Consider the following 125,088-nt stretch of genomic DNA (forward strand, 5'->3'; position numbering starts at 1 on the left):
TCATTCTTCCACAGCTTTTTAGTCCACAGTTTTAACCTTACTTGGGTGACTATTATGGATTAGTTTAAAATAGCCATTAAAACTATTATTGGCACAACCTTCAACTGAATTACTGAGATTTTCAGCAAACAAGACACAATGCACTTTATAGTTTGATAGAGGCAATTCATCCCTCTTATGCAGAAAATCAACAAAGGGCAGAATTTAATCGCTGGAGTTTGCCAATTTCAATACATTATCCAGCTTTCCTAAACAATGAAAACAATTTTAGATTTAGAATTAAGAGTTTATGAAGGTAAACTGAAAAGGATTATTTTGCCAACTCCAGTTTCTCTATCATGAAAATAGAATGCAACACAAAACTGCACGTAGAATGGAAATGGTACAATCGCAATGCCAATGCCAGGTGTAACATGTAAAAAACAGTTCCATAACAGTTAGAATTATGCAATGTCACTGCTTAAGATACTTATTTTTATCTCCTATACAGTAGTAACAGGGTTCTTCAGCAGGTGTATATTTTCAGAAATATCATGAGAATTTGATCATTCTATGAACTGAATTGATTTCGTGGAGGCACACTTTAAATAATGTTAGTCTTTTCTTGAGTTCAGCTACTGCAAAGAAGAAAACGGCCTTCCTTCCATACCGGAGCTTGAGATTTTAATGTGTGAAACTCAGCTGGGTATGTGAAATAGATTGCTTCATATATTTGCGGAGAGACAAGAACACACCCTTCCCTTTGGCATGAAGATGACAAGATGGGCTGTTTGCAAATTTGAAAGCTGTCGAAAAAAGATGTAATCCTCCAAGGCAAGATGCACTGTATGCTTATGATAACAACATTCTCACCTTTAGAAAAAATGTAAAGTGCTTTGCAATCAAACAGCTATGTTCTCTAGCCCCATCCACGGTAATATTCGCCATTGCTGTCTCGACTACGTATGCATATTTATGTGTAATTGCATTCTGCTTCATCTTGTTTCCTGAATTTCAGTTACAGGTATGTTGTCAATGTTTGTTTGTCATCCAAACGGTTCCCCCCAGGCAGACATTCTGTGAACAGCACAAGAGAAGGGAAAAGGAATGCCATGTATGAACTGTTAAATGGCAAGGTAAGCCCCAAAATGACTAAGGACATCAAAAGAATACACTGAGTGGTAAGTAATTATCACACTCAAATGTATCCCATCAAATGCATGTGCATGAGTACCACACAAGCACATGGTCACACACAATATATTAACATTGTATCATGTATTGAAACTCGTCCTAACCATATGATGAAAAAAAAAAATCCTATTCTTAGTCCCACTAATGAACTAAATACACATGTTTCTTTAGATTTTTATGGTGTCACATGAATTGCGCAGAAACCTGGTATTACAAACATAATGCTAGGACTCATAATAATAATAATAATAATAATAATAATAATAATATATAAAACTTTTGTATTTATTAGGACATTCTCAGGATACATACCTCTTTCTGTGTTAAATGAATGCTGACTACATCCCTGTTACTTAAATCATCTCAACATTTTGAAAGTGATTAATTTTATTCTGCAATACTGTAGACCATCTGGAATGTATTTGTGGATGCTATTATTCACACTGTGAAAAATAAATGGTAGTACCAAATGAAATATGTTAATGCAGTATAATATTTCATATTAAATGAATATAAATGTTTGGTAATAATATACATGCTATATAACTGCCACACAATATAATTAATGATCCTTATTATTGTAGTAATGTTAATTGTTTTCATTTGGACTGTTGTGAATAATTTTATTTTTCAAGTTTAGGATCAAATGCATTTTATAAATCATACAGCATATACAGTGAGCTCCATAGTGTTTGGGACAAATACTTTATGTGGCTCTGTACTGCACGATTTTAGACTCGTAGTCAAACAATAGAAATGTGAGGTGCAGATTCTCTGCTTTTATTGCAGCTCATTTTATCTAAAGCCCACCAACCCTTTCAGGGCACCATAATGTTTGGGACAACAGGTGTTTCTGATTAGTCAGGTGCGTTCAATTGCTTCCTTAGTATCTAGACTTGATTCTAGGCCTGTGATTGCCTTTGGAGTCTGTTATTGGCATCTGTCAAGCCAGCCATTATCAGGCTGAAGAATACGCCAAAAAAAACTGTGAGAGATAGGCAAATGCCGAGGCTTACCAAAATTAACAAAGAGAGCACTGCTGAGATCAGTAATCGCAAAGGGTCTGGTGGGCCTAGGAAGAACCTCTACAATTCATCACTGAAGAATTCTCACCATAATGATGAAAAATCTCCAAACACCTGTCCAACAGATCAGAAACATTCTTCAGGAGGCAGGCGTCGTTGTTTCGGGGAATATGTATCCTGTCTGCAAAAGACTACATAAACAGAACTACAAGGTTACACTGCAAGATGCAATTCACTAGTTTGCCAAAAAAGCTGGATGGCGAGGCTACAGTTCGCAAGAAGTGCTTAAAGGACCTGCAGAGTTCTGTTAAAAGGTCTTGTGGACTGATGAGATTGATGAGACTGAAATTCACTTATATCCAAGTGATGGCAATAGCAACGTGTAGAGGCCAAAGGAAACTGCCCATAATGTGGCAAAGCAGGATCCCGGACCAGGACATACACACAGCCTCTCTCCTGTGGGCCTACTGAACCTGAGTCTGTTTCGATTCCCCAGTGGAGTGGTTTTTGGAACCGGGGCAGTAAAACAGGACAAATTTAAACCATTTGAAAAAGAGGACCCACTGAGGGAATTGAGCCACTGGGTTTCTTGTATGTATGTGAGGTTCTTACGGTCCAGATGAGAAACGGGTGTTAGGCCCCTGGCTGCCAGTGCCGCCACTCCTCCAACCCTAGCTTGACCGACAGTAGCTCTCTGTTGCCTATGTTGTAATTTTGCTTTGCTGGGGTGAGATGATGGAGAAGAAGGCATGTGGGTGGCGCTTGTTATCCTGTTATGGGACATCTCCCACTCCTATGTTGGAAGCAGCTACATCAACAATGAATGAGAGTATGGGATCTGGAGTGACCAGGACAGGGGCTGTGGTGAACTGATCTTTCAGGTTGGTGAAGGCCCTGACTGTCTCAGTGGTCCAAGCAAAGTAGGCCGAGATGGTTTTGGTGAGGGCAGTGAGAGGGGTGGCCATGGTGCTGAAACCCCAAATAAACTGTCGATAAAAGTTGGTAAATCCCAAGAAGCACTGCACCTGTTTGACCGAGGCGGGCTGTGGCGAATTGTGGATGGGTTTAGTCTTTTAAGGATCTATCTGGATGTGACCTTCTGAGATGACTAAACCCAAAAATAGAGAGGAACACAGAGTTCACTCTTCTCCAGTTTGACAAACAGTTCATTGGTGAGTATGTGGCAAAGAACCTGCCTCACATGTTGGACGTGTTCGTGGAGAGTGCTGGAAAAGATGAGGATTTAAGAGTTCTTGAGATTTCATTCACAAGGGCTTGGAAGATGGAGGGGGCCTTAACCAATCTGGAGGGAATCACCTGGTATTCGTTTGGCCCGTTGGTGTGTTGAAGGTGGTCTTCCACTCATTCCACTCCCCTTGTAGATCCAGATGAGATTGTAAGCATTGGATCCAAAGCGACACACAATAGGTGCATACTGAAAGTCATGAGAACAACATGGATAAGGAACAATTCACAAAGAATCACTTGTCTACAGCCACCAACATCAAGTGTTGTGGACATCGTAAACAGGCCATGTCAGTAAATAATTAGCTAAGCAACTCCAGTACTAAATGCAACAGCTAGATTAAAATACATAGTACAACAAGAGGGCTAAGGTATTGAGACAGGTGATAGATGAGTGATAATACTTTGGGTCACTCCTGCAGAGTAAAGTTATAGCTTGTCAATGTACAAAGGGACACACATACAGACAATCACCTAAATTCGCTAAACACATGCAGACTGATGAGAATCTAATAATGACAAATAATTAACTCTAATGAGACAGGGGAACATGAGCGTGAAGGGCTGGTGACCTCTACTGGTTGATGTGGGAAGGGGTGGACCGTGACAAATCCCAAACACCGCTAAAGCAGCACATTCGAAGCCAAAGACGACAAAATTCTTCACCAGACAAGTCATTCACCAAATTGAACATGCATTTCACATGCTGAAGAGAAAACTTAAGGCACTAGCCTCCAAAACAAGCAGGAGCTGAAGATGGCTGAAGTTCAGGCCTGGCAGAGCTTCACACCAGAGAAGATACTCAGTCAATGTCAATGGGTCACAGATTTCTAGCAGTCATTGCATACAAAATATATTGTGATCTACTATAATGATTATTTGTTCTGTATAACACATTCCCTTTATTTCAGATAGATGCATTTATGCACCAGCTAGAGTCCAGATTAAATATACAAAATGCACACCTTTAACCTATCAAAGTCCTATTTGGAACATTAGATCCCTCTAATAATTGAGACAGTTGGATATTTTATCTTGTCGCAATGCCCAGATCTTTTTATTTTTTAAACCACTGACATAAACCTGAAGGTTGGTTGCTACAGTAAATGAAACCTCATCTCTTGTTTTGTCAGTGTATCATATGTGCTACATATTTTCTGGACTGGCTTTGGCAAAGAAATTGATGGCTGTGCAATGGAAGACACCACACGCTCAGTATCTTTTCCAATGGACTCCTTCCTTTTTGGATGTGGTGCATATGAAGAGGTAAACAAATGCAATGCCTGAACACATCACAAATCTGGTGCAAGAAGAGCCATGATTATACTATTACTCTGTTCCTTAATCTGTATTTCAATATTTCTGTTTTCTTGAATTCTTCAGGAAGATTACTGACTTACATGTGTAAATCCAACATGTGTAAATGTTTCTCACTCGGTAATTTGTGAGTCAAATTCATGTGACCTGGATATTTTTCTTTCCTTAATTTCCCGTGCTTATATGAATATCAGTTATATTTAAATGATGGATAGATGCAATTTCCTATTAATTACTGTAGGAAAATGCAAAGAAAGATGGCTGTGTTTCGGGTGAATATTTTCCCAGTTAATTTTAGTGTAAACAGGACTGAATGAGGTCTTTGAATGATTGGGAATCTGTGTCCTTGGCAATCTGCCTAGAATTACAAAGAGGAGAAGATGATGATGAAGTCATCTATTCATCAAAAGTAATTGCAGGACACAGTGAAGAAAATTGGCCAGCTTTTAGACATCTTTGTGTTGGGCCCAATGGAGTTTAATTACAGATTTTAGAAGAGACCAAACTGGATTTTTTGGCAGCAGGCAATCTCATTTATGATCCCTCAGGATTTGAATCTCATTTCCCCTATAAGATCCTTCTCCATTTAAAAGCCTAAATTCACAGCCTACAGTGAAGAAGAAAAAAATATAATGGCATTACAGAATTAAGACAGAATTATTTTAAAATCTACTTTTTGTCTAAGTTTATTTAATCTGATATGGCAAAAGTGTATTATTTTACTTGCACATGTGAAACCTAATAAAACAGGCCTCTTTCTGGGGCTCCAGTATGGCCTAGTCAGTAAAGGCAGTTGTGACAGTGTTAAGCATGATTCAGCACTACACAACAATATTATCAGTGTTATGCCAACTATAACACAATTTATTCATATTTTTCTGTATACAGCATAACCTTTTCTACTTTGAGTCCCAATATTGGGATTGACTTCAGAAAAGACAGCTTTTCTTGTTTCTTGAATATTATTCACCATTATTGGTATATAACCACAACAAAGGTACAGGCTGTGTTAAAGAATAGTTACTTGATTAAAAAAAGTAACAATTTGATGTTCAGTCAAGAGCACAAGTGCAGGCAGTAGTATGTTTGTTGCACATAAGAGAGGGTGGTCATGAAAACATTATGGACAAGATTGATGTGTTGATAGTCCAAAATAAACAGTGGTATGCAAAAATGTGGGCACCCTGGGTTTAAATGTCTAATTTTACTGTTTATAAATGATACAAAGGAAAAGGGCCTTGTGCAAAACCCTTTTGGATTATTCTTTGTTGATAAAAAGATGATTACTAAAGCCCAGAACCAGGTGATTGAGTCAGGTAAATATAATTCCAGGGCTGAACTTTTTTATTCTGAAGTAACTCCATGACTTATAAATTATCCAACTGCAGTGGCTGTTCTGTCATGGCTTGCTCCAGTTGTCAGAATGAAGATGGTTCATTTCCACCAAGAAGGAGAAGGCTCCAAAAATGTTTATTTCCACCAAGAAGGGGAAGGCTCTCAACATTTCAAACTGCCAAGTTGCCAGAAAGAATATTTTCCTCCAACCTCAACACAAAATTAAACATCTGAAGTATGCAAAAAACATTGAGAAGCCTAACACCTTTTGGAACAATGTGCTGTGGACTGACAAAACCAAAATTGAACTTTTTAGCCTCCACCAAAGAAGGCATCTTTTGGAGAAAAATGGCTGAAGCCTTTGTAGAGAAGAACACCGTGCCAACTGTGAAGCATGGAGGTGCATCCATTATGCTTTGGGGTTTGGTGCCAGCAGGGGGCACAGGAAATATTGTGCGAGTGGAAGAAAGAATGGATTCCACCATATATCAGAAATTCTATTCATTTTCTAGAGGCTAATATTCAAAGTTCAGTCCAGATATTTGAAGTTGAAGAGAGTTTGGATAATCCAGCAAGACAACGATCCAAAGCATAGCTTGAAATCAACCATAAGGTACCTCCAGGAAAGACAGATGAAGATTTTGGAATGGCCACCAGTCCCCAGACTTCAATATCTGAAACATATCTCAAATTCAACCATGAAGTACCTCCAGGAAAGATGGATAAAGGTTTTGGAATGGCCGCAACAGTCCCCAGACTTGAATATTATTGAAAATCTGTGGAGAGTTCTCAAACATACCATACATGCAAGGAGGCAGAAGAATATTTCTGAGCTAGAGGTGTCCTGCCAGGAAGAATGTGGAAAAATTCCAAAAGGGAGAATTGAAGCTCTTTGCTGGCTACAGGAACCATTTGTGAGCGGGTATAATTGCCAGAGGAGACATTACAAAGTACTAGCTGACAGGATTCCCAAACTTTTGCAAGTGTGGGAACTTTTGGAACTGCAAAAAATGTAGATAAAAAGTAATCTTGCTTTAAAATTTGAAGAAATATATAATGTCTAACTTTGTACCATTTAGAGGTCAATAAATCATTATTTTTGGCAATACTTAAAAATTCCTCAATAATAATGTAAGTATTGCCCTCATTTTTTACCACTGTTGACAAGGAATGATCTTATGTGAATTATAGTTCAAGAGTAATTTTATTTTACTCTTGACAGAAAATGCTACTTTGATTATACACATGAACAGAAACACTGCACCCACTCTTGCTTCTGTGATGCAGTCTAAAATGATGCAGTGTCCATAACTTTAAGTATCAAATGTACTGTATACAATGTGCATGTTCAGTGGTCATGGAAATGAACAGGAAAGATCATTAAAATATAAAAAGAAAAACAATTTCAGTACTTGCTTGAATTCCTTGCCCAGTGCTACACAACATACCATCAGAGTTTCATGACATATCCCTCCAAGGAATACAGTATGTCTGATTTAATTTATTGGTGGAGTCCTTTCTATAGACCCTATTTGTTTAGACATGCTATAAGCCCACATTAAATTGTGCTTGGTAGCCAGGATCATTAAAACCGTGTTATGGCAGTGACAAGGCTCAATAGGATTTGACAGTTATTTGAAATGGAAATGATTCCAGGATAAGATAATCTAATGTCTGAATAAATGATCACACACCGTTCTGATTCCTTGTGTGAGTAAAGACCCCAAGTTAATATAATGTTTTAACGATTAAGTGTTAAGCTTACAGTGTTGTTCATCTGCATTCGAGCAAACATTAAATGTTATGAAAACCCATTTTCAGAGAAAAAGTTGAAAATGTTCTTATCTTCTACAATAGCCTGTGTTAAGCCGTAAAAAATGAAGGAAAATGTTTTATTTATGAACAGCAATAAACAAAGTTCTGCCAACTTTGTCATTGACATTATCCAATAACATCAATAACAAACTTTTGGCATTGCTGAGGCTGAACACTTCAAAATTGGTTATAAATAAGCTCCTTGAAGATTCAGACATTTCCCATTTTCAAAGTCGCATAAAACAGAATATGTGTATAGCAGCACCCTTTCTCTGTTGAATGTTAACCAGGAGCTCATAAAATATGAGAAAAAAGAGCACTTGTTAAAATTATTCTCCTTTTAAAAGCATGTTTTTGTCATTTCATATTAGTCCTGTTCTGTATCACTGGCAAGTCCTGACAAATATCTATTTCAGCAACAGTGGCTGCCTGCCCTCATTTCTTTCCAGTCAGAGAGAAATATTTGAGCAAACTGTCAATTACTACTCCTGCAAACTGTCAACAAAGGACTGATCTATGTGCATCAACAAAAAGTCTGACATCTTAGTGAAACTCTCAACTCAGAGAAAGGAATGAGCTTGGGATGGGAGTCTAGATCATACTCCAATAACAAAGGTAGGCTTACATACCTGAAAATGTCTACAGGCCATTATGAAAGTATAGTTCAGAACCCTCCACAAATGGTTATACAAATAAATATCCACTACACATATCCACTACCATTGTCCACCAATAAGGAACCCTATTAAAATATTAAAGATCCATTTGATTAGCATTGCGATGTTCAACCAGAAGTTATTCCGTCAGCATATGCAGAGCCCTTTCAGAAGCTTTCAGAAGACACATGAGGTTGAATTTATATGGTGCTTTGTACAGTACATGGTACAGTAGAGTACCTTAGTGCAAGGCCTGGGCAGTGCATTTTATTTTAATTATACTACAGCATTCACATTGTCCACCTTCTTTTTGAGCTGCCTCTGTTAAAATGGCCACCTCATTTAATAAAAATGTTGTACTGTAAAATGTATTCTATATACAGGCTGAGCAGTTACAGATGGGCCCTATCGTGGAATAATGCTGCATATATGGTTTGGAACAAAGCTTCCTGTTGAACATTTTAACAAGCAGCAGTCATTACCATATGAGCTCCCTATTTTAATCCATTTTTTAATCAGGTGAAGAATCACTTATCTCACATCTGAAAGAATCCCTCTTAAGTAACTGTGTGCCAAACACAACATCTGAATTGAAATAGGGTATTAAAACTAAGAATTAGATGAGCAAAAACTGCTGACAAAATTAATATCCTATTTAAAAGAGCAATTTCATTACCCAGAACATAAAGGCATTATTTGGTGCTTTCATTTTTTTGGTTATAACAAGGATTTCATCTGAATAAAATACAGACTGTATTAAAAACATTCAATTTAATATTGTCTGTAAAAGAGGAAACCGATGGAGAAGAACATACTCAATAATTTATCAATGCAAATTATTTTTCAGTATTCCTTTATTTCACAGAAAAGAGGGAATTTTTCATCACATTGACAGTACCACATTAATAAAACAACATTTCTTTGCATGTAGTCACCATTATTTCTAGTATTCTGACTAGCAGCTCCAGCTCATTGCCACACTATAATTGATGGCACCCGAAGAACTCGAACAAAGGTTAGTATGTCACCAGTGATTTCTTTTGAGAAGCAACAGGAAATATGGTTTATTCACATGCAGTGTGCAGCTGCTGATGCAGGCCTTTGTTGATGTTATGTGTGTGTGTGTGTGTGTGTGTGTGTGTGTGCGTGTGTGTGTGTGTGTGTGTGTGTGTGTGTGTGTGCTTGTGCGGGCATTATCTATCTGAGTGTGAAACTACTGTTAAAATAAACCAATTATTGATTTATTTATTTTCCTCACTGGTCTTTTATTGAAGTGCTATTGAAAAATGTGCTCATTATCAATGAAGCCTATCTATAATCCATAGCTGGTCTATAGCACACAATATTACAGTAGCATGTGTTGCTAACAGCATACAAAATCACACAAACTCACACACACACACACACACACAGACAAACTCACACACACACACACACACACACACACACACACACACACATAGACTGTCAGGGAAGAATTTATCACTACAAGCTATTAACATTGGACTTGATTTCTCTGTTCTGATATAAAATCATAATAAAGGCAAGTATTAGAAATCATTTTCATGACATATTACACTGAGTAACAAGTAAATATTCAGGGATTATCGTCTTATCAAAGCTCAGCAGCATTGCTGTAAGTGGGACATGCAAAATGCCCTTGTGCCTATTTGTATGGATTGACCATAAGGTGGCTAGCATCTTGTAGCAATGCAGGAGCTATACCTCTGAGCGATATACAAAATCTTGATTCTTGACCGTAGCTATGGATGTTGTGGAGGATGCTTTAGCCCCAAGAAGCCTCTTGTGATGCCATCCAACCTTTATTTTGTTCTCTCCTCAAATTTTATCAAGAAGACATGTCTGCCATTAAATGTTGTGTGATTTATAATATGAAGAAATTTTTTATATATTCCGAACCTCAGTTTACAGTTTATGGTGCGCATATATAACACACATGTGAACATTGATAATGGAAAAGTTGTGAGGCTTACTTTATGCAGTATGTGCAGACACAGCAAGTAACTATTGCTAATGACCAGCTCTTTCCTCTTTGACTTTGAAAATACAATTCCAATAGTCACCACAAGCCAAATTGCAAGATTATGTTTTAAACAGGAACAGACTAAAATAGTCATCTGTACATGCTTAACTATAATCAGTATTATCCTGCTAAGTCAGCAATAATGCATAAAAAAGAATAATTGCATGACAGTAGCAAGTATGATGATTGTTACTGAAAGACTTGTTTTCAGGTTTATGGGGTATGACTTCACTGTGCTTTTAAAAGTGCAGGATAGTAATAGAGATGGACTTTTATCTGTTTTCCATTTTCCACGAATCATTTCTGAATAAGTAGGGAAGCCACTGGAACATGAAAATAGTGAGGAAAGGCAGATTTATCAGATGGTGCAAAAATCTGAAATGCCATAGCTTGGAAAAAAATAACTTGACTTATCATGTGGCCATGGTTTCAGATAGAGAATCCCATAGCTAGCTTACTGATGAAATTCTCCTGGTAACTGACATCTAAACAAACTTTTCATTTCAAATACTCAATCTGCTATATCTACAGCAATGTTACAGTAATGTTTTAATGGTTGGTAAACATAAAAAATATAAAAAACAGATTATGTTAACACTTTGAGCGTGTTATTATCTCATTGTTTGAATTGAAATACGTTACATAGGAATTTCATTGGAAGGCTAGGTGCCTCACCGTCCCAGTTAAAGCATATCATAAAATGGAGAAAGTCAGACAGGCTAATGTGGTTTGCTTCTCAGGCGTGGATTTGTACCATGGAGCCTTCTGATACAAACCAAAGTTGTGTAGTTATCAAAGAACTGGTTCAATAGATAGAGGTGGTGCTCAATTTTAAAAGATTTTATTTAATACATTTTTTCCCACAGTTGGGTTTATCCTTTTCTGTTTGAACACCAGTACTTGAATTTGCATTTTCAGAAGATATATGGTATAATGAAAAATAGAAGTCTAACCTTTAAAGATACTTTGTACCAGTCAGTGTTTACAAAAATGCTAGGTACTGAAAGTCATTTCATGGTTATGCACACCATAACATTAGAAAAATAGGATGCATTAAACATTCCCAGAAAAAAAAATCTTGAGAAAAAATGAACTAACCATTTGTAAATATCTCAAACCCAGGTCTGTGGTTGGAATAAAAGCTAGGAGACTCAGATGGTCTTGAGTATAAAGAATGATTTATTTTTTAACCAGTTTGTTCATGAGTTATTGATTGCTTGAATAATCTTTTTTTTTTTTTGGTTATAAAAGACTTATATTCACATTATGTTAATACTGTGCAGTTCTTGTTACTTTTAAAGTAATTTGCTCCCCTTTCATTTTTCAAAGGAAAAGTGTCCTTAATTCTGATTCATTGCAACAAAAGTGAGAGTAGGCATTTTATCTTTAGATAAAAATGTACTCTAAGAAAACAAAGCATGGAAATTAAGGGAAAACCTTGAAAAATATCTTTCCACTGCTTCAGTGTTATTCCATTCTCACTGATGTGATGAACTGTGACATGTCAAAATAAACACAATAGCAGGGAAATAAACAACTTTCTAATTAGAGTTAGAGAGTTTGCAAAAGTTAGATTGTTTTATATACATTTTCTTTTCCCTGTTTTTAAAAAATATATTATGCCATACATTTTTTTTATTTCTTTTATTACTATTAAAAAAAAACATATAAAGAAATATACAGCCAATGGAAATATGTGAGAAATATGACATCTTAGCAAACTAGGTAGCAAGCTACTACCTGGTAGAGATGAATGCAGAATTGTGTATCAAGCTTTCATACCAAAGTCTGAAAGATGAATTCATGTGCAATCGACAGTAACTAGTCCAATGCCAAATCTTGAATTTGCATGTCTAATACTTGAATGTGTAAAAGGATTATTGCACACAAATATATACGTTTATTCCTGTTTAGATGGAATCCATGAAACAAATCAAGAAAATGAATAAAAATGAGGATTACAGGGTGGCAGACAAATGAACAGGGTTTCAGTAGCACATGACAATGGAACATGTCCTAAATCTCAGATTTTATTTAGAGCATGTCATAAATCAGTTTTATGACACGTACATTTGCATCACTCACACTGAAATTAAGCATATTATTTATTATTTATTTATTATTTATTATTTATTATTTATTATTTGCTATGGCTCCACTGATTCTTTTTCTGTGCTTTGGGTGCTTAGTTTTATCATTTTCTGGGCAAATAAAAGTTACTTTGAAAAATGCAAACTTAACTTTTCAACCATTGTACATGATTATATGCATATCTAGGACTGGAGTATAATCTGTGGCAACGGGTTAGCTACAACTGTGATGTAACACTGTGGATGTGCATTAAATTACAGTACCATGAGCTGTAAAAAACAAAAGTAGAGGGAAACGTCCCACAGGGCTCTAAGTGTAGCTTTGGGAGACCAGCCTCATGCCTCTGCACCAAGAGGGGGAGGGGGACTCAGGGTGGACCATGCAATACTAGCTCACTAGCTAGTAGCCCAGCAAAAGCTGAAATCTTGAAATAGTGTGTTTGAGCTTCTGTAACTTTGTTTTTATAACATTTAGAGTGATTCTGACTCTTGGAAAACAAACCGGCTCCAGAAGAGACCAGAATTATGCCTGTAGTCAAAAGGGTTCAAGAATAGTGACTATTTTATTTGGTTATGTCATTTTTTTTTTGGGTATGCCATTTGCCTCCTTGTGGTTGAGTCGTCGATATCTCTTATTATTGTTGTGTTTATATAAATATAATATAAACCGAGATATAATAAAACCGCAAACCGTAAAAACCGCAAACCGCAAACCGTAAGTGCATAATTTTAACCAGGTGTGCCGGTATCGCTGCGGGCAGTCCACTAGACGCAGTAAAGTAGATTTGTAATTGCTATTTTGAACAGCAGAGGTTAGGGCTGGAGCTAGTTTGTTTTTATCGCTGTGTTAATCACTGAAACTGGTTGCATACCTGTCAAGTGATTGAACGTTTGTTTTTAATAGCAGTGGAATTTGTCAGTAGATTAGCTTTGATTTAATATTGCTTGTAAACGATTGTAGGCGATTGAAATAGGTGTGCTCAGAGCAATGCTAGCGTCGCTCCGTCCCAGTTTGCTCTGCTCTCTCCCTCGAAGACACCCCCTGCGACGTGGGCCTCCACGGCGTCGGAACCCCTCGAACCTCAGCTACCTCCCGCTGACCCCCTTTGCGGTCACAGGGGGACTATGGAACTGCCAGTCTGCCACTCGGAAGGCTGACTTCATCCCCGCATATGCCTCCCTCCAGTCCCTACAATTCCTTGCCCTAACTGAGACCTGGATCACACCTGATAACACCACCACTCCCGCTACCCTCTCATCCTCCTTCTCCTTCTCTCACACTCCCCGGCCTTCCGGCCGTGGCGGTGGTACTGGTCTTTTAATTTCCCCCTCATGGAAATTCTCTGTTCTCCCCCTCTCTGACCTGTCCATATCCACTTTTGAATTCCATTCTGTTGCAGTATCCTACCCTACTAACCTTTTTATTGCAGTTATCTATTGTCCTCCAGGGCCCCTGGGAAGCTTCCTTGATGAGCTAGACATACTTCTCAGCTCCTTCCCTGAGGATGGCACCCCACTGATTCTCCTTGGAGACTTCAACATCCACCTTGAAGCCTCCCAGGCTGCTGCCTTCCTACAGCTACTCCACTCCTTCAGCCTCTCCCTGCAACGCTCTCCCCCGACCCACAAGGCAGGCAATGTCCTAGACCTTGTCTTTGTGAGGAACTGCTCATGCTCTGATTTCACGGTTACCCCTCTGCATACATCTGATCACCACTTCATCTCATTCTCCCTCCCTCTTCCTCCCCATCCTCCTCCCCCTGCTCCCACCCAGACTTCCGAAGCCTGCCGTAACCTCCACTCCCTCTCACCCTCTTCCTTTGCCACCACTGTCACCGCCTCACTCCCCCCTCTCGAACCCTTCTCCAAACTCCCCACTGACTCTGCATCTGCCATCCTCCTTTCATCTCTCTCCTCCACCTTTGACTCTCTCTGTCCCCCTGTCTCAAAGCCACCTCGCACATCCCCTCCCAGTCCTTGGATATCTGACACCCTCCGTACCTCCAGGGCCAGCCTCCGCGCAGCGGAGAGGAAGTGGGGAAAATCCAAAGACCCTTCAGACCTCACAACTTACCAGTCTCTCCTGGCGGCATTCTCTTCCGCTGTCTCTGCTGCCAAAGTAAAATACTATCAAACACAACTCCATTTCTAACGCCCGGAAACTGTTCTCTATTTTCTCCTCTCTCCTCAGCGCACCGCCTCCTCCACCTCAGTCCTCCTTCGCTGCTGATGACTTTGCTGATGAGAAGGTCACAGACATCCGCAGATCCTTTACAGCCACCACCCCCCTCTCTGTGCCCTTCCCCCCCTCTTGGCCCATCCCTTCCTTTTCCACTTTCTCCCCCCTTACAGACTCTGATGATGACTATCACACCTGACATTCTCCCATTTGTCACCTCCCTTGTCAACTCCTCCCTGTCTTTTGGCTGTTTTCCAGCATCCTCCAAGAGGGCCCACATCACTCCGCTGCTAAAAAAGCCTACTCTGGATCCCTCCATCATCCAGAACTACCGCCGGTATCTCTTCTTCCTTTTCTTTCTAAAACCATAGAACGAGCCGCTTCTAGTCAACTTTCTTCTTTCTTTTCTAACAACAACCTGCTAGACCTCCATCAGTCTGGCTTCAGATTGGGCCACTGGACAGAGACCGCGCTCCTCTCCGTTAGTGAATCACTCCATGCCGCACGAGCAGCCTCCCTCTCCTCTGTCCTCATTCTTCTAGATCTCTCTGCTGCCTTCGACACTGTGGATCACTCCATCCTCCTGTCCGCCGTGTCAGCAACGGGCATCTGTGGCACAGCCCTGGACTGGATTGAGTCCTACCTCTCTGGTCGCTCCTTCCAGGTTGCCTGGGCTGGTTCGGTATCGACACCTCGGCCCCTTGCCACAGGAGTTCCCCAGGGCTAGGCCCGCTTCTTTTTTCTCTTTATACTCGTTCCCTTGGCCATGTTATCACTGCACATGGGCTACCCTACCACTGCTATGCGGACGATACCCAACTCTTCATCTCCTTCCCACCATCTGATACACAGGTTTCAGCCTGTATCTCTGCTTGCCTGAGTGACATCCAGAGCTGGATGGACAACCACCATCTAAAGCTCAACCCAGGTAAGACTGAAACTATATTCATCCCTGTTAATACCTCTCCCCATCTGGATCTCTCCATTTCCCTCGGGGATACTACACTTACGCCATCACCCAGTGCAAGGAACCTCGGTGTGGTAATGGACAGCAGACTGTCCCTCTCTGAGAACATTGCAGTGGTGACCCGGTCATGCAGGTTCTTCCTATACAACATACGGAGAATCCGCCCCTTTCTCACCCCCTACTCAACCCAGCTCCTGGTCCAAGCGATGGTTCTGTCCCGCCAGGACTACTGCAATTCCCTCTTGGCTGGCCTCCCAGCATCCGCCATCAGACCTCTCCAACCTATCCAGAATGCAGCAGCTCGTCTGGTCTTCAACCTTCCCAAATACTCACATGTCACCCCCCTGCTTACTTCCCTCCACTGGCTGCCTGTCATAGCTCGCATCAAATTCAAAACATTGGTGCTAGCCTTCCAAGCAGTTAAGGGGTCTTCCCCAGCTTACCTACAAAAAATCATCAGACCCTACACCCCTGCCAGACCTCTTCGTTCAGCCTCCACAGGCCGCTTGGCACCTCCCCCTCTCCGAACTTCCACCTCAAGCTCACGACTACTGTCTGTTCTGGCTCCACGGTGGTGGAATGAACTCCCCGTTGAGGTCAGAACTGTAGAATCTCTTCCCACCTTCAAGCGCAAACTGAAGACGCACCTCTTCAAGCAGCACCTCTCCCCATTCCTCCCTACCTCCCTGTGAACCTTAATTGTTGTCTTTCTGTGATTTACTTTTTTGTGTATCGGTATTTTTAGTTTGGCTAGGTAAGCAGTGTTTGGCTAGTTAAGTTTGGTCACTTTTGCTTTGTTGTTTGTTTGTTTATTTGTTTGTTTAAAAAATTAATAAAAAATAATAATTCAAATAGGCCCTGGTCCTTATCTTTGTTGTACAGGTAGCAGTTGAAATTGTACTTCTCTCTAGGGTCTTTCAGCGCACTTATCCCTGGTTATGGGTATGCACTTTGTTGTACGTCGCTCTGGATAATGCCAAATGCCATTAATGTAATGTAATGCAAAACAGTGATGCTAGATTATAAAAATGACTCCGCTAGCGAGCCTCTTATTTGCAAAGCAGGGGCTTGTTAAGATCTGCAAGATGCAACAGATTTCACCTGTACTTTTTGGAGGGCTTCACAATGAAATCGTAATTGCAAGCCTCAAACACGTCGCAAGCTGGTCCATGTAGGCAAGCAATGAATCGGCTATCATTCTCATTCGCCTGTTTCCTTTTCTAAGTTTTTCTTTTGTGCACAGCATTAGCGCACCTCAGCAAAGTGGGCTGGCCACGGGTGCAAATAAAGGGTATCCAAAGGGTGAAAAATGTATCTTGCATCAGAAAACGAACGAAGTCCCAGAGAGTAGAAGCTATTTAAAATATACTTTCTTTGTATTTTCCAGAAGTAAATGCTTAAAATAATTCAAGTGTAGCCTACCACTTTAGGATGCAGATCTTAGAATGAATTGTATTATTTCTGGAGCTTGTCTATGCAGCCTATTTGCATTATCAGAAGAAATCGCATACTTGCGAGGGAGAAAATTAGTTTTCCGAGAGGTATGTAGTCATCACAGGTTTATTTGCAATTTGCAAGTAATGAATTTTAGTGAAACGCCTTTTGATAAGATATTGCGATCTGTTAGTGAAAATCCTCACAAATTGCTTTCGTGAAACAAGCCCCAGGGCGATAAAACTCCCTGTCTCGCCCTGTCAATGCTCACAGTTTACAACCCTCACCCTACCACAGACTCAGACAATAAAAAGTCATATTCTAAAAATACAATTCAATATACAATTCAGAAATTGCATGAATAAGCAGTTTTTTTCTTTCACTTTTATTGCATGTCTAGCCAACATATTTCTGGTTTGATAGAAATATAAGTTTGTTTTGCAAATTATTCGATACAGACATATTTCTGAAACCAAATGTCCCAGCTGGTTATGAAGCTACGACTGTTTTCTGAGTAATGTTGGAGTTAATTTTTTAATTCATTCAGCATTTTTGACACAATTATATTTTTGTTGGAACTATACCTAAGCAAATGTCATCTTGAAATGCTTCTTGGTGTTGTGCGTCGGTCTAGATAAGAGCGTTTGCTAAATGCCTTGTAATGTAATGTAATTGTGTAAATGCATTGCTAGGTCATTTCGGTACCAAAAATTATATGAACCATGGTATGAAACATGGTAAGCATCTTGTACAGGGTTTCCTACCCTTTGGGACAAGGTATAATGTGTCATATTCAGATGACTGATAGTTTAGGAATATTGCTGCTTTTGCATAGAAGAATGAAAAAGCAGATGTGTGTATATTGCTATAGATAATCCTGTAATGTTAATCGCACTGGCTAACGAGGCTAATGGGGCTCTGATTCACCTAATTTTTTAATAAAGTTCAATGTATGTGATGCAGGTTGGGTGAGTTAGCCTTTTTGGAGAGCTTTTTGGACACTTTGGGCATGCTTTATAAAACATACTCTCATCTATGTGAATAAAACACATGTGAAGGTTATTTTTCTTTACATTTTATATCAAAACATCTGTTTTAATAGAAAAAAGTGTTTCTGATCATTCACATGCCTGGACAAAATGATATGCAGATTTTTTGTATTTGGAGAGATTTGGGAACACTTGAAGACATCTGGTGAGAGTTTTGGGAAAATTAATGTAGAATTTGAATGCCACACAATATCATGACCAAATTTTGTACACAAGTTGACATCAACTTTGTGCACACGTAGTTCTGAGTTGGTCCTTTCACTTAAAAAGCCAGATATTAAGTCCTAAATATAAGCCGTTTTGTAATTATTTAGTATTTTTTGTATACACTGTATATATATGCTCTGCTGAATGGTACAAGCTTCTTCCTTAATTTAAGTCTTCAACTAATTTAAGTCTTCAACTAATTAAGTCTTGTGTGCAGTCAATATATATATTTTTAGATATTTACACTTTTATAGGACTACTACAAAATAGGGGGAAATTGCCTCTAGGGGTCAAAGTGGAAAGGGTTAAGAAATGGGGCAATACTTAAGGGGTAAAAGCCAAAGTAAACCCAAGATTAAATTAATTATAACCAACCCAATTGGACTCAATTCAGCTTTTATTGTGAATTGGTGCCTTTGAAGATAAACCAAGAACATGGTTATGCATAAAAGCATAAATCTGTTGTTGTATAAAATCATTTTATGGTATTAGAATAGGGAATATGACACATGAAATTATGAATCCATCATATTATAGTGGACAGCCTTCCCGTTTTCCCTCATTAAATCTATTTTTACTTGTCTCGACATTCTTTCTGGAAGGAAAAAACAAACAAACAAAAAAACAAAACACACTTTCACACTTTCATAAGGAATATATATGTATTCAAGTAACTGGTCTTACCACAATATCCCTTTGAATGCCTGAAGTTAGAATGATTTCATTAAAAAATATCTAGATCATTATAAAAAAGTGCCAATATTTGATCTGACTTTTACATAATGCAGAAAAAAAATGCATACAGCTCGTTTCTCCCTTACCAAGCAATTGACAGAGAGGATATTTTACATTTGTAGCAGCTCACACAAACCCATTATGCACACTGAGGAATCTTTGCCTGAAGCCTTTCCATTGTCAGATAGATAGTGAAAACCTACAAAGCAGGACTAAATGGATGTGACATTTTCCCAACACAACTATTACCTGTCTGATGGGGGTGGGGGAATCACAATGTTTACAAAAGCTTAATTGATGTGAAAGGATAAGGTTGCCAATCACAAATAGCAGTGAGGATCTGCTTTAGGAGAGTGGAAAGAGACAGGATAAGAAATTGTTTCCAGAACTTATTGCTTTGCATTGTAGCTTGACTTTGAAATGAATCCATCCTTATCCCAATAAAACCATATGCCCCCCCTCCCTTGGCTGTGATAGTTATATTTTGTTCTGTGTAACATGTTAAGTATGGTGGTATTTTATATGAATGTGCAGAGGAAATTGATTGATGTAAACTGGGCCAAATTTTTAAATTGCATTGGCTAGAACAAACCAGGCCTCATAATAGTCTTATGTAACTGCAATCAATTCATCATGTTGGGTCTTCTGTTTGAAGAGATTCAGTATTATTCACCTTGGCAAGAAAGGGAGTATTCATAGAAATAGGATTGTCAGTCTGACCAAAAGCAATGTAGAAAAATAATGATTATATTTATTTGGTACTGAAATTCAATTCCTTTTCAAATTACACCATTGCAAACAAGAGGTTTCACTTCAGCTTGTTACATATGAATATCTACTATCATATCACAACTTCAGAGTCTTAAACTTTACAAATGTAAAAAAGGACCATGTTATTATTATACGATTATATGGATATACACATATGAGAAAATATTTTCCATATAGAAAGAAGATGCATGTCTACGGTATAAATCTTGACAATCAGTTCAGTTCTAGGACATTCCTGGAATTACAGTTCAGTTGAAAGCAGCGGGGGTGAAATTGTTTCACATGCCCCATAGTACTACGTGGCAAGTTGAAATAGCTCTGGGGCACATTGAAACAGTGTCCGAAATGTTGGAAGATGGACTGGAAAATTATTGTTTTATTACAAATCAAAGGTTGGTGAATCCACATCTGTAAAAAGATCAAGGCTGCCACCTTAAGCCTGGCCAGTATAGTCTTATCCATAGTACACAATAATAGCTTTCTATTTGCCGTACCAGGTTTTAATTTAATAAAGTTAACTTCTATACTTATAGATGATCATGTAGAACCGTTGCCTGCATGATAATGTATAACCATTTACAACACGTACACTTGCACATGTAAATATTTACTTGCCTGCAAATATACCTGCAGGCTAGCTATCCTGAGAAATTGCTGTCAGTTTGCTAGCTAGCTAGCCATTCCATAGGAGAACATCTTTAGACATAGCTAGTGATAGGTAGTAACTCACCTATCTAGCTACCTAGCTAGTTTCTTAAACATTATGTACACTTTTCTCACAGTTTAGTATGATTTAATGGCATTTTTACCTAGCAAACTTTCGTAATGTTGTTTAGGTATTTCACGTATGTGGATAACTCTGTAAAACTGATTAGTCTGTTGACTTCTTTTTTTAGACGCAACTTAGGCACACTTGTTACCCAAGGCAAGTGCAACAGTGTCTTAAGCACAACTGCAAACCCCCAGGTTTAAGCTGCAGTTACCAACTTTTTTTTCATACATGAAATAAAGGCAACACACAGTGCAGCAGGTATAATTTATATGATTTGTGATAGTTAGTGGTCATAATCACTAGCAAATACATATTTTCATTGCGTTCCCAAATGTCATGTGGCTTTTATTTACTTGCATTTTCAATGCCACCACACTATAACATTAAATTATATTATTTTTCATGACTTATATGTGCTTGAATGTCTTGAAATAATACAATTTAATGTTTTAGTGGCATTATCAGAAAGTATTTTTCTGAATTAAATGTGCCTGCAAATATGCCACCTGCCGGGCTTCCTCTCTTATTTTGGCTGCTGTGGGTATGTGTGATTTGAGAGTAAAAAAACAAGATAGGTTATGACATCAGAGTTTGAAATACATTGCTTCATACTGGAGAAAAAGTAAGTTTTTTACTTTTTGTCTCCATTGCAATTTCAGCATGCTACTTGATTCTGCAATGAGCAGATTGCACCTTTTTCTATATAAGGAGTATTATCATGTTTCTATCTCAGCTAAACTATGTGTGTATGCATGTGTGTGCCTATGTTGATATGAATATTCCAAACACATTAGTAAATGTGAAATTGTATATGCCTACGCTGGGAAAAGACAAAGGCCATACAATATTAGTCCACACATAGATAGATGCTTGACGTTTATTAAATACTTTCATAATGCATCATGTTTGCTCAAACATAGCTCCTTAGGACCTATAATGGCCCCTGTTGTCTATTATAGCCAACATGTTGCTAGTTTTGTGTGTATTGAAGTAATTATGGACATTGATATCATATATATTTTACCAACAAAAGCTAAAACATTGAAGCAGTGTCTTAGCCTTGAGATGTATTTTCCCTTTGTAAACATTCTTGTGTAAAAAGACATAAATGCTCATTACAGAGAAATTAGCAGTTCATTTTAAGCATGCCATTATTGCTACATGTTTGCCCTGAAGCTCACTTGTGTATTGTACTAATGATGGCTTTCAGAGTAGTGTCTTATTTCTTTCAGGAAAAAAGACAGAAAGATATCTCCATGGTAACTGCTTCTTGTTGACAGAAAGATGATAGCTTTTGAGCAATTCCAATATAAGCAACATTTGTTAGATCTCCTCTGAATTATGCATATTATGACAAGGTGATTGGAATTCACTATAACAGCATGGCTGCTCTGCCTCTATTTGAAAGGGTATATTTAGAGTAATGTTAAACAGAGGCTTTGTGCTAGGAGATTGATTCACAACCTTTGCTGATTAGCTGATCAGTGTAAGAGTTATCACTCACAGAGGACCACTGTCATACACTATGTATGCAATATCTACCAATAATGTCTCAAAACCACTCTTAGGCACACAACATAGTGTGTATCTGAAGAGGATATGGTGGATCTCATTTTCACCATTTCATTTTTGAAAAATTGTACTCCCTGAGTAGAATATTGAACACCACTCAAAGTAAATGAAAAAGAGCAGCTGGTCTCTGAATAATCCAATTTCTTTGGCTGACAACTTTGTGGCCCTCATATAATCTACCTGTGAAAAATAGATGGAATAGAAAAATCCTCAAATGGAAACAATAACTTCCTCCACAAAAATAAAAGTCAGACATTTATCAGGGGCCAATGTTTCATCGTGCACATGGAGACACTCTACTTTTGCTATTTATTTTCAAAATACAGGTCAATATGCTGGCTTTATCTCCAAAATACACATTTGTCAATCACTTACATTCTAAAATATATAGGAGGTACACTTATTTTAATAGATATTATTTCCCCCCTCAACATAAGGCTGTCCCTGCTATGTGTATCTGTGTTACTGTACTCACGCCTGACTCATTTCTCTGTGTCTGTCTTGGTACAGCAGGGCTGCCCACCCTCTTCCTGGAGATCTACTGTAATTAGAAGAATTGTGCAACATTGAAATGTAAATCTACAGGATGGTAGATGTCCAGGAACAGGATTGTTGTACATTGCTGGATTGTGTCTGTTTCCTGAATTCATATGAGACCAGAGACATGAGATAGGGACTTGGTTGTCTTGTCCTTGGCTTAACCAGAGCTCAGTGGCAGCTGGTGGCCATTTACCTGGGTGGAGCCCCATGCACACATGTGCATGCACACACATAGACACACTAGTACTCACCTCCAACCTCTATAATGACAAAGGAAAGACAAAGCAATACCAATATTAAAATAAAAGTTTTTGGATAAAGTTAACAACAATCATAACCTTAACAAACTACATGGGTTTAATATAAATGTTTTTAAAAACAAAAATAGTAAACATGTCTGAAGTCGCCTACTTGACACCTGATGTTGGTAGTACAAAATACAAATGTTTCCATGAAAAAAAAAAACTTAAACTTCATATGACATCATCGTCTCCCCATTTCATAAGTTTCAATCTTGGGAGCATGGATTCATTTCTTTGACAAAGTGAAAAGATCAATGAATAAAAATTACCCTAGATAGCAAGAGGCTTTCGAGGGCAGATATGGAGGATATTGGGATATACACAAAGGGATAAGTACATTTCAACTCAGCTTATCTTTATTGGGAACAACACAAAAGATAAGAGAAACAGAAAACCTGCAATTCAAACAGCGGACCCTCTCTTTAAAGCAAAGGGATTGCCTTCACCGAGTGAAAAATTACCTTAAATAAAAGCATATCTACAACTCTGACCAAAAGATCTAATATATTAAACAAACAGTGTTACTGCATAGAACATAGTACAATGGATACATAATTCACACACTGTCACACTGTTCATGTTTAGTATCTTTTAGAGTGCATGTACCTTTAACCAACGAGGTCAGAAGTTAAGGTTTTTTTTTTATTTCCTGTGTGAAGGTTAATTCTAATTTTGGACGGCTAACTAAAACCTTACATGGTGCTTCCCACGTCAGAACCCATAACTTGGTGTTGCCGCTTATGTTAAGAACAATTTCCTTGTAACGTTAGTTATTTTGCATTACCTCCCGTTTTACAGTTAGTGGAACCTTATGTTAACGCCAGATAACACATTAGAAAGGAATTAGCAACTTGTGAACATTCAATATATTTAATCCCTTGTCAAGCACAATGTTGCGCACACACATTGCCCGGGAATGTAGGGTAAACTGGTGTCCCACTGTAGCTGCACGCCACCGGATCATGGCATCTGTAGTCGGCGTAGCTTTGGCCAGGCGTCCACAACGGCTATTCCAGTCAGTCTGCAAACAAGTAACCCTTCTAGGGTTTAACTTCGCTAATTACTGGTAGAATTAACAAGCTAGCTGGCTTATGAACATAAAAACTGTGGCAACCACTGAACAAACAACAACCAGCATGCTAACTTCTTTCTGTCTCTCTTATTCTGTCCGTCATGCTTATTGTTCCAATCCCCCCTGCCCTCTGTGCTTCGGTAAGGCCAGTTCCATCTAACAGGTTATATATTTAAACATTAAATAAATAAATGACTTGCCGTAATGCTACTAGCATTAGAATCGCGGTCGAACACCCACTGTCAAGGCTCCCTGAGCTTCCGGGAATAGCATATCTATGGTCCTTGTGCCTCGCTTGGTTTCAGCCTGGCAAAATTACGTCACCCGAAAGAGAAAATAAGCCCCTCCAACTGAACCCGCATGTGGGCGCAGTCCAAGTGCGCCCCACAGGCAGAGGCCTGCCCAGCCAAGCCAATATTTACTTACTTATTTATGTACACAATTTTACGTATCTTTGATGTATTTGATGTATGATCACTGGTTTACTGGACAGAACAGTTAATGTTAGATGTTACAAATATTTTTCTAGAAAATAAATATATATTCCTTTTTTTCTGCTTTGACAAATCGAGGGTGGGAAGTGCCCTATGCGCCCCTATTGATCAGCCACCACTGCCAGAGCTCTTGATAAGGGTAACTATGGGTCCACCTCACAGTACATCAAAATCTTCTGCGCCTAGTCTACTAAATCATCAATAATCCTCCGTGATTAATACTCAAATTAATTATTTTATTGCTACCGGTGATGTTGAAGGAACAAACTCAAAATAAATAGGCAGAAATAAATAGTACGCTAAACTAAATATATTACATATTCTTGGAGTATACATTATTCAGTGGCAGCCTACTGGTGTCATATGGGGTTCATGGTGATGCCTTGTTAAAAACAGATCTGGGACATAGTATGTACACACAGTAGAAGAACAGTAGGCCAGAAGAATTATTAAGCAATGAACAACAAATCTAAACATGCTGCTATAAACAAAATGCATTGGTTGAATACACACTTGTTTTGATCCACGACTTTCCAATCCTCTCTTACAGCAATGGTGCAATATAAGTGTGTATTTCTCTGAATACATGGCGATTTCAGCATCATGTCTATTCTATCATTTATCGTCTGCATGGAAGCATAGATTTTCAGCAGCCTACTGGACAAACTCATTAATTATGTTGGTACAGTTACATATATCAAGTTTTGATATTTTTTAACAGAGCCTTCTGGTTTTCACCATATTTGTTGGAGGGGAGGCAGGCTTTGTGTATAGGTCTATATACTGTAGCTCTAATGGAGGCCTTTTGAATGGAGATCAGACTATATTTGTGCTTGCCTGTATATATTGCATTTTGAAGAATACATAAAGCACGATGGGGAAAAACATATTTTGAAATAGCATCAGCATCTCATCAGAATGTGAGCTCAAGTGAACTGGTCTTGATTCAGTGAAGACTGAGATTCTTGCAAGGAACGGTTAGTATTTCTACTCAAAAATTATATTTCAACCATTTCCCCAAAAATAAACACTATATTGGTGCACAACAGGGCTGTACATGTACGTGTTCAGTGGTTCCTACTAGCCAGTCTGGAGAGGAAAGACATCCGTGGTTGTCTTCCAAAACATGTGGTGTCACCAGCCTGTTGTTTTCACACCACAGACCACACCTAAGCTTGCATAGAATGGAGTCGGAGGAAATATGTGCCTTTGGAATGTCCACGGGCACCTGAGCACCCAGTGGGGGTCGCTAGAGAGTGATGAAATGCAGACCCCTAACCAGCTGAACCCTACCGTATCCTGAGTGACAAATTGTGGCTCACCCTCTGGAGCTGCTAGCTACAGTTGGCACTGGTATGGTCCCTATGTCTTACATACATACACAGCTTAATTAATATATACTTCTAATTTCCCTGTAAAAAAAACCAAACAAACTTGACTTCTATTTTAAATTTTAAAAACTTTGAATTTGCATTTTCAGTAGCAACCCATTTAAAATGGAATATTATTCAACGTCACAAAAAAAGACATTATATGACTGTTAGTGTGTCTATACAGTATGTATGCACATATATTTAAGTGAAAAGTGTACAGGACTGTAGGTGTAAGAGCTGGTGGTGGCATATGAATTGTAAAAAATCCTGTAAAAGTCACAGAAGGGCAGTGTCATGAGAGTATAAAAAATCTCAAAATCAAAATATACAAAACATATACAAAACCCGCTTTCTTCAGTGCGTAATGACAGAAGTAGCAACTGCTTCACGGAGGAAACAGCTGCACTTGTCCTGTGGATCAGGTAGCTGCCAAGCCTTTAAGGCGGATGGGGTATACTCAGGCACAACAGATGCACACACACTTTTCCCTGACAAATGTAAGGAAATGTGGAAATGTCAAGCCAATGTGGATGTTGGCCAGTTTCCTAACAAATTTTTATTTGAATATAGAACCTGATGTTGGAACTGGGCCAGTGTTTTCCATGTAGCAAACCTGGATCTTTTCTGCGGAAAGATAAAAATGAGCTCCAGCATGTGCCACATTGCAGCAGAAAAGACAGATCAAATGCTGTTGTCTTTAGCATGCCAAATCACACTTGTTTTAAGAATAATGGCATTCAGTCCTGGCAGTGTGCTCATCTGAAGAAAGTAAAATGCAAAATCCTAATCGTCTTTCAATGCACCGTTTTTGTGTCTTCTTCTGAACCAATATTATTTTTGACTAATAAAAATACAGCTTAAATGACAGGCATTCGTATATAATGTGTATGCACACACTGATGGTTCAATCTCAACATTTCCATCGATCATCACAGTATGAGTGCGTATTTTGCACAGAATACTTAAGGCAATTTTCTACAAGCATCCTGCAATCCCTATTTTGTAGACAAACAATAACATTTTAGATTGAAGAGGTGAAATGATTAAGAATATTTTACTTTGTTACCATGACAGCATGCATTTTTCATGTGCAGAGTGCAATTACTATAGTTTCAATGATGTAAAATCAAGAAGGATGATAACAAACAGCAGGGCCAAGGAAATATTGCCATTGCAACCAGGTTACCATGGCAACTGTGATAATAATCCCAGTGATGGATGTTTTCTCTTGCAGTTTCCATTTTGTATGGCTATAACATTCAGAGACAGTTTTTAGCATAGATTTTTATAGTTTATTAGTCTGTCAGAATAGTTTATGAGACATGTTGTTGCAAAGGAAATGACTTGAGTTCTAGGGATTGATAAAAATGCCAGATTTCTGTTTACACATCCTTTGAACACATTATGAAAAAACTGATTGGAAAAATTTACATGGAAATTAATTCAAAATATATTACAAAAATAATGGTAATTTGTTTTCATTTTCAAAATTAGCTTTGTTAGCATTTTGAGAGAGACATAAGACCTATTTTTTTTGGTAATAGGATACAGTATATATGAATGCATTGAAATATTCATGCCCATTGGAAGCACCAATTTACGAATCTTGGGAAATAATAGTGCTTAAGCCAAATTAAGGATACAATATTTTGTTATATGCCACATCCTTAGAGTACAATTGAATTCATAATTCAGAAAACATAGGCAGAAATATCATGAGGCATTTATTCAAAATTAAATGTCAAAAGTTTTATGTTTATTCAGACTCAGATGTAATGCATTTATGTAATCAGAGGGCTCATCATTATCATATTTTGATTGAGGATTTGTGTTTCCTAAAGTGTGCTCCACAGAAATATACATAAATGTACTTGCCTTGTGCTTTTGATTTAATGCTATGATTTATAAACTATTTGATGTAGAGTGTACCTATAGCTGTTATGAGTTGCCTCACAGTGAAATTTTTATGCAGTCTGGTTTTATTAGCCTAAGCATCAAACCAACAACAACAACAACAACAACAACCCCTTACAGTTTTGATTGAACAATTTTGTATACCCTTTTCCACATTTGCAAATAAGCACAAACATTTTATGAGAAATATGTACTTCACAGTCAAGTTACATTTCCATTTTCACACAAAGCTTGAGCCTTCAATCATCTTTTTCTTGTTTAGAAATTAAGCATTTTAATGGAAATAAGTAACTATAATTATCACATGCCTGTTTTATAATGATAAGCTTTTGTTGGATTTAATTAAGGACATTTTGATACAAAAACAGTTCATATAATTCTTGTTTTGCTAATGTTTGTTATGTGAAATGTTAATTTTGTATTCCTTTGAAAGTGCTTGCTTCTAAATGAGTTCACATCTAAATGTACTTTGTACCTTTATTACACAGTTTAGGGCTAGTTTTTTATTTGTTTGGAGGCATAACAGTACAAACAATACCATTCTGCATAATCACGTTAAATGACACTTATTCACTTCTGAGCACAATACACAACACATCTGCTGGATGTGATAAAACAAATTGTCAAACATACACATATAATAACACAATATGGGAATTTTAGTCCTTGTCTGTGCATTGTTTCCCAATTAAAAATAACAGTGTTTAATTTATTCAGTAGTATTACAATTTGCATGTAATGAATAGAAAACTTTTAATTAATGTTCAACATTTGATAGACCATATTCAGTGTAATTACAGGAACACATCTGAAGGAAAAATATGCCAGATGAACATGAATGTAGTTCTCAGAAGAAAGGAAAAAAGTAAAACAAAAGTAAAACAAGGAAAGTGTCGTCATGTCCTTATTTTACAAGAAGAATAATAGGATTATTAAAAATGGGCAAATATTTGAGTAGCAGAAAGTCAGGGCCAACATACTGTAAAGCATAACTATACCATAAGTGTCAGATTGAATCTGTAGGCCTTATTATTCTCTGTTGTGTCTTTTATTCTCATACAATGTGCAAAATGCCCTGCTCCACTTCTTGCAAATTGCATTTGCAAATCAACGTATTGTCACTATTTATTTATGTTTACTTTGTTGTAAACAATTTGAGTTTGGTTTCTTAATGGTGCTAATGTGTGCCATGAAAGGCAGAAAAGGCCTTGCAAAGCCTCAGTAATGAGTTGAAGGTATAGCAAATGTGTATCTGTGCACTGGCTAATCAAGGTGCTTAGCACACCACTTTGCACATGAGAATGTATTTCTCTGCCATTACTTCCCCATGTTAATTGGGGCAGTGTGAATTACACGAGTGGTGATTATGTGCTCAATATGTTATAAAAACACCGTTTGTGGGTTTCTGCCAATTAATTCCTAATTACAGAAAATTGTTAATTGATATTTTAATAAGGATGTTTGCTAAATGTATGCTGATACTCTTATACAGTGAGTCCTGTTCATTTACTGTACTGTGCAGAAAAATGGTGTTATTGGTAAACCTTTATGAATGCCATTACTTACTAATGTCCTTCAATTTACTTCACACTAGAACATGCATTTCTGTTTACACTCACTGAACACTTGTTCATGCAAATATGTCACAATGACTTTGACCGTGCAATGATTGTTTGTGGTAGCCAGAGTGGTGTGAATATCTCAGAATACCTTCTCCTTGAGCCATTGCATTGGTGTGCATGCGACTCTTTCATTACATTTCCATGAACTGGAGCCGTCTATTCAGTGAGTTTTCTCATATCACTGCAGTCAATGCCATCTCTTGTGTACCAGGATAGTGAGACTTTTTTCTTGAATTGCTGGGACAATATTACCATCTAATATTATTCAATAAGCTAAACTTGTGTAATAGCCAAATCAGAAACAAATCCGTATAGTGACATTGAGAAAGCAACGAGTTTGGCACTCTGAGTGAACTGGATGAACATCACTGGAAAGCGAAAGTTGCTGCTTGCATTGGCCAAAGCCATCAGAGTGACGCAATATTTGCTGGACATACGTTTATTTTCTGCTTCTTGCTCCCATCCAACTGCACATTTTGTCCTGGCCTTTTTTATGTGAAGTGCAGTAGCCTACTTTCCTTTTAGGCTACCCTTTAGTGACATTCCCTTGCCTAATTTTGATAGGTATTTTCTCAATGAATAGTGTGACTTGTTTCCATTTTGCAGTCATCATTTCGTATATACACTACTTCAGATTGCATACCCTCTTCAGTTGACCAGACTTTTGGGTTTTCTGCGTTTTTGATCTCTGAGGTTCTACTGTAGTTGGTTGCTGATCACCATTCATGGAACATGGTTTGCAGACTACATTATATCACAAAGAAAATTTTTATCCCTTTTGAACTTATCTTAGAGGTAATTTAACATTGAGATCAGCATTGTCTCAGAATTCCTTGTCTTCATGTGAAGTGCTCACAACTGTAGAAATGAAGAAAAAAAAAAAAAATTCCCATTTGGTTGCAAAACAGGTTTGCTATACTGATCGCTCATTTGACACACTTCTCTGTATTTAATACATTTTTCATTGACAACCTATAGCCATTCACTTCATCACACATTTACTGTACAAAGATAGAAATTAAATGTTGCTTACAATTAATACAGTCTTTATTTATCAGTCACTGGCTTCTTTCCTGAAACAAAATGAAAGGGGCTTGGAAATTTCATATAATTACACACAGGATGTTTGCAGAGAGGCAGAATTTGCCTTTAGAAATACATAGCAATCCTCTCTTTCCCCAACGCTTGCCACTTGAAACATTTTCACAGCTGCAGTGTTATTGATGCAGCACTTACAGCATTAAGTGGCATGAACTCAGCACAAATGGTGAAAGATTGTTATTAAGTCTATATGTCTGAGGTCAACATGGACTGAACAAGCAACAATGACAGCAGGCAATACAAACTGAACAAGCATTTTAACTTTAGTTTTGACACACTTTAATAATAACAATTAACATATATATTTTTAAAGAATGAAGTGCATCAAAGGTATTATTAAAACTCAAATTCTCAGCTTGTTCACAAATATTCAGGTGACGATGGCCTGGACTGTGTCAGCTTGGGGCCATTCAAAGTTTTGGTCTGAATTTCCATTACATTACATTACATTACATTACATTACATTACTGCATTACATTACATGACTGCATTATATTACATTAGATTACTGCATTACATTACATGACTGCATTACATTACATTACATGACTGCATTATATTACATTAGATTACTGCATTATATTACATTACATTACATGACTGCATTATATTTCCACTAGAACATGTGACCTTGGATCCCTCAGCAGTGTTCAAGGTCAGCTGCCCCTCACTCCTACATGCCAGCTGTTAATTCAAAGCAGGTCCTGAGAAGTCTTTTGCATGTGAGATGTGTGCAACTACACTTTGGCTTGAATTCAGTCAACATGTCCATGGATTTGAATTAATAAAAATAAAAATTTGCCAAGCATAAATAGAAAATATTGTCAAATATGTATATTTATTATAGAACCATAATCACAAAGTGGTAAAAAGAAATGTATATGAGAAGTGCTAGACAAGATGAGAGTAAATGATTCAGCAACAGCTTTCTTCACAGCTCAGACCTACTTAGATTTCACATGCTATTGAATAAAAAATGTTAACAAACTCAGTTTCATGAATTCATTGACCACCCAAATTAACTTTGTGAAGAAAACAGTTATTTAAAAGTGCAAAAGTTGAATCCAGCCTTTAGTGTGAAGGATGAACCTTTAGTGTGAAGCTAGAATGGAAATGAAGGAAACACAAGGAAATGGAGCTGGTGATTCCAAGGGTCAATATGATTTTTGTCCTTAACTAACGATTACTTGCAAGTTTTAAATGATATTTTTGCCTAGGTTTGGCGAGGAAGGTTCAGCTATGTCCACATTCCAAAAATATGATTTTGCAGGGAAAAACATTTGACTTCAGCAGAAATAGAGGAGATGAATGTTCATTGAATCCAGAGAGACTGATTATGTTATTGTTGGTCTACATTATGCAAACACCTCTTATAGCCTCTTCTGTCTTAATTTACCACTGCTGCACCAGTCAAATTCAGTGTCATTGCTTTGAAATTCTTTATAAGCAGCCCCCGAGCATATGTAGCTTGACAGAACATTTTAGTAAAATCTGCTTACGTGAGGGATTCGAGTTTTAATAAGTAATTTAGCTATATCGATATAGCTATATTGATATTTTAATGCACAATATATCCTGATCACAGGAGAGCACATAGCATGTGACAGCACAGCACCATCACCTCTTGCTCAATTGTCTGGCTGCCGACCTCAAAGCCCTCCAGTGGAGTTTCTGTGGTGGTGTACCTGGCAGCTTGCAGAGAGAAAAATAATTTGTCATCCGACTTCATGTTTATCAAAGGACACACATGCTCCTCTATGCCCTCACAAAATGACAGAGGATGCTGGGTTGAATGGGCCTACAACAGCCACTGGGTATTCCAGATTGAAAAGATGAGAAATAAATTAGTAGAGACTACGGGAAAACACTGTTGGATTTTTTTTAGTTTCCAATGAGAAATTGAAGGGACATCCTGATTTCAGTTAGTTGGTGTAAGGACTAGTTGCCAACTGCAAGCTCATATGGATTGTATAGTACAAAGAGAATCTTCAGATACCATCAGTAGCTGCAGCCAGCTAATGTTACTGTAATTTTATGTTAATGACTGTTAACTAGAAAACTAACTAGTTAACTAACAAAGAGTTATGGCAGAGGCACTAAGCAGCACAGTAATAACATGTAAAGGAGCAATGACAGCCAGGCAGCAATGGAAGGCGGTGTGAGCAATGGCTTGAACAGGTAAGGTTGCTCGTTTAATATGACCGTCTTAATACGAGGAGCTTGTCTTGGTATGGTAAATACAGTAGTTACAGCCTTGGCTGATCTACCTTGTGTAGTGGACATATGTTCATCACCTTACAACCAATCATATAACAGTTGTACCTTATCTGACGTGTTTGTTTGTTTGTTGTATGACCCTGATATGCACTGTTTTATATGTCACTTTGGATAAAAGTGCCCGCTAGAAGTAGGCATCATATGAGTGGACAGTGCTTCTGGAGTCGTCTGCCCGATCTACGCGCTCAATGCATGTTGCCATTTATAGAGTCATTCAATGTAAAATGGCTGAACTTTCATGTTTCCCCAGCAGCAAGTATTTCACACACCGTACTTCAAGTAAACTTAAGGCAATGGCATACATCCATCCATCCATCCATTATCTTAACCCGCTTATCCTGAACAGGGTCGCAGGGGGGCTGGAGCCTATCCCAGCATACATTGGGCGAAAGGCAGGAATACACCCTGGACAGGTCGCCAGTCCATCACAGGGCACACACACCATTCACTCGCACACTCACAACTATGGGCAATTTAGACTCTCCAATCAGCCTAAACTGCATGTCTTTGGACTGTGGGAGGAAACCGGAGTTCCCGGAGGAAACCCACGCAGACACGGGGAGAACATGCAAACTCCGCACAGAGAGGCCACAGCCGACGGGGATTCTAACCCAGGACCTCCTTGCGGTGAGGCCAACGGCATACAACCAAAATAAATTATTAATAACCACAGACTAAATAACCTCCCATGTTATTATTATTATTAGCCTAATGGAGTTTCTGCAAAAGAAGTACAGCTGGTTATGGTTTTATTAAACTTAGGCTATTAAGATTAGCTAAATCTGGATTCCATCAACATTTTCCCTTAGCATTATCAAAAACATTTCTTCATTACTGTGAAAATGAATATGATTCTGTGAGTTCAGTAATCACTGCCAAATTGTGTTTATTCATTCCTTTTTGTTTATGTAGCCAAAAACCTTTTCATTTGCAGCTGCATTGAAGTTTAAAGGTATGGGATATATATATATAAGTACAATTTTCAGTTAAAAATGTTCAGGCCATGACATACTCCACTTCAATACCAAAAGAGAAATGGCATACTGTACACAAATAACATTATATTCCGTTTTCTTGTTTTCTGTTTTTGGAATATTGTGTCATTTGTCTTGAAGCACAGTATTAGGAATGAACACATATAAGAGGTTATGTATAAGAATACAGGGGTCTCAGGAAATGTGCCTATGTATCAGTTCTAACAACAAAGCAAGCATGTCAGACATCATCACAGCAGAATCTATACTGTGATCGAGGGAGAAGAATGTGTAAGCTGAATGTTTGTGTGTATAGCTTGCAGATCTATTCCACAGTCATAGTATTCTGTTCAATTTAATATGCTCAAAATGTAAACCTAGCTTGAGTTTAATGGACACTACTTTTTCTGAATGTCATCTACAAAAACTAATGCCTGCAAAAACTGATCCCTTGCCTGTACACTCAGTGAGCACTTTATTAGGTAGACCTGTACACCAGCTTGTTAATGGAAATATTTCATCAGTCAGTCATGTGGCAGCAGCTAAATGCATACAAGCATGCAGACAAGTGGTTCAGCTGTTTTTCAGACATGTGATCTTTGACTTTTACTGTCGGATGATTGTTGGTGCCAGATGGAGTAGTTTGAGTATCTCAGAAAGTGCTAATCTCCTGAGATTTTCAGTATGCACAGAATGCTGCGAAAAAACATTATACAAAAAATAAATCCAGTGAGCATCAGTTCTGTGGGCAGAAAAATGCCTTGTTTATGAGAGAGGTCAGAGGTGAATGGCCAGACTGGTCAAAGCTGACAGGAAGGTGACAGTAACAACCACACATTACAACAGTGGTATGCAGAAGAGCATCTCTGCCTATGACTATATAAGACTGTTGCCTGCACAGTCTGAACTGACAGACTGCCCAATGGAAATATATATTTTTAATTAGGTAATGACAATTTTAACTGTTTTTTATTATTTTTTTCATGATTAATTCTATTTATTCATTGTTGTTTCAGGGAAATGACTTTCTGTTAGCTGTGAAAAGCAAGTTCTACAACACTCAATTAAGCACCCTTTCAAATGCAACCACTCAAATTATTCATTATAGTATTAAAATATTATCAGTTATCATATTATGATTTATACATTAACAAATTTTAAAAAATACATAATAATGCCCAATGACTGGGATAGGCTCCAGCCCCCCTGCAACACTGACAAGGAATAAGCAGGGTAGATAATGAATGAATGAATGAATGAATGAATATACAGTATACATAATGTCAGGGGTTTACATGCTGTTAAATGCAAGTTTAAGTAATCTCAGGGGATAAACAACCTCGAGCACAGATATGGATCTTCATTGCTTTTGAATTAGCATGTGCAGACTACAGAAACATGCTTGTTACTCACTGTAACATTGTAACTGTATGTCGTACAACAATATCTTCATGGTGGAATCTGCTTACAGCCGTATTATTAAACGCATACTACTACATTTACGCAACATTTACACAACTGAATTCAGTCTCATGGTCTTGTGCAATTTCATCTGTAGACCTAATGGTTTCTTCATTCCATGTCATATACATCAGATGTACTGTACAGTTTTAATGGATTAATAAACAATCAAACTATTGGAGTCATGTTGTGACATAGCATTCAGGCCAAATGCTGCAATATCAAGTGTAATTTGAAATACACTATATCTTCTGTCCACACCATACACAAACAATCTCTTCTTTAATTTGCACTTACAAATTCTTCTTTGAAAGTGCGATTGTAAATGTTGTTGTAAATACAGACTAGCATGCCAGTGGACTGGAGAGTGTTTGATTGCTTGGCCCCCATAATAACAGAATGAAGGGCAGTAGTAGTATTTAACTTGTTCTGCCAATGTGAAATAGATTTCCTGTCACACTCTTTGGTCTCCATGCTGTGTCTCCTGTGTATGCCTTGTGACAGCTTGTGGACGGCACATTGAAAATCAAAAGCAAACTTAACTCAGGCTGAAAGATGAAAAATAATCATTTTCACGCAAGTCCCGGTTGCCAAGGTGACAGTTGCAAAAGTAAGATCAGGTCGATTCAAAGTGAGTTGATTCGAGAATGTGACACACTTTCATACATGACTGATTCAGTCTTCTAAATCCAATGAGGTGGGTGATGCTCTTGTAGATATGTTTTTTAAATCCTTAGAGTCAACATTTTATAGATACATACAAACCAAAGTATTGTATGCTTTTTGGAAAGCGGTCTTGCTGTATGCATGTGTGTGTGTGTGTGTGTGTGTGTGTGTGTGTGTGTATATATATGCTTGTTTGTGCTGTAAGTGTGTAAAAAAATGAACAATTGACTTGACTTAATTATGTTTTTATGAGCTGATATCATGTTGCCACATGTAATCATTTCAGGGATACAGTATGGTAAACCTTGGTTCTGAGTTTATGGTCCTAAAAACACTGCTCAGTTCCTACAATGAAACAGTATGGGAGCAGATGTTTACACTGAAAATGTTTGCTCTGATGAAATTGTTCTTTTTACCATTTAATTTTACCACAAAGTATGAATGAATTCATTTAGAAAAATATAAGAAATTCCATTACAAGATAACTTTATTTGCTTAAAACTTGTTCAAACAGACCATTTTCATATTGTGGCAAGAGACTAATTTCAACATGTAATAAATGTGTCATGATGAGTGAAATATTATGTTGTTTTTTTATTTTTTATAAATATTTATGTAGTTTCATTCCAGCCTAATGTTTTTCATGACTACACTTTCAATTATTCAAGCTGACCCAACACTAACATTTAAAAAATGCTGCCATGTATTTTATGCCTTATTTTTTAGTCTTTGGCTAAAAAAGGTTTTGCTCAGATAAGAGCTAGTTCACTACCATCAAGCAGAGTTTCATATCTGGGCTACTTTCTGTAGTCTGAGTTGATACACAATGTGTAAAGACCAATGCAGGACAACTGAATAACCCTTGGAAAACATAATACATGATAATGAAATAAAATATAATGTGTTAGTGGCTGTAAGAAGGGACAAACACGTGCAATAGACACACACCCTTGAGTTCTTGAGGGATTTCAGCTGATCAATGAAATGTAAATGTATTCCCCACTTCAATGAAATGCATATTGTGATACATATGTGCTACATTAATAAATAGCCATGTATTAAATAATAATGAGCTCTCAGAAGAAAAACATCTTGCATGATGCATAGATTCTTGCAAGGAAGCAAATACATTCAAATTCATTCAATACCATTGATATTATTCAGTATCGCTGTAAGGTTGTAAGGAATTTGATTGATAACCGGGGTCAATTCAGCAGTTTCTGAATGTAGCCGAGGTCTGTAGTGTTAATATAAAATGGTGCATACAAAGCAGGGCTAAAACTGAATTTAAATGACCACTGTAAAACTAAATCCACTGCGCATTTTCGAGAGATACTATGTAAGATAGTAGAATACACATTAGAACATGTATAAAATAAAAATACATTTAATTCCACTGGTTCACACTCAAAGAAACCTATGCAGGCTATAAGTGAATGCATACATCTTTGTTTTTTGTTTTTTCATTTTGTCTACATCTCACCATCTGTTGTTGTTTTATTCAGAATGTGTACCCTATTGCTCAAGGATCCACTGTTGTGCCAGTCAGTCTACATTTGTTTCTGCTACCAATGCATATATGGTTATTCTGAATTGGTTTACATGAAGAAGCGCAATCTTCAGATCCTTTTATTTGACTGTGCATTGTGGATACCCTTGGGTTAATGTAATGTGCTCCCTATCTTGTGAGGCTTATCAAAGGTGACATCACTTGGGCAACACCTGACTGCATTCTCTAAACTTCCAATCCTCCCGTTTTATACAAAGCACCCACTCCATTACAACTTCGTGACAGAATCATTAAAGTAGAAAATAGAGGAGAATAACACAGCATCTCCCAACATCTTTGGCCTTTCAGATGTATATTTCTATTCTCATGTCAGAGATGGGACCAGAGCCGGTGGCTCATAAGACATATAAAACAGAGCTTAGAAATGCATTCAGCCATGTGAAGTATAATTACAGCATTTTTTAACATCTACAGCTAAGAATATAATTTACTCTCTCACTCTTTCTGTAATGGCAACTCAGTGCCATCGCTCGTCATCAAGTAATTACTGCCAAATCGAAAAGGCAAGCCATATGGCTCTAGTTTTGCATAAGAAATTAAAAATACGCTTTTAAAAACATTGCATATGTGAGAATCATTAACAAGTAGACAGTAACAATAATAATGCAGTATATATCCCTGTAAGACAAAAATAAATTTAGAAAAATCACAGTGTGCTGCCAAACCATATGTTAATTAGGATGTCATAAATTCATAAATTGGCATCGTTGCATTATTACTGATGAAATTTAACCAATTTTTTTTTGATGTCAGATGGTGAAACTTATGGTTGGCAGTGGTCAGAAGGAGAACATTCTGTCGCACAGAGACACAGCACTACAGATTTCTGTGGAAGTTGTTATGCCGTTATGCTGTCTCTCCATGTGACTTTGCAAGTTGCTTTGAGCGACTGATATGCAAGATGTTTCGTTACAAACAGTACAGGAAAATATTCCATGTTTTCTAAGGGAATGTACAGAAATTTTAAACCTGGGCCTGTGACATTTGACATGATGGTGTAAAATATATACGTTGCCAAGTTTTAACGATACACAGGGATTGCTTAATTAAAATGCAAAAATGATAAATGCATACATCCATGCCCACGCTCACTAGGTTGTGTTTATGTTCATCTGTGCATCTGTGGTGTGTTTAGAACAAATACAGCCATACAGTTCAACCCAATGCATATATAAATAAAGTAAGCTCGTACATGTAAATATGCAATTATAGCTACAGCCAAGCTCATACTTCTGTAAAGTACCAAAGTTAAATGTTTTTCTTAAACTGTGCCTGGGTTGTTCAATGGTCGGGCCATGTGATTATGAAGTCCACGCATATCTTTGTGAAGTGGCATAGTGTACAATAGCCCTTGGTTATGAGAAGTATTGATATTTGAATTGTTGCCTGGTCATAGATAAAAAGTCAGTTCAGTGGATGCAGAACATGCAATGACAGTGTGTGGAAGGGAACAATGGAAGCGTGGTGAAAACTCAAGACTGTGAACTCTGACCAGCAGTTCCACAGTTTGTGAATAAATCTGGAAGACAGCATCTTGATGCATACTAGTGACCCCTACTGGTTGACTGGGCGCCTGCGGTCTGCCTGTTGAGCCACACATGAAGCGTCTTCCTCCAGCAGCTGTCCACTGCAGTACTGGCTCCCATCACATTCTTTGGAGGAGAACACATGATTGTCTGTGCTCCCCTATGTGATAGCAGTCAGTGCTGGTAAATACGAGTGGACAATCCATACTAAGAAGATAATAAAAGGGAAGCTCACTGAATGCAATTATGTACAACAATCTTGAAAAATAATGTCAGCCTATTTTTGATATATTTTTATGTGATTTATGGTTTCTTATTAAAACAATTGGCAATGGCTATGAAAGCAGTAACTATAATTAAAATATTCAGAAACGCAGTTAGCTTTGATTTGCTTCCCTTATAATAGAGTACTGAGGTACCCCTACAGTTCTGGAAGAGATTTTCTCATTCATTTTTGCCATAGACATTTCAGAAAGTTCCTGGCTAAAGCGTTTTAAGCCATGAACCGAACCATCCAGCTACCAGATGAATAATTTTTTAAAACAAATTGAACTTGAGTAATGGAAAAAAGGCAAAGGTGTCTAGACTGTATCTACTTAACGGTACTTAATGGGATTGAACTACACATCCCATAGAGCAGTGAAAATGATGTAATCAAATCGCTTTCCACTCACTTTCACATTTTAAACTGATAGTAATTGCATACATTTCAGGTTAGTTACATTTTAAATTTAGTGCTTTCTTGTATATATCGCAGTGTTGGTCCATGGTGGGCTGGTATCAGCAGGATTGTAGTTGTTGTTGTTTTTCAACAGTACTTAACTAGGATTAAAACATGGTTTCTTAAAAAAGTTTAAATAAGAGTGATTTATGGATTCTAAAAGAGCATAAACCATTGTTTCACTGGTAGCTCATGGTAAATCTACCTTTTACTTTTAATACATACTCATATATAAATCTAATTCTCTAAGGCAAATATGAATGGGATTTTCACTTCTGGAACCAGTATGTCACCTTGGTACTCTATAGCAGAAACATAACCTCATTACAGACATTACACAGAGGCTGATCTCCTCTATGTTCTCGTACAGTATGTGGAGTTCCCATCTGTGGTGGTTGGACAAACATTTTCAGGAGGGCTGTAAAGTACAGCACAGATCACTCGAGAAGGGAATTCAGACAGGTCCAGGAAGACCTGATTCCCAGTGTTGTCACTTGCCTTCTTAATGGGTAGGAGTGTGAAGTAGTGCTGAAGAACTTTGACCTTGACTGAACTTTGAATGTCAGACTCCCAGGTGTAATACCGTTGCCTTGCCTTCCTGATCAAAGGCCTTACACCAAATCACGTCAGAAAAAATCCAGCTATCATGAAATGATAAAATACTCTAACTGCAATCCATGCAGGCTGACGCCTCTCTTTCAGTAAGTTTCATAACAATTTTTCTTTTTCTTTTATTTGTTTCTTATTGTCTGCATCCACTGCGCTCAAAACTCATCTAAAGTTGCAAAAGGATTCTGCAGTTGAGTATTGAACTTTTCAAATATCTAAACTTGCAAACAATTGGTTATTTTCCACACGAGAAGCCGCAAAGGGTTTCATCACAGGTGGATCCCTCACTGAAGATGTCTGGTCACCTGTTATGGTGCCTGGATAGATTTTGGCTGACTTTAACTCATATGCTGACAAAAGGCAATAATGTTGTGCTGCTGTTGACTCTTTAACTAGAACAATAGACTTGGCCCATACTTAAACCTATGATGTCTTGGCTAGAGGGACAGTCTGGTTTGATCAAATCTTGAAGGCAAGCTATGAAGATAATTTGCACATTCAAATATTTATTAATTAAAATAACTATTTGGAGACAGTGTCCTTGGGCCTTGTCTTTTTTTTTTTTTTTTTTACCAGTTAGAAGAAATACATTTCCATGCAGAATAAAGCTCCAAAGACCCTGATGCTATTTCTCTTAAGTTTAGGTTTTTTTGTACTGCAATTATGGTTAGGTCATTTACAATTCTCTACAAGACACATTTATTATCCTTTTAATGGGTGTGATTCACCAGTTGAATGCTTCATATTCTGACTGATACTGAAAGGTTAATGAAAGCAAAACACTTTTTTCCCAGTGAAATAGCAGCTAACCCATTTCTGAATAGGAATTTTATTGCGCTTCAATGAAATTTCAGCATTGGTGTAAATGTTAATTAAAAGTATGGTTAAAATTTTTGTTTTGCTTTTACAAGCTTTATGCATTTAATCCTTCATAGGTCGCTCATTCACACTGAATTACACAATGATGCTCGGTTCAGATGGTAGGGTGGGATGAATTTTAACTGAATATTTCATTGAGAAGAATAGCCTGCATTATATCCAGTGCTTTGATATATTTTCCAAAAATACTTTTTGATTTGCTGCAACCATAATAATTTTCTTATATTTTATTTCTGTTCAATGCATGTAGACGGTATATTTTACAATTTTGTCAATATGTTTTATCAACCAGCAGTTGTTCTCTGAAACCTGAGATATGAAATTTACATTTTTCTGGGGATGCTCTTTGGTACCCATGGATTTATGACTAAGACTAAATTGATGCCTAGAAAAAAAAAAATTTTCGGCATTTGAGCAATTTGCATACATAATTCCATCTGGCCTGCTCGGAAAAAAGAGGAGATTTTACATAACAGAATGTTAAGAATGCAATAGTTTTGGGCTATCAGTCACACGCTGAGATAGGATTAACAGCTTGTGAGAAAGCGCTGACACGGCTTTGACCACTTAAAAGCGTGCTGTTGTCTGCATTAGCATTCAGTCTGCCTCAGAGTATTCATATCCAAACATTTAGCAGCACTGCTCTCAATTCATTCAACCTTTTCAGCAAATGGACCTGCAGAAAGATACTTTGAATAGATCAAGGTGCCCTTATGCACTCCTCTCATCAATAATAAATTTTCCAACATCCAATTCACTTATTATTGCTTCAGCTCTTAAATTAAGGGTAATTTAAAAGTGTATGCGTGTCTCATTATTCCTCTCTTTGATAAACATTTCCTTCTTATTATGCTGTAAAACAGTCATTTATTTATTTTTTTTGCCAGGTGAGATTTCAATTAATATGTAAATATACCATAATGGTGTTCTTATTCGCCCAGAATGTAGAGCAGATGCAGAAGAAATGTGCAGTCTGTTCATGGTATAGGTTAGTTGTGGGCTGCATGTTTACATCATTTAGTGTTGATATGCTTTGTTTCTTTCAGTGACTTTGGAACGGAAGTCAATGGAAGTAGAAGGTACATGGAGAGTTAACATACCAGTCATTTATTACAATATCCTGCTGAAGCTAAACCGGGAACATTTACAGTATACAGTTATTATTCTCTGTATAATAATTTTTGTACGTGCGGGACAACATACTACCAGTTGGTTCTTTCGTAATGCTGCTCTCCACATATTTTTTCCAAGAATTTCTAAATGTCGTTATTGCATTTATTCTTGCGACATTGTCAAGTAGTTGTCAAACAAAAGCCGAATAGCACAAAAAAAGGTCCCGATTATGGGGTGGAGCTTGGTTCTGTCTCGAGATTTTTTAATGGCTGACCCTGGTCTGCAAGGGTCAACACACAAATTATTATTCTCTTTCGTATTATTGAACTAAAAAGCTTTTCTTCATCCATCACATCCTGCCTTAGGGCTATTCATGTGATCATCACATCACAGGACAGCTTCACACAACTCTCCTGCCCAGCACAGTGTCTGTCCAATCCGTCACTGGACTCACTCAAAGCAAACACCAATTTCTTGGAATGACAATGAATAATTTGAATGAATGAATGTTTGATTATCGAATGAATGAATGCTTGAGCATTGGTCTCAGGGATGATAAAACCAGAAGCAACACACAGGCAATTTAGGATGTCATAAATACCTAAGTGTATTTGACATATATCTTATTGATTGGTGTATTAATACTATTTGGAGTAAGCAGGCAGAGCGCTTTGCTGGCTTGGAAAGCTACCACATATAGAAGACCAAGACTGGGAACTGATAGAGAATTAACTCATTCTGGAATTTGACTCATGTCTTGTTGCAACTCTGTGAGGTTGCTGCAGATGCATAATCCACTTTGACCTCCCATATCTTCCCCGAGGCAGAGACGTGCTCTTGTTTGTGGAAGTAGAAAGCCACTCTTCTTCCTTTTCTAGCCTAAAGTCTTGATGGTAGCCAATTCCTTTTTTTTGTTTGTTATTCAGAATTATTCAGGCTAAAATTAAATCTTTATAATCTTCATATAATATTTGAGGAAGGAATATTAGACTGAACAATGTTATAGTAATGTTGAAAGGAGATTTGGAAGGTCTTTTGACAACAGTATCAAACAAGTGCTTTCTTTTGCCATCTGAACATATGTAGTAACATATAACATATATGTTATATGCCAATATTGGCATTGTGCAAACACCTTAGATACATGTGACAATTTCTGGTAGATTATTTTAGCCCAACACTTTCAAGGCAGCAACACTGATTTTATTCTATAGCTCCTAGGCCCTTTTCTCATTAAAATGAGAGAAAGAGAGAGGGGGAGAGAGACAGAGCATATGTGTGTGAGTGAGAGAGGGAGAGAGTGTGTGTGTGTATGAGTGAGAGAGAGAGAGACCCTCCTTCAGATTAATCTGTTTAATTGTACAGCACTAAAATGTCAGACTATCTCAACTCTATTAAATGTTTCATCTTGTTAGCGATACTGAACAAAGTGTCAAGAAACTGAAAAGAAATGGCAGCCTTATCCAGATGAAAAATCACACCAGTCAAGAGCGAACAGGAAACTGCAGTTTCCACAAAATCTATGTGCACTGGATAATCAGATCTGTACTTCCTTGAGCTGTTACATAGTTCCAAAATGGCAAACGAGAGTTCATCTTCTTAATCAAGTCTTCTTTTCTATATGTCCACTCTGATACATTCATTTACACCAAATATAGATACGGACACATAACAGCATATTTTGTTGTCCTCTATTCTGTAAAAATAACATTAACGGGAAAATAATATTTAATGATATTTCTGCCATGTGACAAAGTAAAAGCAAAGTAACAAAGTAAAGCACAGGTATAAAAAAAATACAAAACCTACTGGCCATTCTGTGGCAGCTGTTCAAGTAATACAGTAGGCCTGGAAATCTCATTTGGATGAAGTTGTAGGTAAACAGTCCGACATAAACCCCAATTTTTGCATTATTTCTGAATATCAGTTCCCAATTAAAAAAGTTATTTCATGCTCTTGTAAAACAGCAATGATTCTTCCCAACAAATGTGTGGGGTTTGTGTGTGCCTCTTGAGCCTCTTGAGGAGCGATATTGTGTGAAAATCACTGAAAGATTCAGGTTCTGGAAACGTACTTTGTGCACATCTACAAAGGCACTCTCGCAACATTACTGAAAGAAAAAACCATAATAATCCAAGAAAAGCATTATATGAAAAAAAACTTGTAATTGTTTAAGCAACTGGTTTAATTATTTAATTTAGTTTATCAAATGTATTTATATTTATTTGCGAGTTGTGAAAAATAGAACAAGAACACAAACAACCTGCATGTCCCTGGCAGTATGAGAGTGAAGGAATGTGTTCACCGTAATCTAGCACACAAGGACAGGCAGTGATGAAGGATGACACCTCTTTGTTAGACTGGGAACTATTAGGTCTCTGTGAATATAATGGAACTTGACAGTTGTGGGTTTATTTGTATTCTGTAAGAACAGTTTTGGCCTCAGCTACACACTACTTAATGTCCAGAGTCATTTCCGTTGATTTCAGATATTTATTGATTTTCTTCCCCCCAATTCCACTTGAATTTGTTCTGTGGGGACTTGGTATCTCTATTTTAATTTGAGCAATAAAGGTTGATTGAGTTTGCCGATTACACAATTAGCTTAGCATGCAAAGACAGCAGCATTACAGGCATGAATAAATCATAGGATGAGATTTTATCTCCTTCCTGGTGTCATGTTGACATCTTGTAATAGACACATTCAGGGAAATAAAGGAATAATGGAAGTGACTACACTAATTATTAAACACTACAGAAACCACAGGAATATTATCCAATAGCAAACCCAAATGAATGTGTACAGAAGATGTGAAAAAACAATCTACTGAAGAGAGGGAACTAGACAATTTGACAACAGTTTGATAATATTTGCAATCTAACTTGGTATTCCAGAATGCTCACACAATGCAATTCAGACACAAGATGCTGTAATGGCTAAAGACATTTAATGGTTCTTTTCCAATGTGCTCTTCATGTGAGATGCAAACTGAAATCAGTCAAACGTACGTGAGCTGAATGGCCTGCTCTCATTATCAAGCATTATGTAAATTTACTGAATGAACAAATGTTGTCTGATGAAATTATTTGCAAGCTGAGGAAATTCAAATAGATAACATATCTGAGAAACTGGGAATGGTGCATCATACAGGAATTACAGCCCTTTTTACACACAGTCAGGTCCCCAGGCAACCTTGAAAAATATTTATAAAATATTATACTTTTTTAATGATTCAGTGCAATCAACCAAATAAAAATTTTTTACATGTAAATTTATTGCCAAAAAAGGTTTTGCTATTATTGGCACCCCTGTGATTAACACTTGATATAGCCTTCACTGGCAAGAATACTGGCACACAGTGTTTGCCTATGTTTTGTAAGGATGTACATCATATCTTATGGATTGCTCTCTTCAATTCAGACCACAAGTTCCCAATAGGGTGAGCTAGCCATTGCTCAACACTGAATCGGTTTTCACAGAACCAGTTTAAGGTATGCTTTAAGGCTCCTTTGGTCTGCGCTTGTGGCCTGTTGTCTTCAAATCAGACAATTCCGATCAGATTCATGACTGCAGACTTAGATGACCTTTGCAAACCAGAAATTTAGTGGTTAGTTAACCATTTCTGTGTTGGTATTGAGGTATACTTGAGACCATTGTCCTGCTAACACATAACTTGGGTTCAGTCAAGTTCCAGGGTGTTATAGTGGGGTGAGACCAACATTTCTTTTGCTTTCTGGCTATGTACACCAGTGGTGGAAAAGCGACACTTCTGTAGAAAAGGACATCATACCAGCAATGAAATATGTTGGTGGATCTCTGTCATGGGTATGTTTGTGCATCTGGAAGATAAGAATAATTTCCTTTTACAGCGGAAGATCAAGAAATCATGTTTGCCCACACATAACTGTAGAAAAGTTCATGAAAAGTTCATGTCATTTTGTCTGTAGTGTTGCTTTCATTGTGTAGACGTTTGTTGCATGACTTGAAGGTTGCCTTTACTTTATTTTTTTTTCTGGAGGAATACATTCTCTGTAGTGGTAATAGTAGGCCTAGGAGGAGGGGAAGAAGGAGGAGGAATAAGTTGATGATGATGATGAAGAAGAAGAAGAGGAAGAAGAAGAAGAGGAAGTTTACTACATTACGTTTATACCTACCTAACATTCAATGTCATAATTTATGTAGTGTAACAACAGCAACACACAAAAAGTAAAAACACATTTTCTTAAATGTTCAGAATACAATTGTGTGTGAAATAAATAAAAGGAGCATGAATGTGTATATCCTATCTTGTTTTTGTTTCATTCTCACCAATTCTCAGTTCAATTTCTGAAAGCTAATTAGTATTTTATGAGGATTTTAGAAAAGAGATCAGAATGAATTAATCCTGCCTTATTATAACCTCAAATGCTGAGTAGAAGCCATTTGGAGAAGTGGATGCTGCAATGCACATCTAAGTCCTAATGTCTTCTACACCAGCGGTGCTCTATCAGTTGCTTTGAACGTATTGCTTTCTGTAGATCTTTTTTCATGCCAATATATACATGGCATATTTTGTCTACATGTTCTACTTTCCGTGAATAACAGACAGAATGGGCCAAATGTAGTTCTTTTGATGGAAGGCGACAGCATTTGCAGCAAGCAATTTAGCAACAGGGATTGCTATTTGCCATGAATGTCATTTAAGTCCATCTTTTCTGCAGGCTACAAGATGACTGATCTCTGAACCTCCACAATACTGCTGCATTGAAATCACATACATTTGTATTTCTATTGCACATGTGCTAATACTGTTTCAATCTCTCTGTATTATAGCAACTAGGCTGCCCTGAGACCCTAGCAGGTCATAATTCAGCTTAGTTGTTTTATATTTATTGAATTGTGTGGCTTACTATTATAAAAACATATGGTTCTCAAAAGGTAATGACATGTCTGACACTCAGGCTTGAATTTAATTAACATTCATCCAAAAAAACACTTTCCAAGTTACATTTATGAATATACATGCATTGCTTAATTGTCATGCACTGTCCACATGTGAGGTTTAAGTATTTTTATTGGCCAGTACCCTCTCAAAATGCTGGTAGAATAGAATTGCTAATGAAAGTCCCTCTGGCATCTCTAATATGGAAGATTACAGCAGATTGCAGGCTGTAGCAAATTACTAGCTTACTTGAGTTTGGGTGAAGAATTGTTTGGTGAACAAAAAAAAGTTTTATTACAAATATAAAGAAATACATTAATTCCATTGAGTTCAACAAGAAAATTTGTCGGGATAAACAATTCTTGTAATATCTACTGCATACAGCATGATGGTTTGAGGCTCATTTGATATCTTGGACCCTTGATGACTTAAAGCCATTTAGCTAACGAATGTGTTCCATACTGTATCAGCATAATTCACAATTGAATCTAGTCCCACCCCCCAATCCCCATTGAGATCCATTGAAATGCAAACAGATAAGATATCCAGACTCTAATGATGTTGATGGGTCACAGACATCAGGAAGTCATGGCATGCAAAGAATATGCAACCAAATACAAAACATGACTTTTATTTGAAATTATGTTAATTTGTCTCAAACATTGAAATGGGGGACTCATTTTCTGCACATGTTTTGCAAATGTCCCAAAACATAAGCTCTGAATATCTGTGCTGCTTCCCTTTCATACAGTTTTGTGCATATATCTGACTGAAAATATTGTCTTTATTCATTAGTTCAGCTAGCTAGTTGGTGCCAACATTCTGTACTGACAATCTAGTTAATTCTATTTATGTTTGGAATGATTTGCAACGAGAACACCACATATTTGGTAAGTAGCTCTGTGACTGGAATGATTACATTTACAATTATTAAATCATCTGTCAGCATGCATGCTTAGATAATGGCAGGAGGGGCTGGAGATAGGATGATTGCTTGTTTCCCATTTGTACCTCACTATCCAAACATATGTCCAAACAGTGAAGAAATGGCCTCATTGCTTGTGGAATGGCTGTCCAGAAAGGGGGTGCCACTTCACCAGTGGCATGATTCTGGTATTGATCATTTTATCTGAATTGACAAGTGCCACAAACGTACCTAGCAAAACGATAATTTTTACAATGTGCTATAAAACTAGTAGGGAACCACTGCGGGTGATTGTAGGTGGGTTTCTTAGCAGTCACTACTAGACGCATTTATAGGGGATTCATATATAAAGTAAAAAAGGCTGAATACGTCAAATACAACAGACTCTAAAACATACGGGTTTGTGTTGTGGGTTGACATACAGCCGAGGGAGAGAATAAAAATGAAAACAAAAGAACGGGATGTCTTGGAAGTTTAGGGCTGCATCACAGACGTATGTGAAAATGAAAGCGCTCTCATTCCTCATTCCAAAACCTCACAACAAGCACACCTACTTTGGCCCTTTCTGGTATCGCTGGGCATCACAGCACAAAGCAAACTGTGGGAGAGCCACAAGGGAGATTCATCCCACACCAAGGTGCACCTGGAGTGCGGCTACTGCCATCGGAAAACACAGCCACATTCAAATACACTTGACACTAGGCCAATATTAACCTTTTTAAAAGTGTTTCCAACAGTATGGTATATTATTTTATGTTTTATTTTATTATCATTACTGTGCAATGCAAAGAATATACAAGGGTTAAATGCATTAATGGCCACACTAAACTGCTGGTTATAAGAAACTATGTAATCTAAAGATGAAATCATCCTCCTGAATCTTAAAATGTTCTAAATCCACAGCCTTATACAATACAGGATTCATACTGTAGGAATGTCTCTAGACATCTGATCAGGCCTCAGAGAATATTTTTTCTATGACTCTGTTCAAGGCTGTGAATTTTAAAAGTGGGAAGATGTGAAGATATTCCATTTATCCAGTTGTTGCCACCAATAATTAGCATTTCCGTAAACAGAAAAAATGATTAAATAAGCACTCTGAGTACCTGGCAACCTTGTTTATGTATGCAACATTTTTAATTAAATGCAATTAAGACACTGTGTTTCACTCTTGAAACCATCAAAAGCCAGCTCACATTTTTGCTGCCAGACTAAATATTTTAAATTTGCCAAAGTAAACATGCTGTCAGTCTTGCTTTTAATTCACTTGGATTTCATGTTTTGACATGACAAGGATACTGATTGTGTCAAGGCAACTTAGCTTCTATTTGCCTCAAACATGTGTGGTGAATCGTCAAATTTTCTTAAAGCAATTAGGTGGTCATCAGTCATAATTATGTAAATTATAAAAGACAACTATTGCCCTTGTCTAAAGAGGATATGGATGATCATGCAGGCAAAACCACACAAATTCTATAACTGTAAAAAATAGTTGCAATATTGCCTGCGTATGCATTATTGTATTCCCTGTGCAATCGGAATTCATAAAGGTTCTGAGGAAGGGTTACATATACCTGTATATGACAGCTTTGTATTCCTCCTTTAACCCTCTTCTTAACCATACAATATTTATCGTGGGGGTGGGTACGGAATTCAAATTGTGTTGTTTGTGTTTACTTTGTGTGGGCATACCATACAAAACTGTCCATGCAGTGATATACAGGAATGCACACAGACAGTTATACAATATGTAAATAATCAAAATGAGGCATAAACAGGTGTTCTTGCATTATTATGGTTATTCTCTCAAGAGCTAAAATTAATTCAATTTGGCTACATATAATGCCCATTTTATAATTTTATTTTTCATTCTGGCCATATTTTTTTATCTACAGCACTGAACACAGAACATCTCTTTGCAATTAATCTCATATATTTATATTTCAGCAAGGCCATTTCATTTGCGCTTACATGATTTATTCTCTTTGTTGAGCCAAGAACACAGTTGTGTACAGATGGAAATGATGGTGTACCTCTTAATCAACGTGACATTTCAGTGAAGTTGATCCATAAACGCAAACAACAAGAGGCAATGATTTAGACATAATTTACTCAGCTCTCAATGTTGTTAAAATTAAAGGGAAACAGACTCCAAACTGCCTCTGCAGGACTTGGCTGGAAATCTGCTTCACATTTGTAATGTATCGAACTATCTGTCAAGAAAACTCATCACTTATGAACATAGCACAACATCGGGGGGCTAGGGTGTGTGTGTGTGTGTATGTATGTGTGTGTGTTTGTGTGGGGGGTTATAGCTTACATCTAAAGATTTTAAGAAATGAAGGTTTGTATTCCACATATGAAAAAGACAGTAAATATACTCTCTTCTAACAGTAAACAGATCATGCTAAGTAAAAGAAAGCCAAGAGCATTCCTGCAATATAATATGCTTAAACTATAATGGGTTAGCCTTTCTTTTTGTTCAGCTGTAGGGTTTCTTTTTTTTTTTTTACCTGGAACTAAATCAGGAATTTGCAATTCCTTATCTTATTTCAAGTGATTTTGTGTAATGCATGTCTAACATGGTTTCATGACCAACAAGAAACAGAAAATGGGAACAATAATTATATAACAAAGGTTAATAAAAATAAGACAGAGTACTAAGCTAAAATTCCTGACAGGGTTATAGATCTTGCTGGATATTGCACCCATTTGGCTAGTTAATGATACTATACATGTGAAATACTGTGCCACTCTAAATGTGATATGCCAGGCTATAGATTTAATACTAACTGAATCAAAGGGGATGGCTGCACTTTCATAGTGAGTACAATGCAGACTCATATTAAAAGGTCACTTGGATCTAAAGAGAAATGTCAACCACACTGACTGACCTATTCACAATGGAATATGCTAACAATAAAGCATGTGCATTCTGCAGAGATCTAAGCTCAGCTAGTAACAGTGCAGGCAATAAAGGTTTTCCATTTCAGTACAAATATGCAAAAGCCTCTATTGTTTAACATTGGAATGCTTTAAAACCTAAAGGTCCCATCTGCATCAGGCAAACTTCAGTATTCCAGTGTCAAAGAGACACTTTATATCAACTTTTAAAGCTATAGTTTCAAATGGCAAACATGGCATAACATACACACGTAGTATTGCACTACCACCAGAGTCTGTAAAAAATTAGCTTTAAATGGAAACTGCATTTGAAGAATGCTTGTGAGAGAGATGCAGGCAACACAAAAGTCCCTGACAAGTCACACGGCAAAGCCTCCTTAAGAAGGCCTTGAATGTGTAAGGAAATAATTGCCCATGAAGTTCTCCCGCTCTTTCTGAAAAGCTAAAGGAGGCAGGAAAACCCAATGCTTAGTGCAGCATGTCACTTAACTCCATTCACTTAAGTTAAGAACTCAGCATTCAGATCTTTATAGATCCTACTTATTGAGAAATCAGAATTCAGGTTTTTCTAGATCCTATTTATGGAGAAATCAGCATTCAGATCTTTCTGGATCTTGAAAGTGAACTGCTTGGTCCTGAGGGGTGGAGACAGGAAGCTACGGGATAGAAATATATGTTGCAAAAACATCAGACTGATTACCTACAAGTCATTATGGAGAGATACATATACAGTATGTATAATACAGTGTAGAAATGTCTGACCTAGAGGCAATTTTGTGAGTTGTGATCCCATTTGTATTTACACACAAAAAAACCTATGAATTTTTCCTCCATTCTCCGATCTCCACAGTTCTCCCCCTTTAGTGACGACAGTGCATTTTATCCTGTAACCTGGCCCTGATTTGGTAGTGCAAGCCCACACTGTAAAGAGGCAGATACAAATAATAACATGAAGAAGAGCAGGTGAAGCAGAGAAACTGGAGTAGCACGGAAGCAATCATGTCAGTACACGGAGTGAGGAGATTCAGAGTGGAAGACTAATATATTCCAGCTGCTGGGAGGCCAGCTAATTTCTTATTTCTTATTGACAGAGCCAGAGTCACACTGCCACCACATGAAAGAAGGAGACGAAAGATGACAAGAGATATGAAGCATCAAACACATGGTAGCAGAGACCCGGCTCAAGATTATTATTAAGCGCAGATACTGTTTATGAAGTAGCAGGTATATTCAACCTCCACCTTTTTTTATGCTGATGTAGACCCAGTACTATGGGTGGGTAAGTCTAGCAAGCTAGATATCAAGCTAGACCCTGGAAGTGATATTTTAACCTCTGAGGTACTTGCACCACCACATCTGACCTGTAGGGACCACTCTAATGCTGTTCTCCTCCTGGCTTCACATGTCCTACCCAGTCGCCCGCCTTCGCCACAGCATCTGGCTCTGTATCCTGTGTCTGTATGTGTATACAACCCACCAACCAATACCTGTTGGGTGGATGGGTACACACTACAGTGGTCAACAGCATGGGTCAAAGGTCACAATCTTGTACTTTTCAGGTGCCAGATTTAATTGGCATTGTCATTGTCTGCACTGGGATACTGTTCTGTATAGTAATGGGTATCTGTAAAAGGCACACAGTCATTCCACAATTCTACCTTCCATGCCAAAGAGAGACGCTGGCCTGAAAGCATGATCATAATGGTAAAAGATGGCAAAGACTGAAATGGAAATATTTAGCTATAGTAAATATAACAAGCTATATATTTTCAGTGAACAGCTTCTCAAAGCAAAAATCCATCAACTCACACATAGCACACTGCATCTGTTAGGTCAAGAGAAATCAATTTTGGAGCACTTGAAAAACAGTTATTTATGAGGGTCATTGCCTTTTTCCAGAGCTAAGAGTAAAACCAGTAATTAAGCGAAGATGCTCAAACTTCACAATAAGTCAGCATATTAATTTCAGAATGGAAAACAAATAGGCCCATAACGTCCATAAGAAACACATACAATCATATGCTTTCATATGACATTTATGATGTCAGAACATTGCATAGAGACATAGCACACACATACGCCAGCTGGCATACAACAGAATTATTATTTACAGTATATATTGTTGAGGTGTAGTGTAATGCTTATGATGTGGTACGGTAAAAAACTAAATGTACAGTAAACCTTTTCAAAGGGCTGCTTAAGGTTCTTCATATAACTTATCAGATACATCTCAGATTATAGAGAGTTAATTCTAATCTTTCTTGTGAAGTAACCTAAAATGTTTAAGTTTTGAGGCAAAGCCCACATAATTTCTCAGTAAAGCTTTTCCTACATAATTACAGTACTTTACATGGCTACTTGTCAATCTCAGTGCATTCCGGTCGGCAAGGTGGCCATTAATACATTAATGTCAGAGAGAACAATTACTATAGCCCACTGATTGATAGGAAAGGCAGAGTAATTGGATAATTCAGCCATTCAGGTAAAATATTTTCCATTTTGACATGTTCCATTACTCTACTCTCAATCATTATAGATGTGACAAACCACCACATGCAATATTCTCAGCAACCCTGTGGGTTGACGACCAAAATGCAATATATGGTTCTGTGTTTTATTTGCAAAGAGCTATTAGCAAATTTACAGTAAGGAAGTTTGCCTCCTATGTGAAATGCATACTGCCAACAGTGCAATAGCTAATAATACAGAACAAAATACTGCATGCAATGGTAGGCTAATAAAGTACATTTGGAAATAGGGAGTACTATTACACTATTTGAATAAGCAGAGGGTACCAACAAGACCAGTTGGTAACAAAACAATAATGTTTTGTTATTGGAAAAACGAATGCAATTCAGCCCCCTCAGACAATTATGGAGTATATAGTACGACAGTACACAAGTGACACATTTGTTTGTAATAGTAATAGTGGAAAGCATGTTGCACCTGGACAAGATAACCTATACTAAAATGTGGAATGCCCTCATTTGTTCTTTACGTAGGGCTCAATAAATTGTATGTTTCGGTTAATGCATAAAATAATAAAGAATAAATCAACATTTCCCCTAAATATTTCCTCACAACATCATATTTATACGTAAAAACATACATTTAAGATAACCTGAGGAACTGTCATTGTATACAGGCATAGCAGTACAAATAAAATGTAAAATTATTGAATGTTAAGTAACAATAAGATAATTTGACGTGAATATGTATCGTTCACTCCGCTACTCTGAAAATGTGTAGATAAGCTCTGCTGTAGTGTAGATGTTATCCCTATAGCGCCCCCTGCACAATTCTCTGTAGCACCAGCGTTTTAGCTCATGTTCTGTCGTGCGAGTCTTTTGTGTGAATTGTTACAAGCTTACAACAAGAGTACTGCTTCACCAAGTACGCTGAGCGGACACTCCGACAAGGTTTTGATGCGTTTTGCTTCCAAGGAAAAAAACTCGCGAAGAAACTAATAGTTGTTGCGAAGAACAACTCTATGAACTGCAGCACTTGACTGTAATTCATTGTATTGAAAGCTTCTAACATTGGACGAGTTTCCCCCCCTTACAAACCGCAAACGGATGTGAGGCAGAGAGACGGTGGTTATCCGCTGTATTTCAGCACTACTAATACCCCAGTTTTTTAACTTGCGCGCCGATTTTTAATTTTATCAGCTTACACTCCGAGCAGCTATAGGATAACAAGATTCCGAGAAAAAAACCCGCTGGTGATTGATGTTTCTTCTGAAATGGACGTAAGATTTTATCCTCCTCCACCCCAGCCTTCATCAACTACAGATCCTTCCTGCTTGGGACCCTCACATTGCCTGGACCCTTACTATTACAATAAGGTGATGCACATTTCTTCTTTAGTTTGTCCTTTTGAAAAAGAAAAATGTGGTTGATAAGAAAATGACTTTAAACGCTGTTCCACCAATAGTAACCAAGTGAATTAATTATTTTAAATGCTTTCTGGGTCTGTGGAGCTCCCGAGTCTTAAAACATATTAATGACAGTCAATTTAATGAAATAAGTGGATAAAATATAAATGGTAGCAGGTAAACTACATAAATAATGTATTTCTACCCATATTCAAATGCCGTGATATCATTAGAATAGTCTATATTACATATGGACAACGATTAGTTACCAAAAAGAATGGTTATGTTTTCGAAGGAGGGAACTGCAGTATCCAACATATCAAATTCCTTTGTATTATTATTATTGTTGTTTTGTTACATTACACGCACTATCCACTTTCAATGTTATGGTCTTACATTATTTAAAACTGAGCGACTTTTTTCTCTGCGAGAAGTGTATGTTCTTAACGCCGTACTGCTACAGTATGCGTGTTTACTCGCGCAGCTTGTTAGAATACTTTAGTTTAGAACACGTTTTTTCGCTTTTGACAATTTCTTAAATTTCAGACAATGTGGATATGAACACAATGTCATAAACCTTGCACAGTCACACGACGACAGATGGGGTGTGATTTATTTTAGTTAACATTCTACGATATAAATTATAAAGTAAAGGGCTGCCCTTTCTCTGCTAGTTATCCTTCAAAACGAGACTTCTAGACTATATACTGTATATCGCTCATTCTGATGCTAGCTACAGATGGAGCTGTGGCCATACTACATAAACGCGCATCAATTTCCTGTGGTTTATTTTCTTACAGCAAAATACGGTAATAATGACAGGAGTTATCCGTGCTGTTACATGCAATACACCTGTGATGTGTTAAAAGCTACATTTGTGCGAATAGTCTGAGACACTTTCTGGGGCGCCCTGGGGGGTTCAGAGACAAGTTTTCCTTTACTTTCCTGTGTCGACCTGATATTCTCCTTGTTAGATAATGAGAGTCTTGTTCTGTAAGGGTTGTGAGCGTGTGTATGTGTAAGGGGGGATGGGGTTGGGGGCAGGGGGAAGGTGGAGTCGGGCGAGGGTTGGGGGTTAATGCTTCCCGAGATGCTTCCACTGCCAGTGCACTACGCGTTACATGTCACTCGGCTGTAATATGTTTATTTGCGATTTGTTTCTGAGAACCAAATAATACATTTAGAGAAACGGGATTTATATATTTTTTATCTGCTCCCTCCCCTAGGCGACACTCATGAAACTAAGTTTTATTTCATTACACATCTTCAGTATGCGCACATAAACACACAATAGCAATTTTGTTACTCGACCGTCCCAAATTTGGTTCTAATATTTGTTTACTGATTCTGTATATACTCTCCCTCCCTACTCCCCCTCTCTTTCCATACACAGTAGGCTATATATATATATATATATATATATATATATATATATATATATATATATATATATATACATACATACATACATACACATATATGCACGCACACACAAAGGGCATCTACAAAATATCATTAGCTCTGCAATTACTTTTTAAATATAATCTGCCAGTGCCTTTTTCAGTATGTAAATTACATTGCATCTGTAATGAGTAATCCCTTTGTTTTTATATGTTGAATGGCTGCTTTTCAAACATCTAAGGCTTTCTGTGGGGTTAATTTGCTGTGGCTTTCTGCTGAGTTTGCATGGTTTGTAGGTCATAACAGTGAGATTTCTGTTTGATAAGACTTCTGTGAAAACACAGAGAGAGAGAGAGAGAGAGAGAGAGAGAGAGAGAGAGAGAGAGACTGAGAGAGAGAGAGTGAGAGAGAGGCTGCAATGCAAACACTGGTCATTGTGGCAACAGTGTGAGGCATCTCTTGAACAAATAGACAGAAATTGATGGTATGTAGTATGTGGCATGCTATGAGGTCAGTCCAACTGAAGGACGCATTTCATTTGGGCAGTTAGGAGAAGGGGATTTGAATTAAGATTATACAGTAAAATCAATGCTCGCTCTTTCTTTCCCCAAATTATCCTTTTTAGAGAACAAAAACTTGGTTATTAGTCACTGTAATAAAACATACGTACAGTATAACTTAATTGTCCTACAATAGAATAAATGCAGAAAAAGTATAAGAATTGAAAACTATAATAAACCTAAATGAAATGTTTCCAATTATGTGTCTTGTATGGATTTACATAACATAATAATACAACTTCTAAGAGGTTGTCAAACATCTGTCCTAAGGATGAACACTTTTGAAGTTAATTTGGACAGTCTGTCCCATCTAATAATTGAGTTCTCTGTTGGCCTCTGCCCAACTTGCATTCCTGGATGGCAAACTTTAGCTAATAAACCTAATTAAAAGGTCCATTAGTCTCAAAATCTTTGTCTCATTAGTAACCAATTTATATCTATTCTTTATTGAAGTATGCATTTGGAAACAGCATTGGGAATACAGATGGGAATACATTCATTAGTAAAATGTGTATTTCTGTCTTAAATTGTTGAATGGCAGGCAGATGAATAGGTTACATTTTTCACATAGGCTGTGAAGGTGTACAACCATTAAAGAAGAGTATATGTCATGGAGTCACATTCTTGCTGCAGTGCAAATGCTACTCTCCTGGGCCTTCTTATAGTTACATGTGTGAAACGGGTGGATTTGTGCTTGGCTGTAGGCTGCGTCCTCACAATGAGTTCTGTGTCTGGGCCTCACATGCAAGCCCCAGACAACAAACACACAAGGGACTCACAATTATTCACTGAATTTGCCAATCAGCACGACATTTTTACTCTGCTTGCTTTATCCTCGTGTTACAATAATGGTAATAAATCGCTGCTTGTGGCCATTCTTATGACAACGTTTCTGCTATATTTTATAGCACTACCTCTTTCAAAACATAATTTTGAGCGTTCCGTGGCTGAATGAGAAAGTGAGCATTTGACTGTCAGTTCAAGCAGGTATGAGATTACAAATGGTTCCATGGGTGGGACCTGAAGTAAGGTGCAGAATGAGCTGCTTTGCCTGAGGCCAGCAGTCGAGTGAGGCAAGGTGACAACCGAGTGACATTTTGTACATTTCTGTGAATTTATTCGTCAATCATCCATTTTTTATTTGAACTTGGAGACATGGAGATGCTAAAATGTTACCATTGGCATTGTTGATAAGAATTTCATAACAACTGGAAAGTGTCATGAAAGGTAAACCGACTCCAAATATCTCAGAAATTTGCTGGAAAGAGAATGAAGTTTGTTTGACATTGCACAGTTACAAATTATGACAGGTAACCTGTGGCTCGCGGGCAGAACATTCTGTTGCTGGAACAATGTCCCCTGTGATTGACACTCCTGTCATACAGTCTATGGCTGCCTCTCCTGTACTGCCAAAGCCATCCCAGATTCTGTGCTGGGAGAGTGTGCTGCTGATGCAGGCCGAGCTCTGGGACAGGAGGGTACCTAGCCGATTAACGCTCTCCCCCAATATGGCCAGTTATTGAGTTTACGTTGCACATTGTACTAATAATGTTGTAATTATTGTATGTCTGTAGATTTTAGATAATTTATCAGGAGTTTCTCCGGAAATTCTTTTGCTTGTGTCAGTGTTTTGAACATGACACATCATCCTTTGTGGTTTGATACACATTTTAGCAGAGTGACTAATAACACTCAATGATAAATTCTTTTTGGATGCCTACAGATTTGGATGAAGAATATCCTGTCAAAACTTACAATTATATTAGATAGTTGTAGGTAGTAAATGATGGTGCTTTAAATTTAAAGACAAACTGATTTTGAAGTACGGTACATCAAAGTCATTTTGTATGATTTTTTTCCCCGTGTGGCACTGCACAATGTCATGGCTGTACAATTTATGTAGGTAGTTAGATATCAAGGTCAGAAATGAAAAGGGGATTTCAAAGTCACTCTTTCAACAGCTATAAGAAAATAGTTCCAAAATGTGAATAATTGAAAACAAAAACATGAATGGAAATTTATGTAATACTCTCAGCACTGACAGATGTATTTTCCAGAACATTTGTTTTTAAGCAAATAGGGCACTGTGTGCAGAGTCAGATTATACAATCCATTTGTTTATGATGTGTGTTTAAAAGCTTGCGTTTTGAAAAAGGGAGCGAGCGAACCAAAGCTGCAAATGCCCTCGGAATATAGAACACATCTCAAATCTCCTGGGAGTGGTCCATTTTTGTTTTGTTTTATTTTTATTTTTTTTGGTGCTGAGGAGTGGCAAGGCCCCCTTTGAGGAAAATGAAACACAGCACAGTGTTCCATGGATGCAGCCCCAGCCATTAATCTCCAACAAGCCCTGTTTACTGCGGAGGCCCATATCAAAGCTAATGATTTACTTTATGTTAATGACTTTCTTCTGGCACAGAAGAAACACGGTCTTAATGGAGTTTCAAGGCTTTAAGTTATTACAGCTAATGGGATAATGCTCTGGTCACAAGAGCAAGCTGTTAAAACTAAGTATGCATTTTGGTTTTGCAAGCTTGCTATTTAAGTGATTTTCAGGATCAGTAGGTTGAGGTTTGATGCCAAGAATCCCCTGGGTTCTCAGGTTGAATGAAGTCATTGATTGATATTGGGAACTCACCTACACTTAGCAGCTGCACAGCCATTTCTCCACATAACCGATATATTGGTATCAAATGTCACCGACTTGCTTTGATGGCCTCAGCGTTTTGTATTGGAAAAACTGTAAATTCCGATAACAAGGTTACATAATTGAGATTTCTTGCATTGTAGACTCTGGACTGTTGTTAGTATTGTCATGAATATCGGAAAAACATATCTGCCTGAAATAATGACTGAAATTCTCTTGACTAAAGCTTTCTTATAGATTGGTCATTGTTTAATACATCACTCAAACTTTGCTAATGCTTATGTGGCAGTTGGTCTAATTAGCTAATTGGGTTTAATCAATAATAAAACCCCTGCATGAGGTGTGTCCACTAGGGGACAGACTGAGAAATGCTACCATTTGACAGTTCAGTAATGGATGTTGTTTTGTGGTTATAATGAAAATTACTGATGACCACTGAAACCTTTGGAATGGAGGGAAAATCTAGGCAAAGTCACCACAATAAGTTTTTTTAATATTTATTTTTCAGTCATGTTAAATTACATTTTGTAGATATTTTATAATAATAGAGGTGGATTATTAATGTATTAATATTGATCGGTTGAATTTCAATTCCCCAGGCACATTCACACATCATTTCCAAAACAAAAATTCTGCTGTTACCATTTGTATAAATGCTTACCAAAGAGAAAGAAAGTAGTATGCAAGGTCTTTTACTGGTAATTTATTTGAATGGCAATACATTTTTTTCATGAGAAGTGGTATGTTATCGCAATGATTATTCATTGAATCATTCTAATTGTCAGGGGTCTGGCCAACATTCCTCTTGGAGGATTACAAAAATTATAATATTCATGAAGGGATTCTATTCATAACAGTCAAACATTGAAAAGAAGCATGGAAAAGACTGACTTTCACTAGCTATCAGGTGTTTATGTTACTTTAAAAATGTAATGTTATTGACCTTTCTGAAGTCCATCTGTTGAATTTAATAAATGGTTTAATAAATCATTCATTCACATTCTTTTGGTGTAGAATTTAGAATGAAATAATGAAATCCATCTAGGTTTTAACATTTTATTTTCATATGAAGCAGTACAATGTGTAATGAATGCATAGCACTGTGTCTTAGCCTGAGGCCTTTTCAATTAAGTTGAAATTATGGAGATCCTAGGTGGTCCTGGGTGTCAGGGGGTTTGCAGATTTGACTTTGGCATCATATAGCATAACATCCACTTTGTTTATTGTCCATGTGAAAGCCCTAAACCTTGCTTGTGTTTTTAAAATACCAGCTCCAAATTCCAGAGGTCTTGTCATTGGGGGTTAGCAACAGCTAAAAGCTAATACTCTGCTTCCATTATACCATTCATTATGTGTTATAATGGAAATATAAAATGTTAAAAAAATCCAGGAACATTAGAGAGCTCCTGCAAGGTTTGTATACCCCAGAATGGCAGGCATATGATGGGTAAATGTATGGTGGTCAAACACATGAATTATGAAAGAGAAGAGAGACTGGGTGACTTCATTCTGACACAATTTATCAGGTCCTCTTATAGCTCAGAAAGTCTGATTGGTGTAAGGGTACAGCGTATGTCCTCTGTGAATATCACTCCATGAGAGCATTTGACCACTGCTTCTTTTTTTTCCAATAACATTGAATGCCTTTGGATGTTGACTGATGGTTTGCAGACAGATGAGCAATAAGAGATGCATCAGGACTAAAGAACACATTTTATCTTTGAGCCGCAACTGATTGAGTCCATTTTTATGTCTTATATGTAATGCATACAAACATCCCCTGCCATTCTGATGTCCTTAAAGTGCATCTGTGGGTCATTGCGAGTCCTTCCTTCTGTGGCTATGTCAAGTCAATATTTGAGCCTGAGTGGCTTGCGCTCATACCATGATCTCTGACAGTATTGCATGTATCCAGCTCATTTGTGTGTTGTAGAATGCAGGTAATCGATTTGGTTTGTGTGACCTTGGCACCTGTATTTCAGGTAATTAATGACAAAGGAAAAGGGCCTCGCCATTCAGTCAGTGACTCTTTTATCTGAGCCAAGTGCTCTTAATGTAGTGCAAATGGCAAATGGTGGCACTGAACGCAGAGATACTCCCAAGATATGCAGGTGAAGGCTGGGTGACATACAGTACAAGACTGGGGAAGATTTTGTCCAGTAGATTTTGATAAAACTAATTTATAAGACCATTGTTGCCTGTGGCAATACTTGAAATTCATGTTGAAATGCCATTGATTAAAAATGCACAGCTTAGATTTAAAATGAAAAGATCAGACAGAATTACACTACAAATTGCACACCAATGATTCCGAGCACACCGATTTCATATGAAACCAACCTAATTGCACCTAAAGTCTCTCTTGTAGGGAACAAAAGCTGTTACTGTTTAGGTTCCTGTTCAGTGGTTAGTTGGTACGGTTCACTGAGTGCTGTCAAAAAGGCTTTTCTTCTGATTGACAACCTCGCCGCAACGTGAATGGTGATTTTAATTGCATATCATGTGTGCATATCAGAAGACATGAATTCTGTGCCTCTTGCATTTTTGACTGCACCATTACTCCACAGGTCAGTATGCAAGAACAACACAAAATTTCACCCCTCAGAATTGCATTCTTTAAAGAAAGTTACTGTATGTAGAGACCTGGTTGGGCAAATGAAAATAATTCAGAAAATATGAAAGATTTCCCCTCACTCGCATATACAGCTTCAAAGAAACATATGTATAAAATGTAACATGCAGTGTATACGCAGCATATAATGACTGCTATTAACCACATGAAGGGAGCAAATCAGCGTGAAGAACATTGCGATTTTCTTTAAGGATGTTTCGCTCTGGGTATACAAACACAGTCTGATACTGAATTTCACCTTTACAATTGCTACATTATGTGAAATGAAACATACTCTCTATACTCTGATTACATATTACATACATCATGTGCGCAGGGCCAATGATGGCTGTCAACAAGCAGTCCACTGCACAATCCCTTATTCTTAGCAGCATGCGTGTAATATAATGTGCTCTGGAAATCCCAGCCCCCAATTTTAAACACTAATACTGAATCACGCATTCCCCCTACGAGGCCTTTACGAGACATTCCCATTCTTCTTCTCAGTATTACTCATTATATATGTGTGTATGTATATATATATATATATATATATATACACACACACATATATAATATAAGGAAAATGTTTTGAATTCACAGTGCAAGTAAACACAGAGGGCGGTATGATGCATTTTAATGTAAATAATATACAAAGAAAATTTTATTTGTCAATGTTTAATGACAAAAATGTTCCCATAATAAAAAAATGCTTTGAAGTTTGTTCAGTAGGAAAATGGGATAATTAGCTTTTTTGTCATTTTGGACTTGTTTTAAACTTGCCGCATATGGTTTCACTTTTGGATCCCGCATATGTGGAGATGGATTCTACAGCATATTATTTTCATGCCTAATTTGTAGGCAGTCTATTTGATGTTCTGTAGCTCTGAGCACAACGTGAGGTGTGGATTTCACGTTATTGGCTTTTTACATTTCAGTGGCTTCTGTGTGTAATAATGGAGGTAAAATGTTATTTCTCTGAAGTGAATGAAAATAGAACGCTGATGGACTGGGCCTGCAACCATGGAACAGACAGAACTGAGCAGTTGGCCCCTTTTCAAGTAGTGGTTTAGTAGCTCTGAAGTTTGGGTACTGGCAAATGTACTGTATGACTTCTATAGTAAGAATGAACTAACACTCCTTTGACTATTTAAATATACCATAGGTAAATATCATATAGATGTGCTGTTTTAATGTTGAATGATTATGCATTGTTGGATGGGTTGTATTAACATCTGCCTTTGTTAGTGTGGAGAATTAAAAATCTGGCATACAATTGCAATCTGATTTGATCTAGAGCAAGATTGTCTCCAGTACATAATTGGCTTTCTATCTATGCCTGTATGTCAGCTAATCTTGTCTGGTAGAAATGAAGCCAGAGATCAACTCATTAAGTAGCTGAACATAATGATCATAAAATCTGTACATGTGCTTATGCCATCTTGGCTCAGGGAATGGGGCTGTTTCCCCCTTGCAATAGTTTAGAAATGCTGGCACAGGTCTGTGATTGTGATTCATTCAAGGCATCTCGTTTTGCTTTGCTTTCCCAGTAACAATCCAAATGTGACTGCCTGATTAATCTCCTATTTTTTGAAAAGTAAAAGAAAAATTAGAAACATCCAAACAGATGGCAAAAGGAACCTGTATTTAGAATTCCATAAACGTTCAGTTTATCCTCAATACAAAACATATTGAAAGGATTTTCACAAAAAAGAAAAATCAAATAAATAAATAAAGGAAGAAATGTACTGTACTGTGTGTAACAGAGGCTTTTGTTTGGAGAAACATGAAACATATTCTGACTGCCAATGGAATAGCACATGGCATGCTTTAAAAGTACATTTTACAGATTTCTGTGTGTGTGTGTGTGTGCATATTAATGCATGGTTTTTGTCAGGCCCTGCTATGTGTATGTGTGTGTGTACATTTGTGTCAATGTGTGATGAATTTAATTAAAACTAATCTATTACACCAGTGTGACGCATTTACAGTAAATTGTAGAAACATCTGTTTAAATAAAACATGAGCATGGATGCAAACCATAGTTGTATTTATAGATTTATATATCTATATAAAGTATTTCTTTGGGAACAGCTTAATCACAGGCATCCTTTATTTTGTGTGCCTGTTTATATTCAAGCTCATGCAAGAAGCCTACTAGACAGTACAGCACAGATATGCCGTGTTTGTAAACCACGGCACTGTTGCTTTTGTTGTCTGGTGAAGTTTCAGTGCTAGGGGACATCTGTAGGTGAATTAATGGCCCATTGCTTGTTCTTTTATTCAGAGTACACTTTGTTTTTTAAGTGGCACCTGTCAGCCTTTTGAAGCTCACAGACTTTTTTTTCCAATGAGCGAGAAGAGAATTGTGTGGACTTGACCAATGTCCTGTGGTAATTGTAAGATCAGATTTCACCCTCATCTGGCAGCTGGACCCAACACCTTTTTTTGTGAAACACAATCATTTGTGACACAGCAAAAAAAGAAAGAAAAAAAAGGGAGATTACTTTTGATCAGTTGAAATTGAGAAGCTTAACTGCTCCAAGTTAATTGAAGGTAAATGATGGCAGGTGGATTAAATACTACCTCTTAATATTGAATACAACCTATTATTGCATTTCTTTGTATATTTCACATTATTGAGATAATGGTTGTAGTGTTTATTACATTTTTTTTAAGTCACATTTGGTTTTATAACATGACGGGATACATTATGTGGGGTTGCACATTTATATGAATTAATTTATATTAATTTATATTATATTTATTCTGGGCAATTTCCAGTTTAAAGATGGAACTTCTGTACTTTGTCCCTTCTCATTCAGGCAAATCCCCACCTTATTCACAACCTGTCAATAGAAGAAGGTGCTACATCTGTCTTTTCAACATGTTGCTCAGATCTTTCCTTCTTTTCCTTAAAGTGTACCTCTCAAACCTATTTTTATTTGGTTAAAAATCAGAGTTCTTAAACAGCTGTGCTTGAAATCAACCTAGAATAGCAGTCTTTTAAAAGTATAATTGCATACTTATGTGTCTTCTGGAAATGCTCCCTTGAAATCAAAAGCTCTTAGCCGTGGTAAAATGCTTTGCTCTATATATGTTTGACACTGATTATATGAATCCTGAAAATACTGTACATGTCATGGGCTGTTTGCTGGCACCTGCCAACTGGTCGTGGCACACTTCTGTCTGAGCAGTTGTAGAAGGGAGGGAGGAGAAGGAAGGAGATATTTGGAACTTTGAAAGCTATAATGCCAGAAAATGCACACACGGGCACACACATACACACACAAACAAACACACACACACACACACACACACACACACACACACACACACACACACATGTGCATGCACTCATGCGTGCAGGCACACACAAACAGCTCTGATGATTCTGAAATTGTGTGAAGAGTACTTTAATTTCTTGACATTATTTTGGCCAGTTAAGGTAAGGTTTATGGCAGCATATGAATGTCCAAAAAAATATTGTATGGAAATCCAGAGGCTGTATGTGCAACCCCCATACTCAGTGCATGCAAATTGTTCTGGCATGTGTTATTACAGGTGTGCGCAAAACTATTATCCGAGAACAACTACTGCTTTTGCTTGCAGTTCACTGCTTGCTTCGCGGGATACAATGTAAAATTAGATTTGCCTATTCTGGCAGTAATGCTCCTCTCATGTATCTAATGTTAGCTAAAGTTAGCAAGTGAAATAAACATTACTTTGGTATGACATATCAATGTGGTAGGCTATTGAGAGCCCAAAGTTGTTATTTCTTAGACTATACTGTATGTTTATATGCTACATAATGTACTTTTGAGGAGGCTTACAGATTGCACTACGGGGTGTGCTAGTTTTAGTAACACGACTATGGGGTTTCCCATTATTGTTAGCATTATAACTATGTTTTTGTTTGATTCCAGGGAGGAATTGCAGGCTGTGTTTTAGGCCATTTAAAGTTGTATGCCATTGGTCATCCATTAGCTATCTGCCCAGCTGTTTCAGCTTCATGCAATGAGGACAGATAAGTGCATTAACTGGGTAAGTTAATGGCCCGATCTGTGATCTCTTCTGCTGTAGCTACAGTGTTAATAACGTTCAGTAATGGTGGCTCAAAACTCGGGCCATTGCTGGTTAATGTGCTTATCTGCCTTCTTAAATAGTAGTTGAAATAGCTAGGCAGACAGCTAACGGGAATCAAGCAATATGGTAATATAGTTATCTGAAGTGCAATCTGTTTTAGCCTTCTCAAAAGTGCATTATATGGCAAATAAACATATATACGTAGTATGCAATATAACTATGCTCGGCTCTTGGTAGCCTACCACTTTGTCATAGACAAGGAAACTTCATGTTTATTTCTCTTGCAAACTTTAGCTAGTATCAGGTGATTCTCAAAATCACAATGCCCTGCCTAGAGAATAGTTCCTAGATTTGAACACGATCAAGTAATTTTGGGATATTCTGGATGGCACCTGAGACAGTTTTCCGCTTACATCAGCTAAGCTTCTGACTTATTGTGCAATGGACATACTTGGTGTTGATCCTTTGATGAACATAACATAAGGCTTTGTGCTAAACTAGTCATGTTTACTGGGTATTAAGTGCTTTATTACCATAGGAGGAGGAGTGTTTCATTTTTAAAACATCTTTCACCAATGTAGAACTGACTACAGTTGCTCATCTTATGAACTGTGCCACCAATTGCTGCTTTGTGTAACTATACCAGCTGAGCCATTTAGTCCTTGCTACTGAGGAAGGCGCCTCTTGTGCAACTTGCACAAGCAGTGTGCAGACTGTCTTCCGGAATGACCTGTTGACTGTAGGCCTCCCTCTACACGCTGTGGTTATTCATGCATTGGCCTGTTCACTCTACTCGGTCCTATAGACTGAGTTTATTTAACACTGAGAATTTTGTGATAGACCTTCATAATGGCAGTTGAATTTATCCATAAGTGACTGAATTTGATCGCTCAAAGGGGAGATTCATTATTTGCAGACAGAGTTTAGTACGCAAGCAAAATACAGCATGGAATGTATGTGCACAAAAACATTTAACAGTTGGATGGCTACAGGGAATGTAGGTTACTTGTGAATGTTTTCATTTACATTAAAGGCAACATGTCTCATGTGATTATATGTATAATTGCCATTAATGTTTACTCAACCCTGTGATAGTGGCTTTTATGGTAATGATTATGATGCATAACAAAGACCTTGCATATTGAGACCCTCCCTCTGAAACTGATAACCAGTGAATAATATGCAGCCTGAGTAAGCTCAGAACCAATTGATGATAATGGATCATGTCATGTGAGTACACTTTGCTCCAAGCAAACAAGAGACCAAGGAAGTAAAGAAGTTTAAATATATTACCCTAGTGTAAACGAGGAACAGCTGCTCCACTGTCATTAACAAGGGGAAAAGCTTAATAAACAAATGAGGCTCACAGCCTTGTTGCAGTCCTGTGGCTTAATAAATAAATGATTGTTCAATGGCATAGTGTTTAGAAAAGAGATATCTTTTTACAAAAGGGGTTTATGCTGTCAAACTTGAACTTACGTAACTAAGAAATAACATATTTAATACATTGTGGGATTTAGATGTTTGGTATATGAAAGCTCTGGTGTTTTGCAATTACACATAATTTACCTGCAAGGGCCATTTCATTTGTTTTTCATTTGTTTGTTGAAGATTTTATGCCCATAATCATTAGCTCTAAGCTTAATAAGCTCAATGTTGTGTCACACAGTGAATTGCATATTCATCTGTCATTACTGTATTGCTTACCCGGAGGGCATGGGTGATTCAGAACATGCACCGCTTTTATTGTGAAATTATGGTGATGCTACTTTTTTCTCTGCCTGCATAGCAAATTGTGCTTTTTAATTCGTAGATGATTTGTTTATCAAATTGTGTTTTATTAACTTTGTGAAGGGAATTTTTTACCAAACATATCCAAACATATCCAACTAAACACTTTTTTGGTACTATCCAATGGCACTGCAGATGTACAGGGCTCCATTACAGTATATCCCTACCCACAAGTAGAAAAGAAATGTGCCATCACTGCATTTCTGCACACAGGTTATAAATAAGCAGGCAGACAAGTGCTGTGCAGATCAAAATAAAGGGCAACATCTAAAACATGTAAACCCCAATTATGTGACATGCAGGCAAGACTGAGCCCCTGCAATACACAAGAGTGTACCTTTCTACATTCCTGGGAATAAAAAATGTACACATTTAAAATGAATTGCGTTCAAAAGCAATACAATAGAAGCAATGTCAAATTATACATTAATTATGGATACTAAATAATTATATAATTATTATTAGGACATTAAAAACAGGTTTTTCTTTTTGTTCGTCTTTTAGTTAGACCCCAAAGTGGGCCCCTTCAAGGAAGTTGGAATAGTATGCATGCAAGCTTGGACCAAATTACCATTAGAATGGTCTTTTTATTCAACTTTATTTATACAGAGGCCTTTGTTTTTGATCAAATGAGAACTACCAAGTACAAAACATTTGGCAATACATTGAATTGATTTTCATGTGTTGCACCCAAGTGTCTCTTGTGTACATTCAGATATAATAATATCCCATTAACATGGAATATAGTGTGGCTGCTGGAATGCCTTTGTGTAAAGAGAAGGAATTAATGGCACGCATTTCCATGACATTCACATTAAGGCTCTTTTGGTGGTATAGCCACATTTACTCAGAGTTTATTTTATTTTGTTGCTTCTGTTATGAATACACGACACATTTATGGTTGTGCTGTTTCGCTTCCATTTCCCGACACAGGCACATATCAAATCCACTGTGTACAAGCCTCGTTATTTTCATCATGTGAAAGTCTGGGGTTTGGGAATCATTGGAAATGATTGTTTGGGTTTAATGGCCATCTGCACTTCTTGGAATGGTTACACATTCTGTGGGTTCGAACATGAGAAGTCAAGACATTGATGTTGGTGAGGGCTCTCCCTCTATATTACACAGTAAATTACTTGAATAGGTCAAAGAGTGAATAGGTCTGTTCAAATTGTACCAAAATAGTATAATTTTCCAATCATCACGAGATAAAAATAGAAGGAAAGGACAAAGTTTAACCAAACTATAAAACTAAACTTAAGTTCTCTTTCCTTTTCCACACTTACCAGTGGCCCATGTGAAGTTGCATTCTACACCAACTGTTCCATTTTAAGAGAACTACTAAACAGCTCAGAACAATTGTACAGTTAAATAAATACACATTAATGTGCCTAATAGGTCACATGTTATAATAGGTCATTGAGTTTCTTTTTCTGCATTTTAATCAAACAAGAATAACTTTTTAAATGGAACATGGCATGGTTTGGACACCTGAACACCTGAATGTTTTTACCTGAAATTGGAATACTGTTCCAGCTATATATTTTGAAGTTTTAGTAAATTTGGCATGACCATTTTGCTTTCAGGAAATGTGTATTTTGTATGCTTTTCAAATCTTCTCATTCATTTAAAAAAAATAAAAATAAACACAAAACAAAATAAAATAAATGTACCTTGAAAACCACAACAAAAACAGCAATTAATCACATACAATACAATAATGCAATGATGGAAAAGGTATAGGCTGAAGCCATAGCTTATTATACATATTATTCTCAAAAGAATCTTGGTATATCATATAGTAATGATAATAATTTTTCTTCTTATCCCAAATTTTGCATTTGGATTTTTTGTTTTTTTACATAGATCACAACAGATAATGTACATTTAATGAGAAAACAAATAAATATGTCATTACATACAGTAGTTCCCAAGGAAATGCAACATGACCATGGCTGATATAGACAGGACATAGAAATCCTTAAATGCTGTCCAATCTGATTTGCTCATTTAATGGTACAGAATTAAGTTTTCAAAAATGCATCAAACCATACTGCTGAAGGATGAACTCAGAAGTTATTAGGGTGAATGTGATTTAAAGAGGTGAATAAAGAGACACTCCTGTCTCCTGCAATAAACTCTCCTATGAATTTTCTCTGTCTTACTAAAGCAATTAGATATAGTCTGTCTTTTCCTATAAGCCTAGCCCCTTCTCACTTTCCTCCACTGGGGAAAAAGAGCAACAGCAAACACACAGTCCTTTCATCATGTAATGACCATGATCATGAGAGGTAAACAACATATGATTGGTTTATTCATCAAGCCTAACATAGTCAAAATGTATCAGAAGGAATACAGGTTTACTGATTCAGCAAGAATGCTGCTGGCCAAATAAACAAAACGTTTGGCCCAAAAGCTAAAGCGTGACATGTTGTGACTCCAGCAGACGCCTGGTAATGGCATTTTAGACTGCAGCTGCCCTGTAGGAGGCATGCTCTCATGCCGGGAAGTGTAAGGATATGAGAAAATAGCTCATTTTTATAACTGATTCATGAGCGTCATTTTCATCTAACACTATGAGAAAATCCATTTTGCAGATGTGGCTTTCCTTTTTCTTTATGGCTTTTTGTTGGGGCCCTTTAAATTAGCCAGCTTCTTACATATACTAAAAAGGCTTCTGGGACTTTGACATTCGCCGGTGCCCTGTAATGCCTTCCATACTTCTTTGGTCTCTTTCTCCCTATGTTTTATAAGGCCACCATTATACAGTCCACCATTCTGGACCAAATTGCTCACTATGAACAAGGAAGACAATTTTAAATCTAAACATTGTCAGCCCAAACACGTAGATAATATCAACTGTATGTGATGGCCTGCTAGCTCCCAATTAATTATCGTTTACTGTCATATCTAAGCAAATTTTTGGTCACAAGGTTATTCTGTGTTAATTGACAATGGGTTATTGAGTTTGCTTATCCAGAGATATAATGCACCATGCTTTCATGTATTTTAAGGGCCACTTTTTCATCCTGGTAAAATACCATTCTGTGGTTCTTATTTTCTAATCTATCATCCTTCATATTCAAATTTTTTGCTTTTAAGGCCACACTGGAAATGCACAAGCACAAGTCCCACTTAGCTCTAAATGTCACTTGCTTCAGCATTTCCCTTTTGACTGAAACCCAAGCTGTCATTCTAGATGTATGTAACATAATGATATCTTACCATCACCTTTCCATTTCATCATCTCAATTATCACTTGATATTTTAATGGACCGCCAGTGAATGGGAAGGCACAATAATATGAACAAACATCTCCTATGGCGATATCATTGTTAAAACATTTATGTTATAAAATGTGTTTACTTCTGAGCAGAATAACAGCAGCAGGTCACATTAGCTGTGTTCAGAGCAGAGAAAAGAAAAGATGGTTTTCCTGTCTAGCGCAGCTACTTAAAATGATTGTGGTAAGGTCTCATTTCATGCCATTTTAAGTGAAAGTGAAACTTGTGTTGGCTATTTAGATGTAATTATGTTTTATGAATGTTTCTTAACTATAATTTCTTGAAAAAAAAAAAAAAAACTTTTATTTCATCTGAAAGTCCATAATTAGATGTAAGGCATCCTTATATTTGGAGCTTTTAAAATTAAGTTATAGTTGCTAAGCAACATCCATCCTATTTCAAAACAATTGCATATAGAACTTAATTTTCCACAGCAGAAGTGTGAATATCTAAAGTAAGAACATTCAACTTTTGCAAATTGTATGGCATATCCATCAAGGTGGAACTAGTTTTGACTGGTGGAGGAGACAGTTTTGTGTGCTTGTGTTAGAACTCATGTTCAAAGAATGTGGTTGTCCATATAAACACACCTATGAAATTACATGCATGAAACTATGTCGTTTTTTTAATGAAAAGAAATATGCTGAAATAAAATTTGTTTGGGAAAGTAGTGTGGCAGGGTTTAGCTTTTAAGCTGAAATAATGTTGGGCAAATTGTAGATCTTTGTAGAAAAGTAGATCTTTATATATGATGTCAGAAGTTAGTAAATAAGTTAGATTTTATGGCTGCACCGGTTTAGTGGTTCCTAGGAAACCAGTTTATGCAACCAAGCTGTCACAGGCATTGGACCCCATTAATCAGGGTGGATTTGTATGTTTGTTCAGTATGTTGAAATCTAATGTGGAATGGAGCACTAAAACAGCCTGTCATGGTAACAAGTTCAGCATGTATCAATAAAGTCATCTCTTATTTCTTCACAGCAGGGGAGACTTGAATGCGGTGTGTTACCATTTTAAACACTGCAGTAGACATTAATTTTCTTTTTCGCTAGGGAGCATGGATTCAGTAATACAGTTGTTTTTCCTCTTAGAGTACTTTGGATATCCTTTGTGCTTTGCATAGAGGTCAGCAGCCATATTACCATGCTCCTGCCGAATGGCGGAAGCTAAGCAGGTCAGTACTTGGATGAGAGACCTTCTGGGAAAACGTTGCTGCTGGAAATGGTGTTGTTGGGCCAGTAGGAGGCGGCCATCCCTCTGGTCAAATAAAGCCCAATGTCCCAGTGCAGTAACAGAGACACTCTAGTAGGCCCCAACCTTTGGATGAGACCTTAACCCTCGGCCCTGAGTCACTGTGGTCATTAAAGATCCCATGACACTCTGGTGTCCTGGCTAAATTCCCAACCTCTCATAGCCTTCACCCTAATCTTCTCCCAGTTTGATTGGATAAAAATAGTTCCCTCCCTCTCCACCTCAGCTGATGTGTGGTGACCATTCTGGCACAAAATGGCTTCCGGAAATCACCCAGGTGGGTGTTACACATTGTTCGCCGTTGAGAAAAGTTTACCACTTATCACTGTAAAATGTTTTGAGTGTGAGAAAAGTTCGATATAAATGCAAGGGTGTATTATTATTAATAATATTTTAAGGATCTATGTATATGGTCACATGATTGGAGAAGGAGACTGCTCTGGTTTGCTAGTCTATGCTGGCTCACCGAGCAGTATGAGCAATGTGGCATCATTTGATACCACTAATGTATGCTGAGGATATTTTATTGCATGATTTGGCTGTGGTCGAAGACCGATGAATGCAATTTGACCCATGGTTGTCATTTCTGGTACTTACTATAGATTTGTGCATCTTTACTATCTAATAAAGATAGTAAAAATGCCTCTAGTGGTTACATTTGGTTACTGCAGTAGCTGGTTGCTCAGTGAAATCAATCAGTGAGTGTGCAACACAACTCTGACTGCTCTGGCTGCTTATTCCTGTAGTAGCTAGAAATCGACTGCTGTTTTGGGCTTGCATTGTTTGCATTGTCTGTAATCTTAAATGTAGATAAGCCATGTGCTCCAAGTTTCTCTGTCACTTTAATCCAGGGAAAGCACTGAAAGGAAAAGAACTGAGCTTAGTCATCCTGCCCAGACATTTCAAGTAGAAATTCCCAAACACCACTGCACATTCTTCATTTTCTTTGAATGCACTGGCATTTTGTCTGAATCTCTGAGTGAATGCAGGAACCATATAAATGAAGTGTGTACTGTACATTCATATTATTTGTTTTGGTAGGAATTATGGATAAATTAGCAAAGATATGCAAAGGCTTCTGACTTATCATCTCGACACATGGGATATTGTATGCGGAGAGTTTACTTAAACAAATGAGAAAAGCAAAGTCCAGTCCAGGATATTGCTGGTTGGCTATAGATGTTCAGCCTTTCTGTTGCAGATGACAGAAGTACTAATGAGCTGAATATGTTCTCGCCCTCCGAGATCATTTGTCAGATGAAGTAGTTTGCTCCAGGGTATCATTTTTTTAAATACCTCTTTTGCTTTTGGATTAACAGGGGGGTTTAATAATTAACACAGATCACATCATTTACATTCTTCATTTAATTAGATAGGCATGGACTGGATTATTTTATGTCAATATTGCTTTGTAGTAAATGATAGATTCAAGCTTGGTAAATACTAAAGTAGACCTGTGTGCTAATGCTAGTCAGTTTTGATACATAATAACTTTGCATCATGTTATTTGGGGATTTTAACAGATGGCAACAGCTTCACTCTTGATTATAACTCTGAGGCAGTCTTTGCTAAATGGAAACAGCAGGGTTCATTAAGGTCCCATTTGATGTATCAGTATTATAAAAATACCATGTTAATTATACTCAAACGCTGCAAGTTACCTCCATTTTTTGGCAATCAGATGTGGAGAGAAACCCCATGAAGCAAATTAGTCCTAATTGAAAGAGGACCGTTTAATATTTAAATAAGGCATTGTTTGAGGGATTCGGCCATGAGAAAAAATAAGCTGAACTTCTGATTTAATTGCATTGCAGGTTAAATTAAATTTCCTTTAATGGGAGTTGGCACAGGGCTTTTACAGTGGGCACAATGGCGGAAATGCCAGCCTTTTCTGCCCTCATTGGCTGGATTCCATTGAGATCCTTCTGGCTCTGCCTCTTTGTTGTCTCCTTTTCACGGCAAACAAAGGTACTAACAGAAAACGACATTCACATTTTCAAAAATGTTAATCATTTTAAGACATCGCACCTGCTGACAGTTCATATTGCTGCTTCCCTTTTTCCCCCTCATCTTGCTCCAAGGCCAGTGTAACATCAGTGCTGTGTTAAAACTTGGATGCGGTGGGAATAGTTTTAATGCAGAGCTATTACATTCTTGTCATTCTCGGTATGCAGGAGCACACATGTAGAGTCTGTTTAAAGTGATTAGGCATCTTAAGGGCCCTTGTTTGAGAAATTCTTACCAACATAAATTACTTCAGCGCTGTGTGATGGAATGTCACGTTGAACTCATTGGCAGGTTTCCAGTAAGGGGGAGGCAATTACACTGTTGCTCTTGCAAATTGAAAACTGTACAAAATAATTACGAAGTAGGGCAACAAAATACCAACGAACAGTTTGAAATAAGAAAAACAAATCTGTTCAGGAAACCAAAAATACACCTTTCAACTCAAGCTGTGTTTTGACACACACCACTTTAAAGGGAATTATCTTTAAATCTGCCTTGGGTAAATGTACACTTTTTGTATTACTAATACGCTGAAGTGAGAAAGTCAGTGCACACTGAAAACTGGAAGTGTTCTGTTGACCATTTTCTACTGTGTAACGGTGAGTAACTGCACCTCCGACACTACTGTACATGTCTACTGTATGTAAACGATGAAAGGGTGAGTCTGAAAATAATGTAATTGGATACAAAAACTAAATTGTACCTACTTTGCCAATCAATTATAAATTCACTGAATCTACCAACATCCTTGGAGGATATAGCAGACTGTATCAACCAACTGATTTAGAAAGTTATGCATATTAAGCATCTGAACCACATTCAAATTCATTGTGCAGATTTGACTCATGAGATCAGGTTGATAATGCACAATTACTGCGTGTAGGGGATGGGGCCCTGCTGACACAGCCATATCATTTCTTGTTTAAAAGGCTGTTTTATATCATCTTTACCCTTACCCACAGGCATGAACACTCTTTTCCTTTGACAGAAATGGTGAGACCCAGTGATGAACTGGTTGTTCGGAGCTGTCAAACTCTTAAGAAATACAAAGTGACGCTGAGAGCACGTTTTCTAACACCAGTCAAAAGCAGGTGCTATCATGGAACAAAGGAGCCCTGACTTACCACTTAAAAGAAATAAATGAAGCACTCAGCTAAAACCTGTGATAAAAATAACTTGACCTATCTTTTAGTGCCCACATGCTGTACCTCATAAGCTTGGTGTTGAAGTGAGTTGTGCAATGAACCTTTTAGTCTAAAAAAAAAGGCGCTTTTATGCTGTGGGAAAAAAACAGATTTGCCAATATTTCCATGTTAAATATTATCAAACAGACTTGTTAAAATCAAAACTGCTACATTTAAAGGTTTTAATTGTCCACTCTGAACTGACTGGTATGTGTCATGTGACTATGGTTTTTGCATAAGCAATACAGTACCTGGCCTCAATACTCAGAGTAGATTTGAAACAGGCTGTAACATAATTTAAACTGTTCAATATCAAGCTTGGAAAAAAATCTGAATACATACAAAGCATTCAATGCCAGATATGCCAGCAAACAAATTATACTTTCATTTCAATGGTATGTTGGAGCCTGGACAATGTCAGTGCACTGACTGGGGTATCTGGGGTACTCTCAACCGGAAATTTCTAACCTTGCAAGTCATTACAGCCAAACATATCTAATCAGTTGATAGGCTACAATCTAGGAGACCAGAAGTCACTTCAGCTTGGCAAATTTTAGACATTTCCAACATTTGTACTGCTAGTTTCACTGCATCAGCAATCCCAGGCCTCAAAGCCTGTTGTGCTTTACACAGACATGTTAGCATCACTACACATCTACTTCTGTGATGAACCCAGTGCCGAATCGGCTTAACCCTATTCCTGTATTGGTCTGTTATGTAAAACCATTAGCATTTGGTTCCAGGTGCTCCAAGAACAGCAGCAACACTAAACACACAATGTCACAATTCCAATATATATATATATATATATATATATATATATATATATATATATATATATATATACAATAAGTGCACATTGACTATTGGTAATAGTAGACAGACAGCACAACCATTTCAACTGAGCTTACAAATTGTTGTGAATGTGCCTTGAACAAATATGTTAATAGGTTAATTTAGAAAATGCCTGAAAAACCTCAAACTGACATAATAGTTTTAAAAAAGGAATGGAATTTCCTAGTTATCTAGTTCACAGCATAGGTACCAAAGAATAACACATTTCAACCAAGATGTTTAACTGTAAAATCATGTTAAATCATGACATGGCATACTTTCCATATATACATACATACATACATACATTCCTGTTTAACTGGTGTGTATGATGGCAGCTTTGAAGCCATTGAAATGTGCATTACTGCCACCTGCTGTACTGGAGTGTGGGTGTTTTCTCTTCTCCTCCTGTAAAGAGGCCAAATGACAGAATAACGTCAACACACAAAGCATCGATTTGATGTGGCATAGCTTGTCATGAAACATTTCCTTAATTACGTATTCTCATGAGTTCCCCTTGGCTGACTAGTCTCATCGGGTGGATTCACATCTACTTGCTGCATGGTCCCGCACTGCCTGGCAGTAATTTTCTGAGTAAGGCCTGCAGAAAAATAATGATGTGGAAAATAGTCAATGTGAAAAAAAGCAGGCCCGTCATTAAGCGTGTGCACAAGCTCACGGCCTGGCAGCGGGCCAGGATGGAGAGGAGGAAGGGGAAGCACTGCATCTGTAGCAGGTGTTGGGCTGGCTGTGAAACAGGTGCTAAAACAGTTGAGAAAGTCCCTGCAATGCAGTAGCTAAGAGCGGAGGTGTTTTTCACCAGGGCTGTGGTGCCAAGGTGTGTCCCATCTCATGCACACAGAGATCCGCCAAATACTATCTGTTTTCGGTAGCACGGCGAGCGTGAGGGTGTTCTCGACTCGAAAACAAATCACTGGTGCAACGCATGTCATTTCATGTAATGCTAAATCAGTTTCAATAGAGATATGAGAAGTGGAACATTTATCTAGGCAATAGATGCACACGCACGCACACGCATTTATATTCATTCACTAAACATTTTCTTAAGTATTTATTAGACCCATTTTTTTCAACAAGGTGTTTTTGCCTGCAGAACCGATGCTCACTGGATGTTTTTTAGTTTTCCACACCACTGTCTGCAAACTCTAGAGACTGCTGTGCGTGATAATCCCAGGAGATCAGTTTCTGAGACACTCAAAACATCCTGTCTGGCACCAATAATCATTCCACGGTCAAAATAACTTAGATCACATTTATTCTGACATTTGGTCTGAAAAACAGATGGACCTCTTGACCATGCTTTTATGCATTTACTTGCTGCCACATGATTGACTGATTAGATATTTGCATTAACAAGCTGGTGCACAGGTCTACAGTGATCACTTTATTAGGGACACCTGTACACCATGATCATGATCATTTTCTTATAAGTTGTGTCTGCACTGACTTATAAAAGCTTGTAGACTAGTCAGATTGAATCTTGAATGTGTTTCATGCGTAACAGCTGGCAGCTGAAAATGTATTTTGTGTTTGAGGACTTGGATAGGGTGCAGTGTTTGAGCACAGATGAGAGTGGCCATTGTTGCGGTAGTGTCGCATAATGCTTAGGGAACTGGCCATGCAACTTGTAACTCCTCTATGGGCACTCCTTCTCAATGCCACGGTTGTTTCGTGCAGAAATCCAACATGAAATTTGTACTGTATACAGCGGGACGGGAAACTGAAAGCGGTGCCTCTGATTGTGATTTTATGGAGAATACAGGCCGTGTTTGCAGTGTGCTGTGATGTGAAATTGTACTTTTGGTCCCGCCTCGTCTTCTCATAACAGAGAATATAGGTTTTTTTTTAATCTGTTTCCGAGAAGGACTGCAAACAAAATTATGTTTAGAGGATCCCATAGGACCCTGGCATATGTTTAAATGTCAAAACATGGTAACTGCAATTAATGCTACTCACCCCTTTCTGAGGTTTCAGACGTGATTCACGCATGCATTTGTCACATTACCACAGACTCTAACTTTGTCATTAGTGCGATAGAACTATATACTAAATATAGTCTGGAATTTGACCATTATTTGGGGAGCTGATGCCACCTTAATCTGTAAAATCATGCGTAGAACAGAAACCTAAGTGCATCTGCCTCAAAGCAAAATTATGCCAATTTGCTTTCTCATTCCTATTTGGTGATATTGGTGTGGTTTTGTTAGTAGATATGAAAATCATATTTCAGCCCGGTAATGAAGTCCTATGATAGAACATTAGTGAGTAAGACACTGAGTGCTGCTCCAGGCTTTCAGAAAAATTGCAATTTCAAAATAAAATATCACTTTGCAGTAAATATCACACTGCTGTTGTTTGTCAGAAGAATGTTGTGGAGTCAAAGATGACTGCCACTCTGATGTTCAATGTTATGGGCGGGGGGAGGGGTGCACATCTATCCCTGACGACCCTGACCTACTTTTTTGTGGCTGCTTATTATTCAAGCTACAGTATACGTTTAGAAAAAATGTGTGTAATTCGGTTTGGCATCCACTCCTGCATGTTCACCCCGGAGCAATAGGTGTTCTGTAATATTAGTAGTGGTCCCTGTTGAGTCATATGCACTATAGAACTGATAATATACTCATAACTGGGGAAGGGCTGCTAATTGTTGCTCGGAAACTGCTTGATTGCAGGCTATATGTCTCATCAAGAGCTGTTCCTATTAGTAACCAATGCTGACATTTAGATTTTGGTTGAATTTAGTCCTAATGAAACCCCTAGGGGGCTGGTCCTTGCTGATTTACAGGTTAATGAAATTAGTCAGAAATAATTAAACATTGAATTTTAAATGTCTGAGTGAACTTGCATGTGGGAATTCCGGACACACTGGGCAGGTTGTATAATTAAACTATGTATTTGTCACCTGTTTCTTTTTCTTTCACCTTGAAATAGTATTTCCTGGAATTGTAACATGATATGCAAATTTTTCATTTCAGCATGATAATTTAATCTATTTACTTTAATGGTACAGTTGGCATTTTGCCATGAAACTAAATACTGTCCTTTCTTATTCAACGAGGATAAAGATAAATTGTTTTTTTTGGCTCACCTTTTCTTAATCTCCATTGTAAGCCAATATTTATTCATGGCCACATTTGAAAGCCTGGCGTTTTAGATCTATATTAAAGGAAATGTTTGATGATTATTATTTCTCTGATTTGTGCTAATAACAATGACTATGGTGAGATTAAGACCTTACCCTTAGAGTATGTCTTTTGTTAAAAATTACACTAGCTACCTGGTGTTGGTAAGTGGTTTAAAGTTTTTTTAAATAATTCTACCTCATGACAGTATTCCTAATAGGAAAAAAAAGAAACATTGTGGATTTAACTAAATTTGTGATCTAAAAATAAATGTATTCAGTCATGAGAACCATGGGTGACCCTTGAAAGGACATGAGATGAGATGGATATGACAGTCTACTGTGTGGAATGCTACAGAATGCTACTGATATATCAGATAAGTAAGGCTGCTGCTATTGAGCTGAGGGCCTTGTTTACTGGGCAAAGTTCTACCTTATTGGACTGTCCAGCCATGAAAAAAGTGAAGGGAGATAACTATGGCAACGTGCTAATTGTGTTAGGTATGAGCTCACACTTATTTAATCTTTCATATATAGAGAACAGAGGATAAGACTCCGGACCTGAAAATATACGCAGCTAACAAACAACAGACTTGTACATAAATCAAGGGTACTGCAAGATGGCATTCGCCATCAAATTGGTCACAAACAAAATGTATGTATAATGTTTCCATAATGCTAATCTGGACCTGTATTGAATTGAAATGAAAAAAAACACATATGATGCTGAATTATTAAACCGCCGCTGCAAATGTGAAGGCATGTTCATATTTTTCATTTGACATCAATGCCATTTGCTGAAGTAATAAAATTCACCAACAGAAATTTACATGTTGACATTATGTTGATTTCCATTATCACTATCCAATCATGGTCCACTTTGAGAATGCATTTGCAACGACATCTTACAATAAATTACAGTAATTTTACTGAACTTAGACCACCAATCCGTCTTTTGTACAGGTCTATTTTACCGAGAATGAGGGACTGATTCTGTTTCAAATTGCTGTGATCACTTCGTAGATGAGCAGTTATGTCGTCTGAAGGTTATTAAGCATTCTTCATGATATTGCTAAAGTTAGCAAAATAAATAAAATCAGGCCATATTTCAGTCCCTGCAGTTCCAGCAGCCGTGCTATATTGTTGGGTAAATGATGGGGTAGGGACATTTCAAGAGTCATTTGCATTCATAATATATTTTAAAAATCTCATCTATTTTTCATGAAACTGCTGCATACGTGAAGGATGCCATAGGATACGCCGATGCTTCACGCAACAAATGGGATCGGTGTGAAATAGCAGCGCCGGCTCATAACATGAAAGCAGAATAGGACAAGGTCTCTGGTGAGACGGAGAGTACATAAAAGCACCAGGTGTGGGAAGTTTTACTGAAGCACATTTTTCCCTCTCTAATCTCACACGGGAACGCCATGAGGAATGAAATTGGTTCCAGCCTGCGGAAGATTTATGATTCGGGACATAGGAGTTAAAACTTCAAAACAACTGTTGTTTGGTTTTGAAAATGAGATTTCAGGCATACACGTAACATAACATGAGTGGAATGTGCTGGAAAAAGTGTGTCAGAGACACAGCGCTCATGGCTCAACGGGCTTTCACAACCTCTTCTCCTCCACACGAGGACAGTGTTAATAAATGAAACTGTGGCCTCCTTTTTATAGCAAAGTAGGTAATATTATCCACATCAGTGTCATATAAAAGAATGAGTTTAATATGTTATGCATCAACAAACAACAGAGCTCAGGTGCTCGGAAGGGAAAAGGTATCGTACTTGATGATGGATTGTTGTGCAATACTGTATCACCTCCAGCCAACAAGGCAAATGCAATTTGAGCATTTGGATTGCTTTTGTTTTGGATTAAACGAAACAAAACTGTCACTTCCTCAGCTTCTAATAAGAACAAAAGGCATACATAACATTGTGCAACATACGGTCATATTAATTGTTTGTGTGACCCCATAGAGAATTAACATATCCAAATATTGTTTTATCTTTCTTTACCAGCATATGTGTGCAAAATGGTGATACTGCATACATTGTAAAGACGTTTATTTGTGTCTTTCTTTTCAGAGAAACTTGGACTTGAATTAATGCATGTGGGAATATGCTGCATTATTTTCCATATGACTATGTCTGTTGCACTGGCAATATCTGCATAGCAGATAATGCATGTGACACATTCAAATTAAAATGAGCAAAGTATTTTCTTTTTGCTGAAATCTACACTGTGCCGTATTAATGTAAGCATTGGCTTCCTCCTCGCTAATCTGGCATGTATTACTTAATAGAGTGCTTAAAAATGAAGTTTTGTGTTACATTTTGTGGAATGCAGTTTGCCTCACACCCAGAACTTCTTTTCTTTAAGTCGAACAAAGAAATATCATACGCCAGAGGGGAATAAAAACAGCCATTTGATAATTTCCTAAAAATGGCAATATAACAATCTAATAGTTTTATTAAAATAAATCACAATACAGTGTTGCCACTGCAATGTTTAATATGATAGAACGATCCATTGTCAAATAAAAAGGAATTAACTTGGGTTATCAAACATAATAGCACATTGCATTTGGAGAGGTGCCCAATTTTGTCTGGATGTGGATTTCATTATGTGTTCTTTACGATAAGACTCATTACAGGACAATACTTACATTTATGATAAGACTCATTACAGGACAGTACTTACATTTATGATCAGACTCATTACAGGACAATACTTACATTTATGATAAGACTCATTACAGGACAATACTTACATTTATGATCGGACTTCTTACAGGACAGTACTTACATTTATGATAAGACTCATTACAGGACAATACTTAAATTTATGATCGGACTCATTACAGGACAGTACTTACATTTATGATCAGACTCATTACAGGACAGGTTCAGTTTAGTGACCTTGAGCAATTCACACCAAGAGAGGACGTCTCTTTTTTACAGAAATTACTGTCATACATTCAAGACCAAATGATGAATTTGAGTGTTCCTTAGATCCCTTTCTACATTTGAAATAACAGTAGACAGTAGTTCTTATTCTGTTGTAGTTGCTGTAAAATTGGCTTGACATTGTGCTGGATGTCTGTCAGAAGGCTGTGGTTACTTCATAGTACAAGCAGAAAGACTTGCCAGTAGTTTTCCATGACTGAATCAGCTCTGCAATGGTTTGCTTGCGAAAAAGAATATTCTGAGCTGCATGTCTTGCATGTGAATTTGGATATTAAGTATCTCTTTTCAGCATTTGTATAATCAGCACATGATATAACTGGTATAACAAGCTAATGAACACAGAAAGCTGCATATGAAAGATCATATTCTTAAGCTAGTGATATAGTTTCTTATCAATTATATAAAAATAAAAGAAACATAAAGCAAACTAAATGATAAAAGCAGAGCACCTGATACATTTCTCAACTGCACACACGAATACGAGGAAATCCAAGGCCATAGAAATAGAGCTTTGGGATGTTGCGCTTTGGTGGAACAGCATTAGCTGTGCTGCTGTGAATTAAATTTATTGGATAACTGCAACAAAATAGTGTATATCATCATGGTCTGTTCTCAGTGTAAAATAGAGTAGTGATGTGTAACTAATTTCTACTGATGCTCATGTCCATACACACTGCAATGTACATTAAAGTGATATTAGTGCACTTCAGAAAAGTGTGTCTCTTTTGCCATGGACTCCCTTTGATGTATCAATTTGGATCAGATGCACTTGCAAAAATATTGGTGTAGTAGTTGAAAGGTTTTGGGGAAATGTACACTCAGCATACCAAGTAGTCATCACTTGGTTGATTATAGCTTTTTTAATGTATAGCCATGCTGTATGACTGGTCTGTTTGTAAAAGACAGCTGGTTTTAAAGCAAAAGCCACCAGGTGTTCAAGCCAAAAGTATATTCAAAGCGTAAGTTTATGTAGGGGTTAAACAAACTGTATAAATATATTTTTGTAGGCCTATAAGTAAAGCACTTCCATAAAACACAAATTCGAGTTGGTCCAAATTCAGTGCAGTCTGACGTTACCGGTTTTCTGTTTCTACGTTTATTGGAAAAGGGCAGATTTGTTTGATATCCATTCATACCACTTGTTCTGCACTGTAATTGATGTCACACTTCAGAGTTAAAAGTCTTCTCCATTTTCAAAGTAATTAGCTATGTATTAAAATTAAAAACCTTGTAGGACAAATATGTGATTTATCATAGTAATATGCTCTTTGATGGTGATGATTCTCTGTTGTAATGAACACACTGAAAAGCAGAAAAAACATCAAGTAATTGCTTTGATTTTCCAACAGTCATTTTTATAACATTACTTTTAACGCAAGGCTTGTGGGTCACACACATAATATGTTAAATACATGGTATCTTTACCATCACCATCAATTTCTTGTGGAAGTGACATGATACAGTTTTGACATTTACTATACAGTATGTTTTTTTTTTTGCTCCTTCTTTGTTTAATTGAAGGGTTGTTATGAAATAGAAAACAAACTATATAAGTTCAGAAGTGTAAATGAAATTCAAGCTTTTTTTGAATGCAGCTGAATGATTGATTTTGGATGAGTAAAGCAATCAGAGGTAAAGAGAAATAAAATATTTGCAGATTAGGTGCAATATATATATAAGGCAAATGCATACTTTCAAGGCTTCAGCATTTTATTATCATTGTTTGTCAGATATTACATTCGGCATGCTATGCATTTTTGAGAGAAAGGCTCATTCATACTGATTGGGTTTCCGTCAATGTCATGTACACTTTAAACCATACATACCAATGCTACACACACACACACACACACACACACACACACAAAACCGCACTTTACATCGCTGTACGCCCAGGCGCTGTTTTGCCCTGACCCTGCTGTGTCAGTGTTCATGGTTACAATGAGAGCACCTCTCGCCGTTGCTCTGCTCTCGCCCCTGTAGATGTGATAACCTTCAGGAGGAGAAATCTCATCTGTCGGGCTATTGGAGGCAATTGAAGAAATTTGTTTTTACAGTTGTGGTGGAAATCCTATTTCTCTGTTGTCGTGACCCTCAGCTGCACCCTTCCTCTCATATGGGATTAGCACTGTGATTCAGGGGAGTGCAGGAAACCTTATTGTTACCCTACTCGCAATTTTGTTCTGTGGAGCGGTTTACCAGTCAACCCTTTGGCACCGATGCTGATGCGACCAACTGTAATAACTAAACAGATTACTGCACCCCAGCCTCAGAAATGTGCATACATTTCTTCTGTTTACAGTGCGATGTAAATCATTTCTCCTCGCGGTAAGCAGGTCTTAGCTGGAAAAGAACGGACCTCCCGATCAATCTTTGGCTATTGGCCAGCGCAAAAGCGAGACAACCTGCGCCTCGACAAATCAGGTCATTATTTACCTGGCCTGAGTGGAGCGGAGGTGCGTGCTGTTCCCTGCCTCCCACTGCGACCTCTCACTCCCCACTCCCCGCTTCCAACCACAGGCTTTATATAACTTCCAACGCTGCGGAGAGGCAGCTCGGCGTTCAGAGACAGATAGCCCGAGGTGGTTGGCGAATTGTTTTCATTTTATCTGTGTACACAGTGCAGGGAGGGCCTGTCAGGGGCATGGTGTTTAACAACAGCCCCCCCCCCCCCACCCCCCTCCATCATGTAACTAACTCCTACCGGCTTTGAAGAGTCTCTTCAGCCTGGCTGGCGAGCTTGTTACTGGCAGAGTAACATCTCTCATTCACGTTGGTCATGGCCTACAGGCTCGTGAAAAGGGTTGAGGGACAAACACCACCTAAAAACCCTCCACCCGAATTGCACAGGCTTGGTTTAAAGAGCAGGACTAATATTCTGTGCATTGTTTGCCATGTCAATGAACATGCGTATATTCACTCTCAGTTCTGTTTCCTTGGCAAAGTTGTAGCATTTTCTTTTAAAAATCGTAGTCTTTTTCTTTTCTTGCTGTGTCAGTGTCATCTGAGAGGTTCCGTCTGATATTTTAATCACAACTCGCTGTATCCTGCCAGTATGTTTCTCTGTCATATGTCAGAACACATAAAGCAAGAATAAGTACTGAATGCATTCTTGGTGATTGTTAATCTATGGCCTGTTTGAGCTTCCTGTTAGAGTGGGTGGCCGGTTGTGCCTGGTTTGAATATGATGTAGACGGGCAGTTTACTGTGCATTCCATCTCCCATGATTGGCCCACAGCTGCCTGTTGCAGAAAGTATATCAGTTATTAGTTAACAAGAAGGCTGGCAGGGCAGACCCTTTGTTCCTAATTGTCAGTTGTTTATGCATTATTGATGTGGCCACAGTGCGCACTTGGCAGCCCCATTCAGCCTTTTTCGCTTTGCTTTCAGTTTCAATGTACTGCAGTCTGCCATAGACTTTCCATCATCATTTTCATATGCAAATCATCAGCGCTGAAAAGATGAGGTGCACAAGGGGAGTCATTCAGATGCTTCAGAAAATGATAATAGTAAAAAAAAGAAAAAATCTAGTTATAAAATATAATTAATATCCTGTTGTTGGACAGTATGTGGGAAATGAATATGGAGACACCAGCTGTTTGACACTGGCATGAATACGGGACATGAAGCTCTTTCTGGGCTTCTCAGGTGATCATTTGACCACTACTATCCCTGCATAGTTTTGCTAGAACTTGGAGTTACTGTATAGTCTCCCTGTTATAACAAATGTCAAGAAAGAAAAATTAATACTTACACTAACAATATACAAATAACCAGGAGAGGAATCAGGGCACATACATAGTTCTCAATTAGACTTTGCTTCCCAGTTGAACTAAAGGAGGTGCGTTTTTGTGAGTTTTAATTTCATTTGCCTGCTATTTCCATTCTTAGAAGCTGGCCAGTCTCACAGCCAGTTCTGCGCGAGTATGCTGAACTTACTTTCATTTCAGCCGTTTAATATCCGTAACAGAGAATGTGCACTATATGCTATGGTAGTTCCCCTTCCCCATACACTTTCCTACCCAGTACCCACGCCACAACACCACCACCTCACCATTCATCTGTAATGGCACCTGCATATTTTCAGTACTACAGTACATTGTTTGCCGGTTCATTTCATTAAATATCCTCAGGGCAGAGATTAGTGAAGTGAAAGAAGTTTGTTTAAAAAAAGGATTTGTTATAACTGCTGACGTTTATGTTTTAAGCTATATTTGGATACTATGCTGATGAGGAGCGAGGATAGAATGTATTTATCTGGTGTAGCTCGGTTTACCTTATTCAGTCAGTGGAAGGAGATCACTGATAATATTTATTGGGTTGTTTCTTTTTCCTTGTTGGGTATATTTCTTTCTTCCTGTTAATTTTGTAATTTGTAAAAAAAAAAATAATAATTTTTTCCATTGTATCTGGGACACATTTTGGCCAAAGTCCAAAGATTTGTAAAATACATTTCCTTTCCCCAGGTCTTAGGCCTATCAGAATATCGCTGTGCAATGAATTTTTTCACAGCAAGAATGCAATTTGGTTAGAATTTATTTTTCAACATATGGTTCAACAAATGCAAAAAAAAATTAAAATCTATATGTATATTCTGTATATTTGCATGTATTTGCATGGAAGTCTGTATTATTGCTGTTCAGCACCTGTTTATAAGCCTAAAGGTAGTACCAGCCATAATGCATACATTCATATATAATAATAATGCTTTCAAATGTTTTTTCTTTTCCATTCAGTTAAACTGTTTATTGTAAAAAGCTGCATGTCAGATTAATAGCAGCCCCATGGAAATAAAGATTGTGATGAATCTTGTAGCGTTTTGGTGAAACTGACGATCATTTGATCATACAATATATAACCATAGGTGTTTTCTAGCAACCTGAATTGCTCTTGTAAGCCCCTACACATTATTATACATTTTCTGGAATCTGAAGCAGTTGAGTTTAAGGGCAGTTTGCACAAGCTGCATTCATGATGGCTGCCCTGCCAACAGCTAAGAAAAAATGAGTACTCAGCAGAATGGCTCCAGCAGCTGCTTCTGACAGGAAGAGAGACATTAGCAGAGAAGACACAATGGCTGCTAGAAACATTTCAGAGAAGTAGAAAATTAAGGGATTATGCACAGTTCACATGAATCGCATGATGTACAGTAGATACCAGTCTATTCTCATGAAATGTGTGTAACTAAAAACTAAGGACATACTGAGACTTTACAAAACAATCTAAGACAACTATATCTAAATCAAGTGCTATCCATGAATGCTATCTCATTTTTCCAATTTCTGAGTCGCTGCCTTTTTTACAAACTATAATAAGCCAGCCTGAAGTCTACTCTTGACCAGGCTTGTCTGCTGTCTCTTTCATTTAAGGCAGAAATGTTGAGACAGACATGTTAGTGTACTTGGTGAATTTCTAAACAGAGATATGACCCTCTTATCTTAAATAGAAACAAACTGTTGGTGTAGTGACAGTTTTATGTAGTCTGTTGTAGTAATCAAGAGAATGGATTTTTAAATCAATAGGCATAGAGGAATTAATAGACATTTCAATAAAATGGAGAGAAATTTATTCTCCACTCTAATCAGAATTAAATGGAACTATCCAATATCACTATGAAGCTGTAGTAAATGGACCCAAGCACTTTGACACATTGGAATGAAAAGAGGTATCAAAGCACTCTCTGCTTGTAATGTAGGTCACTGTAGTTGTTAAATAAACCACAGCAAATTGATCACATAATCAATAAGCTGGCATGAAATGAAATGTAGTCCTTTGCGCAAAACAAATCAGACATCCAATCACAGAGTGGACGCAAGAGACCAAAATGGGCGAAGGCATCTGATTATTTTTAGTCACAGAATTATCTGGTATTATGATAATATAATGCAATGTGATGCTTCATTGGACCAAGCTCAGATATTTCGTGCATGACAGCATTTATCCCAGAGAGCTTCTTGCATCTCTTTCCTTCACAGCCTGTAGATTTGTACATTTCTCAGCTTCAGTCTGGGGTTTCTACACAGATAATAGATCTGTAATCATCTGGGATTTTTCCAAGGGCCCAATCACAGCCCGACAGGTTTCTAATGGAACTTTGATGGCGTGTCCCTCTTGTGGTGCTGAAATCATTACTGATTTCTTCTTTTGATATTAATCAGTCATCTTTCATTGCTTTTAATGGTGGGCCTTTGAAAATCCTGGTACAAAATGATTTGCCATCTGGTGAGATTGGATTCCCCCCCTTTATTGTCAGTTGGATTTTTCACCTTGCGAGACCAATGTGAATGATATGGTGCATTGGTTAATTTCCCAGGTGTGTAGCACAGCTGGATGCCCACCGGCACTTCGTCATTACACATTTTTTAGGACAGGAAATTGCCCTAACTACAGCTTGACGATCAAACATACATTTTCTTACTTAAAACTATGCAAATTTAACTCAATCTATCACAGAGACATTTACAGAACTGAAACCTCATTTGTATTGTATGGGTACTGCACATCAGAATATATTAAAAGTAACAAATTCATTGAGGATTAAATAAAACATTATGATGATTTCTCATTAGTCATTTTGTACAGTAAATCAGCTGCCACAGTGCATTCATAGGCAATGCTGAATTGACATGGTGTTCAGACTGAAGTAAGGATGATTTATTTAAGAGTCCCCACAAACACACCATACACCAGAACAGAACTAGAAATAATGGAATCAGTAGAGGTTTCTATGTTTTATAACAAGTGAAATTCTGAAGAGATCTATGGACAGCATTTTACACCTGCCTGCCAAAACCTCCCCCCATCCACTGTGACAATGTTCTATGCATTTCTATTCATTTGTCCCAGTAACAATATGCCTGCATACTACACTGGCTAAGCCATTTTTCTCCCCTGGATTACAGATGAAAGGATACTATTATTTTCTGCCTTTCCTCCAGTAATTACTACTGTGCTAATTACCCCCAAATCACTGACATCCAGGGTCAATAAGAATGGTAACAGGCACATTAAAGACAATTCACACAAAACAAAGAAAATCAACAAAGCCCTCTAGGGAAGGGAAAAAAAGAACAATGTTCTCTCTCTCTCTCTCTCTCTCTCTCTCTCTCTCTCTCTCTCTCTCTCTCTCTCTCTCTCTCTCATCGTGTACAGGAGTACAGACTCTGAATGTTTCTTGTTCTTCTGTTTACAGTTTGACAGTGAAAACATGTACATGAGCATGTCAGAGCCGAGCCAGGACTTTGTGCCAGCAAGCCAGGTGGGTTAATTAATCTTCACTGCCTCCTTTCAAGTCATAATTAAACAAATTTAAAGGGATGCATTGCAAATTAGTGGCACTATCAGTAACTGCCATAATCAGGAGTAATTATAATTTATAAACAAAGCATTTAAGCCTTGCTTCAAGGTAATGAGATGAAGCTGATGGTACTGTGGTATACAGGTGTTTGCATCTGAACTAAAATAAGAACAGAGGCTTGACATTTCTGCAGGCTCTGTGCTGGTACACTTACCTTTTTGAAAAGACTGCTTTCAAAACAGCCGTTTCTGAATAGGTGGACATTCCCTGCTACTCAGCTTACATTCGAATCTGTGTGGAAAGTTGGCCGTTTGTCGAGATAAGCCAGGTGGTGGCTAGAGAATGTTTTTCTGTTTACACTATTGACCCTGCCTGAAACAAGAGCAGTGTGCCATTGATACTTTACTGTCAGTCACTTTGAACCACCACTCCGATAGAGACAGATGTATTTCCTGAAGCTGGGCCAGAGGAAATTAATTAAATCATCTATTCAACGTTAGCGGTTGCCAGTGCAGGCAGTGTGAATCAGCATTTCCTTCAGTGGGTCATTATTGACTAAACGGAATTATGACAACATTTGCCACATTCTGCTTGATTCAATAATAAAACCCTCTACATAGTGAATTGGGTTATTTTATAGAAAAGTGCATTCGCTAAAAAAATCACAGGAGCTAATGATTCACAGCTGTAGTACAATCAATTGTTTGTTTGTTTTTTGCAAGACTATTATTGCTAATACATTTTCCAATTAAGGACTTTAATTGAAGTATTCCATTTGCATTCAAGTAAAATATTGCACATATTTTATATACCTAACTGTTAACTTTTGAGAAGCTTCATGAACTGAGCAATACAATTGTATGTCTTTCTCTGCTCTGTTCTCCAGGTATGTACAATATATTTCAGCATCACAAACTTGGCTCAGTGTTTTACAGCATTGGTGAAAATAAATCCCAGAGATTTCCATTGCAATTAAACAGTGTAGTTCATTCCAGAGGCTTTTAAAATGGCTTAGCATAAACTGTTTAGTCTGGCCTTTCCTGAACATTTTCCGACATTGTTCTCTCATTGCAAGGTCTATATAGACATTATATGTTTGAATATGAACGTACAGCTGGAAAGAGACTTGATGAAAAGCAAATGTAATGAAAAAAATGAAATGAATGCATACATTCTTTGGAATACGCATATATAAAAATGTATGTGGGTGGTAATTTCATGCAGTATCTCACTGAAGGCAAATACGCAGCAGAGAAGTGTGAAGGTGTTGTTCTTTGGCCATTCACACCTTTCTGTATGCAGTTACCCATGGGAAATGGTGTACATGCTAATTGGTAGCACATTTGCAAAAGTGTGTGCACATTGCACCTGAAACTGAAGGTTTATTTTCTTTTCAGACCTGCACCAAGCCCAGATATGCACATGTATATGTACGGTATATTTAAGCATCCTGTATGTTATTTTTGCTTAGGTTGTCTCTCTGACAGCTAGTGGTATGTGTCCATAATAATCACCATAGCATTACTGGATGTATTGTTGATGTGTCTTAAATATTTATTTCTGGATTCAGCAATCTCATGTCTGTAGCAAATTTGTTTAAATGTACCACTGTAGTTTATCATACATTTCAGGTTCACTCATGCACCATTTTCTTTAATTGTAAACATATGCAGGAAGATAGGAACAGGTTCTGCCTAATTGTGTTCAGAACGGCACAATTCTGCACGGTTCTGCCGAGGCTGGTTAGCCTAATGCCTCACACTGGCTCTGGAGCAAAGCTCAGCCATCTGCCTGGAATAAGACTCTTAATGAATCAAGTGAAAGACAGAGGGAAAAAACACTGTGCAATAAACCCAGAGGCCTGGCAGGGTTTGCATTTTAGAAAATGGAGACTGTCAGATTATATAAACTAAAACAACAGTTCCATGAAGGCAGGCGTAATCACATGGATTCTGATAACACCGGTATGTTCTGTCATCTACTCACTTATCGAAGCATCTTGTGCAACACTGTTCTCCCATAGAGTTCATGGTTTGTGTTTGATATCTGAGTGGTCTGCTTACCTCTACTCAACATCATTTCTGCTACAAAACCAATGTGTTAAATGCCTAGAGCCTCAAAGGTCTTCAGCAGGCAGAGGAAACAAAGGTGTTGCTTGTTTTGTTTCATAGATGAGGAGGAGCAGGAATCTGCTTATTAAATAATTCTGGGACAATCTTTTAGCCATTATTATTTTTATCATTCGTATTATTATCATCCAGCATGGCTTTATCACATTGAAGTATGTTACATGGTGTTGGCTGTTCTGAGTTATGGTGAGAAAATACAATCTAATTTGATCCATTCACCTTATATTTCCCTTCAGTTCCGCGTGCCAGACAGCCCCAGCCAGCTGCAGCAAAATATGAAACAGACAGGACCCCCCTGGAAGAGAGAGGTACCATCTCCCATGGACTGCCATCGACTACCCTGGGTAAATAACCGAAGCAAATGACACACAGTAAATGTGATTTAAGCTGGAGACAACAACTGCACACAACAATATTTCAGACAAGCTTGCTAATTGCATTTTTTTCATCCACTGAACAAGCAGACTGACTCAGTTTCCTCTGCAGTTTGGAGGCAACTGTCAGAACTGTAGGAAAGTGAACAACTTATTAGCTGTTGTTATGAAATGAATCATCAATTTACTGCATGAAATTGCTACAACATTCTACATGTCAAATGTTTGTTTTTCTGCTGTAGTTTTTTATTCTGTTTTCTGCCAATATGCTGTTGGCTGTTGACTTACACTTCCTTTGTTCTCAAAAACTGCAAACAATAATTGAAAGACCTTTTTAAAATTTTTAATAGAATTTTATTCATGACATGCAGCATACAACAAGGATTGTACCTCATCAAAGAAAATATTTTATTTTGTACAACAAGCACGTATATTTCCTGTTTAACATCTGTGGTCGATTTGTATATCTGCAACATGAATGCGGTGAAAGAGCCAATAGAGAGGATGCATTTGCTTTTCTTATAAATAAATAGGAGAAGTATAGACTATACATGAATAATAACCATCGTTTTAAAAGTACCTCTTTGTCACCCATACGAGGAAATGATTTATGGTTATTTATTTACTTTTACTTGCATTTTATTTCGTTTTATCTGCACTTACAAAGTCGCAACATACTGAGAGCAGCAGTGAACTCTGAGCAGCACAAAAAAGCACTGCTGACTTTAAGTATACCTTCCAGCGATACTGAAAGCATAGAGGAACACGATCAATAGCCTCTATATTGAATGGCATATTGCTGTAACGTTTGGTTTTTCTTGTTAATATGATTCACTTTTAAGATTCAGCTTCAGTGGAATCATGCACCATGTGGAGGACAAATGGCAACTTTAGCATTAAGCGCACTTGTGTGTAATTATTGCAGGGCAGGAAGAAATGACATTTTTGCAGCACCTGCGTGTGACTTATTCTCATGCTGCTGCCCGATATAGCCACAGTTCCCAGCATCCTCTGGGCTCTTTTGAGTAAAAGTGCATAGCAGTTTGAGGTTAAACAAATGAGGCGTGCATGCATAATACTGTAGGAAAAACACCTCCCCTCCCCAGCTCCCACCCCCACCGCCCCTGCCTGAACCCCCTCCCCCACTGGGAGACTCAGGTGATTGGGCATTAACTGGAGAATACTGGGCTGAGTCTAAACCCGTACACCCATATTGGGTCATCCTGTCTTGGAAAATCACTGGCTAACAGGTGCTCTCTCTGTTGGAAGTGTGTGCCTATATGGATGAATGCACAGATCAGGAGTCCAGGTACGAGAGAACACCTGCACCCCGGTCGAGTTTGTTGTGAATCGGAATCTGAATTCACAGACATGACCTGTCTGGTCTGGATGCACATGCTCATCTCTAACATGGTTTTGAAATCATTGAAGGGAATGAGCACAAATGCGACATGATATATGTTATTTTCATGATTAAACCTTTTTTTTTTTTTTTTTTTTTTGCAAAGGTTATTAACGTTTATATTTAAGCTCAAAATAATTCACCCACTCTCTCTGAAAATGTTAATTTACTCACATTCTCCAAAAAGATAATATAACCATAATACCTGGGTTGTTAAAAATAAAAATATACCAAAAACAAGTCACAGCTGGACTGACTGTTCTCAATATAAAAGAAAATGTGCCCAGTGGGACAATTTGAAGGATCACTTTTTCATATAAGCGCATGTTTCAGTGCTAACGGCAGACTGAAATAGTAGCATACGGTAGGCTACTGCTCCTGAGACAACGCTGTGGAGAAACTCAGCACTTCATTATGCTAATACACTGTGCTGTAATGATTTTTATATACACTATGTGCCGAGCACCAGTTGTGCACTTCACTAGGCTTAATGAACGCCTTGTCTCAATGATATTTTTGAATTGCATATTAATTTGTTTCCCCATTATATTTTGTTATTATCATTCTCAGTTGTCATATATGTACATATGCTGAACGGAAAAATCTATCAAATGTTATGAAACAGTTGGGCAGATTCAATGACTGTGAAGGCAACATTTCACAGTGTGTCAGGGATATGTATTCACACCCAATAGAGCCCCTTAGTGCACCCCTCCCCCGTTTCATTACACATACATAATGTGAAGAAACTGAAACAAAGCATTAACGAAGAAACTGAAACATAAATATTCAGTTTTGATCCTGGCAGGGATCTCAGCAGGCTTTGTTACTCAATGGAATAAAACAGTCATCAGACTGGAGTGAAGATATTAGTTTATCTGTGTGAACTTCCCCCTACCCACCCTCACCCTGCATCCCCTGGCTGTTAACAGAACATTACTTTTTTATATTTCAGAACACAGAACACGCAGATCAGTGTTATTTGGCATGTTAAGATTGAATGCCACATGCATTCTTTGTGTATGTACATTTGTGCCTGCTACTAGTGCAAGAGCAACATATTTACATTACTGAAGGCAGGATCTACAAACAGGTTACTGTATTTTCAGCTATGCAGAGGTTGTGTGTTCTCAGAGCCACCTTTAGTGCTCTGAATGGGAAATTCCAAGCTTGTGCATATTCATTAGATTTCTTGCAGTTTCTGCATGAGTTTAATACTGTTTAAAGCCTGTCATTGTTTGGTATCAATATCAATACAAATCGCCAGCTCATAATTCGCCTTTTACATTACATTACAAGGCATCTTATCCAGAGCAACGTACAACGAAGTGCAGATCAAAAACAAGTACAAGTGTGAAGAGGACCTGATAGGACAGTACCGTTCTGAGTCCTAGTGTAACCATACAGATACAATCGGAACCCTTGAAGAATACATCAACTTCCAAACTAGCATACCACAGTTTGAAGCTAGAATATCCCGAGTAGAACAATATGTATGTGAGATACATCTCTTGATATGAGAGATAACATTTGGTATGCAGAATGTTGAATTATACGAGAGCCTTGTCTGTTCAGTGAAGGATCCTTAAACAGCTCTGAGATAAAGGATGAAAACTTCCAGTTTACTTGGAAGCAAATAGATAATGTCTTCTTTTACTGGCATTGTGTAAAATGTTAAGCTTCAGGAAATTAATGTGGTTGATGAAGTGACAGTTTACTGTTGTGGGTTTTGCTTGATTAGGTGGAACCTGTGACTCATTAGAACCGGGATTTCCCCTGATGTATCTGCCATCCTAGCAAGCACATCCCCCCCCCTGAATATTGAGCATCTTCAGCTAAAACTGACCATCTCTATACTTCCTCACAAAACCACTTCCCTGCCAGTAGTCCCCCACCCACATGGCTAGTATCACCGAAACAGGCTGAGAAATGAAAGATGCAAATAGCATTCCTCTTGAAAGGTTATTGATTGATTTTCACATTTTTGCATTAGTCACTTTTAATTCAACGGATTCTCCCTTTTCATATAAACGCAGGTCGGATTTTGTGCAGTACAAACTTAATTTACATGTGTTAAATCCATTAATGGCACTCTACAGCTCTGTTTCAAATCTGTTCCCACAAAACGCCATGCATGCTCGACGTTTATCCATCTGTTTAAATTCATCGTTAATTGAATAAACATGTCCGTTCTCAGTTAATTAATGACATAAAATGTAATTTTAAGGGACTTTGTTGAAAATAATAATTTAAGTCAAGCAGAAACACTGTTGCATTTTTCAGCACTTCCAGCTGAACATTTATTTCAGAAATAATTTACCTTATGTGAGATTAAATGTTGAAAAGTCAAGGATCAATATCCACTTAATAGTGCAATCAAACTGAATGAATTGAGTGCTCAGGTCCAATGAAATCAAACTTACTGAAAAACTGTTACCTTGTGAACAGAAATCCAGCTCTGAGGCAGGGACGCCTGCCTGCATACTCATTAAAATTCATTTGTAAGCAGATGTTAAATACTTTACTGCTTGATTTAATGCTGGTGTAACCTGGATCATTGCTTATAGAAAATATAGTGAGGTTGTGTTTTATTCAACCTATTATATATGAACATACTAATGGAAAGGGGTAAGATTTGGTTTAGTCAATTACTTTACTTACATATACACTCACCAAGCACTTTATTAGGAACATTTTTACTTTATTACACCTACTTATTCATGCGATTATCTAATCAGCCAATTGTGTGGCATACAATCATGTAGATATGGGTCAGGACCTTGTTCACATCAACCATCAGAATGAGGAAGTGACTTTGACCGTGGAATGATTGTTGGTGGCAGACAGAGTGGTTTGAGTATCTCAGAAACTGCTGATCTCCTGGGATTTTCACGCACACTAGTCTTTGCGAAGATAAATATAAAGTGAGCCGCAGTTCTGCAGAGAGAAACATCTTGACGTCATAGGAGAATGGCCAGACTGGTCGAATCTGACAGGAAGGTGATAGTAACGCAAATAACCACACATTACAACATCCGTGGTGTGCAGGAGAGCATCTCTGAATGCATCATGACTCTTAATGGATAGGCTACAGCAGTAGAAGTCTAAAAAATAAGTGTAATAAATACCTAATACAGTGATCACTGAGTGTATATCTTTTTTTCTTGATTCTACTGACCTGTTCAAATTAACATCATGGCCCCAGAGAATTTGGAAATTGTTTTGTTGGGATTCTCTTAACGGATGCTCGTAGCTCAACAAGTTTAAACTAGCTTACAGAGCCTGGCTCAGTATGTAACATTCAAATGATTACTGCTCACAGTCCCCAAGGTATTCATTACAGACAGAATTGCTCTTGTTGCCTGTTGTACAAGCTGAGCTGCGATGGGAAATGAAAAAACCAGCCTAGAAAAATAGGCCACCTAATTAAGTTAAACTACTGTAGCATTTAGTCTGACATCTTCATTACTCAAAATTAAACCAACAGAAAAGCGGTTTCATTTCAGTGTGCAGGTTACCCTTGTTTACGTATTTTCTTGTTTTTTTTTTTAAATTAATCTTATACAAGCCACACTGAGCAGCACAATATTACCAGGAGACCCTTGCATCCATTATGTGCAGGAACGTTTTTTAGTTTTGAGGACATTCTCAAAAATATTGAGAGTATGGTCTATTTTATACTCTATGTTCTATTGCTGTACAGAGACTGAATGTGTTTTCCTTGGAATGTGTTCAGATTTTACTTGTGATTTGAATCAAGGTATTGTCTGCAGTTGAATTGATATGGTAGCTCTAGCCCTAATTGAGTAGTATTCAGTGAGGATATATTGTGCTACCGACCGGTAACTTAACGAATATGTTTCCATAAAATGATCTCATTCTGGTCATTGATGAGTCACATGGCCCTGAATAATTTCTCATATATAAAAAAACAGCAGTGTTCTTTTTGTCCTTTTTGAACAATTGGACATGATTTAAATGTATTGATGAATCATATTGCATTCAGTACCATTGCAGAAGTCTTTTTACATGGAAAATATAGATATGCAGGGCATATCTCATGAAATGTGAGTCACACTGAATTCTGTTTGTAATTTGTGAATTTGTTATCATTTACCTCACAAATTTTTATTTCTGTGGGATTAAGGTGTAAGTAATTAATCTGAACTATCATTATTTACTGTAAATCGTACGCGTGTTGTAATGTAATCTTGGTGATAGTCTAAATATCCTCTTTTAACTGAGGACATATTCTGGTGTCTTTTTCACAGCAATGCTCTGCATGTCTCTGCATTTATATTGTCTTTGTAGTAGTTCAGCAGCAGTTTTCTGCAGGCCAATCATACATGTGTCTCAGGGGGAGAAAGGAGCCATGCAGTTTAATCATTCTATAATATTATTATTTTTTTCTCTGTCCTTTTTGTCATGCATATTCCATAAAATTAGGCTTTAAAAATATTTGATGGTGATGATGATGATTAATAATAATAATGATAATAAAACTTAAATCAATATAATAATAATAATAATAATAATAATAATAATAATAATAATACCATTACAAGTGTAAGCTAGAAACTAGTAACTTTGTAACACACTACAAGGCTCTACAGACACAATCACACACACACACACACACACATACGCAAATATAGGGGCACAAGCCAATTTACTTGTTGAGCAATAGCCCATTCATATCTACTGACGTCCTTTTTCCACTGCCCTTTGAATGAGCCAGGGTCATCATTTAACAATGCTGAAATTGCACAGCACCTTCATTTAAGAGCAGTGTAGGAACCTCTCCAGAATTACTCCCCCAGGCCCCAGGGCTGTGTCTACAGGCATTGTCCAACCTGAGATAAGCCTTGCCCACCCAGAGGAAACTGGTACAGACATGGATATGTGAACTGCAAAACCTGTTTGTAGCTAGCTGCTCTCAGCAATCCTATTAAAACTGTTAATACCTTTGATTCTTGTTTATTCCGTTTCTCTGGTTCTTATAGGCTACTATATTAGTAGTCTTGTCTAGTCTAGTTTCACAGTTCCGTTTGCACGTTTTGCAAGCTGCATGTTTCTTTTAGAGATTAGCTAGCTAGCCAGCTCCAGCTGATTTGTTGCTAGTAACTGGGGTTGGCTTGTTGGACATAAAATTATGTTACAGAAAGCTAACATGATTCGTTTTATTTAGCTAGCTAGATAAATCTTTGAGCATGGATAGGTGGCTAATTAAAAAACAGGCATCCCTAGTGCATGCTGCCTCCACTGTCGAGCCCAGCACATCTACCAACACCGAGTAAGGTGTCGGGGGCAGCATACTTCCAACCTCCACAAAACCCAGACACGACCTCCAGCTCCGCTGTGTCCGCTCCTGACTGAAATATGGATAGAACATCCCAGCCAATTTTAAGTAGTTATCCCAAGCGCACATTTGGACAAGCTGTGAGAAGCTTTAGTGCCGGCTGGTACCTGTCTTGACCATGGCTAAATTTGCTCACACGTTATCCTCTCTAGTTCATCATACAAATGCTCAACATAAAATCGAAATCAAAATTTGACAGTTTCATTATTATTTATTTTTCACGAGGTCATGGCCTCAGAACCCCTGCAAAAAATTGGATGATGTAGTTGTATTGCTTTTGCCCCCCCTATCTCAAAAGCAAGTTTTTTGTTGTTGCCCACCCAAATCCAATCCAAATTCCCACCCAAAGATGACACCCTAACACCTCTTCCTGGTCCCATTAACCTCTTAAGAGCTATTAAAGTAGTCTTATTTTATGCTGTGAGGTAAATAAAAGTGGACTTATTTGGTAAAATATGTAGTTCAGGACATTCTGGGATACCACAGGGGAGACAGAATTACAGTTATTGAACAATGATAGCCTGCCACTAGCTCTGCTGGTTAAAGACTTGCAGCAGAGCATGCTGTTTGCAAATATAGGTTCAGGCTAAATATACTTTGGATTGGCAGTCATTAGACAGGTATTGTGTTGTGGCTTGATTTCAACCTTCAGGTTCATAGTGATTTAATTGATTGATAAAAAAAAATAATATGGTGGTGAAAAGCTACAAATGTGATTGAACTCATTGTATGGAATGAAATTTTCCTGTTAGTAAATGTAATACACATTGCTTTGTGGAAGTTGGGCTGTGGTGTTATTTGTTTTAAAAATGGACCGATGAAAATTATAATACTTTCACATATTTTAATTTTATACATATCAGATTAAATATATTATGCGTACATATTACATATGTCTCAATGTTTTTATGTTTCCATGGTATTTCTCATAGTTATTTTCTCTAGTCCTTATTTTTATTAGTGATATATTGTCTTGCTTGTTTATTTCCATGAAATCAATAATATACAGAAACAATAGTTCTGGTTCATTGGCTTATTCTTTGTTACTGTATGTTTTATGATACAGGCAACATAAGGACATTCCCATCATAGAAAATAATACCACTGTGCCGCGCACAAATTGCACGGTACAGTTTCCAATAAACAGACCCATAACCTTTCTCTTGTAAGGAGCAGGTGTTGTTAAATATGGTGCTCTGTTGGGAAGGAGTTGAACAGATTTTCTGTCTTAACACTTTCATTCGCCGTAATCAGCTCCACTCAGTCAGATCTGGGTGAAGAATTCTGTTTCGGGGAGTCCTCAGAGTTTGGAGCGATGCAGCCTGACGGCGCGTAGGACCAGCAGCGACAGTCCCGCATTTGTATTCAGATGGCTACACTCATAAAGTTTTCAGAAGTAAAACAAGAAACCTGAAATACCATCATAGATGAATTTAACATGCAGCCATGGCCAGCTCTTTGAGATTGCTTGGCAGCCAAACCATGTTTTTCTCTTTTTTTCCTACTCCCCTTGTGCTCTCACTACAGAAATGATGCCAACATGTTGTCCCAAACTAATGCAGACATCTGTGGGGGGAAACGCAATCAAACATGCAAATTAATAATAAGATGAGTTTGCTGTTAGAAAAGGGAATTAATCTGAGGTTCATTAAACACATTATTGCTGCCTTTTGAAGAGACAGTTGGGCTTGGATTTTGGATGTAATTCTTCTGTTAATTGCCTTAACTGGCAGTTTTACAGAATGGATTATTTTTTTCCTCTGAATAAAAACTTATGTAGGAGGTGGCAAAAAATTAATTAATTTCTGTACAGTGTACATCTGCAGGGTCTGGATCCTGCTAAAACCTGTTACAGACATTTTAATGAATATGGCTTTCAGTTGGATAATTTCAAGAAGTGTAAGAAGTTATAATTTGTCTATCTTCCAAGTCAATTGTTACCTTGAATTAAAACAAGTGGGCTTTATTGAAAGGCAACACTTTTATCTGTCATGCTGTTAGCTGTGAAATCTTCATTAGGAAATGAAAGTATGTTTGCTTCACAGATGGTTATACAGACTTGATCTACCACTCCTCTTTGAAACTAGAACTCAGTTTGGCAGTGCATCCAACTTGAAAACATATTTAAATCCTCAAGACAATACAAAAATAATGAATTTAATCCTTCAGGATTTTTTTTGGTTTCATTCTATATGAGTATATTTTTATTGTTATGATTATATTTCTGTTTAATTCAGTGTTGGACAATATGAGATTATATTTAAATACTTGCAAGACTCTTGTGAAACATTCTAGACTGTTTTTAAACTAAGCAATTACTTTTAATTGACAGAGATATAGATAGAACATACAATCCATCCATAAAGATTTTTTAACCAATTCAGGTGAATCACCTTGCTTAAGGGTACAACAGCAGTGCCCTAGCAGGGAATCAGAGATACATGTGCAGCTACAAGCCTATTTTCATCAAACATAAACTGAACATGCGAGCACCATAATAAAAGTATATATCTTGGCAGTAACAATACAGCAGGTGGGTTTTCACTAAACCTCCCATGGACATAATATCCTCTACATCTCTGTCCCGACAGTCTTACCCTGTGCCCAGCCTTGGTGATGAAGACTTCAACATCCCACCCATTACCCCACCCACCCTGCCAGACCACCCACTGATCCACATGCCTGAGTCAGACTCCGCGGGCTACCACTCCCTCTGCCCCCCCATGCCTCAGAACGGACTGCACCCCTTCCACCCACAGAACATGGACCTCCCGTCCATCACCGTCTCCAACATGCTGAGCCAAGATGGCACCCTGCTTTCAAACTCCTTGTCCATGGTAAGTGACCATATCATGTTTCTGTAAGTCAGAGCCCTGATATCACAGAGGTTGTTTGGATTTCATAAGAATCAGATAACATATGTATTGACAGCAGATCTGATATCATGATGTATTGTTGAATATACTGTACTTTCAATGTGATTTAGTTTTTATTTTCTTTTTCTTTTTTTTGCAAGAACATGGCATAGTGAGTTTTGGAGAGTTTTTCGTGAAGAGAAGAGAAGTCCGTTTAAAATTCACTTTGGTACTAGGTACTCTAATCCATTTGGACTTTTACAGTTAATTACCAGTTGCTGCAACAATGAAATCCATTGTTGAAAAAACAGCAGTCATGGATCCATAATCTACCATTGCAAATAAAATGAAGATAAAACAAATATTTCACATAGATAAGGTTTACGGGGGGGGGGGGGGCAATGATAGAATTCATAATAATTTAATAATTGTCTCTAGATGATCGTGTTCCATAAACAGCCTAGCCAACAATCCATTAGTGATATGAATGCTTTAACAATACAATTTTGAGAATGTTTAAAGATCATATTCAAATCTTCATGCACATACATTCACTACCTTTACTATAGTTGAAAAAGAAAGAGTTGCAGAAGAGTTACAGAAGGATGACCATTGCCGGCCTTAATTCTTTGAATCTCTTACGTTTTCTGCATAAAACGAATCTCAATATTGAAGAAACGAAACTTAAGGCATAGGTATTTCTTCATTTCACAGATTCTCCGTGTGCTGTAATGTCAAACAACACTAACTGAGACTTTGACTAATTGTGGTTAACCAGGCGTGCTTTGTGAGTGACTGGTGACATTTCAACCTCTATTGTTTCTGAAAGTGATGCCCAAGTCATTTTGATACTTTGATTACCTGCTTATTTACACCTTTTACACCACTCTCTTCACATTACACCATGATACGTTATTCAGCTTGCCTTTGAAACCTTGTTATACATTTTATATTAGTAAATAAAATGAATTCATGCACAGTTCACTGCTTTTACCCAGTGTCTTACAGTCCTTAAAACCTCTAACTGTGTGTCATTTGATTTTGCTTATCTACAAATATTAACTTTAACACAGAATATGGCTTTCAGTGTTTTTGTCTTTGTTGTTGCTCTTATAGCAATGGCAAAAAAAATCATGTTTTTAATGGCCATTGCCTAAGTAATAAAATAACATTGTAGCACTATTATAAACATGTATGCATGCATGTTTATAGAATGAGAGAAAGACAGATATACAGTATATAGTTGCTAAAACTGAAATTGCTTTATGCTTTTGTGAAAATAATAACACTACGTTCCTAATGCGTCCAACTCCCATCTGATATATGTAGGCATACGTAAACCAGATCACATGTTTATAATCACATAAAGCAGCGGACCCTAAGTGGTTCACAGCAAATCTCATTTCAATCATACGTGTGAGTGTTTGCAAAATAGGTTTTCAACACATAATTATGAGAATTTAGATTGTTGGCATAAAAACATTTCAACATTATACCATGACAGTAAATAAATAATACAAAAAAATGTAGAATTACATGCATAATGAAAGATTTCAAGATTCACCCTAGGCATTTTTTCTTTTCACCTTAATGTTCTCAGTGCTGGAAGAATATCCATTAGAGCTACTATGAATTATGGTTGCCAGGCAACAGGAGAGAGCTTGTAGCTGCAGTAAAGAATGAAATCGCTGTTTGACAGAATGAATTTTCTCTGAGCATTAGCCTGTTGAAACGGTCTTTTCTGCTGGAACATAAAATGCATTTATTTGCCTCATGCATTTTTTATTAGAAAATTATTTCAGTTCCAGGGGCTTGAATCGTTTTACTACAGAAGATATTTGATTTTAATGTGTTTTACTAAAATAAGTATTAGAGGAAAAAGGATTTTGCCTCTGAGTGGATGCAGCCAACCATGCTCTGTGGACTCTTTTCAGAGAAAAATAAAAAGGTATTCAGTGCATGTTAGGACTCCAGACTCTCGAACCCAGAGGAAGACGTTAAAGGAAGCCATGCATGAAGAGGGTCCATGTAAACTCAAATATATCCAGGAAAACAGGAGGGGGGAGATGCCAGCCTCAGATACACAGTCATTTAGTTCAGCACAAATAAATAAAAGCTGCATTTTTTGTGAGTATTATGGATAAATAGAGGAGTTTTGTATTATTTACCTTGCAGTAATGCGGTTTTTTAATATGGTTGTTCTGATGAGATTTTTCATGTCAGATTGGAAGATTGAATTAGGGAGATTTGTGAAACTTTTTGAACTGCGTGGAATCTATAGTATGCATTCAGTGCAGGACTCTTCTCTACTCCATAGCAAGAGGGAACATTGTTTCATGCAGCCACTGAATTGTTTGTGAATCTATATGATCTCTTTCCTCACTTGAATGGCAAAAAAACATTCAAATATGGCTGTATTTCTCTAAGTGCTATCAACAGAACATATTTTTACATGTTTACTATTTTTACAAATTCACCCAAAATAATGTGTATTTTTTATAGCGTATACTGTTTACTAACAGACATTGATGCAAATAAGGTGGCTTCTTTTATGTCTTGCTGTATCATTCATCGTAATTAATCCATTCCCACCACCAGTGGATTCTGCTTTAAAAATTGTATAATCTGCAAGACAATCTCATCAGACGTTACAAATGTGTTCAGTTTTTATTAGTAACACACAAGATTATAGTTTATGTTATAGTTTTTTCTCATTTCTTCCCCAATGATCACTAAACAACCACAAAAAATAAATAATATGCGGATAATTCTGAAGTCCTTGAATTTGCATACACCTTTAGAGTGATTAGCTTAGAGACAGAATCATTGTGTTTGGCCGGAATGCAGGAAATATCCACACCAAGGGAATATTACCCTCAAGGGTGACTTAAGGGTTGATGAAATTGATCAAAGTGGCCTGGCTTTTTGTCATGTAAAACTTCAAAGTACAGAGCAGCCAACCTTTAGGGACTTTCCTGCTGACCTTGTAACATCACCTCCATTCACTATTCTACCTTTTGTTCTCTTTATACTGAAGATAAATGGTAGGAAAAGGAGATAAATACAATAAGATCCGCTGAATAACAAACATTATTCAGTATTATGCACCAGAAATGGAGATCAGCAACTATTAATGTTATTTCTGACTATTTCCTTTCCTCTTAAGTGGCACATTTAAGTGATGCATAGATATAATAAGCTGAGCTGTATGCAATATCTTTCTTTTTTAAATCAAATTAATTAATTCGTTAGTTATAGAAAATATGTTGAAGGCATGTACTCATCGACTAAAGGATTGCATGTTTACAACATTTATTAATTATTTAAATGAATAACAATAATGTGAATTTGAAATAAGACTGAAGAAATTGAAGGCTCTTAGCACTGTAGACTGAATAGAGCACTTTGAGGTGATATGCGCTGCATAACCATTTTTCATCTCCTAAGCACATTATTGTGTATATTTTAATAACTGTTCTAGTTTTTGATATGAAATAGTAAAACATTTTGAACTACAGAAATGGAAAAACACCGGTCTTATCCGCTTGTATCCACAGCAGCACAATTCACAAGTTAGGAATTTTAAAGATGATTTACTTGCAATTCCTTGGCAAACAATCTTTGAGAGATCTGAAATACAGAGGTAATACTTGCCAGTCAGATCTGATACCAAACCACACATATGCCTTTATAATATTACTGTGTCACTGTAGTTATGTTGGCTGTAAAAAAGACTAAAACATTCACAGGAAACTCTCCAGGGACACTTTTCAGGTACATCCTAGTTTACACTTTACTTCATGTAGTACACAATTTAATGCTTGTATTTTGTATTGTCAACCAATTGACAATGCTGAGCCTCCACAAAAAAATGTGCATTGCTTTCAACAAAGTTCAGCTATCGTGTCAGTAAAAATGTGAAATGCCTATACATTCAAAACAGTCACAGACCTCTGCATTCGTGTGTATGCCAGGGGTATCAGATGATCAATAATTAGTGTCCATAAAGTTTATACGTGTGCCCGTTCATGTGATTAGCTTAAGTAAACACCCTAGCAATACCATAATCACAGTCCTTAAAGATGCACAGTCTCTCCCGAAGGCACGGTTAGCTGATCTAAAGGCAGAAAATTTGCAACTGCTATGTTTTGGTTTTACCTGTGTCCATTTTTCTGACTGTGACTAATTCTTTTTATTTTTATATTATTATTATTCCAGCAGGGAGGGCAGGATAAAATACAAATTAGGGAAAAGTACCTTTTCATGAAGGGCCATCAGTTAAAGTCCTGAAGACAAAGACAAGCAAAAGAAAAATATAATAACATCATCCTCACCCCCCCTATACCTGTGCACATTCTATCAATAAACAAAATTAATTACGTGTTCCCAACAAGGTTATTATTGTCAAACGTGGTTATTATCATCAACCTACAAGCTGATTTTCTTATAAAAGTGCAGGGTAGTGTACCTAAGAGAACTGATGCAGTTTTAAAGGCAAAGGGTGGTCACAGCAAATATTGATTAGATTTAGTTTTTAACTGTTCTTCATAGTAAATATTGATATTGATATGTAAAATGGTTGATTTCATTACTTTATGGAATTGTTTTACATGTGTCTTACTTACACAGTACTGTATCTGATCATACCAAAGAAGAAGTGTTTCATCTTCACCCGCGTTCACTGTAATTAACTTAGCAAATTGTTCTGAGGAATAAAAAAAAAAACAATGGTATATTTTTAGTCAGAAATGAATCTAGATTAAATCCAGGACCAGCGTTTTACACAAACACATATGCACACATATATATATAAATATATATATATATATATATATATATATATATATATATATATATATATATATAATATATATAATTAATACTACTCATCCTAAACACTATCCAGTCCAGTACCAGTCTAATGTTCAATAACACGTCTTGCGTACTATTTTAGAATGGAAAGCTGTGACTTCCAAACATGAAAGGGGTATTGCATTTTACATTTAATGGAGAACTTTATAACAGCCACTTATCTGATTTCATGCTTGAAAGCACTCTATAAAGATTTAAATAATTCAGAGATGACAATGTAGAAATTTTTATTAGATGCTCAATGAATTTGTTGGCTGCTGGAAAGAGTTGACCCTTTATGGAAAATCAATATGGCATCTAAGCAAGAAATAATTACATAAGAAACAGCATGTGAGGAATATGTATAAGACTGGTCTGAGAATGTCATTACTGAACCTGGGTCTGGCACAATTACCAATGTAAACCATGTGACTACACTTACTGCCTGTTCTCTTACACGGAATTCATTTTTGTGGAGTGAGATGAGCAACATTATTCAAAAATGCTTTTGCTCATCTCTAAGAATAACTATTCTTAATAATGGAAATGCAGAGTAATTCTTTCTTCTGCTTATTAATTCTGTATATCTAACACTTGCTTTATCCTTTAATGACTGATCTTAAAAGCATGCTGTATTTTCTATGGAAAGGGTTTTACCTGATGGATTAATTCAATTCAATTCAATTTTATTTGTTAACACCTTTTACTGAAGACTGTTATGAAGACACTTTACAGTGAGTGTAACAAATACGGAAGAGCTTCTGATATTGTACACTTAAATTGTACTTACAGTATTCACTGCAAATGCATTAAATGCAGTAAAATGGCGCATTGAAATTACAAATGGCAATGGTCATGTGTGATTCATTTAAGATGAAGAAATTATTTTGAGTGCACAAAGCCCACCGTTGTCTGAGATGTTTTCCCACGGGTTTTCAACGTCTCAAAGTCTTAAAGAGCTGGGCAGTCGTTTTTTTCTCATTTTTCTCAGAAATGAGTGTGGGCTACATAGATGCTGGAAATCTTTACCATACATACCTTTACGTGTTTATTTTTCATGTGGAAATGATTCTCCACTCTGTTTTATTAACCTCAATGCTGAAAATGTGTCAGCTCTCATGCCGCTGACGCTCAACCCCCAATTCCATGTCTGAAAGCCTATTTCCACACAGCACCGTGGTGTGACATGTTGGGAGGGCTTTGAGTTGTGGTTGTGTATTGGCCACAAGTTAACATCCTCAGCAAACTTGAAACTTTGAAAGCCTGCACTCGGCTGTGGCATTGTCAGTCTATAGTCTCAACCATTGAGCAAAAACAAATAACAAATAAAAGAAAAATGCATTAAAAACTATTAATTAAAAAATATATATTATTTCTATGCTAGTTTTGCTTAACGTAGAAATGCTGATGATTATATTTTTTAAATGATAATCGTACTCTCATATTGCAACCTTCAGACACAAAAACACACACCAGTGACAAAAAACACTGTTTAGCTACAGTACTTTTCAATGGCAGCTCAACCTATCAACCTAGCTTCCTTTACATTTTTACTTTCCAGTTTCTTTGTAGTGGTTTGGTGGTGTTTGTAATGGTGTTTTCAGCTGCCGTAAGTGCAGGCCAATGAAGCCCCACTGGACTGAGAGTCCTGCAAACCCTGAGGGCAACGCCACTTGGCAGAGTTCAGTGTCAAGTGATGACAGACAGGGCTAAATGGTAGGGGCTGACATGACGCCTCTCCCTCTCCTTCCCAAGGAAGGCTGGCACCAGTCCAGCTCTGGCTGCTTTCTCCAAATAGGCAGCAGCTGGTGAGCACCACAGACAAACTGGGGCAATGGCCGCCCGCATTCCTTCCACCCACGGCTGCTTTCTGAAACAGCTGGATCAGAGGAGGGGAGGCCCCATAGACCTGGCCATCTTGTCTTTTTTCCCACCAGCCTCTTTAGTGATATTGACAGACCTGTGTGTTCATGCGCTTGTGTAATTTAGTGTTGGGACACTGCGGTAAATGTGTATAATTAATTCATTTTTGCGTTAATTAGGCGTACAGTGGGTGTTTGTTGCCAATGCCCGTCTTTTGTGTGTGCACAGATGCAAGAGATGGCCAACTCTGAGACATCCCGGTACAACAGCCACCCACAGATGGAAGCTTTGAGGCCCAGACTCCAGTCGGTCATGATGCCGCATAGTCAGCTGACCACCATCAACCAATCCCAACTCAGTGCTCAGTTGGGGTTGAGCGGGAACAATGTCCCCCATAGTTCCCCTTCACCACCAGGAAGCAAGTCTGCGACCCCCTCTCCCTCCAGTTCAGTGCATGAAGATGAAGCAGAGGAGTCCTTAAAGGTACAACGAGTGAGTCCATAAAATGGAAATGTAGACACAGAGGCCTGTTTATGTGGTGCATAACATAAGTGGGTCTTTATTCATCACATTTTCACAAAAATAAAATGCATTACTATAGTACCTTTCACGTGGCGATATTTCTCTATATTTCAGTGATGGTGTTGTTTGTATTCCACAGTCTTTTTTGTGCATTTTATCCAACAAATCTGGACCTGCCTTTAAAAAACATATTCTTCCACCTTTCAAGTAATTGGGCATAATTAGAAATTAATTGCTGTGCTAATTATTATAATTAGAAAGAGAAAATATAAAAGCTTATATAATAATACGCACCAATACCTTCAACCCAATAATATTTGAGAAGAGCCGATGCTAAATCTGATGTAAATACATTGCACAGTCAGTTACAGAGCGCTTTGGTTGCTGCCTTTCTTTAGCAGTCTTAACGTGTTGCACAGTTGTATATAAATGATTTATCTTACACATAAAAATAACCAAGGCTATTTGTATGTATGTGTATATGTGTGTAGAGAACTGTTTGTGTGTTTGTGTGCGTGTGTGTGTGTGTGTGTGTGTGTGCATGCATGAGGAACTGTTTGGTATGCTTCAGGGGAAGCCCATTATTATCTGAGAGCAGGCTAATTTATTGGGAAAGAAACCCTTGTCTGGAAGCAGTGTCAGGGGATTAGCATCTGTTATTTACAGTACTGAGTAATGAATTTCCCATTCAAAGTTTCTTGCAACCTTGAAAATGTATAAATGTGAAAATGGGTAATAAAATGTATTACAGTGCCTGCAAATTGTTTTGTTCTCTCTAACATCTTTGTTGTTTTATCCAACTTAATTTTCTTACAACATATTATAGGAATCTTTATAAAGCATAATTTGAAAGTTGTTGGAAGTGCAGAATTTGCATTGATATGCATCAGAACACTTCTTTTTTTTTTGGAATTCCTTGCAAATTAATTTGAATGTATAAAAAATAGTCAGTCATATTTATTTTGATTGGTGCAGATTACATCAAATGATAACCATCTGGTAATGTAATGAAAATGATATTAAAATTTGATTTGATTTGACATTAACTCCAGCCAGGCTTTTCATCAAAACATTTATACATGTGCCTACAGCGAAGAGTGTAATATTTACAAGGCCGTCAGCTGAATTTTCTTTTTATTGACTTGTCGATTACTGTTAAATGACACATTTTCCCATGCTGTGCACTTTTCTCAGAGTGATTAATGCTGAGGTGTTATTCCACTGTTCCTCACAGATGAATGGGGCAGAGAAGAGGCCGGCCACAGACCTGGGGAAGAAGCCGAAAACCCCCAAGAAGAAGAAGAAGAAGGACCCCAACGAGCCCCAGAAGCCCGTGTCCGCCTACGCGCTCTTCTTCCGTGACACCCAGGCCGCCATCAAGGGCCAGAACCCAAATGCCACCTTCGGCGAAGTCTCCAAAATCGTGGCCTCGATGTGGGACGGCCTTGGTGAAGAACAGAAACAGGTACTTTCCGTTCATAGCGCTGTCTGTCAGCACATCTGCCAGGTCCAGCTGGAATGGGTGTGAAAAGAAACTGTATCAGTATGAAAGTGTAAATGATTTCATATTTTTGAAAGCTGTCCCTTGGAGAGAGGGTTTGGGTTATATTTCACATTGACATTTCTTTCTGAGCGGATTGTTTTGAAAGCAATCAATAAGGTTCATGTCTGGAAAAAAAAAAGATTCATCTTCAAATCGGTTATCATACCTTGTAGGTGGAAAATGTGTCAGAAACATAACACACTCAAAAGGAGAGCTGAGTCAGCATTCAGAAACCAGGACTGACTGTGATACCCTGTTTAAGAATGTACCCCAACAGAATCCAAATGGTCTAAACTCCTACATGCTGTACCAAAATATACTTACTTAGTTAAATAAATGTGAACAAAAACTGATGTGAAACTTTTTTATAAAAGTTTAATAAATACGATTACTGAAATTCTAAAGAAATAAATTACAATTGCCCCACAGAATTTATTGGGTGTTTTACCCCTTCAATGTTTGGACCCTCGATCCAAGATGCTGTTTTCATGCACTCGTGAAATAAAATTGCCCGTGCAAAAGTCAATCATTTGCACCAGATACCTGCACACAGCTGAAAGATGACTGTCGTCTTCTGAATGAGCTTCTGAATGACCCTTCTTTTCTCCACCCACCCTGAGCCAGACCAGAAATTAATCCCATAATGGCCTGAATAAAAGAGGTTAAGAACTCTTCCACCATTCCTTCTCATCAGCCCCATCTTACTGTGCCATGCTGATGTATATTTCCCTCAAAGTCAAAACCTCACCTAGTATTAGATGCGGTGTTTCAGTGATGTTCTCATGAAAAAATCACATCTATTGTTTGTTGCCTCCGACAAAGCATGTGAACAGAATCAATCTGCATGTCTAGCTCATGGATGCATGGTCCTTTTCAATGGGGACATGGACGATGTGTTGGCAGGGCACACACATGGGAAATAAGGTGTAATGTCGTTGTACTGTGTGTGATAGTTGTGTGACTCCTGAATAGTGTCTTACAGTATTGGTGCAGCAGACATGCTGAAGTAAAACAGTGGGAACAGGATGCCACAGGACCTTAGCCTTTGGTGCTCAGGAAATGAAATGTGTGCTATCTGTACATCATTGAGATTCATTGTACAGAACATTTGCTAATTTCCTTGTGTGTGGAAATATAACAAACAGCTTTTGTTCAGTGGAAGGTACTATAGAATACCAGTAACTGATATATCTTCCTGGGGTAGATGTGGCAAATGGAAAAGGCTAAGATTTAATGTGGCAATTCATGTTCGTTCTCACAGCTTAAGATGGGAGTTGTCATGTTCATGACTTCTCTAACATCAGTATTAATGAGCTTGTTGAGCATCTAATCTCGCACTGTACTGTGGATCCATCACATGGCAAACATGGTCCTGCTTTGCAATTTACGTTAAAAAATCATCCTATTTTGGATAGACCAGAGACTTCAGCCTCAATTATGAGCCCAACGTGAATTAGGATCAGCAGGAATATGATTGACAGTTACTGGTGAGGCAGCCTACATCCCTCAGAGTCTCCCACCCTGTCTTATCCCAGCCTAATATAATTACATTAATTATGTGTCCAGTCATGTCAATCAAATCATTCAGACTTCTGCAGCGTTGCTGGAGAGGCCGATATGTCATTGTAGCATACGTTTCCTTCCTGCTCTTTTAGGTTTTAGCTTCAAATGAAAAAAATAAAGGTACATTACAACAAAAGAGAGAGTTCTCAGAAAGCCTGTATTTTTGACCCAGTTGTGTGTTCTGGCAATCCCCATTGTACAGAGACTGGTTTGAGATTGCTTTCATCCCGCTTTGTCAATGTAACTGAGCATGAAAAACGATCACATAGATGACGCATTAATACATACCAACAGATTAATCAGCAAAGAGTTGTTTTTAATAGCTGTAATAGTCTTACACATTCAGATTAAATTGATTGAGTGATGGTAGTTTGTATTATGTTATTATTAAATTGCATTCCAGGAAAAGAAAAACAAGCATACGACATGTTAGCTTGAGTTCTGGTTTTATGGTTGGAAGCAGTGTATATCTGTGTATTGGCAATGGAACAAAAGCAGGATAATGAAGGGATTTACAGCTTAGCTTGGATAAGATTTTGCTCCAAAATCATAAAGCTGGATCAGTCAATACTGTATATGTATGACTGGCGTTGTAATTTTCCCAATCCTGTATGAAATTGGATGTTGATATGCACAAATATCCACAGAAAGTTCTGATAGGTATTGATAACAATGTTATTATTTACCAATGAAAAGGTAAGCAGACAACGGACAATGTTTTGTAGCAAAACTACTATTTTTTCAGTCAATATGCTGACCTACAGTAATGAAAGCCTGGATTCAGTCAACATTTGTCCGTAACATTGAATACCAATGAGGTGTTTGTTATTTTCTTCACAGATACAATTTTAAGCAATCACCAAACCTGGGGAATAAAAATAATTGTGGGTCATGTTGAAATGTAACATTTAACACATTTAAAGTCAAGTTTAGGGGCACATTTTTAATGAATCCAGTCTTTCAATAATACAATTACAATATGATATCATAATGTACTGTGAAAAGACCTGCTCTGTCAATCAATTCACAACCCAACAGCTGAGAATGGCTACTGATGGGCTCATGGTTGCTTTGCAGCTTTACAAGAAGAAAACAGAAGCTGCTAAGAAGGAGTACCTCAAACAGTTGGCTGCTTACAGGGCAAGTTTGGTTTCCAAGGTTAGTTCTGCACCTTTTTACATAAATATTATATGTATTGACCTGATGTATTATTTAATGTGCCATAATATAAAGAACAAACTGGCTTGGATGTAAAATGTGAAGGAGACCATGAGTTGTGAAAGAGAGGGTGATCTCTGCATAGATGAATATGTCTACTTCAGTGATGTAATGAGGAGTCTGAATGCAGGCTCTCAGGATGCAGACATGGCTGTTTGGGCAGAGCTGAATGCTCCCGCTGCAATGTGGACACATATAAACATTGATAACTGTAAATTAACCATAATGAAAGACTAAAAGTGCCTGATAATAGAAACAGTATGGGGCTAACTTACCAGTACGCTCCTCATCATTTCAAACATGTACTAATGCTTTTCATTTTATGATAGCATACACTAGAACATTTTACATAAAAGAAACACGTGACTTTCATGTTGCAGTGTCACACTAAAATAATATTTGCAGATTAAATTTCAATTAATATAAACACTGGACACAGTAGTTATTTCTGCCATCCTACCCTAGTGCAATTTGTTACTGTAATTTTTAATTAGGTGACCTGGTTTTTGCTTTTCACATTAATTACAGATTTAAATGACTGTCAAAATACACAATTTTGTATTATGTTGTGTATTCATTAAAAAGTGCTTAAATTAAATTTGTCACATGTCACATGTGCTTTGCTATAAGGAGATACAATGCATAAGGAGATACAGTGGAGTTACAGTGCATTGCATTGTTTTTTATCCCTGTATCCTTCTCTAGCATTTCTATGCAGGCGAAGAGCGGTCTGTTATAGGTTTGGTTTGTCTGAGGTGTCACTGTGTCCTGTGAGTTTACCAGTGATGGATTGCTTCACGATTAAAATCAGTCTTTAAGCCCACTCTTACTCCATACACAACGCCTGCCTCCACTGCTATGGTCTTGTTGACAGAGTGAACAAAATGACATCAAGTCAGTGGAAATAATGATTTGCAAGTTTCATCTACTTACACTGTTCTAGATAGAAAAGATATCCGTAAGTGTATTGAAATAATAATGTAAGATTTCAGCATGTATGCATTTTCCTCCCACTATTGTTTCTAAATAAACTGGTGTTTGGTAGCAGTGGCTGAAAGAGCAGGCTGTAAGGAATGGATCTGTGGGCAGCAGTTGGTTGTCTTTGACTCGATGCCTGGATGAAATTACACGCTGTCTCTTTTGTATGATCTTTTTCTAGAGTTACAGCGAGCCTGTTGACGTGAAGACATCCCAAGCCTCGCAGATGCTGGGCTCCAAGCAGCAGGTCTTCCCTGGGGCCCCACAGGCCCACGCCGGCCTGTACATGGGACACCCTTATCACCAGCAGCCGGGGATGAACCCCCACCTGCCTGCCATGCCCCCCGGCCTGCCTCGCAGCATCGCCCCCAAGCCCAACGCCCAGATGCCGGTGTCCGTCTCCATCGGCAACATGGCGGCGTCCCCCCCTCCCCCGCTCCAGATCAGCCCGCCCCTGCACCAGCACCTCAGCCTCCAGCAGCACCAATCCATCGCCATGCAACAGCAGCTCGGCAACCACCAGCTCTCCCTCCACTCCCCGTCCATGTCGCAGGTCAGTCACGTGACCCGTCACGTGACCCATTGTCACAGACGGACAGACAGACAGACACACACACACACACACACACTCAACCACCAGCTCTCCCTCCACTCCCCGTCCATGTCGGAGGTCTGTCACGTGACAGGGCCTTTCTACAGATAGTGACAGGGTTTAGTGAGGTATTGAGGGTGAAGGTAAGAGGAACAAAACACCAACTTGTATAAGTGTCTTTGATGATGTCTAAAGTGCATAGGCTTTACAGGACATCTGTTAAGTCTTGTTGATGAATGCTGGGGCTGCCACTGTGCTGTTTGCCCTCCAGGTAGAGAACTGTTTAAATCTTTAACACAAGAAGGGTGTGTGAGCTAGAAGTCTGTGGTCAACAGTCATGGGTGTGCCTTTCCAATGGGAAACCCTGAGGGTTAGACCACACCCGACCACAGACGCCTCTCCTTTTGTTATTCCTACAGAAAGGTGCTTTGTAAACCACTGATTGGTCCCACAGTGGAGCGTGGCCCCTGAAAGGTAGCTGCTGAAACGGCAGCCATAATAATTCAATCTGAAGACCACTTAGTTTAACATGGCTAACAGAATCCCGCAAACAATTCCCATGAAGAATCACGATTCCATGGCTAGCAGATCACCGATTCCGCCAGGAAGGACGGGAAGAGCCATGGAGGGGAATGTCGCTGGAAATATTTCACTGCTCCTGCTTAAGAGCGCAGATAATTATTAATTCATAAATAAGAATCTCTTACGGTTTAAGAAGGACATGGAGATTATTTTCCTGTATAATGCAAACCAATTTCATGCAAATTATTTATTTAAATGAAGCATTTATTTACAATGATGTGGAATGTGTGTGTGTGTGTGGGGGGGGGGGGGGTGCACCCCCTTCCTGCATTGTATATAAAGGTAGAGGGACAAACAGAAATCACAACATATTCTTTGCATGACCTAGATATGTTTGTGTGTTAGAGAGTCTATAAATATTTATGTGCATGTGAGTGTGGAGTGCATGCTACCATTTCATCTTTCTGCATTTCCAGCTCTCCATTCTATTCCTTGCACTTTGAATGAGGTCAAGAAAGAAATCATTAATATCTGTCAGCTTTCTTTATAACCCTTTGGAAAAAATCTGTGTATATTGCACAGACAGATTTTCAATTTTCCCTTGTAATAAACAGATGCATTAGGATTTGGATGTAATTTAAAGTTGTGAAAAAAAACAACATTGAGATTGATGAATACATCAGTTGTGAAGACAAAAATACCTTGGTATCTGATGAAAGCCCCTCTTCAGACAGACAGGAAATGAAATTAGTTCCCGGTAAAGTGTGGAGATGGGGATCGCTGTTGGGTTTGGCTGCAGGCTTTTTAGGACTAGATGCTACAGCAAAGAGGAACTGCTAAGGCTACAGAAATCTAATTAAAGAGCAAATGACCCCTTTGACATCATATTAATCTCTATCAGTGCCTCCTCCTTTCATTCCTCTGCAACATTGGGACACCAAGCTTTAAAATTCCAGCCATGTTTCAAAACATGCTGTAATTGTCTCTCAAGGATCACACTGAGAAATAATAAGTTATTATTAGAATCACTTTTAATTAGACCTCCGTGCACTCAATCCTCAAAGCTCAGTGTCTGCATTCCTATTTTTAATGAATGACTGAAAAAACAGATACTGTTCATTTATAGCAATTAATGAGGGCTTCATTTGACAATAAGGAAAATGCATAAAGAGCAGCATGCACAAATGTTAAAATCACAGGAATTACAAATGTTAAAATCACAGGAATTTGTTTATAGATATTGAGCCCAAATGTCCACAATGGCGACTAATTTCCTTAAATGCAACACTTGTATGCCCGTGCCACTGCAATGTGTTCAGTGCCTTCGGTAAGGCTTTGGTGATCAGTTGAAACATGTATTGATAAAAGCAAAGAAAGAAAGAGAAAAAAAGATAAACGCAAGGCAATGTTTCTCTGTGGCTAATGCCTTTCTTATTCTGAGAATGAACACATAGTGACTTTGATAAATAGTTGATTAGGTACCAGTCAAAAACAAAATGCTAAGAAATGTTTAGTGTAACATATTTACAATATATATGAGAGCCATTTCAGAAGATCCTGAGGCTATACCTGCATACATTATTAAAACGTCACGTTCATAATTGCAATAGATACATATTGCAATGCATATTTGGCTCCAAAAATGTAAAATAATTGGAAGTAACTGGAAAATTATATCCAGTTTAATATTTCATTATCTTAATAGTACACTGTAGCATTCATAATGTGATCTAATAATAATAACAGCATTATGAATACAAATAATAATAATAACAATCACATTAATAATAATTATAATCATCATCATCATCATAATCATAATATCTGCCTAAACCAAGTAAGACTTTAAGTAACACCAGGAAAGCATCTCTCAGCATGCAAAGCTTTCTAGTGGCATTTCAAGTCTAGATATTATCCACAAAAGCAGTTGAGGATGTACACTGGTGAACAGGCCCTCAGTGACAGGTCCTTTACATGCTATTCATTAGGACTATAGAGGTTTTATTTATTTGTTTATTTATTTATTTACTCATTTACTTACTTATTTATTTATTTTATTCATGCAATGAGGTCTGGAGGGCTCTTTAAAACTATTTGTGCATGAGTGTCATTTTAAAAGTTGTTCCTCCCCAGTGGATTACAGAATAAATTTGTCTGAAGTCCAATTTAAAATGAGCACATTTCAGCTCGCACAGCTGTGTCAATCTTTAGTGGGGGGGGGGGGGATGCTTAAACTGTGCCTCTCTTATGCCACTCAGAGTTTTAAGCTCTTGTCTTAGATTGTGCCTTTATGGCAGTTGTAAATCCAGTATAGTGTAATAATCCTCATTCATTTTGCATATTTGTGAAGAGCAAACAAAAAAAGACTGTGGTTCAACTTTGGTGAGCTAAGGCAGAGGGACCAATACAAAAAGACAGATGGTGCCTTTGTGATAGAATGAAGGAGAAGAATTTGGAGAACAATGAATGAATAGGTAGAATCTCAAAAGAAAAAAAACCCTGCCACCTGCTGCCGCTCTCTGTCTCTCTCTCTCTCTCTGTCTCTCTTTCTCTCTCTCTCTCTCTCTCTCTCTCACTCTCTCTCTTCCTCCCTCCCCCATTGAGATTAACTTCCCTTTCACATATTTTTTCTCCTGACAAGTACAGACAAACTTTTCAAATAAAAATATCTTATCTACATTTCCCCTTCTCTTTCACTCACGTTAATTTATTATAGCTCCTTATTTTCTTTTCACATTAATAAAAGTTTATTAATTGGTGTTTTATTTGAATAACTTTTGAGCCTGTTTGGTAGAATGTAGACCACTCATGCTAATTAATATCAATGCAAATTGATTTAATTAATATCGGTGCAAATCCAGCCACCATTTTTGTTTGAAATTTTAGTTTAATGCAACACAATCTAATGAAACCACTACCGTTTACCAGAAGGTTCTCGTCCGTGAGAGAACTTCTCTAGGTGGCACCATCTCTCCTGTAGTACACTGTGTACTTTGTGGATGGAAAATTAGTTTGGAAAAATAAGTGCGTTTTTATGCTGTTGTTCTACAGGGTTTTCCTCTTCAAGCGGAATTCCAGAACATCTTAAACTGCACATCCTCAGGGGGCCAAGTGGTGTCACCCTCTGTGGAATATGTCCGTTCAGGGTGCAGGAATCCCGCTCAGAGTGTGGAATGGACCACTGACTACTGCAGTAATGGGTGAGCACAAGCCAGCTATTCTCACACACGGCCCTCCCTTCTCAAGCCAACGTATACATAGAAACATTAGCAGTTATTTGACGAAACTGCCTTTGAAAGAGCTAGTATTATCACTATTACTTCAAGGGAAGATGTGCCTTTGTGTGTGTATGAACACTTTTTATTTTGTCTTTTTTTACAGAAACATGCAAAGAGAAAAAACTTTGTATCTCACCTGATCAAGACCAAATGATGTTCTGTGGAGCTTGTGAACGTGGCTCTCCCACCCTGACTGTGTCCACAGGGCCGAGGCAGTTTTTCATCTCAACACGAAGCCGCTAAGCACTTACAACTTTGTATTGTTTATCTGAGTGCCAGAGGTGACCTGTAAAGAAACTGAAAACAAATCAGTCATTTCCTTTTTTATTTCAAAGTAATGGGAAGTTAAAACTTAATATACAAATTGAGACAAATTTGGACAACATTGCTTTTATCTTGATTTTGCTGTGGATTTACGCTAGTAAGCTGCCTTAGAATCTGTAGTCTACACACAAAAAATTTAGAAATTCTCTTCTTTAAAAACTGGTGTTTATAGGACCTACTAAAGACTTAATGGCTTATTATAGCCCACATAGCAAGTTTGTAAATAGATTCTATGTTACACTCTCTTAGAGTATAAAAATGAGCTTTTTTTCTTTTGGTACAATGTGATTTGGAACTGGATGAGACGAGTTATTTATGTCTTGAAAATGGTTATTAAATTGGAAAATCTTATTTTTGCTTAATTTTTACAGTAACGAACTGGTAAATTACTATATTTTGCAAGAACATTTAGACTATGTTCCCAATACCTGTAACAAAAGTTGGCATTTACCCACAGAGTAGCATGGAATATTTGGGAGATTGAGAAAATACAATAAAAAATAAAAAAAATGAAAGGAGAGAGTTTATTTTGTACTACATAGAAATGCTTTTTGTATCACTTCTTGTGTATTGATTAGTAAATGTCATTAAAATCCTCTGTGTATAAGACTGCCAAATGCTTATCTGGTGTTTATTAGATGCAGTGACCGATTGGAGACTGCTAAATCATAACCTTGACATACGACTGTGTACTATTATTATTATTATTATTATTATTATTATTATTATTATTACCACCATCATTTCTTGATACTATGTCTATATTTAATCTTTTTTATGGAATCTGTTGCGCCTGTTTATGAAATTATAAATATAGGTGTTTGTAAGTAACAATGTTAGCATCAAAGGATGTTTTCTCTTTATTTTCTGCAGAACTGTTCCAAGCAACCATGTAAATATTTTATTCTTATTTAGTTTTTATTGTGTTAAAAAAATAAAATAAAGTCCAACCTGCATTTTTGTGCAGTACTCACACATTGTGTTCTAAGTCTTATTTATTGTTTGGACAGTCTTGAAGGTTTGTGATTCTATGGTGTGGTATTGTGATTTAAATGCCTGTGATGCTCTGATTTTGAACTGCTTTACATGGAAATTGAGAAAAAGCAGTTTGTAAATGTTGTAGCCAAAAATACATCTGCAGTGGCAGAACACAGTTGGCCTTGTTTAAGGTGGCCAGGTTTTCTGTGGTTACCATTACAGGGGCTCCTTCCAATAAGGAGTGTAAATGTGTACTGCAGTGTGAGATAGTGACTGGGACACAGGCAAGTGCATTCAATGAGTTAACACACATTAGTTGATGCAGATTACTAGTCATAACAATAGGCACAACAATTCAACATTTTGAAATTGATTCAAAAGTGATTCCAAACTGGGGAGAAAAACACCTTGAAAAAGGATAGCCACAATGGCCTAGCTGACAACTGTAAATTGCTTGTCATCAGAAATTGGAGACTCCAAATTGCATATAGGTGTGAACGACTGGTGCAGTGGATTGGCGTGACTAGAGTGTACTCTGCCTCTTGCCCACCACCCCCATCCCCCTGCACCGTGGCTAAGGTACATGACTGGGACCCAGAAGGTTGGTGGTTCAAGCCCCGGTGTACAGGTTTACAATCTGCACAGCTGTTGGCCTCTTTGGCAAGGCCTCTAACCCTGCATTGCTCCAGGGGGATTGTTCCCCACTTAGTCTAATAAACTGTAACTTGCTTTTGATAAAAGTGCCAGCTAAATAACAAATTATTATTGAAATGTTATATTTTCAATTGGCTGCGCCAGCTGTAGCACGGCAGCTGTAGTAACTACAAACTAGCCCATCTCTCCTCCATGATCATAGATTTATTCAGCAGTAAACACAAACCCAGTTCTTAAATCAAACTTACACATCCTGTCTAGTTCTGGTAGATCTACTGTACTTTCTATTTCTGACAAATTCTGTGAGTCTTAGATGAACTGAGCAGATTTTATTGCTGTTGTGACAAAAACATAATATCAATCTGAACAGTATCAGCAGGGTGCCAATGCACCTTTTGTGTTTAGACCCCTCATTAAAACTCAGAACACATTAGCACAGTGGAACTGGGTAGACAATAGAAAAATGCATCAAGGGATCATCCTTGAAATATATGCTTGGCAGCTTTTGAAAAGGCACAATGACAATGACTGTTTAAATTAACTATTCATGTATGCAGCTGGTTCATGTAATACAACACATTACCTTCCAGTAAAATCTAACTTTCACTGTATCTCTGAACCACTGATTAGATACTGAAAGATAGGACTTCTAACATGAGATATACAGTATCTATATATATGTTCCATGGAGGCTATACATTATTTCAGCAGTATCTAATGGTCAAGTGTGTGCCTATGTGTGCGTGTGTTGCACATATGGGTCATACATGTATAAAAACATGGATATCTGTTGAGTTACTCCTGGCTATTTCACACTTGAGTGTCAAATGTCAGTATAGTGGTGATGGCAGACCAGAAGTTTGCATTACATTACATGTTATTTAAGCATCAACCATCCCAGTAATGTACCTTATGCTACAGGCTATCATGAGTGTCTATCGTGAGACCAAAATATTAAGAATGTTTATTTAAAGCAAGCATCCCTTGGGCTGTCATCAAGTAGAATAACATCAGTGTAGCAACCTCAACAAAACTGACCTTTAAATAAATGTTTTTAGGTTAATTATATTTTAGATTAATACATAAAGTCACATAAAGTGTACACTCAAGTGAACACTTTATTAGGTAGACCTGTACACCAGCTTGTTAATGCAAATATTTAATCAGCCAGTCATGTGGCAGCAACTAAATGCATACATGCACGCAGACATGGTCAAGAGGTTCATGATGAAGGGACGTGTTTGGTTTTCAAGGAAACATGCATTTCCTTCCAGCGAGAAGGTTTCTGGTATCCACAGGGGAGCTGAAATAATCAGGAAGCAGATTTGTGAGCTTGTCACCAATGCTGTCAAAAGCAGCAAACAGAGGTGCTCCAGACTGCTGCTGCAGAAGTGAAGAGTCCATTTACAGAAAGCTCTTACTATGATAAACCACACACATACTATTCAGTCAAGGAGGGCAGGGGTAAATTATTTTTCCATCTTAGAATGCCTGTCCATACATTTCTCATTAGATTGTGTCATGGTAAATGTATGCTTCATGATAGTCCCATCCTATCAAGCTACAGCAGAATGTGTGGCTTTCTGCTGCAGCTGTTTCTTTCTTTTTTACAAAAAAAACCATTAAGATGTATTTATTTTATTAATTTATTAATTTAATTTGTAAAACCCAGAATGTGTAAATGTCACCATGTTTATGCTGGAGATTACTGTATACACCATGCATAAATGTGGTCTAAATTTCAATGGTTGACTTGGTCAATTGAACAGAAGCTATTAATTCAACCAGACATGTTTACAGACAATTGCAACTTAATCCCAGTTCCAACTATGGAGGAAATGTCCTTGCAACACTTTTTGAGAAGTGAACATGAAAATGATGACTGTGGATCAGGCATTATTGAGTCAGTGACAGTAGTAATAGGTTGTAGATACAATAGAGCTTACATTCCCAGACATTTCTCCCAGTTCTCACGCCTGTCATCTCAACACAATGTAGCTGGGTTTTTTTGGCACATCTCAGGACCCGGGGCATCTAGACACTGGTGAAAAGATGACAGTCCTGAGGTCCAAAATGAGGAAAGACAGATGATGCTGAAATATGAGAAATTAGGGGGTGGTGTAGCTGTGCTGCAGTGTGCTGCTTCAGTTGACAAATGGCCCTGTGCAGAAATGGCCCAATTTATGCAGAGTACTACCACTACACCTAACTTCCCCTCAAGTGGAGGCCCTGGTACAAATGGCCATATCAGTGGGACTGGCATGGAGTAGCTTTACATGTCACCCGCAGTGTCCCAGCCACCAAACATAGTCTTAACGTCAAGCTTATTATGAGCCTACTAGATGAATGAGGAAATGAAAAACATTTCACTGGACATTTCTCAGCAAAAATATGAATACTTACAAATATATTAATTTGTATTAGCAGTGGCTTGATCTGCAGGTTCAACTTGAAACTATTAATACGAAATGTAACCATAATATGTTTCCAAGTAAATGTATAAAATAAAATCCCTTACTTTTTTTTTCATTATGTATGAAATGTATATATGTTTCATTTCTTATTTAATATCAGATACAGCAAATTTACAATTTCTCATCTGTATGCAATCTCTTTCATTGACAATAGATACACCAGCCATTTATTTGATCATAAGATACAGTAAGTCAACAGTGAAGTTAACTGTGCATACATCTTAACATTACCATGAAGGACAATGGCTCTTGACTTTCTTTTTTACTTAGGTTTTCTGGCTGAGCCCAAAATAATATGGTGCACTAAATATTGCAGAGAACCAGAAACAACATGCATTCCTATACTATTTACCTTTTTTCTTTTTTGAACTCTTGAGGTTTTATGTAATTAACAGATCCCCCTGAGTATTCTCTGCTTTTCATTCATTGTCAGTTAGTTGTAACATTTATAAATGGATCTATTCATTGGGTTGACAGGCTAATTATTTAGTTGCAGATCTGGCTTGTAGTACTCAGGGGACTCTTCATGGGTAGACATTTTTTCAGTAATTAAAATATCCTTTGAAGGCCACCTCACAGAAAATTGAATAGTTTAGGTTTGATTTATGGTTTATCCTCAATTTTTCCTTAGTTTGCCAAAATGTGGAAGTAAACTGATTGGCATACACTTGCTTACATAATTATAGAAGTAACAGCATTATACAGCCTAATTTATTTCAATGAGTAAAATAGTGTTTCACAACACACTGTCCAACTGAAATTGTTTAGAACATTTTAAAATTGGCTTCCTCAGGAGATCAGACTGCGCTCAAGTAAATGTATCATATTTTATCATAGAAATAAATATGGACAACTTAGACACGAGAAAAATTGACTTTGAGTCTGAAATGATAAAATATCAATTCCAACAGCCCAAATCAGAGGATACATAATGATACAAAATACAATCAATGCAATACAAGCCAATACAGATACATAAATAGCTTAAATAAATCAGAATACATTTTATTTATCTTATCACATTCATAAAGAATGGAGACCCGATAGATAACAAGTGCAGTAGAGAGTATTATTATTATTATCATTATTATTATTATCCATCCATCCATCCATTATCTGAACCCGCTTATCCTGAACAGGGTCGCAGGGGGGCTGGACCCTATCCCAGCATACATTGGGCGAAAGGCAGGAATACACCCTGGACAGGTCGCCAGTCCATCGCAGGGCACACACACCATTCACTCACACACTCATACCTACGGGCAATTTAGACTCTCCAATCAGCCTAACATGCATGTCTTTGGACTGTGGGAGG

At 37.6% G+C, this 125,088-nt stretch overlaps 1 protein-coding gene across 2 annotated transcripts; it reads left to right on the top strand.

Moving 5' to 3' along the window:
• Positions 1-54,728: 54,728 nt before the first annotated feature.
• Positions 54,729-120,642, top strand: tox (thymocyte selection-associated high mobility group box). 2 transcript variants are annotated; one of them, XM_061239854.1, is made up of 10 exons: positions 54,729-55,195; positions 90,190-90,255; positions 92,660-92,767; positions 102,150-102,395; positions 109,356-109,619; positions 110,884-111,114; positions 113,833-113,913; positions 115,133-115,504; positions 119,117-119,265; positions 119,447-120,642. In XM_061239854.1, the coding sequence occupies exons 1-10, from the start codon at positions 55,094-55,096 to the stop codon at positions 119,481-119,483; spliced, it is 1,656 nt and encodes a 551-aa protein (XP_061095838.1). In that variant the 5' UTR covers positions 54,729-55,093; the 3' UTR covers positions 119,484-120,642. The 2 variants fall into 2 exon arrangements, with proteins under 2 accessions (XP_061095838.1, XP_061095839.1); XM_061239855.1 differs by having other exon boundaries at positions 109,356-109,610.
• The last annotated feature ends 4,446 nt before the right edge of the window (positions 120,643-125,088 follow it).

The sequence above is a fragment of the Conger conger genome, chromosome 4 (genome assembly GCF_963514075.1).
Source record: "Conger conger chromosome 4, fConCon1.1, whole genome shotgun sequence".
NCBI classification, from domain to species: Eukaryota; Metazoa; Chordata; class Actinopteri; order Anguilliformes; family Congridae; genus Conger; species Conger conger.

Excerpts from the sequence above, each read along its gene's own strand:
- tox (XM_061239854.1), top strand. The coding sequence starts at position 55,094 with ATGGACGTAAGATTTTATCCTCCTCCACCCCAGCCTTCATCAACTACA. Across the intron at positions 109,620-110,883 it reads AGTCCTTAAAGGTACAACGA|ATGAATGGGGCAGAGAAGAG; the intron begins GTGAGTCCATAA and ends TGTTCCTCACAG. Across the intron at positions 111,115-113,832 it reads TTGGTGAAGAACAGAAACAG|CTTTACAAGAAGAAAACAGA; the intron begins GTACTTTCCGTT and ends GTTGCTTTGCAG.